This window comes from Denticeps clupeoides, chromosome 19 (genome assembly GCF_900700375.1).
Source record: "Denticeps clupeoides chromosome 19, fDenClu1.1, whole genome shotgun sequence".
Lineage (NCBI taxonomy): Eukaryota > Metazoa > Chordata > Actinopteri > Clupeiformes > Denticipitidae > Denticeps > Denticeps clupeoides.
The window spans coordinates 15,830,619-15,971,997 of NC_041725.1; the positions used below are offsets into that span (position 1 = coordinate 15,830,619).

The 141,379-nt window shown below is 45.3% G+C and overlaps 8 protein-coding genes and 1 long non-coding RNA gene across 21 annotated transcripts in view; 3 read left to right on the forward strand and 6 right to left on the reverse strand.

Annotated features, from left to right (window-relative positions):
• The first annotated feature begins 3,679 nt into the window (after positions 1–3,679).
• Positions 3,680–81,219, forward strand: dennd1b (DENN/MADD domain containing 1B). Of its 8 annotated transcripts, XR_003743147.1 has the most exons (25): positions 3,687–3,958; positions 4,348–4,412; positions 21,499–21,542; positions 31,182–31,231; positions 31,879–31,998; positions 35,787–35,856; positions 37,268–37,348; positions 38,623–38,682; positions 40,364–40,417; positions 40,597–40,707; positions 45,470–45,570; positions 47,144–47,189; positions 48,161–48,262; positions 55,348–55,473; positions 58,479–58,580; positions 60,824–60,914; positions 61,005–61,045; positions 62,031–62,066; positions 62,320–62,376; positions 62,972–63,058; positions 69,227–69,303; positions 69,641–69,857; positions 70,645–72,450; positions 76,728–76,939; positions 79,633–81,219. XR_003743147.1 is itself a non-coding variant. In XM_028961161.1 (23 exons), exons 1-23 carry the CDS (start codon positions 3,942–3,944, stop codon positions 71,227–71,229), a joined length of 2,337 nt encoding a protein of 778 aa, XP_028816994.1. In that variant the 5' UTR covers positions 3,684–3,941; the 3' UTR covers positions 71,230–73,603. The 8 variants fall into 8 exon arrangements, 7 of the variants coding, with proteins under 7 accessions (XP_028817000.1, XP_028816994.1, XP_028816995.1 ...); XM_028961161.1 differs by lacking the exons at positions 76,728–76,939; positions 79,633–81,219 and having other exon boundaries at positions 3,684–3,958; positions 70,648–73,603; XM_028961162.1 differs by lacking the exons at positions 76,728–76,939; positions 79,633–81,219 and having other exon boundaries at positions 3,686–3,958; positions 69,230–69,303; positions 70,645–73,603.
• On the reverse strand, positions 55,711–65,721 carry LOC114768833 (uncharacterized). Its single transcript, XR_003743148.1, has 3 exons — positions 65,523–65,721; positions 56,103–56,173; positions 55,711–56,017 (listed from the first exon to the last, which is right to left on the reverse strand). It is a non-coding gene; the product is annotated as an uncharacterized LOC114768833 (long non-coding RNA).
• firrm (fignl1 interacting regulator of recombination and mitosis) lies at positions 74,116–83,133 on the reverse strand. Of its 3 annotated transcripts, XM_028961157.1 has the most exons (24): positions 82,612–83,133; positions 82,486–82,525; positions 81,630–81,718; positions 81,438–81,542; positions 80,861–81,001; positions 80,605–80,767; positions 80,444–80,528; positions 80,214–80,352; positions 80,024–80,107; positions 79,884–79,948; positions 79,657–79,805; positions 78,207–78,336; positions 77,693–77,879; positions 77,378–77,460; positions 77,207–77,258; positions 77,038–77,127; positions 76,735–76,920; positions 76,132–76,248; positions 75,560–75,655; positions 75,368–75,481; positions 75,185–75,289; positions 75,020–75,100; positions 74,769–74,930; positions 74,116–74,456 (listed from the first exon to the last, which is right to left on the reverse strand). In XM_028961157.1, the coding sequence occupies exons 1-24, from the start codon at positions 82,714–82,716 to the stop codon at positions 74,235–74,237; spliced, it is 2,790 nt and encodes a 929-aa protein (XP_028816990.1). In that variant the 5' UTR covers positions 82,717–83,133; the 3' UTR covers positions 74,116–74,234. The 3 variants fall into 3 exon arrangements, with proteins under 3 accessions (XP_028816990.1, XP_028816991.1, XP_028816992.1); XM_028961158.1 differs by lacking the exon at positions 80,861–81,001; XM_028961159.1 differs by lacking the exons at positions 82,486–82,525; positions 82,612–83,133 and adding an exon at positions 82,024–82,060.
• A 1,154-nt stretch (positions 83,134–84,287) lies between these two features.
• LOC114769491 (vitelline membrane outer layer protein 1-like) lies at positions 84,288–85,232 on the forward strand. Its single transcript, XM_028962554.1, has 3 exons — positions 84,288–84,486; positions 84,571–84,671; positions 84,768–85,232. Exons 1-3 carry the CDS (start codon positions 84,310–84,312, stop codon positions 85,057–85,059), a joined length of 570 nt encoding a protein of 189 aa, XP_028818387.1. The 5' UTR covers positions 84,288–84,309; the 3' UTR covers positions 85,060–85,232.
• Positions 85,233–93,043: 7,811 nt separating this feature from the next.
• On the reverse strand, positions 93,044–94,753 carry LOC114769446 (14 kDa phosphohistidine phosphatase). Its single transcript, XM_028962470.1, has 3 exons — positions 94,577–94,753; positions 93,647–93,771; positions 93,044–93,272 (listed from the first exon to the last, which is right to left on the reverse strand). Exons 1-3 carry the CDS (start codon positions 94,716–94,718, stop codon positions 93,180–93,182), a joined length of 360 nt encoding a protein of 119 aa, XP_028818303.1. The 5' UTR covers positions 94,719–94,753; the 3' UTR covers positions 93,044–93,179.
• Positions 94,754–96,524: 1,771 nt separating this feature from the next.
• Positions 96,525–100,695, forward strand: sele (selectin E). The gene is made up of 13 exons (XM_028962739.1): positions 96,525–96,571; positions 96,674–96,728; positions 96,812–97,207; positions 97,313–97,420; positions 97,505–97,696; positions 97,794–97,979; positions 98,067–98,249; positions 98,355–98,717; positions 98,841–99,203; positions 99,280–99,465; positions 99,749–99,859; positions 99,975–99,996; positions 100,084–100,695. Exons 2-13 carry the CDS (start codon positions 96,674–96,676, stop codon positions 100,142–100,144), a joined length of 2,226 nt encoding a protein of 741 aa, XP_028818572.1. The 5' UTR covers positions 96,525–96,571; the 3' UTR covers positions 100,145–100,695.
• A 1,716-nt stretch (positions 100,696–102,411) lies between these two features.
• On the reverse strand, positions 102,412–108,506 carry rabggta (Rab geranylgeranyltransferase subunit alpha). The gene is made up of 16 exons (XM_028962740.1): positions 108,319–108,506; positions 108,076–108,186; positions 107,851–107,975; positions 107,572–107,759; positions 106,558–106,800; positions 106,066–106,149; positions 105,895–105,977; positions 105,727–105,822; positions 104,608–104,713; positions 104,419–104,470; positions 104,022–104,110; positions 103,814–103,902; positions 103,590–103,706; positions 103,280–103,393; positions 103,094–103,181; positions 102,412–102,863 (listed from the first exon to the last, which is right to left on the reverse strand). The coding sequence occupies exons 1-16, from the start codon at positions 108,319–108,321 to the stop codon at positions 102,715–102,717; spliced, it is 1,737 nt and encodes a 578-aa protein (XP_028818573.1). The 5' UTR covers positions 108,322–108,506; the 3' UTR covers positions 102,412–102,714.
• Positions 108,507–109,667: 1,161 nt separating this feature from the next.
• Positions 109,668–128,200, reverse strand: ghrhrl (growth hormone releasing hormone receptor, like). The gene is made up of 13 exons (XM_028962012.1): positions 128,118–128,200; positions 122,396–122,501; positions 122,203–122,310; positions 121,529–121,620; positions 119,853–119,950; positions 117,700–117,832; positions 117,128–117,281; positions 115,818–115,878; positions 115,622–115,691; positions 115,449–115,540; positions 113,355–113,484; positions 112,661–112,702; positions 109,668–110,878 (listed from the first exon to the last, which is right to left on the reverse strand). The coding sequence occupies exons 1-13, from the start codon at positions 128,118–128,120 to the stop codon at positions 110,777–110,779; spliced, it is 1,191 nt and encodes a 396-aa protein (XP_028817845.1). The 5' UTR covers positions 128,121–128,200; the 3' UTR covers positions 109,668–110,776.
• Positions 128,201–131,484: 3,284 nt separating this feature from the next.
• Positions 131,485–141,379, reverse strand: part of fyco1a (FYVE and coiled-coil domain autophagy adaptor 1a) — a 14,093-nt gene continuing 4,198 nt past the window's right edge. For 2 of the 4 annotated variants that reach the window (XM_028962618.1, XM_028962616.1), the window contains exons 7-20: positions 141,077–141,220; positions 140,711–140,804; positions 138,475–139,659; positions 137,178–138,263; positions 136,383–136,475; positions 135,709–135,827; positions 135,483–135,638; positions 134,341–134,493; positions 133,712–133,905; positions 133,400–133,508; positions 133,082–133,165; positions 132,792–133,002; positions 132,339–132,448; positions 131,485–132,257 (exon numbers count right to left, since the gene is read on the reverse strand). In XM_028962618.1, coding sequence (XP_028818451.1) covers positions 132,182–132,257; positions 132,339–132,448; positions 132,792–133,002; positions 133,082–133,165; positions 133,400–133,508; positions 133,712–133,905; positions 134,341–134,493; positions 135,483–135,638; positions 135,709–135,827; positions 136,383–136,475; positions 137,178–138,263; positions 138,475–139,659; positions 140,711–140,804; positions 141,077–141,220 — 3,814 coding nt within the window. In that variant the 3' untranslated portion in view covers positions 131,485–132,181. The other 2 variants (XM_028962619.1, XM_028962620.1) reach the window with 2 other exon arrangements.

The window sequence follows — 141,379 nt, forward strand, 5'->3', positions numbered from 1 at the left end:
CCTTTTGTTTGTTTGTGCTACCTTTGCCGCAGATGGAGACCCGAAGGCTCCAGTCAGCTGGATGCTTTACGCACCATGTTTAATGTATCGTGCCATGGCGGAGGGGGGGGCTAATCGGCAAGCGCTGTAAAATATTCATCGTCAAAACAAAAGACCAAAGTCCTCCGACCAGTCAGGCGGCGGGGCGGAGAATCAAATCGTTGCGGACACGTATGATTCGTGCAGGTTCAAGGGCTACCGGTTGCACGCAAAGCTTTGAGTATTTCATCATTTAAAAATGGGGTTAAGAAGCGAGGTACTTCTTCCAAGCAGTCCGCAGCGGGCGAGCGAGAGAGAGAGAGAGACACAAACCCGAACCAAGTTCTGCTGTACTTCTCTTTCCATGTAAGACAGTTCGCTGAAACATTTTTTTCTCCACAGAATCTTTTGCACTGGTCAGAACAATGAGAATTTTTTTCAAAACGTCATAATTCCCATAATTCCCACAATGCAATGGGGATATCTGTGTTTTTTATTTATTTATTTTACTGTGCATATAAACGTAAATGGCTCCTATATTGAGAGAATGCAAGACATATACATAAGCACGCAGTTTGTTGATCTAGGGCCATGACATGATCAGTTTGTGTGTTAAAGGTCCCTGGGGCGTGGTCAGTGGCATCGTCTATTATCCAACTAGCCCAAATCACGAATCCTGCCAATATGCACCGTGCCCCTGAGCAACACACTTAACCCTCCGCCGCTAAATAGTGAGCGGAGGTCCCCCTGGGTGAGATCAACAGATGAATTCATAAATACATAAACATGCATACTCTAGCGTTGCCACTGTTGCCTGCTGCCCGTCGGTTGGATCACTGAAGCAGGTTGGGCATTTGCAATTGCTAAAAAAATTACAATTACTACGCTGTAAAACACAAATGCCTACAATCGTCATGGAAACTACCTCTGCATTTCCAGCCGCATGCTATAGCAACGTGCACTGTGCCACCAGGCGCTCTGTTATAGGGATAAATTATGTGTAAACAGTCGGAAACCTTGAACCCGCTTGTCCAGAGCAAATCAGGAAAAAAACGGAAAACTAAAACAATTATAATTAAGGTCGACAGGCCTGTGCAGCGCTCAGTGTTTGCGGTGCCGCCTATCTGTCCGTTTAAAAGTAGGAAGCGGCCAGCGAGCCGTTCTGAAGTTTGTAGACGTCATCTCAGTCTGCTTAACAGGAGAAACCCCGAGATTCGGCTGTGACAGGTTACAATAGCAGAAAGGCCCCGGGGTCTTTGGTGACATGCCTTGTCATTTTGCATGGTGTCTCAGACCGCCATAGCGGTGCTGGCACTGTCTGTGCAGTCTTTCTTGCATCGTGGCCTTTCCTAGGCCTTTGAGTTCTTGGATTCATTACATGAAACTTTAATCAATTAATCTATTAAATTGATTAATCTGAATACTCAACATAATACTGCACATAACTTTTTTCTATGCTTAATTTCATTGATGCAAATATTAAGTAGCGAGAGGGAGAATATTTTGAATGCTGCACAAGCACACAAGCTTAAAATATTTTTCACGCTCATACAGGTGTATTTACAGCAGCTGGGTACTCCTGAGGCTGCCAACAGGGCCGTGCATTTCTGCTGCAGCGTACAACTCAGCAGGCGACCTCGCCGGCTTCCCGGTGAAGCCTGTCGGTTCCTCTGCCACTCTGGCTTAGTCGTGTTCCTGTGATATTTCGCGTGGGTCCCTTCCTTATGACTCGTCTTATCCATCCATCCTGGCGCAAGCAAGTCGGCTGTGCTTGTCAAGCGAGCCGAGTTGCTGTTGCTGGAAAACTGAACTGACATTATGGTTACAGGTCAACGGTTAAAAAGACTGGCATAAAACCTGCAAATTCACTAGTAAAGAAATGATCATATTGGCTATTTGGATGTCTGGTAATATTAATTTAATAAGGTATGGGTGGTAGTGGCCTAGTAAGTAAAACACTTGCCCACTCACTACTGTCCCTGTCACTACTGGTTGTAAGACGGTCTGCAAAAGAGCGTCAGCTAAAGGCCATAAATGTAAACGTTTTATAATCTTTAAATGCACATGAACACTTTCACTTCTGTTCGGTTCTCATGACACTCTGTTTACTGTCATATTAGCCGGCGCGTTTAAAAAACACTGTCTTGACTACATGAAGCCCATTTTACAGGGACTGTAAAAGAGTAGCTGACCCTGGATGATTTATGCACACACTTTTACAAGACAGCAAGAAAAATGGCTTAGGAGCAGTTCCAAAGTGTTAATAACGGTAAATCTAAACTAATAAACTTCCTATTTATTGTAAATCACAGAGCCACAAACAAGAGGAATGCCTTTTATCTCATTAGTTTCAATCCATTTTATTTACCGGTGGACAGGCGCAGGGGGGAATCGTGCCAAGCAACATCAGTCAGGACCTCTTCTGGTCACTACATATGGACAGCACGCTCCAAAAACCGAGGTTTGGCAGTGTCCTCGCGAACACCTACAGGTGCCCCATCGAGAGCTCGCGTTCCTCCTATTGGTCGAGGCATCTTCCACCAATGATGCCAATGATCATCAAGGCCCGCAGCCACCCAACAGCATGCACTCCAAGTCCTCGTACTTACTGTCTGGCAGAAGATACAGGAGCACATCTGCAAGTACTACCAGACTTATATATAAAAATGACCCACTGACTTGCTAGTGCTTGTCACTTTTAAGGGTTTGAATAGATAAAAAATGACAAAATAAGAATAATAAATATTAATTAGCAATGTTTGAACTGGTACTGGTGTGAATTTCCGCTGGAAATAAATTTAAAGTTCCTTTCTACATGTAAGGAGATATTCCATCATTAACTGTCATTTGCAACACGAACAATGTCTGGATTGGAGTTTTCCCCCATGTTATGTCTTTTATTGGACCATCAACAGCATTTTGTAATTTTTAAAAATGGTTTACCATTCTCCACACAATATTATTGAGTTTATCTGTTATCTGTAATTTTATCATTGACCTACAGTACAGGCCGAAAGTTTGAACACACCTTCTTATTCAATGTGTTTTCTTTATTTTCATGGCCATTTACGTCGGCAGATTCTCACTGAAGGCATCAAAACTATGAATGAACACATGTGGAGTTATGTACTTAATAACTGAAAACATGTTTTATATTCTAGTTTCTTTGCTCTGATTCCTGCTTTGCAAACTCTTGGCATTCTCTCGATGAGCTTCAAGAGGTCGTCGCCTGAAATGCTTTTCCAACAGTCTTGAAGGAGTTCCCAGAGGTGTTTAGCACTTGTTGGCCCCTTTGCCTTCACTCTGCGGTCCAGCTCACCCCAAACCATCTCAATTGGGTTCAGGTCCGGTGACTGTGGAGGCCAGGTCTCCACTTTTTGTTAAGTACATAACTCCACATGTGTTCATTCATAGTTTTGATGCCTTCAGTGAGAATCTACCAACGTAAATGGTCATGAAAATAAAGAAAACACATTGAATGAGAAGGTGTGTCCAAACTTTTGGCCAGTGCTGTACATATGGTTTGTAAAACTGATCTATGCCGGTCAGAGAGTCCACATCAGTGCTGAAAACCGGAACTCCAAATCGACGATGACATCGATAAGACTACAGTGACACAGCGGCGTCGGGCCACCGCCAGGCCGCGGCGGGCAGGTGACATCGGGCCCCAGGTGCCGATCAAGCGGCGTGACGTCACCGAATCTTCGGGCTCCCACTTCCTGGTGTGTCTCCGCCGCGGGACCGGATCGGCGAGCCGCAGCAGCAGGAGTCCGCCGCTCGCGTTCTGCGCTACCAACCCCCCCCCCGCAAAACAGGAAAAAAAAATTAACAATGACTAAAATAGCCCAATAAGAGCACAAATGTGCGCGACGCGCCCGTGAGACAGGGACCGAGCCGGCGCGGGCTGTCGCGATGGTGTGACCATGGACAGCAGGATAAAGTAAGCCGCCGTTTTGTTACGCGTTTATTACGTGCTTTATTACGCGCGCGTTTTCGCTCCGTCAGCACGTCACGCCGCTACAAAACGTGACAAAAAAAGAAAGAAAGAAAGAAAAAAAAAACCCGCCAACAGCCGAACCCCCCCATGACGAGTCTTTAAACAGCCTGTTAGCACGGCGGCTAACTCCGCCGACCAGCCTGCTAGTGGGGGTTTTTTTTCCCCGCGGACGGGACGGGAGCGATAAACGTTGCGTGACGGCCACTTTACGGCCAGACTCTTCCCCCCGTCTCGGGCCGACCGTGGCCGCACGACGGTGTCGTAACTCATGCGTGTGTGTGTGTGTGTCTGTGTGCGTGTGTGTGTGTGTGTGTTTGTGTCTACGATTGCAGCGAGAATCCCGGGAGGACGTTCGATTTGGTGCTGCAGGTGGCGTGCCCTCCGTCCGAACATGCAGGTAAGCTGCCTTGCTGGAAAAAAAACCCAGAATAATATGAGCGTGGGCGAACTGTCACGTCCTGGTGCTCATCTGCAGCCTGCCACCGTCGTCACCGGTGGCTAATCTGTCACCAGCAGAGGACCGAGACAGGTTAAACGTTCACAGGGTGACGTTGAAAGGGCCGGGCCGAGGAGTTGATGCACGGCCTGTCGTGAAGGTTTGTACAGGAAATAATAACAGTTCTGCAGTTCGGTGGGAATTTTTCACATACATCTCAAATATCGTATAAAACCCACGTGTCCTGTGGGTTTTTTTTTTTTTATAGACTACGTCTATCAACTGGCTCGTCGTTCGTCTCGCTTCTGACGTTAAATAGGTGCGGTGCAGGTGTCCTCAGACGAATTGTGAAAATAAAGTCATGGGTTCAGATGTCATATTGTCATAACCCACTTCCCCCCGAGACGCGCCAGGGCTAGTCTCATTTCCTGAGGTGCACTCTCAGGAGCGCAGGCCACATTTAAAGCCAAATGTCGGGCCCGCCAAGCTACGGCCCGCGCGTTGCGGTCCGGCCCAGGAAAGCGGCTTGGCGTGAGATAATTGCCGCGTCAGCGTTGCAAATCGAATTGGTTTCAGGTTGAGAGTATGGGGACGGCCGCTTGTGTTACATACGCTTCCCGCCGCTGACCGTGTGTTTGATTTATGTCAGCGATGGTTGATCGATGGAAGCAGGATATTATTTTATTGTTAATAAGGACATTTTTTTAGGCAGGATGTTTAAAAAAAAAATTTTATGTACAGTACAGGCCAAAAGTTTGGACACACCTTCTCATTCACTGTGTTTTCATTATTTTCCTGACCATTTACGTTGGTAGATTCTCACTGAAGGCATCAAAACTATGAATGAACACATGTGGAGTTCTGTACTTAACAAAAAAAGGTGAAATAACTGAAAACATGTTTTATATTCTAGTTTCTTTGCTCTGATTCCTGCTTTGCACACTCTTGTCATTCTCTCGATGAGCTTCAAGAGGTCGTCACCTGAAATGCTTTTCCAACAGTCTTGAAGGAGTTCCCAGAGGTGTTTAGCACTTGTTGGTCCAGCTCACCCCAAACCTTCTCGAATGGGTTCAGGTCCGGTGACTGTGGAGGTCAGGTCTCCACTTTTTGTTAAGTACATAACTCCACATGTGTTCATTCATAGTTCTAGATTCTCAGTGAGAATCTACCAACGTAAATAAAGAAAACGTATTGAATGAGAAGGTCTGTACTGTATTTGTCCCATTGGTAGTGTGCGTGATGCATGTCCGTTTAATGTCAGTAAGCAACATGCATCCCGTGCGCTCGCCGTCGTGTGGTGCTTTCTCAAGCCGGAACAGGCCTTGCTCTGCCAGTTCTCTAAACACATTTTTTTTTTTGGTCCGATGACCTATTCGTTTGGGCTTGGTTGATTTACCGTGTAAGAAAGGATGATGCTTCATGCTGCTGCCAACCACATTTGTGCTGAATCTATTTTCAGATGGCTTCCTGAAAAAGTCAGAGGCTTTTTCTTGCAGCAAAAGGAAGTGATTAAGCTCCAAGAGCTGAGGCTTGCATGTACGTTTAAAAGTTTGTGTTTGAGGCTTGAGGCTTGAGCATTGGCAGAAATAAACAGACCCAGGATCAAAGCCCACTTACTACCATTGTGTCCCTGAGCAAGAAACTTAACCCTGAGTGTCTCCAGACGGGGGACTGTCCCTGTCACGACTGATTGTAAGTCGCTCTGGATAAGGGCGTCTAATAAATGCCGTAAATGTAAACGCTTTTTTTGCTGATGTGCAGTTTTTTCTGACACCCAGAAGATTAGCTTTCATGATGTTTTCATGAACATAGTCTGATTGACAGCTCTCACACACCCCACTTAATTCTCAATACTCCCACCCGTCTCCTCTTGTGCACAGGGTGTGTCAGCCGACATGACATTGGGACCACGCCCACTAACACGACCAACGTGGAGATTATCAGCCCTTTTATTTCCAGCATTCGGATGGGCGGATCCAAGTGGTACACCATACATTAGGGCTGGCCGAGTTCACAGCCGAGAGTTGCTCCGAAACCCTTTATTTTCTATGGCTTGCGAGGAGCTAGAGCGGTTGTCAGTGTCGAATCTGACCCACTTGGCTGATCGGTTCCACGCAGTGGTGTGCACCGCGGTCCACGTTGAAATGTGTTGAATCGCATTTCGCACGGCCGGTAGATAGTGTTGGACCTTGCCCTTCGAAACCCAGACACACACAGCGGGAATGGAGGAAAAGCTGATCTTATCAGTCTCTGGACGTACAGAGATCTACAACGTGACATCATCGTCTTCCCGGGAGTTTGGGAGAACCTGCCCATTATTTGCGTTGTGCCCCGCGGCACGCTGAGAGGAATCACAAGCCTCCCGGCGAGCGCGGCGAACTCTGTTTACGCTACGCTGGGACAGTGGTGGCCTAGCGGTTAAGGGAGCCGCCCCGTAATCAGAAGGTTGCCGGTTCGAATCCCGATCCGCCAAGGTGCCACTGAGCAAAGCACCGTCCCCACACACTGCTCCCCGGGCGCCTGTCATGGCCGCCCACTGCTCACTCAGGGTGATGGGTTAAATGCAGAGGACAAATTTCACTGTGTGCACCGTGTGCTGTGCTGCTGTGTATCACAAGTGACAATCACTTCACTTCACTTTACACTTTCGTTATTTGTTGTGGGTGGCATTTTAATTTGACATCTAAAGTTTAAAGTGAAGTGATTGTCACATGTGATACACAGCAGCACAGCACACAGTGCACACAGTGAAATTTGTCCTCTGCATTTAACCCATCACCCTTGGTGAGCAGTGGGCACCTCAGTGGTACCTTGGCGGATCGGGATTCGAACCGGCAACCTTCTGATTACGGGGCCGCTTCCTTAACCGCTAGGCCACCACTGCCCCGGAGGACGGGTCTGGGAGGACGGGTCCCGGGTCTCACCCTCGGACGAGCCTCGAGCCGCCTGCTGCACCCTGGAACACCAGACCTTCACAGGCCCGACACCTGCCAAACATCTCTCACACGCTATTTGTTATGCATGTTCGGGTAGGTGGGTGTTAATGTGTTTTTTTCCCGTTCCGTCTAACACCTCGCGGCAGCGGCCATGTCTCATTGCCACCGGGAGAAGACGCGGCGGAAGGCTAAAAGAACCCCGGCGCCGACGGGACCTTTGACACGGCGTGGCGGAGCGGGAAATAGCCGAGCTTCCACGCTCGGCCGCGCCGAGCCGCCGTCGGCGTCCCTCCAGCCCGGTGCCAAAACTCACCAGATGAGGCTGGCTGTGCCAAGGCAGTAGGTGGAGGCAGATGCTACCTGTCTTTCCTGCCTGCTTTGGCCAGATTGCTCCCGGTAATAAAGCAATAAAGCTAATAGATGAGAATACCGTTTTCCCCCCTCCAACCGCCCTCGCACGGCAATTAGCAGATAAACGACTTTGTCGCCGGCTTCGCTTTCCTCTCTCGCTTTGATCTCGCGCACGGGCCGGCCTTTTGCCAAAGAACGATTGCGAACGAGCGATCTTTGGATGTTGGTCAGTAATGATGCTTTGTCTGTGTTCGGCCTGGGAGGGGGCGGGAGGGGGTCGGGTGCGGCTGCCAGCGATGAATCTCCGCCTCCGCCGAGGCCGCGCAGGAGCTACAGCGGCCCTCCGTCACGTCAAGCACGCTGCTCTTTCCCCACCTCCCGGCCCCTCGAGCCGCGGGCCGATTTTGGGGCGTCGCCGCCAAACAAGCGCCGAGCACCGGCGCTAAATACATTTCTTTCTTTTTCGTTTTTTTTTTTTTTGTTTTCGAAGCGCTCCTATTTAACCAACTGTGTGGTTTTTTTTTTTATGCCCTTTGACCTCCAGCTCATGTTCTAATAATCTGATTGGCTTGCAGCTGTGTGTGTGGGTCAGAGCTGGCTAACGCTAAAAGAATTCCCTGTGGGTCTAGCAGATGTCACACTGGGCAGAAATGGTGTTGATTGGTCATTAGTCCTACCAGGCTACTCCGACTGGCCGCTTCTGCGCATCTTATTATCATCATTATTATAGTGTAATAAGACGGATTGTAGCTTTAGACTGAGATGTTGAAAAGTTGCAGAAGTTCATTATCATTATTTCCTGTGGCACGGTTCATTAGTTGCAGATGCAAGTCGAACTTTTTGAACAGTTGTTCCTGACCAAGCAGAGAGATAAAGCAACAATTTTCTTTAAACCATTTCTCATCCGCCATTTGTAATACTAGAGCCATTGCCACAACCAAGTATACATATACACTTAATGCACAAATTCAGACAAGGTCTGACATTGGTCTGTGGATAAAGAACAGGAAAAGCAGGAAAAAATGGTGCAGGACGTGTGTTTTTTGTGAAATGTCTGCGCAGAGTACTATATTTTGAGAAATGGAGTGAAAGTTGTATGTCTATGAAGACCTCAATGGCTCTTTAACGTGTATATAATTACACTTCTTGTAATGCCTGTACATTTAATGGGGTCAAAAACAGTATTGAGATTTATTTAGGGCCCTATGATTTCCGCGGACGGAATCATGGAATCCAACGAATAAAATGGAATCCTCTGTAAAACGCATAATTGCATATAATTCGCGCTTCTGGATGCTGCAGGCTGGACCTTTGCACACACCAACGCACTTGTCCGTTCGGTTCTGCGCGTGTGCTTGGCTCGGAACACCGACGTCCTCAGAAAAGTAAGGAATTCGACACACATGGACACATTAGGCCCGATTTTTGCCTCCTTACACTCCAGCCCTCGCCTAATTACAGCAGACGACAGTAGATATTGTTAATAAGTGCGATTAGTTGTTGATTTTACTCGTAATTTAATACACAGACACACTTTATAGGGTGATAGATGTGGGCCAGTGATTATAGGTTATATAGATGTGGGCCAGTGATCAACGCGGTAGTGGCCCTGATGTGATTTTGCCGTTGCTGATGTCATTTTCATACACGTCAGTATTAAACTAGCCAACAAATATAGCCAGTAGCTCATTTGTCTGTGTTTCTGGAAACCGTTGCCAGGGAATCAGTATGCTTTACGTGAGTATTGTCCCCCCCCCCCACATTCTGCTGCAAGGTTTCCACCTCGCCCATACTGCCCGAAACACCACCTGTTCCCACCAGACGAGGCGTCCTCCTACTGCGGGGGGTATCTGAAGCTCGGCGGTTGTGACAGGAGCAGCCAACCCCCTGCCGGGGGGAGGGGACACCGTTCCCCGGACATTCGGTGCGACGCCTCGACTCCACCGGAGAGAGTCCTGGAGAGCGGGGCGCAGGAGGCGTAATGCGGAAGTGTGCTTTGAAAGAGATCCTGCCGATTGCAGCAGTCTGAATACGGTGGGGGCTGTTGGCGCGTCTTGCATCACTCTGACGCTTCTCGGCAAACCCCTGTGCCTCCCTTGAAGCGCAGGATCCATTGAAATGCACTAATGCAGTTGGTCTGATGCTGGAACGTCTTCTAGGCACAGGCCTTGGTGCTGCTATTTTTAGACCTCATTGCTCGGCTGAAAAGTAGGAGCCTGATCTATAATTTAGCTTTGAATAGGATTTCTAGATTTGTCACCTTGTCCTTTCCACTCGTTTGCACTTGGGTGACTGGCCTCCGTCTCGCTCGCTACCTCACGTTCATGAGCATGTTTGCTCTCATTCCTAAAATGCGCTAACTTAGCATTTACACAGAAGCATGTCTTCTTCAGACGGTTTAGATGTTTACACAGCGGCGCTGCCCTCGCTCACACAAAAAAGGGGTGCAGCGGTGGCCTAGAAGAAGTGGTTGCTGGTTCGAATCCCCGATCCGCCAAGGTGCCACCGAGCAAAGCACCGTCCCCACACACTGCTCCCCGGGCGCCTGTCATGGCTGCCCACTGCTCACCAAGGGTGATGGGTTAAAGAGGACACATTTTGTTGTGTCACCGTGTGCTGAGCCTCACAATGACAATCACTTTCACTTCAATCAAGGGTTTTTTTTTTTTGGGACCTGGCTATTTTCAAAAGTCTAGATATGTATGTTTGTAGTACTCTGTGCCGTTAAGAACGGGGTCACTGTTGCCTGATGGCAACTGAGTGCTTCTGTAGCCGACATGCATGGCAAGCACCATCAGAAAAAAAAGAAAACAGGCTTTTTTTGGAACCTTATATCCTACGACAGAAATGTATTTTAATAATTGTTCCAATGATATGTGCACACAATGCGAAAACACGATCTTGTGCACATTTTGAGTTTCGTCAGCTGCCATGGATCCATATAGTCAGTCCACGAGTGACGTGTATGAATTTTGTGGTACCGAGTCTGGCCTATGGGTCCCTTCTTGGGATGCGGCCCATTTTTCACGACAGAATCTAGGTCAGTCCCAGTGGATGCTTTTGCGTTGGCTTAGCTGTGCTATTTGTCATTGTTTGTCATGTGACTCGCATGAGGTCTTTGTCACCCATTCTGTGGCCCTGTTTCAGTACCTGATTGGCCTACTAGCCTTTAATTCAAGTGCTCAACTGCAGAATATGACGTTAGAGAAAACCTCCCGTGCACTACATCTTAGCTGCAAAAATAATAATAAAAAAAATAATAAGAAAAATTATCGTATTCTCGGGATAATCACCAGCTATTTTATTTTGACCGCACTCACTGTAAAGATACTTGCATATGTGGTTGGAGAGTAAAGATCCATCATCGATCCAGCACGATATCTGGTAAGAAGTGGTCCCGAGCTCAGAAATTGGCCATTGATGGGTGACGGTGGCTACAGCTGGGGCCTGCAAGGTGCATATGCGTACCCGCCCTTTTTCTCGCCGGAACCGTGTCTGTAATTTTCTGGGTGTGGAGAGCTTTGCGGAAGACACAAATTAGACTGTTTGTGAAGACCAGGCTCAAGATGCTTGGCAGATACCGGCCTTTGGCTCGTGATCTGTCGTTTTTTTTTTTTTTAACGCGTTGTATGTTGTGGCTGCTGCCACCCCTATGCAGGATTAACGCTGCACAATTATTAATTGTCACCGCTTTGAATGGATAATTGAGGGTTTTTTTTTTTTTTTTTATTAGTTAGTTTTTTTTGTGTTTTTTTTTTTTTTTTTTTTTGTTCCTGGTCCGTGAGTATATGTGTGAAGCAGATGGCGCGAGCATATGGTTTGAAACTTGTGATTACCTGCTGCCGCCCCTCACCAGCTTTTCTCCCCAAACTGGGAACCCCCCCCCCATTATAGGTGAAGGCATAGCGATGTAGAGGAAATCCACGCAGAGAGGGGCTTCATCTCCTTCGCGGGGTCACGGCGGCGCGGCCTTGAAACGAAACTCAATCTCGCCCGCACCGACAGACGGCCGTTTATTGAGCGTCACGCGAGGCACATCGCAGATCGCTCCCTCCCATGCAGGCAGTTGACAAACAATCCTCGGCGCGGACGTGCATTGTGACACACTCCGCTAATATGCAGTGATACGCAGAGACTGTCACATCGCTGGCATCCATATGCTACTCCACTCAATCATGAAGCTGTGAAATTAGGTTGTGCACCCCCCCAACTAACTCCAAGGAGGGTGTCTCTCCGCCTCCCTCTCCCCCTCCTTCAGGCTACATCTCCGAGGAAGCCTGTGCAGCACGCCGTGCTTTTCGGGAGGGCCGCGCTTTGACAAGCTGTTTGGTTTTTTTTTTTTTTTGTTTTTTTTTTTACCTTTCTTTCTTTGCGGCGGCATTCGCTCCTTTTTTTTTTTTTTTAGACGGCCGCTTGATTCCTGTCTATGCCGGAGCTCCATCCGTTTTGGAGCCGTGGGCTTCAGCTCGGAAGAGGAGTGGAGAGGAGAGGAGAGGAGAGGAGAGCCGTAAATTACGGTGCTTTTGGAGCAAACAAGTTTGCCGGAAGTTCAGAGTTAGTTTGCCAGCGAATCAGGTTGTCAAAATGAATAAAATGGATTTCATTTGCTGACATTGACCTTGCATCACCATTCAAAATATCTCGTTGATTATACATGTTGCTTTATGTTTCGTGCGTAAAACACTGAAATCCCACAGCAACATATTTATAACATGTTGAAAACACCGATGATACATCACAGTACTGTCGATTCATTATTTACACATTGCAGGACCGTAGTCCTGCGATAAAGTTATGATGACAAAGTTATGATGCAGGCATAATTTTTTGCCAGAATTTGCTCATGAAACCACTTTATTTAAAAAGAGACAATTTTCAGAGACAAGAGTGTACAGATAATTGTGAAAAAAGTTTGTCCCTCCCCTAGTGACGCCATAGGGATATGTCCTCACCCCAAAATGTCTATTCCCCGCACGCTCACCGCGATACACACCGACTGTGTCACCGCTAAGGACCATATCATTGCGGAGTGGAATCTCGTTTGCTTAATAAATTAGCATGAAATGTAATGCCATTGCAGCGTGCGATCTGAGAAACCGGCTTTTATTATTTTTTTGGGGAGGGGCGACCCTCTGTGTTTCTCTTTTTCCGCGCGAGCCTGAAAGATGCTCGCTAATCTGCTTACCCCCTTTTAAATGGTGGACGCGCGGGGCGGGGGTGGGGCTACTCGCGGCTAAAGTAAGTCTACTGATCCAGAAGTAAAGTGATGACCACTGTTATTCCTTTTCTCGCTCGGGGCTCTGAAAATCTCCACCCGCTCCCCTCCCCTTTCTTCTCTCTCTTTTCGGTCCCCGCTCTACTTTTCAGAGGGGACAGAGAATGCTGGTAGAAAAAAAAAAAGAGCGAGAGAGGGAGAGAGAGAGAGAGCTCCTTGTACTGACAATAGACTTTTTTTTTCTACCATATGTTCGGTTGACATCTTCATCAGGTTCACAGCAGGTTACCTTAGTTAACTTTCACTCCAGTGCTTGATGGGATTTTCTTCTGTTTTCTTGACTAGCTGCCTCAAAGTCTAGACGCGCACAGAAAAAATAATAAAACAGACCTTCCAGTGTGCCACGCACAATACGGCCATTGTGGCTCCTAAGGAGCACCAGCTTCCTCTTAGCAGCTAGCTCTTTGCTCAGTGCCGACCACCACAAAAGACAATGGCTTTGTTCCGAGGCTCAGAGTGGGCTAATCCATACCTCAGTGTACTGTGAAATAAGTCTTTTATAGATAAGAGAAAGAAAGCGGGTGGCTTGGGGGGGTAGGAAAAAAAGAGCGAAAGCATTGCGGCGCAGGTTGGAGTTCAGCTCTTCAACCTCTGGCCAAGTGTGAGGTGCATAGAAGGGTGAAAAGGGGGGGACAGAAAAGAGGCGTAAACGACAAGGCCTCAGATGTACAGGTTGGAGCGCCGGGCTTCTTCTCCGGAACCAGGCCGCTGCTCTTACGCACGATGGACAGGATTTTAATCCTTGCTTTTAAGAAAGAATTTTGGACGCATCAGGTGGTGGCTTGAGTCAACATGGGTAGTCAAGTGTCCCAGAATGCATTTCACACGGACACACATCAAGAACAAAGTGGTGCCACCGCAGGAAGTCATTTCTGCCATTTCTGCATTCTGAGCTAAAGAAGAGGAACGTAGGAATGGTGGAGAGAGAGCACGGGTGCCAAGCCGAGAGCAAAACGTTCCAAATTGGGGTAGCATTTCACCGTAAAAAATTAAAATAAATAAATAAATAAATAATTTTGGTTTACCAGGCGCTGGTGTTGCTGTGAAGATCGCGTCTTCTCCTGTGGTCCCAGAACAGTATGGAGATTGTTTAGTTTCAAAATTCACAAATATATATCACACCATCCAAAAATACATTTCTTGATTCAGCAACAGATGTAACAAGTTTCACAAATATAATTTAAGACTTAGAAGACTCTAAAAAAATTAAGTGATGCAATAATGTCAGTGCAGTTTATTCACAAACCAGTAAAACTACATTTACAAACCACCGTATATATTTTTGAATACCCTTACGGTGCTCGATTCACAAATGTGTTTTTAATCAAAAGGTAGCCAATCAAATGTCTCCAATGTCTACAGCAAATCAGCAAGAATCAGCACAGTCTCTGCATATCAGCATGATAAGCTGCTGCATTTAGATGTCCAGGAAGTTTCAAAAATCCACAAACAAATGTAAGGGTATTCACAAATATATGCGGTGGTATGTAAATGCAGTTTTATTGGTTTGTGAATAAATGTAACTGCACTGACATTTGTGCATCACGTAAATTGTTCACAATTGACAACAATTCGTTTTGTCACCGTGTCCTGCAGTGTTTCACAATGACAATCACTCCACTTTTACTTCAACTCAACTAAAGTAAATCACACAGTGCAGACCCACCACACAACACAGCTTGCAGTTATAAACTGCAGCAAAACAACGACTGTCTTTCAAAAGTGCTTTTGAACAAAGTAAATAGCATGCACATTGTTCACTTTACCCACAAAACGTACAGATAAAGACCCGAAATCTTGGCCTAAAAAGCGATGTACGGACTGTACTGTGGGACATCATCACACCCCTACTATACGTACATGAATTAAGTAATCAATCGTCTAAAAAAACAGCAGATTTGTTGATTATCAAATAATCGATAGTTGTATTGTATCATATATATATGATGAAGTTAGTGCTGCACGTTTAATCTAATCGCAATCGTAATCGCGATGTCAGTCTTTGCGATTACATGAACGCAAAAAGCTGCGATTTAAATGATTAGTACATGGATTGGATCGGCGACATATCCGATCCATTCTCTCATTCTCTCAAAGTTTGCGAGCTGACTGAAGTTTCACTTCAGTCGGATATGAGGTGTTTGGTCACATGACTTTCGATTCGGCGACATGGTTAGACGCCGCATGACGCGCTGCATCGTACGTCAACGTCGCCGCCATATAGCGATAGGCTCTGCTGTGGCGTGAAGCATATACATGTCTATGGAGAGAAGTGCATAAAAATGCCTCACTCTTGTGCTGCTTGGGGCTGTACAAACCGCTGTTCGCTCCAAACCAGATCCCGGGGGATTACATTTCATAGGTAAGGCTGGACAATTGTTTTGAATATATTTGGCCATTATAAAATCCCATTTTTATTTATAAATCTTAACCTTAGCTAAGATAGGCTAAGCTAGCGAAGCTATGCATTCCTGTGTTCAAGTCAGCCTCCAAACAACGTTTTGGCTAAATGTAGGCATTAACTATTTAGACTGTTCTTAGCTGTTTAGTTAACTTTTCTCAAACTTTGAAGGTTTCCTACAGAAATTCACCTCAGTTTACAAATCTTAACCTTAGCTAAGCTAGCAAAGCTATCCATCCCTGTGTTCAAGTCAGCCTCCAAACAATGTTTTGGTTAAACGTAAGTACTATAATACGGGATTTTATAATTGCCAAATATAATCAAAACAGTTGTTTAGCCTTACCAGGGTTTGTCGTTCGACAGTAATGTAAAGATTTTTTTGTGATTTATTTAATTTTGTAGAATATTGTATTTTGAAAGCACTGGGCATTTCAGGTTTTTATAAGTAGTTTGTATGTTTCACTTAGAAATTAAACATTTCACTTAGTATGTGACTTTTCATTGATATACAAGCAAGTGTCCTTTATCATATCGCAATCGCATATCGCAATATTGATCTCAATAATCGCAATATGTCTTTTTCCCAAAAACATGCAGCCCTAGATGAAATAACAAATTGCCTTCCTCTGTTATTAATACATATTTTTATGAAAACAATAGACTCTTGCATTAAATAAATGGCAGTAATTAACTTTGGTAGTTTATGGTTGAAATAATTGATCAGCTGGTGGCCAAGCCGCAGCCCTGATTGGCCTACTAGCCTTTAATTGAAGTGCTCAACTGCAGAATATGACATTAGAGAAAACCTCCCGTGCACTACAGCTTAGCTGCAAAAATAATAATAATAAAAAAAATAAAAATAATCGTATTCTCGGGATAATCACCAGCTATTTTATTTCAACCACACTGTAAAGATACTTTGCATATGTGGTTGGAGAGGACTGTTGGATAGTTTCTGAGTAAAGATCCAACATCGATCCAGCACAATATCTGGTAAGAAGTGGTCCCGAGCTCAGAAACTGGCCATGGACATCCGCAGTCTGGACTTTGGACTCCCAAGGCATGGAGTTTGGACCGGAAGATTGGCATTTGGGGGGCGTTGAAAGCAGCCTGACTACATTTGCAAGTGCTAATGTAGTTTTGTTATGCTTTTGCATCCTCGCCTCCCCTCCCAGTGAGGTACGATGCCGTGAGAGCCGTCTGGCTCCCGCCACCCCTCACCTATTAACCCTTCTTCCCTCGTGCCTCCCTTGTTCCCCCCCGAATCAAAGCACCGGGTATCGACTTTTAAAGACAGGCATTCCCCGGGACGTCAAGCCCATCGATCGCCGGCCGACCTGCGCTGCCGCCGCTCGGGGGCTTTCGGCGTGTTGCTGTGGCCCGCCGGTTTCCTGTCGAAGGTTAGCCACGCTCAAAGCCCAGGGGGTGGGATCAATGGGGCCTCCTGAGCCCGCCCATCACAGCGCCAGTGCTGGAGGGGCGCGATGAAAAGGAATAAGGTGCAGCACCACGTCCAAAGGTGATTTCAATTCAATTCTCACCCATTAGCCATGTTTGCTGGCTCCAAATTACCCTGTCTGACAGCCGGGCTACAGGACGGCCCAGCCTGTCACTAAATCCATCACCTTCGCCAGACTTTTGCCACGTAATGCAAGCACCGTGCCTGGAACACGCAGGCCTGGGACGTGGTTGGGAGCTTCCAAAGAAACTATCGGAGTTGGACCGCATTTCAGATATGGCTGCTGTTTTCCTCCTCTGTTTTAGATGTGTTTAGTGTCTGTCGGTGCCAGGGTTTGGATTCACGTTGGCTGTGTGTGTGTGTGTGTGTGTGTGTGTTGGCTCCGGGCGCCTCACAGACCTGCTGAGAAGAGGAGTGGGGCTCAGAGCGAGGACCCCAGGAGGGAGGCAGGGATTAGGCCGCCGCAGGTCTGTCATGGTGACATTTCTCTCCCCTGGCGCAGCAGCAGGGGTGGGGTTCACCCTCATAACCTTCAACTTTCAGCCTTAACCCATTAATCCCTTTTGGGGCTGTTGCACGCAAACACACGCACAATATGGCATCAGGAGTGGAGGGGGAGAAAGAGAAAGAAGGGGAACAAAAAACAAAAGAAATAATAAAAAAAAGATGTGACGGCTCCTACAGACGGCCTCCCCACTGCACAACCGTACCCGGCCAGCCATTAACACACAGGCTGCTTTATTTCATTTTTTTGCTGTGAATTGGAAGGGAAATAATTGAAGCCAGGCTGATGGACCGTGTGCCGGGAATGCAGGACGGGGGCATATTGCATCGCCAACATTAAAATATACACGTATATTCGTTTTTCTTTACTCCATGCAAAAAAACGAAATGTGTCGTGGCAGGATCACGAGTCTGTCTTTTCATACCCAGACTTGTTTCCCTCTCTGCCTGTAGTTCCCATCCCTTCACCCATAAAATCAGCATAAAATTGACCTAACTCTGCAAGATCAGTTGGTCAGGGATGGATCATAATCCCCGAGGAGGGAGAAGAATTCTTTTCTACGACCAAATCCGTGAAAAAGTCTTGGAATGGGATTATGCAATACATCTTTTTTTTCTGTTTTCGTCTTGTCCTGAAGATTTTTTTTTCTTCTTTACGGATTAAAAGTGTATAACACGGCACAGTAAAAACCTTTGTGTCTTTGAGTTTGTGTGTGGCTGTATGTGTGTGCGAGGAGGGCAGGGGTTACATTCTGCATGTAGAATTTCATTTGTGATGGTCCTCTTTCATCCAGTCCAGTCCTGACACAGAACAGTTCTTGCTGCAGATGGACGAACCAAACGATGCTGCACCGAGTCTTAAGTGGAGCAGCAATTGCCACACGGCCTCTTTCTATGGCTAAAGTGCTTATTGTTCATTCGTCCAAATGGCAGACCTATGTGAGAGATATATCAGGAAGTTTTGCAATTTTTGCACTTGAATCATGCACTTGACCCATGAAGCATGGTTCTTATGGTCATTAAATACCCGGACATGTCAATGAATTAGAATTTTCCAGGTCTGATTGGAAAGATTTGGAATACGAAATAAACGAGTTATGGAAAAGTGATTGAAATCGGATTTTCTATATTTACAACTACAATGTTAAAAACCAGCGCAGGTCCATAGTATCTTTGCTGGCTTTGCATAGTGCACCCCTCGTGCATTGCTTCCGTATTCCAGCTCCTCCACAGCCGCATGTCTCCTTTTTGCAAGTCAAGTCAAATGCAGATGATGATCTACTGCCGAACCTGAACTAGGCCTGTTTTACTCGGGCTCGGGCTTATGCAGGAGGAAACACTGTTGTTTAAGTTAAACTTTTCAGGGTTGTCATAAATGTAGCAATATTTCGGTACATTTTCAAATTCAGAAATTTCAGAGAACATATGGTCATGAAAGTTTGTCTGAAAATTTGTCATAGAAAAATTTAAAAATTTGTCTTTCTTTACAAAATAAATTCTTTAGAAAAAATGTGTAAGAACCCTGATGAATGAACTGTTTTTTGCTGATTATGAGATGATTTCATGGATGTTCCAGTGGTTAAATTAGAATGCCACACAAGATCTAAAACTGGTATTGATATTTGTTCTGTATGTATCTGTTTTGATGCTAGTTGGATGTGTGATGATGATGTTACGTAGATTTTACGTAGATCTCTCTTACAATAACTGCTCCACGTGTTGACCTTGCCTAGAAAAAGGCTTGATGAGTTCATAGCTGACGGATCCTGAAACAAGCTAATTGAGAAGACCCTTAAAACCCTTAATTCACTACACACACTAAACCAGATAGGCTAATTCAAAGCAGAAGCATCGTCTTTGGCTGGACACGGTGTAGTTTTTCCTCTACAACGAGGCCAGCGCTCTCACAAAATGAACAGCTCCTGTTGACCAGTTCACAGAGTGCAACTGGTGTTTATTGGTCATGTGTACGTGCTATTTAGAGAGGGAATATGTGACGGAAAGTTTTCCGAGATGACCCGGTTGTTTTGACTCCGCCTTGGTAAAACTGTGTGTGTTCGTAGGAGAGCTGCGAAGCAATACAGAGAAAAAAAAAACATATTCCGTAGTCCATATCATTGAGTTCTTATTGTTTTTTTCTTTTTCTGCGTGTTTCTAACTCAGAACCTATGCCCAGAGCACAGAGTATTTTCTCAGTATAAACCTACCCTGACCTACCTTAGATGCTTTAAGTTACAACCGCCTTAGACAAACTCTGTAACGTCACTTCTCAAACTTTTCAGACTAGGGACACATTGATTAAATAGAAATGCAATATGTAATACATGCTCAATACATATTTATGATATATTAAAATGATCATAATACAGATTAGTGACCGAAGGTTTGGTTTGATGGCATGCTCTCTGTTTCGTTAGCAATTATAAGTCTCCTTTTTTCAGGACCCCATGCATACATTACACGAGCCTCACTTTTGAGAAGCACAGCTCTATGAAGGGTGCAGTTACAGGCTGTCGTCTGTCTGCCGCTGGTTATAACCAGCCAGTGGTCAACGTCTGAGCGAAGTGTTTGTGTTCTGTTGGTGAGAGTGCATCAGTCACAGTGTCGCTGTATTCGGTAGCAGGTGGGTTGCATTCTCTAACCACCACATTTATTTACTTACAGATGACAGATAACAGACGCAAGCATAGACCTTTTCTGAAGGGCAAGGAGAAAAACGCATGCAATGCCAGTGCATTAATTGTCAATCAGAAAGAATTATTCATTCTTTTTTACCATTTATATGGATACACCTTAATAAAATGGGAATGGTTGGTGACATTGAACTCATTTTATAAGTGGTCAGAAACGAATAACTCAAGAAAGAATAAAGTTATGTTAAAACCAAGCACACCATTGTTTTTCTTGTGAAATTACCAATACATTTGCTGTGCCACATGACCCTCTTCCTATTGAAAAAAAGTTGGATCCAAGATGACCAACTTCAAAATGGCCACTATGGTCACCACCCATCTTGAAAAGTTTGCCCCCTCACAAAAACTAATGTGCCACAAACAGGACGTTAGTATCACCAACCATCCCCATTTTATTAAGGTGTATCCATATAAATGCCCCACCCTGGTCTCAATCACTTACGATTATCAGTGCATTGATTGCATTAATGCGCCATCAATTTTTCTACATTACTTCACATTATGCTTTCAAATACGTCACGCTCTTTCACACGGACATCTGAACCGGCTGCACGTTCGGATGCTGCACGCAACGTTCTCCCGCCATCAATTTCTGCTAAGCAGCATCAAGTGGACATCAGTGAACCGTCAATCGAACGCAGCTACAAAGCGCAGCGAGAACCTGTATGGCGTAAAGAGGGCGTTCGTTTTGAACGTCCGTGTGGACGAGGCCATTAATTTCAACACCGCTACTGGGTATTTGACTGGTGATGTCAGGTTTAGTCTTTGGTCAACCCTGAAGATCACATAGAAGATGCAGCCACAGAGTAGGGATTTTTGACAAATTTGCCATATTTTTTAGCTTCATTCTCTAAATGTGGAAAAACAATGAAACTGTGTACAGCCGCATCAGTGTGTGCTAATCCTCTCGAGATTTACGCGCTCGCAGAAGTCAGTGGCGGGTTTGAGTTTGAGTTCCGCGTTCCGTTCCGTTTCCATGCTGTGGTAAAGCTCCCGAAAAATAAGATGTGTTTTCAGTGAAATCCTAGCAATGGCGCACAAGCATTTTTACCATTTCCTGCAGCGCTCTGTGGACAATGTGGTGTGAAATTCCGAAGAGAACAACATTCATAAAGAAGGGTATTTATTACTCTATCGGCCTGTTAACCTGTTTCCCGTAAGTTGAGTCGTTAATCGTAAGCTGCGCGGTAAACTTGTGGCCCCGGTTTCTCCTGATCAGTTATAGCGTCGTAATGGGGCAACCCCGGTGCATGCATATGTACACGTCCCATTAGCATATGCAGGTTTGTGCGTCTGTGGCCTGCGAGGAGTGTGCTGTCACACACGGGCAGGCCACCCCCCCTGCTCCCACCCCCCTCATTAATATGTATGTTTGCGGAGCTGCGCTGAGCAGCGCGCTGATTAATGCTGTCTGTCAATTACTTACAGATCCAGAAGTGCTGTGGAAGTTCCCCCAGGACTTCGGAGACCAGGTTGGAAACACGGAACGTTCACCCCCCTTCCCCACAACCCCTCCCCGACTCCGTTAAAATGAACCCGTCCGCACCTTCCCCTTTTCTTCCCCCACTCCTGTCTCCGCATTACTTCCCATCTCTGTGCAGTAGCTGATGATAAGAAGGCTGAGAGTGTTTAGTAACCGCCATACTGCCTTGCTGTAATTATCGTGTTCGCGGTGACGTGACTAAGGAAACACATCGTACTGCGTTATCGATAAGATTGTGTTCCACTCTGTGCATTGAAGTTTAAGTTTAAGCCTGTGTGTGTGTGCAGAAAAGAAAATGATGTGATGCATGTTAATATTCTATTTTCTTAATATAGAAATGTTGTTGCTTATGGACAGACTTTGAGGCTGGCCACTGTGTCTGTGTGTGTGTGTGGCGTTACTGCCCCATGCAGCACTTAGAGAGTAACAGTGGCATATTGGCATTTAACGTGCCAGCCAGCGGCCTGTGCCAGCCCTTGAATCCTTGAATCTGGTGGGTCTTAAATTGCCAAAATGATTTTTAGAACCAAAAAAATTAAATAAAAAAAATATGGAACGGGGGAATAAAGTGAAAGGCAGGCTGCTCCGTGTGCACCACCTTTTCGAATAAAGCCACTTTTCTTAAGCGCTGCCGAATCGAGAAGGCCTTCAGTGGTGCTTGTGGCTTTGTCTGCCTCCCACATAACGAAATCACGCGCCAAAAACAGAAATAGTGAGAAAGCGCTACTGTGGCTGCAGAGAAGCATTTATATATATATATACACACACACACACACACACACACACACACACATTCCTCCCTCTCTCCACCCTTGAAAAAAAAACAGATAGTTCCTGGATAAGATGGCTGTTTTGCACAATGTGTACAGATGGATTGGCCTTTCCGCGTGAACATAAAGGGCCGCATTCACGCACCTCATTACGAGGATTAGCCCCTCTCTCTCTCTTTCTGTCTTTCTCTTCTGGTTTCTCTCTCTCTTTCTGTCTGTTCCCCTCTCTACCCCCCCCCCCCCCCCCCCCAAGTTAGCCAGCATATGGCAGCAGCAGACCCGAACTCTACAGTCCCCCTTTTGTTTCTCCTGTTATTGTTGCTGAGCGTAATGACAGTTGTAGGCCGCAGATAGGGGTGGAGGGGTTAGTCTACCCCTGGGGAGCCTTGAGAGAGACGGATGGAGAGAGAGAGAAAGAGAGAGGGAGGGAGGGAGGAGAGACAGACAAGAGTGTGGATTATGGAAATATGAATTGATTTTTTTTTTTTTTGCATGGTGGCTGAATAGAGGGGCTCAGAGGAGAACAGACTGGTAGCTGGGCACAGGGGGCCTGCTGCAGAGCTGTGAAGGGAGAAGACTCTCCACGTCCTGGTCACATACAGCTGCCATGCGGACAATCATAATGATAATAGTAATAATAATAATGAAGATGCGTCTAGTCTGCGTCGGATAAGTCCTCTCTTCCTGTCTGTTTATTTCTATATTTTATTTATGTATGCAGATGAAGCAGACAGATGGAAATGTGTCTGTCTATCTCTCTCTCAGATCTCCACCCAAACCTCAGGAAGGGCGGGGATAAAAGGCAAAAGAAATGTTACCCCGTTGGCCACAGTTGAGTCTTATTATTATCCGGGTGCTGAAAAGTCACCTAGACATCCATCCATCCATCCTGAGAGTAACAGGAAGCGCTTCACTTCATCGCGTCGCACTGCCCTCGGTTTGTTTTCGTCTGCAGGCACCCGTTCTGCGTCGGACCCCGCGAGCACGGAACCAGCATGCTACCGGGTTTAACATTCCTCCCATTTCCCGCACACCTCGGCTAGCGGTGTCAGGGCCTGTGATGTGTGTCTGCTCTGCAATGGCTGTAGGGTATCTGCGCGTTCATCAGCCCCTGCCTGAACAGGAAGCAGCTCTTATCGGCATCCCGATCTGCTACGGCAGGAAATAAACAAGCACGCCACTTTACGCCCTGACTGCTTTCGCGCTGCACTCCGGGCTTAATTCTTTGTTAACCTGCTATCGGCCCCTTGCACAGCAAGAAAATGTGTTTCGTTTACGGGGGGGCTTGGCAGTTCACATGGTGATGTGCTGTTTTCACTGGAAATGACACTTTGTGGGTGTGTGTGTGTGTGGTAGAGGATGATCGCCTGAAACGGTGGCCAGATGATGGCCGACGTCGGGCTACTGTACACTGCGTGTTGAAGCACAGCCCAGGTCCCCCGGGGGCCCTCAGCAAGCAAATATTTGTCTGGGTTGACACTGTGTTCCATCAAGAGGTACGGGCCTGACACTTCATGATTGGTCGCCCCCGTGACCCCTCCACAGGATCTCCACCCTTGGGAGGCTGAGACAAGGAGGGGAGAGAGAATCATCACCCTGTCTGGATGCTGGGTGTGTGTGTGTGTGTGTGTGTGTGTGTGTGTGGTTGTGACTGCCGTCTTCTCCAAAGGTCTTAAACATTGAAGTGCTGCTCCTGAGTGATGAGTGTGTGTGTGTGTGTGTGTGTGTGTGTGTGTGCGCGTGTAGTAGGGAGGTTTGTCTTTCTCCTTCACTGCACACTGACAGCAATCCCACACATGACCCTATAATGTGTAGATTTCTTTTTTTTTCCTCTCTTTTTTTTTCCTCTTCTTCTTCTTCTGAAGTCGATTCCCCGCCCTGCCGCCGGGGCATGTGGGTAATGGCTCAGACTCGCTCCGTTGGGCTGCCCTTTGTGCAGGGGCGAGCTCGCGCCCCCCGAAAGAGGCTCCTTTGTTGCTCATGGCTCCTGATTACACTGATCTCTGGGCCGACTTCCTGGCTGAGGTGGAGAGGAGTGAAGAGTTAGCTTCTTTTATCTTTTGAGGAGGATCCTGCTGGAGAATTCTTGAGATAAGACATCCTTGGATGTAGCGATGGTGTGAGAGGCCTTTCAGAAGGTGCTTCTCAAAAAGGGGATGTTAGGTGTGGATTCTCAGGTTCCCTTCAGTTGCCCAAAGTAGAAGCAGGAAGCGGCTGTCTGTCCCCCTTGGGTCAGTCTCTCCACTTCCTGTTCTTTCCCTGAGCTGTCTTGACGGTCTCATCACTTTAGCAGCTAATTAGTGACTGGCAGCTATAGCGATTAAACTGAATTTGCGCCACTTGTTTGGTCTTGACCACTTGACCACTGCCTGGAGCTCAGTGGTCCCGAAGGACCATCTTCCAACCCACAATGTTTCCAACCTGCCGCACTTGTAATAATCTAATTAAGGTCTGGTGAAATCTTTCCAGAAGTTGGACTTCCTAGACTGGGATTGGGAGAGCCATTTTTGAAGACATGGTTAAGACTGTTTTTTTTTTTTTTTTGCGCATTAGCTTTATTTAGCAGAAAAGGGGCGATTTCATGCAGTCACTGCATCCGTCCTTCTGCCTTTCTTCTGTTTTTCTGCTACCCACAATTTTAAGTGTTCAACTTCAGTAAATTGATGCTGTATACCAGCATAAAGTCTCACCAAAGGAAGAAACACAGTCCCACCTCTAATCATCATGACATTATAATTATTAATGGCCTCACAGGTCACCACCATAATAAGCTATACTACCTTAATTACGGTTTGTTGCCAGGTTTGGTGTCATCAGAAACCTGTAATTCTGCCCTCTAGTGGACATAATGAGGCGTAACGCGAACATAAACCAGCTATATTTCACGACAGTGCTAAATGACTAGTAAGGAGTCCATGTTGGGGATGGCGACTGTGGCATTGTGAAAATGAAGTGCGCAGTACAGTGTACAGCACTGCAGTGTTTCCCTGGCTGTTTTGGTGAATGCACTGAAGTTAAAAAAAAAAAAGGCGGTAACACAACTGAGAGTCACACGCACCCAGAAACGGACCAATGGCGAAAAACAAGGTTGTAGTTTCCTAGAGTAGACACCACAACCCGGCATCTCGCCAATTAGCATGGGCCCCGGACTAATGCCGCAGCGTCACTGGTTACAGTCACATTCATCTGTGCCCCTCCCCCATTTTATTCTTTTTTTTTTTTTTTAAGGGTGTAGAGTTTGTGGGTGAGTAGGGGGTGGATTGGCTGTCCTCTGTCAGTCCAAGCCCCTACACACACACACACACACACACACAGAGCAGAGAGATTCTCCTGTGGGAGATGACAGCTTAAGCGGGTAGAATCCCCCCCGGCCACTTGGCACTCAATTAATGATGTTTCTGGATCTGTGGTGTGTGGTGGTGTGTGTTTTTCTTGCCTTCCTCTTCTTCTTATTTTTTATTGGGGGATGATATGCATCTAAATCTTCATTTGGCCCAGAAGAAGTATCAGTTTTGTCTTCTCAAGAACAAAAACACCATCTCACCACCACCCCCCCTCCATTCACCTCCCCCCATCACTGCCATCATGCTAATTTATTCAGCTCCGCATCGTTTGGGAGACGGATGCCTCCCTCTCTGCTCGGGCTTTGAAACAAAGTTGAGTTGCTCGCAACTAAAAGGGGCGAGTTGGACGTGTTGGTTTTTTCCGCGGCGCTTTTAACGGAGAACACTCCGCCTTGCGCCTGATGCATGCTGGGATACGCTCCAGCTCCCCCACGACGCCGACTTGGATGACCTGGAGTGGTGGGTGGACGTATGGAGGGATGCCTTCTTTCTTTCCATGTGTTTGGGTTGAATTCAGAATGATTGCAAGCCTTTGAAGTAGAGCCTCAGAGAAACGCAAGATTGCATCTGAACGGGGACGCCAGATTGTGTCCACGCTCGACACTTATTTATTTATTTACCTTTTAAAGCAACATGTACTCGCATGTTGCCCCTTCAGTTTTTAAATTTAGAATTTTGTCAAAAAAAACAAAAAAAAAACCCTAACAATCGTGACGTTATATGAGTTTTATTAAGAGAGAGAACAGAAATAACACCAGTGGCAGCAGATGGAAGATTGGCTCCTCTCTGCTGAAGGGGTCAGTGTGAGAAACTGTTATAAAAAAAAAAAAAAAAAAAAGGTAGAGAGGCATCAGCAGAAGGAAGGAATCCGGCTCGACTCTTTTCAGGAGAGAAAATGTAACGGCCCGTGCCAATTTGAAACTGCACCTCTGCAGTTCTCGGCGCTGCTCGGCGCGCTCCGCCTCGGTCCATCTCCGGAGTCGGCCCTTATTAAAGGCGAGCAGCCCGGGTCAAACCGCTGAGCAGGCAGCATGCTATTAAAACATAATGAAAGGAACCTCTCCCCCGCCGGAGCAGTCATAGTCCACGGCGCGCAAAGATCCTGCTGGCGGCGAAACGCCACCCGTCTGCACGTGACTGTATACGATTTCCATATTACACATTTTGCATGATGTGCGCTGTACATGTAAGCTTTAATATGGACTCGGTATTTTCGATTGCAAAATATTTCAACACCGTACACCTATAACTGTATATTAAATTGTGAACGGTTGTTTTTGCTGTGACCACGCCCACTACAGAGACCAATATGCAGATAATCAGCACTTTGATTCAAGCATTCTGATTGGTCAGCCGTATTGACTGGTCAATGTGATACACACCCATTCCCCCTAAATGTTGTTACTGAACGTTGATTTATTTCATCTAGATTTTATCGTAACTGTTCATAAGAACGGGCACAATTTTTTGACAACGATATTTAATGTTGTTTTTTTTTGTTAGATCACTTGAACACCAACTAATTAGAACTAATTGCTATAATATGTAAATACCTCAACATAACTGAATTTTTCTGAATGTCTAGATTGACACATATCTCATATAATTGTAAATCATATTATGAGACAGATTACGTACATAATATTGGAAATAACAGCTACAGAGCCAGTATCTTGATGCAGTTTATAACGGAGGAGGGGTCTTTTTTACATGTCTGTGTGGAGTGTGGGGTGAGAGATGTTTTAAAAGGCAGAAGCTCGGTCCACTTGTACCATACCTGTTTTCACATGTCAGCAGTGATCAGTCTCGCCAGCGCTCGAACCCTCTAGCGGGCTTTATGTGTTCTGATGCAATCTTACAACCCAACGTGCTGACAGAGGGAATCCATACGGTCGCAAAACCCCAACATAAAGAGCCTGGTGGTCTGCGGTGGAGGGTCGGCTGCCTCCTGTCTTTAATGCTGCGCTTCCTTTTGTCATCGTAGCCAGAGGCCTTAGTAAATTCATGCAGTATGGCCCGGGCTTGTGCTGTAAGCCAGGAGCGAGCCCTAATTGGGGAGTGTGTGTGTGTGTGTGTGTGTGTGTGTGTGTCTGTGGGGAGCCATGGGGCTCGTGCATTGATCTGTGTGGAGACAGCCCAGTAAACCTGTCACTGAGAGCCACTCTGCCACCAGCCTGGTGGCTGTGCCAATCACACACACACACACACACACACACACACACACACCCAGAGCGTGGCCAGGTTGTGCTGCAGACTGCACCACGCCGGCATGTGGACCTGCTGCCTGGGTGAATTTTTAAAGAGCGTCGAGGTTTAAAGACTCGGGCCCCCTGGGGAGGAATCCAGGCGAGAGAGAGAGGTGAGAAGTGAGTCTCTCTCTCTCTCTCTCTCTCTCCCTCCCTGCCTCCGTCCTCCCACCCCCCGTCCTGAGACGGGATTTTTTGACAGAATGAAATGATCGCCGCTTACTGCAGATTTCCCCAGTAAAAATAACAGCGCGCGCTCAGTGCTGGAGCGTGTTTACTGTCTCCCTAGCAGAAGACGGACCCCCCGCCTCCCCGTGCCCTCCTCGTCCCACCATCATTGGCATCTGTGGCAGAATATGCAACATTTCCGAAGAATCACGGCTAACTCGGCGCGTCCTGCTACCCAGTGCCAGCCGAGGAGCCACTGCTGCTCGCGGCTGCAGCTGTAGTCGTGCCTGCAGCCTAGTTGAGCGCGAGTGTCCAACTGATAGCTGAACGCGCACACACACACACACACACACACACACACAGGAAGACACATCATCTCCAGAGGGAGTCTCGGCGCAGTGTGGGAAAGAAATAAATAAAGAATGAGCGGGAGAAGTAACGAGGGAAGGAGGGAGGACGAGAAGGAGAGGGAGGGAGGGAGGGAGCCGTGATTTCAGGCCTCCACACTGGGACCTCAGCGGGAAGGAGACCGCTGTCTCGCTGACTGATACCCCTGTCTCAACAGTAAATAAATAATGCCCACCGCCTCTAGTGAGTTGTAAATGCATTATCTGCTTTATATTCTTTTGTCTTGGGAAAATGGTCGGGAGGAGGGGGTTAGGTGGGGGATGCAAAAGAAAAAAACCAAAGAAAGAAAGAAACAGGGCGGGAAAAAAAAAAAAAGATGACGGAAAAATAAAAATACAACTAAACAACAGCACCTGGTAATGCAATGTCCCCTACTACCTTCCCCCAAGCCTCCTGATTCTCCTCCTCCTCCTGTGGCTTCTCTTTGGTGGTAGTCCCCTGATCGCTTGCATAAACGAGGGAGACGAGGTGAGACAGACAGACAGACACACACACACACACACACACTCGAGCTCACAAACACAGACAGACACGCGCTTAGGCGAGATTCGCCTGCTAATGCCGTAAGGAAAATCGTGGGAAACGTTTTTTGTTCCGTCTGTGCGAGAGACCTCTGGGAAGCCTGATGGCTTCGTTTTCTTTCCCTTTCTGTTCTGTTCTTTTTGCGCGAGTGTGTGTTTTTTCCCCAGATGGAAGCATGTGGATTTTTAAATGCTTGTAGATTTTCATTGTTTTTCCTTTTGTCGTTCTTCAGCACGGAACTTCGTGCAGGCTTCGTGCTGTTTAGTATTTTTTTTTTTTTATTATTTAAAAAAAACTGTGATTTGCATCTTGCCTCACCTCTAACACCAAGTCTACCTGCGGATCGTGTATACTGGGTTCCTGTGCTGGACCAGCTGTTTTTTTAGTGCTTTTATATGCTTTTTTGCAACAGCATAGTGGGCTGTGTTAGCCGTATCGCATGGGACGTGTTTGCAAATATCACATTGCCGAGTTAACCAATCAGAATGCTTAAATTAAGCACTGACATTCTTACTGCATGTTTGGCATGGCAGAGGGCATGGTCTCCAGATATCTGCAGTAGAGACGATGCTTGTAACGTCCACTGAGGAGATGGAGAAGAGGAGCATTGACGTATTGACAGGAGGGGGTTTAAATTGTCCAGAATGAGGAAGTAGGTTGTGTGAGAGCTGTCAGTCATGCCTACAGGCTCCTCCCCCTTTCATATGTAAATCTTCTGGGTATAAGAAATAATTAGACACAGCATACAGATAACTAGCAAGCAGCCACTTCTTGTTTTTTTCGTGTAAATCCAGAAGACATAATTGATTATGATACCTCACTGGTTCGACTTGTTTTGCACACTTTTGTACAGATTTGTATTTTTTTTATTATTATTATTATTATTTTGCACTGGAAGTGGTGGGCAGGACGTTAATTTCGCTGCACTGTTGTACTAAGTGCGATTGTGCAAGACTTTAAACTTGATACATAGCCTTTTATATATCTCATATGTTCTTCTTGGTTCTTTTGTTGTTACCAGGCCGGTGTGCATATGTACTGAGTTGTTGCATTCAGCCTGTAGCGGTGATGAACGGTGCCGCGGCCCATCGTTCCTTCACCAGGCAGAGTTTGTGTGTGGCATCGTGGGTGTGGCCTTGACAGGTTTGGGCGTCTGGAAGAGCGACGTTTTTTTTTTTGCATGCATGCAGAGAGGCGGTGCGCGCTCCATATGTGTGGCGTAGCGGCGCCGGGCGCGGAACATATTGGTGAACGTATCGGGTGGTTAATAATAGCAGCGCATGCATACGGCTGCGTCAGGGAGTCAGATGCCTGTGACAGCTTTAAAGGCGTGCAGCCATCCAACACACAGACTCGGAGATGAGATGCACCCTAAGTCCTCCTTCCCACTTGCCAACACCCCCACCCCTCCTCCAGACCTTATTCTGCAAAACACACTCTTAACACATGTGCACACACACACATACACACACACACACATATAAATAAAAATCATAAACACACACACACACACACTGAGACATGTAACGTGTGCAGAGCAGACAACCCCATCTAACTTGAACCCTGCCCCCCCTTCCTCCCAGCAGCGTTGCGGTGGCAGCTTTATTTTTTGAGCTGGGATCTGTCACAGTTCCCCCTGGCTGAGCCGCCACCACAGCCAGCGCGCGTCCCTCTCTCTCTTTCTGTCTCTCTCCATCTCCCTCTCACCCATATGGCCCCGCTCTGGCTCTGCGGGCTCCTCGCCTCCATATGCTGCTGCAGGAGAGCCCCCCAGTCCCACCGGGGAGACTTGGGGCCTTTTCCCTCCCTCACCGCCGCCGCCGCCATCCAGCCCGGCCTTCTCCACTCCACCGGACCCCTCCTGTGCCGCTTAGGCCATTGTCAACGCAATCTGCCAGCCCCTCGTCTCTTAACACCCACCCCCTGCGCGCACACACTCGGCGAGTTTCAGCGATCGATGAGCTTAATCGCGCCTAATTATTTAAGCCGTGGACAACCCCACCGGCCCCGAATCCCTCCTGTCCTCTCCCTCTCCCCGGCTCCAAGCCCCTCTCATTTTACACATTTCCCACCTCTGTGGTTCCTGTTCAACTGTTCAATGTGCAGCAGGTGATGCTGGAGATTATGACGACGACGATGATGGTTTGGTGATCTCTCTGCCTTGTCACAGGAAGCCCTCCGGACCGTGCCGAAGTTCTGCTTCCCCTTTGACGTGGCACGGTAAGCTCGTATATACTGCTGATCTCAGATCAGCCACTGCACTGCCTCGTTCCCAGAGTTCAACTAGTAGCATGATGGAAGAGCAGTGGGGAAGTATTTTAACGCACTCCCATTTCTGCATGTTCTAGCTCACCTGTGGTCAGACGGGGAAGCAGCATGACCGCAGAGTGGCATCTGCTGGAAAAAAAAGAGTTTCTTAATGCTTTAAATGTTAAACATATAATAAATATAAAGTGCCACTGAATGGAAGCCCCCCTCACATTTTAATTCGAAAAATCGAGCGTTGTTTGCATGATCCAGGTGAGGGGAGACCAGGACTTGTCACAAGCTTTTTTGCTGCCATCTAGTGATGAAACCGAAGTGTTTGGCTTTTTAACACTCAGCCCCTCACTGCTTCAGTCTTTTTTTTCACCGTTCAGGTATTTGGCAGTAAAATTTAAATTGCCAGTGAATTCAAAAACAGCATGAAGCCGGCTGGAAGCCAGTCTGTGATGCCATGCGCCTCATAATGATCCTATAACCTGTCTCTGTATTTGAATTTCAATCCCCACCAAAACTGATGGCCTGGCAAAAGAGTATTATATCTGTGCAGCATTAATTTGAGAATGTGGACATGATTGTCTGTGATTTATGTGTGTTTTGAGCAGAATATCCCAGAACCAGGTGGGCCAGAACTTCACGTTTGTTCTCACAGACATCGAGAGCAAGCAGCGGTTCGGCTTCTGTCGGCTGACGTCAGGCTGCCGCGTCTGCATCTGCCTACTGAGGTGGGTACCTCACGTCCATCCAGACGATAGGCAAGGCTCAGGTTCACTCTCGCACGTCCGATTCGATCAGCCCGTCCTCTACACAACACAGATGTACTCAGTTTCTGACTCCAAATAACTTTTTACATGCTATGTTCAAGTGATGTGTCCATAACACGCAGTCATGAGGTCACGTATCTGCACATCTGCAAAACAAAACCACAGTCCCCAAATGTGAATGGGCTTTTTGTCTGAATTTAAAGTCCCATAGTTCTGATTGCTCAATAATCACACATTATGGAAATTAGCTTCCTTTCCCATACAAAAACTGGGAAGAAGTCACAGCCGTTAAAGGAGAGGAGATTAGACAGATTAGACAGCCCCCAGCATGCAAAAACAAGGCCACAGGCCCGGATTACCGACTGCTCTGAAATGCCTACTTGATATTGACGGACAATTGGGAGGTTTATCATGGGCTAGAAGAGCCGCTCTCGCTCCCTCCCTCCGCCCCTCTCCTCTCCCCGTCTCGAGCTCTCTCTGCCGCCTGGCCTTTGTCCCCCCCCCTCCCCTATCCCCATCTTTCCTCCCTCCTCTTTTTTTTTTCTCCCCCCGTCGTTATTCGGCTACTGGCACAGAAGCATGCCAGCGACGCTGTACCGTGGCCCCATCATTATGCATGAAGTCCTGCTGCCAATTAGCCGCAGTCTCCCCTGTCCCCCTCGCTGAGCTCGACATGCTAATTCATTTGACATATGATGTATAAAATTCATTATGCATTCTGAGTAGTTTGCATGGCTTGCTTCACTCATAATAAGAAATGTATGGAAAGTTGTGTTGCTTTTTTTTATTGTTGTTGTTGTTGTTTTGCTTTATGCGGTGTGATGCTGGTTGTCTGTTTTTTATTTATGCCGTTCACTGAGAAACATTTTTTTTGTGGTTTTACGGTCTTGCCACATAGATACCTGTAATTAAACACCTACATATATTACGTAATTAATGTTTCTCAATATAATGGGCAGTATATCTGTATATGCAGACATGAAAATGCTGAGACATTATTTATTTCTTTATTTATTTGGCCTGCCAGCACTTCTCCAAAAGACACTCCCCTCCCCGGTATATAAAACCGAAGGTAATTAAAACAGTTTGCGTCGGCGTGATTGTTGAAGTGCTGGGACCATAAAATTGTCACCTCTGCTTACACGAGGAAGTGGCCTAATGAAAGGGACAGTTTTATACGCGCTGGACTTTGTAGCGCTGCAGCTCTGGCACGGGTCAGAAGGACCCGACTTCCTTCAGGCAAAGCGGCCCTAAAAGCGGGATGGTTCCATTTTACACGCTTTACACACACACACACACACACACACAGTCTCATTGCGAGGCAGTGTCCCTCAGACATCTGAGGGGTTGCAGATGAAGGAAAAAAAAAAATTTGTGAGTCATTTTATGGGATGGCTGAGGCTTGGCTTTCTGCAGTTAGTGGTCACTTAGCATTCAGACGGGCTGCACTTCCTTCCCTTTACTTAACCTTTAACTGGTACGGAGGCGCGCTGCTGTAATCAAATCTTGTGCCGGTTACAAGGTGCAAGTTATTTATGAAGGCTTGCAGCGGCATGATTTAAGAGCCACCGAGGGGGAACGAGACGTAAAAGATAGTTATTGCCACAAACGCCGCGCTAATCAGTCATTAGCATGGCGCGATGTTACCCTCAGCGTGAGAATTAAAAATAGATAAATAAAGAATAAATAACTCACACCGCCGTATCGCTCCATTAATCACGGTCGAGCTATTTGATCACACTTTACCGCGTCCTTGACGTCCTGATACAAATGAAGGCGCGTTTGCTCGATTTTAATAATGATTTTTCACGGCGCACCACTAAATCACGCTCCTTTAAACATGGTTATCTGCTGATGGCTCCTTTTGGAAGTGGCAGGTAACGGCGGAGGATAAATGTGTGACGGAGGTTGGGAGTAGGCCACAGATTAGCTCGTTTATTCTTTGAGTATACAGCGCGCTTTAAGGAGGGCTCCGGCGCGGCCCGCCATGATGAATGTCCCTCTATCTGAGGATTTGTGGAGTGCAAACAAATATGGGTCCCAAACTGTGAGGAGAAGGACGTGTGCCGCCCCACACTCGTTTTTTATTTTTTATTTTTTTTAATTAATAAAAAAATGTAAGAAAAGTTTCCTTCCCGTGCTCGTATGGCGGTCGCTTTCTTTTCCCTGAAACAGAAAGCCCGTCAGCCGGCGTGCTGAGGAGTGTAATGAGAGCGCCGCTCCCTCCGAGGCGCGCCTCGCCTCTTTGACAGCGGAGGCTGAGCTTGAAACACCCTTCACACGTGACAAATGAAGGATTAACCAGCAGGAGCCTTGCGTCTTAAACAAAGAGACAAACAGAAGATAATATCTCGCTCTTCCTCCTTAAGACTCATCGGGAGGGGACGCTCCCTGCTCTCAGTTTGTTTTGGTTTTTTGGGCCAGAAAAAAAAAAAAAAAAAAAAAAAGTCTTGACTTGATATCAGACTTTCCACAAAAACTGTCATTTTTTTTTGTAATTCACTTTGTAGCTGTGAGCCCAGACGATGGCTTTCTCCGGTGGTGCCGAACTTGACCCGGTTTATGAGAGTCTGTACATGCGGACGTCAGAAGATTGGCGTGTTAAGGAGCTGATTGTTTCAGGTTAATGGTCACTCAGGCCGGCGATTCTTGCGCATGGCCGCACTTCCCCGGCGACGGCGTGCCATTGGCTCCCGAGCGGGGGACTCGGCAATATGAAAATTTGCATCACGGTTCACTTTTTATTGTTTTCTTGTTGTCTGTTAATTCCAGTCTGTGGAGTGCTCGCTGACCCATGAATTGTAAAGGGAACAGAATGGAGAATCCCAGCATCCCAGTCGCTTCCTGTTTTTTTTTTTTTTTCCTGTATCTTCTCCTTCGTATTAATTTTGATTATTTCGCAGCGTCTTAGATGCAAATTAGCACCTTAGCCGCTGTGCGCAGTCAGATGGTCTGGGTTCGGCGTCTCTTCGCGGCGTGCCGTTCGGCAGCTTGTAAGGCAGGAGATGATGTCATCATCATTCTTAATGAAGTGGGAGACATTAGCCCAAATAAAAATTCACAAAAGGTTGAAGTCTGCAGTCTCACTACATTGCATAACAATGTACACGGAGCATATTTGACTACATCAAAAAAAAAAAAAAAAAAAAAATCTTGGCCTCGTTTCACCGTTTAAAAAAACCCCAAAAAAACCACATCAACTTTGCCAAGAATCTGTCAAAAAACTGTTATGGATTCATAGCGCTTCTGGTATCCATACTGGCCGATTAACTGGAGCACAGACGCCGAATAATAATTATTATTTTACTCTGTTAATACACTTGTTGATGTTAAATAAGCCATGGCAAGCATGAAATGTCTTATTAAATAAAGCGCAGCGGCTGTTTTTGTGCCTCGGCACGACTTTTGGACCTGGCTGTAAAAACCGTTGAGTCTCCGCTCCCGTGTTTTCCAGAAGGGAGCGGATGAAGTTTATTTAGATTCCCCCTCCCCAGTGCAGCAGACACGAGTGGAATGTCATGAGAATGCCGTAATTAGGCGGTGGTATTCTTAAACTGCGGCCCCGGTGCCGGCACGAGCGACGGAGCCAAATGTCAAGGCCGAGTCAGGTTCGCGGAGAAACAAACAAACGTCGAGCGCCGCGTCCGATAAACGGGAATGCCTGCGCGTGACGCTTCCTGTCGATGGGAGTGCGTTTAAACCTACAGATGTGCGATACGAGTCTGAGTCTGCTCATGTTCTTCCCACAGCTATCTCCCATGGTTTGAGATTTACTACAAGCTGCTGAACACACTGGCAGATTACCTAACAAAACAGCAGGTGAGTTTTTGTGTGGCGCTGTAAATGGTCTTTGAAGCTTTTTAAGTGTGTTAAGCAAATACACTTTTTAAAATAGGCTCATTCACTCAGACACTTTTTTTGGACTGTTTTATCCACTCTGGTTTCACTCCGGTACGTGCAGTTTTCCCAGTGAAATCACAAGGCCAAGCACAGCTAATTCTAATATTTGAGTGACACGTGAACACCTTGCCTTCAGTGCAGCGCCCAGGGAAGCCCCTTTGTTGACACGCATCAGACCAAGCACTGACCCAGGGGAGCAGTTCCGGGAAATTAACCGGAAAACACATCATTGGTCGAAGCAACCTTTAAAAGCTAACGCTGAGAAACATGCTGCTTATATCGCCCAACGTTGCTGGAGCCGATGAGCCAGCGTTTCGCCTCGACGTGCCTCTATCAGCGCAGCTGTCATGCAGCTATGCCTTAACAAAGCTGCTGAGAGGAGGCGCTGAAGGGGGGTCCAAGACTCCTTCGTACAAACAAATCATAGGCTAAGTACACCAGGAGTCAGAGGCCATGAGCAACTGGGCCTCGTCATGCAAACAGCTTCACTGTTTACAGCTTCACATCCCGCTTCCTCACTTTTCCTCTTGCTATTTTTTTTTAATTTTATTTAGGACAGTGCATTTAACCTTTCATTTAATATACAGTCACGTCGTGCTTGTGACTTTTTAAAACCTCTAACATAGCAGACATGTGTGAGGAAATTCTAATTTAGAAAGGACTTTAGGACTTTAATTTAGTTTTATTATTTTCTCCCCACCCCTCACAATAGTGTATATGCACTTCTTTTATGTATTATTTTTATGAACAGACTATTCCATTAATATCTAGTAGATGGGGACAACTGCGTATTAGAAAGGAGAAGCCGTTTTAATGCTATTTGTGAACGCTGTTCAACGTGATTCTTAATTTAATTAATTAATTAATTAATAATTTTATGTTTTTTTGTAACTTGTGAGGGTGAAGAAACTGTCTTCCTGGTCAGTGATTAAAAAATTACGAAATCAGTGTCTGTTAGGGACCAGACAGTATTTTTGAGGGCATCAAATAGCGTCAGAACCCAAAAGCACCCGTAAAAGCGGGCGTATAATCCAGAGGCTTGTTTTGTGTTAAAAAACGATCTCCAGTGGCTTCTTAAAGCCTCCGTGTTTGAGCCGGGAAGCTCAGTTTAATTACCAGCCAGCGATGTAGCCCCGAACTCATCCTCGGAATAATAAGTGTCTGCAGTGGGCCTGGCTTACCACTGCTTAAACTCAGGAACGGTCGTTAAATACGTGTTGGATTGATTTTTTTCTTCTTTTTCACCCCTTTGGGCATGCTGTAGGAATTTTTTTTGTAAACGTGCCATGAACTTTTTTTTCCTCACATGTTCTCGTTGTGTCTCCTGCAGGAAAACGATTTGAATGACATGCTGAAGTCACTGTACACCCTGCCTGTGCCAAAGCCCAACACTGCAGTGAATCTGAGTGTGGTAGGTACCGCAGTCCCCACCAGGGGAGGAGAGGAGTGGGGCCAGGGCCTGACGTTTTGTTTAGAAACAGAAGTGGGTTCAACAGACTGTGTTTGCGATAAGGTCTGTCGGACACAGTTAACTTTAATGGCCACTTTCACAACTCATCATATTTTCACAGTTATCACCTGTCAGAGATGTATATAAATGTGTCTGCTGCTCCGAGTTGGAGTATGTGCTTTGTGAAAGTTGACATTATCGCCAAAACTGAAAAAAAAAAAAAGATTAATTGTTCTAAGAAGTCTCAAATGCTCTTCTGGCTCATGGACTACTGTGTGTTGTAGATTTCTAACACCATTAACATTGTATTCTTATCCTTAGTGAGACCTTTATTTTCAATTTTCAAAGTACAATTTTTTTTTAACTTGGTGTTTTTGCATAATCGCTTTTTAATTGAAGTTTTGTCCTTACAAACTCCTCTAAACACCCCACACAACTGGAAAACTGCCCACACAAGAGGTTCCCATCCAAGGGAGAACAGTGGCTTTATCAAGTGAATGTTCCCCAAATGTTGTATTTTTGTACCATAGACCGACCATAGTCTTATGGTCAAAAACATGATTGTGTAAAGTAGTACATTTCTCATTGTGATATAATTTTTTTAAAATAATAATTAATACTAATCAAGTATGAAGGTTGTCTTTCTGCATACTGTGCAGTAGGTGGCCTTTTTATTTTTGGCCCCTGCCCTTCAGTCAAGCTCAGTCATCATGGTAATGATTTGGTCAGAAGTCGAATTCTTGTTTTAATTTTAGCAGAAATTAATACCTTGGAACAAACATTTTTCTTATGAATGTTTAGTTAAAAAATTCTTTGAATACCACATATTATAACAACTGAGTGCATTTTGAGACCATTAGATTAAAACCCTAAAGAGCAATTTAATCATCATTGAAAATTAAACAGCTTTCTGGAGCTGCATGCTATTTATGGGGATTTATGTTTTGCATAACACAGTAAATCCAGTGCTATTTAAAAGGTTAATAAGTGCATTCCCCCCATTACTGCACATTCTTCCCAATTAAAATGCAAAACTGTGGAATTAAAGGTGACCACAGAAATTATTACAAAAACATTTTTTATATGTATAAAATGATTAAGATAATTATGAATTCATTACCATGAGGTGCTGAATTAAAAAAAACAGCAATTGTTTTATGTTTATCATGACAGCTTAGAAAAACAATAATTTCCTTTGAGACTGAACCCCATTTTACTGTCTCTCAATGTGCAAGAACAAACGGTTGCATTTTGCCATCGGGCAAGTAGTGAAAGATCCGGAAAGCCAAAAACCGGTGAGTGGAGTGAGTGAACGAATGCGTGAGCAGAGGGGGAGAGAGAGAGACGTCTCTCAGAAACCGCTACACTAATCACTTGGGAGAAGAAGGCTTTCCAATTTTGCCAAAAAGCCTCGCTATCTCTTTAAATATAGCAAACACAAACTGTCCTGGGTCCATGGGGTCTGTTTCTTCTTTTCTGGAAAACAATCAAACTTCCTAAATGTTTAATGCCGCTCCACACTGCTGTATTCTCTTTTCGAATATCAAAAGTTCCTTTATATTGGCTTTTTTTAAAGAAAATGCAGTTGTGCTCACAAAATCTCCTTGATGCTCTTCCCATTAACCCACATTCCATGTGTTTGTGTTTGTGTAAACATGGCTTACAACGTGCAGCAGCTCCTGACACCGACACGCACTTTCGTTCTGCATTAAGCCTCACCCTCAGCCGCGTGGCAAAATCATCTCCCTTTTCCACATTATTCATAATCTGACAGAATGACACAGCAGGAAAAGTAAATCACGCCTGTTCCGCGCAGCAAAATTCCGAAACATTCCGCAGCCCAGCCAGGCAGGCCGTTCAGCTTTAGGCGCAACATGCGATGATGCCTGGTCACGGAGGAAAGTTTCAGAATACGATAATTAAAGACAAAAATCCAGCTGCCAGAGTTGGGTTTTTCGCTCCCTTTTCTCTGCTACTTAACCAGGTGATGGTTCCTCCTTTCAAGTGCTGTGGATGGAAATGGTGTGAAAACTAAATCATTTCCATTCATGAGCAACGCATTATAATAATTTCTCCTTTTTTTTTTCTTTTTTTTCCTGTTTCTGTGATGTGTCTGCTAAGCATAAGCTGCAACCCAGAAAAGCGGCCCTCAGGATTTTCAGGGCAGAGCGCGTTGATAACGAGCCACATGATAACGCGCGCTCTTCATAAACACGGCCCGCCGGATACGCGGCCAGCTGGAACGGGCCCGCAGACTCGCGGCTCGCCCGAGTGGAGGCGCGGGCCGGCCACCCGTTCTGTGGGAACGTAAACAGAAACATGTCCGGCGGGCCCCGCTCCCAGTCACCCCGCCGCCCCGTCCCCGGCCAGAGTGCGGCGTCCATTCCACTTCCTCACTCGGTTGGGAAAATGCTGAGGATCGCTAGCTTGCCTTCGTCCCGCATGCTTCCTATTAAGTGGAATTTGACATGAAAACGGTTGTAAAGCGTGTTGTAAAGTCATTTTTTTGTGGCCCCGTTCTGGGGGACCAGCAGTGTTAACTTGTGCTGCGTCTGGGAATCCAATCTCCGCTGTCCCACTCTTCCCGGAGTCTTTGATCCGTACATTAAACTGGCCCGCTCCCCCCCCCTTTTTTTTTTTTTTTTTTTTTTTCTTCAGTATTTTTGATTTTTTTTTTCTCAGGCAAGTGCGAGGCAGCCCTGTGATCCAGCGAGAACGGCCTGCTTTTAATGCTTTAATAAAGAACTTGTTTTACACCGAGATTTCACCTCCGCCGCTGCCGCCTCTCTGGGGCTTTCTCTGCTATCGACTCGCTCTTTGCTCCTGCAATATGTATTCGCCACGATGCCGGTCCGTAAGCAAGTGAAATAAACAATGAAGAAGATGAGCCATAAATCATTGAACAAAGTCAAAGCTTTCTTTCTTTCTTTTTTCCCCCTTCTTTCTTCCCGGTAAAATTTGGCCTCCCCCCACCAGCATTCATACTTCATCGCTCCTGACATTAATGGACTTCCCACCATCCCTGAAAGTGTGAGTACCTTTATGAATATGTTTGCTTTGGCTTTCGGTCTAATGTTTTTTTAATATATAACTGTGGTGCTATGCATCAAACCATAAGAACCTCCGAGTAGCACCGCTAGCGGGGTCATATATTAGTCCGCTTTTCTGCTTGTCCAACTTCCGTCTTGTTGTCGCTTTTGCTTCCGCAGAGGAACTTGACTGAGTACTTTGTTGCGGTGGACGTGAACAACATGCTCCATCTGTACGCCAGCCTGTTACACGAGCGCCGCATCATCATTACCTCGAGCAAGCTTAGCACTGTGAGTATCTCCCATCGCGAAGTTTGTGTTCTTGCGCAGGCCGCGTCGGTCAGTGGGTTTACGGGCAGTAAATGACGCCGCGGTGCATCTCAGCGCCCGTCCAGCTTTAAATGATTAGTTTTTGCCGCCGTAACTCTTGCATAGTTTCAGTCCGCCTCCCCGGCCCGAGAGAAGGGAGTCGGCCAGCTTATCTCCGAGAGCTCCCCTCGGGGAGAAGCGGGCCGGTGATGTCATCGGCGGCCGTATCTCCTCGCCGGCGTATCTGCGGCATCGAGACGGGCTCGGTGCGCAGGGGGGGGGGTCTCCCCGAAGACCTGGCACTGTAGGAGGCTCTCGATGTTACCCAATCCTCCGGGCGTCTCACTCCCCAGAATTTAAGACGCTGGCCAGCTTGTTTGGCATGTGCGGTGACACCGTCGGTTTAGAGCAGCGTGAAATATTATTCTCAAGGGGGCCGGGAGATATTTCTTTGTGTCTATGGGGTGGGGGTGTGAGCGGAGATTTATTGTTTCTCAGATGCAGAGAAGCAAATTATGGACTTTTTATGAATCTAATGCGCCAAGATAGTTTGTCTGAAACGTGTTGTTATGGGTTCCACCTCGGTTACGGCCTTTCATCCCCCAAAAAACGTGATCACTGATACGTGTTGGCATCGGGCGAGCCGAGCTCCAGACATCTGAGTCCTGCCAGATGTATTATTCATTTACCAGACACTTTATTAAAAACACCCACCTTTTACTTACTGCTCACTTTATCACCCACGCTGGCCTTATTGGTAAATACAAATGTGCTAATCAATAGTTAAGACTTTTAAATGGATTGAATTAAAAGTTCTTAGAGTTCACTATGTTTCCTGTCTTCCCATGTTCAGTCATTCAGTGATTTTTGTTATCATTTCTACCTCAAAATGACTTTTTGTCTCTTCCACAAATTCATCAGTCTTCATCAGTGATCAGTTTCTAACTGACAAGGGATAACTTTGACCGGATATGTTACACTGCAGCGCTGACTTTGATACTGTAGGGATGTGTGTGTTCTTTTTATTCTTTTCCCTCTTTCATTCCATTTTCCTTCATCAAATACCCAGTGAGGCCATTTGACCGAATTATAGGTCCATCCCATGTGAAACACATAGACACATGAGAAGTGTGTGTTAACTGTTGGAGAAGAGGAATTCCAGCCTTTTTTATTTGACGAGTATTTTTTTTCTGATTGACCCCACTTTTTCATTCTGGACATTGAAGCGCCGCAACGTCAGTACATCACACGCCCAGGTGTAGTGCTGTTTCTCCTCATTTCTTCTCTGTTCTCTAAAGTCCAATTAGCCAAACAAAACATGCCAACTCTCAGCTCTGTAATTAATATGTCATCAGTGAACACTCCCCACTCTTATGTAGCATCAGGAAAATTAAGTTCTTAATTCAGAAATCCTTAACACCCCAAACATTTGTTTGTTTGTTTGGGTTTTTAGTGAGGTTTAGAAATTAGCATAGAACACTCCTGTTACAGTGTATTTATAAAGCATGTATTACACAATTATTACCACGGGTCCCAGAATGATTTTGATTTAGTTTTCATTATAATTTTTATTGCAAGACAATGTAAGGGTGAGTGGGGCGTGGTGCAGATGGACCCCAGTTGTTCAGAGCCGGTTGTCCACAGACGGGGAGACCGAGCTCGGACTTGTATTATGCATGCTGCAGCCAGGCCCTCTATGTTTTTGGCCCTCCAGTGGTCCTCACCATGCCATGTCAGTCTTGCAGAACATGGTTGTGTGCTGCCTTGCATCTCCAAAGCAAAGGAATAAATCATGATCTTACAACAATGCATCAGTTGACTTATTGCTGGTTTGTGACCGGAGGTAAGGAGGTACCCGTGTTTTCCAGGGAAGCGCGTGTCATTGGTGGCCCGGCCGAGCGTGCCGGCCTGTCACATGCCAGTATAATTGTGCTGCATCAGGGCTCCGTGCTAACTAGTCAGCTGGGAGAGCCCTGGTGCGCCCGGGCCGGCCTGGGCCCGCCGGCCGGCCTCCAGTCCTGACAGCAGTCTTCTCATCATGCTGTCAGCGGCTATGCTAACAAGAGCCGATCTGCCGCCGCCCTCGGAACCGGCCACTGAGCTTCCTTCCTCCGGCCCTCAGACCCCGGCCTCTTTATTTCTCTCCCTCGCGGCCCTCCCTTTGCTTTCTCGAGCTCCTCTGCACCCCTCTGCCCTGATTGTGCCTCTGCTCCCCATCACGGGTTTAATAGATATTTCTCCTCAGCTGCCACCCTTCCTCCCGTTCTTTTGTATCTGTGCGTGGGAGACGGAGGCGGCGAGAGATGGCTGCACCCGGTGTTTGGTGTTACCTGGTGTTCGGTGTCCTCTGTCCTCCCCCCCAACCTTTCTTTTCTCTTGTTCTGCTGCTCCTTTTTTCTTTTTTTTTTTTCCCCTTCCACCCTAAAAGTCGTTTTCGATGCTGCCTACTTGTTAGTGGCACACCTGCGCTGGCTCTCAGCTTGGCTCTGCGCGTTTGTCAACAGGAAAAGAGTGCGAGCGGAGCGGTAATTGGGGAAACAAGCAGAAGGCCAGGAGAGAGGAGACTCTTGGGGTGCCGGGAGTCAGAGATGACTGCGCCGTTGTCACCGTGTCAGGAGGAATTGCTCCTTTAGTTTACCGTCTGCCACAATCACAGCGCTCAGGCCTGCCTGTACTGAAAGAACAGCTTTCTTTGTGTGTGTGTGTGTGTTTCTTTCTTTCATTCTTTCTTTCTTTCTTTCTTTCTATATTTGTCTCCTCCTACACTCCTGTTGCAGCACAGAGTGATTAGGTGCAGTGGTAGCATTTGCAGGGCTGCTGAGTGTCCGGCCTGTCTTTGAGCACTGTGAATTCTTCAGGGGATGTGCCCTGACAAAAGTGACAGAGGCAGCAAAAGTGGTGGTGGCAACTCATGCAAAACTAACTTCTTTTCTTTTTTCTTTTTTTTAAACTTCATTATATTTGTGGAAAATCTTTTTTTGTCTAATTAAATCAACATCAGCACATATTGCACTAATAATGTCTTCATATATTTCATATGATGCCTTCTTTTGGTGGCGTTGGCCTCAGAGATGAATTACTCACTACCTCCAAAAATTAATAATTTACATAAAGAAGTTATGTAACGCTGCGTGAGGGGTTTGTTTACCGTCTTGTTTTTTTAATAAAACCAATTGATTAGGTTTTGTGTTAAATGAATAATAAGGCATATAATTTGATCAAGCTTCCAACAGGAGGAATGTGATTTCTTCTGCGTGCTTATAACCTCCATATGGACAAAATGTACGAATGAATGGCATGATGTTTGGCTTCCATCAGGATATATCTAATATTTAAAGACCACCTATTTTTCCTTTTTTTATCACAAGTGGACATCTGAAGATTGAGGAAGGCGTTCATAAACATGCAAGTTTTTTAAATAGATTGGTTGCATTTAGAAGTCCTCCTGTCCAATTTGAGAGGAATTTAGCGTTTATCTGCTAGGAAGTGACTCCTTGTTACACTCTTATCTTCCTCCTCAGCACCACGAGGAAAGTGTAGAGCATCTCACCTTTTTAAATTTTCCTTTTTTGCTTTTTCTCATGTGTGTTCCTTCCCCCGGGCAGGGACACTTTCAACTAGTCCGTAAATCAAGTTCTCTCCCCTGCTCCTTGAAGACCAATTGAAATCATTTTTCAATGGTTTTTGCCCAGTTTGCCCAGTGTCATTACCTAATAGTAGCTAATAGAAGACTAATGCTAATAGAAGACTATTGTGCAACACACACAGCATTAAAATGACCTTTAACACGATATTCAGGTTTGAGTGTGTACACCCATTCAAATCAAGTTTAATTTGAATATATACATTTAAAATGCCATAATAAACACACTGTTCAGACATATGTGTCAATTTGTTTACCAGTAAACATAAAGCTGGACCAAAGAGGACAGAGCGTCAGCGCGCCCATTCTGCTGCCTTTTCCACCCCCCATCCCCCCTCCTCCTGCAGAAGCTTGGCTGCTAAGCTTGGCTGATTCCGCCGGTCAATTGTGACATTGCGTGTGTCACTGAGCACGGGGGTCTCCTGGTGGCGCGGCGCAGAGCTGTGGTTCGCACATTCCCGGAAGCTCCAATCGCGGCGCATCCCAGCGGGCCCCAGTGGCACCGGGGCCGACGCTCCTTCTCTCTTGGCTAACTCATGTTTCATTCTCTGGCAATTTGCCCTAATGAAGTCCCCCAGGAGCCCTCAGACCTCTGTTCTTTTTCCATATTTAATCATGTTATTGTAATCCGGCTGCGGAGCGGCCCAGGGCCCTGGCTATGCAGGTCATTATGGTCGCCAGGTACTTATGGAAGTGTGTATGTGCGAGTGTGTGGTTTTTTTTGCACTTGTAAGACCTACACACCTTTTGTGATGCTGTGTTGTGTGTTTCTCTTTCTTGTTTGAACGGTTCTTCATAGTAACTGTAATGGGGGGGCTGTGAAGACAAAACCCCCCATTGTGAATGTAATGGGGGGTTTGTGAAGACTAAAGGGCGGCTGGTATGTGGGCACTGGGTAAATCTTTCACAACCCGTTATACCATGCTCTGTCTGCATGGCAGTGTGTGTGTGTGTGTGTGTGTGTGTGTGTGTGTGTGTGTGTGTTTAAAGTGGGTATGCTTTAAATTAAAGAAAATTAAACCCACCCCAGCTGCCCCCTTTCCCTGTCCTTCCTCCATAAGTAACCTTTTTTTGGTGCTTTTTTCCCATGTTTTTGCTCAGTTAACTGCATGTGTTCACGGGGCTGCCGCCATGCTGTTTCCAATGCACTGGCAACACATATACATCCCTGTGCTTCCTCCACATCTACTGGACTACTGCTGGTAAGAGTCACTCTCCACCTCTGTCCTTTCTTCCTTCTGCCTGTTTCTTCTTCTTCTCCTCCTCCTCCTCTTCCACTGCCTCTCCCTCACTCTGCTGGTGCTGTCATTCAGGCTGTCTCCATGCAGGCATGGCACTGTGTCGTCTGTGAGCTTCTGCTGTCTCTGGGGTGTGTGTGTGTGGATGGACACAGTGGCATGTCTGTCTTGTTGCCTTTCTGTCTCACACGAAGGCGTTTGTATAATGCTAGTGTAAATGAAGGTTTTGGAATTTGTTATTGATTTGTTCATCAGAAATCATACACCATAGTTTTTATAATGGTGCTTAAGTCAGTCGCAGAACAAGTTGATTTACTTTACCCTTATGTGCAGCGGTTAGCAGTTTAGCATGATAAAAGTGTCTGCCAGCACACCTACCTGCTCAAATGTGTGTGTGTGTGTGTGTGTGTGTGTGTGTGTTTCCCCCTCCCCATTTTCTTATTCTTCACTCGCCTTTTCTCTCGAGGTCCATTTTCTTTTCTTTTTCTGTGTCTTCACATATGATGAAGATTTCTCAATCGGCTTCTTTAATATTTTATTTGCTCAGCTGGTTCTCGCCAAATTCTACAGCAGCAGCCCAGCGCCTCCGGGTAATAGTTACCTCACCCGGCACTGATACCTGTATTTTTAGGTGCTTTTCCTCCATTTTCGGATTTATTTCTTAGGCCAAACCTGTACATGTTATTCCTAGGTGATTATCATGCGACATATTCGGAGTCGGAGTGAGAGCCCGTACTAAATGAAGATGATCCTGTAAACATGGCTGCATTGACAGGTTAATATGATGATGATGATGAGGAGAGGTCCTGTTGAGCACTAATCACATCCTATTCACCCAAGTCTGTCTTTTCCTTTTGACAACATTCATTCATCGAATTAAAGGCACTTTTCTCATTCTAAACTGAATTATTGTGTACGCGTGTGTGTGCGTGTGTGTGTTCCTGCTTGCGCGCCAGTCTTCAGCAGATGCCGGTAGGGCGAGAGGGGTAGCTCGTTAACCAGGCTAACCTGATTGAGTGGCTTTAGAAGAGGGCTAGCACCAAAAACACGATCTAATTACCCAGCCCTGCAGGGCTGGAGGTGTGCTACCCCCTCTCCACAGCCACGTCCCGCAGCCCCTCGTGCCAGGAAGCAGGACGCTAATGGAGCCTCGCTTCACAGGCTACAAGCACCGTGATTAGATTATATATATATATATATATATATTTTTTTTTTTTTGTTGTTGTTGTTTGCCTTTATTTATTTCTAAGAATAATGCAGTGCAAACACAACTAGCTGCTCGGTCCCTTTTTTTAATGCCCTTCATATGGTAGGAGGCACTTGGCAGCAGTGCACAGTGAGGATTTTTGATGCATGCTGCATGGCGCGGCGTTGTCAGTGTTTGGTGTTCGTGTGTGTGTGTGTGTGTGTGTGTGTGTGTGTGTGGGGGGGGGGGTTAAGACGTAATTAAATGAATCCCGTTCTGCTGATCGCCGCAGTAGCGCTTTGCGCGAGTCGTGTTGCCTAACGGCTGTGCATTTCCATCAATTCCCCACAGTGCTCCCATGCCATATCTGATTGGAGTTCATCTCAGCCTCATGGAGGTAAGCAACAGAAGGGCTCCTCTGTCCTCTCTGGCAGTTTGTCTGAACGGCGAACAAAGACGAGTCTGTTGAAAGTCACATTTGCTGATTGGGTCATTACTCCGTGACACCATCTCGCAGAGAGAGCGGCGATGGAAGAGTTTATCATTACTTATGGCCATCTGTCATAATAAAATAAACTGCATCAAGCCGTCCGCCGACATACAGATATTTCTTTTAATAAATTACACCACCGAATGTACCACCACCACCACCACCAAAAACATTCCTGAAATTATAATGATGCGGTATTTGCTTTTGACGCCTCAACGCCAAACACAAAACTCCACAAAAATTGACAGATTGTTTTTTTTTTTTCCTTTCACGTCTCCTTCCTTTCTCACTCCCTCCCCTCTCTGCCTGCTTTACCAGAACTATAAAAGACAGAGCACAAAACCTCCCGAAACAAAGAGACTTTGTGTTTTCATTACCGAGAGGTGGCACGTTGGTTGGAGGCAGACCTTATAGCTGCGCGTGCGAATTTGATGTCCTTGACAGTAGCAGGCGGTGGTGGAATTTATCACACTTTGCATTAGTGACAGTCCCCCCATCCGGGCGGCGGATAATTAGACTAAATCAACGCGAGCGCGAGCCTCCGTAGCCGAGACTGTCAGAAGTGACACGCCAGGAATGTACACACTCGGCTATTTCCCCCACCTGCGCCTCCGGAATGATTGTTGAGTTCGTTGAACCCGGGAAATGTGTATACACGCTGTTGTGTTTTATAGATTCCTTCAATTAGCTTGCATTCATAGATTAATATCACTAGAGTTACACGAGACATGCACCATGTTACATTGTTACAAGGGAATCATGAAAATAATACTATAGAATTGTTTAGACTAATTAATGAATAGATGAATAACTTATGGAGTTTATTTATAGATTTTTTTTTCTTCTCTAAGCCCACTGTGATGTTTTGTCCTTGGCAGAGAGTGAAGAACAGGTCTCTGGAAGATGTAGTCATCCTCAATGTGGACATGAACACACTGGAGAGCCCCTCCAATGACCTACACAACCTTCCCAGCGATGTGGTCAGTAAAACACACACACACACACACACACATATACTGGCTTCACACACTGTTACAAAAACACAACACGCATCTCTTTACCTAGTTTTTTCTCTCACCTTTGGCAGCCAGTGAGGCTGGTAACCCCTCAGAAGGCCCTGCAAGTTAACTTGGCTTTCTAACATTTTTTATATATACATGTACACACACACACACACACACACACACGCACACACACAGATGTGTTGAATATAAAAGATGCATGTTGCATATAATTTTTCCAACATCATCAGTTCTGCACTAACTCCTTTCTCTGTCGTTATCTTGTTGTTGTTGTTGTTGTTTTTTTTTTTTTTTTGTGATGATGACATCCCCTCAATCTCGCAAAGCCCACGTTTTGCTCGGCCCAGTGGCGCGCCTGCGAGTGTGAGGAGGAGAGGGAGGGCGTGGGGTTTTTCTGAAGGCGAGCTGGAGAGAAGGGGGCCAATTATCAGCTGTAGCTTCCCCCGCCACCTGCCAGAGCCTTCTCTCTTTAATTAATGTGCGGGTGACACCGGTCAGCGTAACAGGAAATGCCGCCACCATCAGGGTCACCGCCATGTCTGTCATCTCCCTCTCTTCAGAACTAAGGAATTTGTCCCCCTTCCCATTTACTTATTTACTTATTCATTTATTTATTTTTCCTCTGCAGGGACTGTTGTTGTGAAAGGGGTGTGTGTGTATGTGTGTTTGTGTGTGTGTGTGTGTGTGTTTTATGTGTTCAGTAGGTGTCATTGGAGCCCCTGCTGCTCTCTGTCCACAGCGAGCAGCCCGCAGACCGGTGTGTGACTGCATCGGCACTCGCCCATTTCCGTTTGTAAATTAGACTGCAAAGCGAGCATGTCACACATAAAAGGGAGGCTGACAGAGGCTGGGGGGGGGGGCTTTTGTCTCGGCAGCGCGATGATAAATTAAGTGGCAGTGCGACGATGGCTTTGATCCCTGCTCGCCATTTTTCACTGACTAATGATAGGACGCACTCTGCATATCATGTTAAATTAGTTAATCTGAAATTGAAATGTCACCTGTGATAATATATTTATTGGTGCGACACTATGAGAATTCAGAACATCAGGAAACTGCTTCCTCTTGTTTTCAGAACATAAAAATACAAATCATATAGAATGAGCTTGTGAGCCATTAGCGTTATTATGAAATACTTTTATCCAGCTGTGGAAAATAGTGACACATGTAAATTACCTGTAGCAAGAATGTATTTCTAAATTGAATAATTAACACTACTTGTGTAAAAATAGTATAGAGGGCTCTGTTCGCTCCTCTGCGCATCTATAAAGAATGAAAAAAAGAGCCCCAAGCATTTCTGTTTCTTTTTTTTTCGGTGTTCATATATTAAAACCAAACCTTTCAAGATTGATCTAATTATGACCGTGGCACCACCGCCCCTACTTCTTCTCTTACATGTGGAGTCTGTTATTTGGATGCTCTGACCACTGGCCCGGCTTCTAGCTGGGGTCAGGGGTGACAGTTGTCCTGCATTACCGCCGCCTTTCTTTCTGGGTAAGGCCCTAGGCTGGGTCCCTCCCCTGACCGATGCTTAATGGCCTCTTCTTTCAATTTCGCACTTAATATTTTAGATTTATTGACTATTAGAAACGCTACCATGCCAGTAGCGGTTCCTGACCAAGATTTACAGATCAGGAGAATGATTAAAATAACCTCAGGAAGGATGTGATCCTTTCTGGATTTTTCCCCTTTTTTGACATTTCTTTTTATTTGGAACACTGCTTATGACTGTGGCTTGAAACTTTGTTTTTGGTGAACCACGGGCATTTATTGTCTAGCAGGTCTTTTTTTGTTAAAGCTAGTAGTATTAAGCATTAAAAAAAAAATTTAATTAGAGGAATTTAAATACACTTATTAAATATTATTGAACAGCCAAATTGACATTCTCTTGCATGCACAATATTGTAGATGACGTTTTTCTTTTCTCTCCTTTTTTCTTTCAGATAATATTTTGAGTCAAGAGAATTAAATAAAAATATGAATAAATGTATAATGCCTGAACATTATTTTAAGTCAAATATAAAGTAATACTAACTAACTAATATACTAATTAATTGGGTCCAATTTCTTGTGAAAATAAACAGGTTTGACACTTTTATTCCTGTTAAATTGACTTTTTTTGAGTTGGCATTTTTATATGAGACATAGAAATAAGGTTTGTATTATTGAGACATCAAATGTAAGCTACTTTAGTTACTTTATATTTGACTTGCTTGTTTAGAAAAAAGTTTTTGTGACAAAAATTAATTACTGCTCGTGTGGCACTAAACAAAGCAGGGTTTCCTGGAGAAACAGATGAATATCAGTGGGGATTTTATTTTTGTATGCTTTTTTTCACCTCACCAAATAAGATTGGAAACATCATACAGCTTTCCAACATTTTTTCCTGAATTGAATTATAATTGTCTTTTGGTGGAGGAGCTGGGTTTTTCTTCTGTCATTAAAACTCACTAAAAATAGAAACTCTAGAATCCGTTACTGACGATAACAATGAATTTAAGGTGGAATGAGATTTTGCGTTTCATCTTTTTTTGTTCATATATATTTTTTTTTAAATACATTGTTTCTTTTGTCCTTATTATCAGTAGTTAAAGCAGAGAAAAAGATAAAGGTTTGTTGCATTTGTGGTTCCTCTGTTTACTTTTTTCTCTTTGTATTTCATCCCACCTTTTCTTCTCTGTCTCCGTCTGTCTGTCTCTCCCTCTGTCTGTCTCCCCCCAGTCTGGTACTGTGTAGACACGGTGTATATTTGTACCCTTGCTGGCTTTGATCTCTTACTTTATTTTTTTTTTTCTCCTTCTCAATCAGCAGCCGGAATTTAAGTATGCACACCCACTTCTTGTATATTAAGACACCAAATGCAGGTGAACAAATGAAATCAGAGGAGCGGCACAATTTGCCTGTGTCCTCCGAGATCACCTGGTGCACGGAATCAAACGTGCGGCGTTTTAATTGGTAGTTCCGCGCGACTTGTGACACACATACGCGCGCTCAAAGATGGTGAGACATCACCACCAAAACATGGCAAACACTTGCTTTCAGGAATCAGGAATAGGAAGTTCTAGCCGTTTTTGATCCTGTTTTTCTTTTTTCTCCACGGCGCGTCCTGTGGTTAACTCTGTCACATGTGCCCTTTCAAAGATCGCTCTTCTCAGACCAGACCTCTAAAACAAGAACCTTGGAGTCATTTTTTTTAAATCAGTAATATGATCGTTTATTATGTTTTTTGAAAACTTTTTTGATAAATAAATAAAATGGATTTTGATAAATAAATAAAATGGATTGGGATTGGCAAAAAAAATACAATTCGTGACAATAAAAATGATCATTTTGGAATCACAAGTAATAGTTCATTCCATATATTTGTTTTTATTTAACAGCACTTTTGCCCATTCATTCTTCAGTCTCAGTTCCCACAGTGCAGTTGGCCAGGTTGTAGTGATTCTGTAGTGATGTTTTATGCTCAGAACAAGGTTAAAATAACACACAAAATTCCTGGGAATTTTCTCTGCACACATCCAAACGCATTCTAAAATGTCTAGAATAAATGTTTGATACTTGTTTATCACGTACTTCTTTATCATTTCTGAAAGAGCGTCTTTGTAAATAACTGTGTGTGTGTGTGTTTTCTCTCTGTGTGCACGCATACAATATATGTGTTTTGAGAGCAGCACATCAAAAGATTTTCATAACTATTTCTTTTTTCTTTTTTTTTGTAGTTTCTTTAATTGCATCCCAGCGGCATTTCATCCCTGGACAGAATCCTTAAACAAAACATTTTTTTTTTCCCTAAAAAGCTTTTCAAACACGCACACACTCTCTCTCAGTGAAGGTCATGTTATGGCAAAACTCAGTGCACCAGTTCTCATATTTGGGGTTTGATTTGTACAGTCAAGAGTGTTTCCCAGTAACACTCGTCCTCAGATTGTTATTTTTGGGCTGTTTTATTGAGGAGGGGGGGGAACAGAACACAAAAGTAATTTTAGCGCGTGTTAATGGGTTTTCATTACATTCCCGACCCTAATGAAGTTCTTCGTACTCGCAGGCGGCGAGGCTTACTTCTCACCTAATGAAGGATCGGCTTTTACGACAGTCCGGCCTCAACGGTGCCAGTTTTGCTCTCAGCCCGCTTTATTACCTGCGCCGTCTAGCCGTTGAGGTCCGATCATTCGCCGTTCACCCGCTTTCCTGCCACTCCGTAGGATTCATAAACTCAGAGAGCGTGTTGCAGTTATGTCAACAAATATAACCATCAGCTATTTTTCTGTTTTAATAGATGCCTGTCCTGACCGTGCAGACATACTGATACTAAAATGTGGTGCATTTACAAGCATTTTTATTAAACCTTGTTAAATATAATAATGACAAATCTTCAGTCACACATGCATACTCTCGCTGCATGGATGGAAAAGACTCGACGGGCCCAAGCGTCGATAATAACGCAACAGCAGCAGCGCCCCGCGTGGCACCGGGCCCCCAAATATCACGCCCCTTACGCGGAGCACCTGCTAATTATCCTCCACAGCCGCCGAGTTAAATGGAGATATGTTTTCTGTCTGACCTCCGACCCCTGCTCTTTACTCGACGCACTTCAAGCCTTGTTGGGGAGGCTGCAGAGTGGACTTTAATGAGGCTCGGCACGCGGCCTCCGTGGGCCGGCCGAGTCGGATGGCACACTTTTATCCCCAGACGTCCTCCCTTGATGTAAATTGAAAAGATCACAGCTATGGGGAAAAGACCTATACTGCAAAAGGGCCTTTTCCTCTGCATAGATTATGATGATCATAACTCAACACGGGATTTTTTCCCCCCTTTTTTTCGTCTTCTTGCTACAATGCTATAGTTCTAATTGGACCCAATGGAGGGGGTGCAATGTCTTTGATCAGATCACAGGCTCGATGACTTTACACTAAAAAATGTCACTGCCAAACAGAGTTTGTCACCTGTAGAGCTAAGTTTTCCACTCTGATGCCGCGGCTCATAGCTCGTTACCAAAGCCGCACCGTCCTAAATTAGCGCGGCGAATCAATGAGTTGCATGTGGCACTACCACAAATAACCAAATAAACCGCCAATTATTCATTTGAGGACGATTCGCAGATTTCCCCACGTGCTGCGCATGCGATACAGACCCCGCCTCTTATCCGGCTGATGTTTATCAGCTGTGTGGGGGGAACAAAGGCGGTTTTTCTTTTGAATGCAATCTGATTTGCGCCTTTTTCGTGAGCCACGTTAGATTTGTAGTCTCGGAAATAACATCCCGTCCTTTGTGTCTCATTAGAGTCGTTTTTTCCGAAGCCACACCTTTCAGATGTAAACAGTCAGACCTCTGTTTTACACGCGTTCTTTATTTGTCTTCTGGGTCTGGCCCCTCACCAGACTGACAGTTTGTTTTGCTTTGATTGTTAAGAAGAGGGGAGGGAAAAAAGGACGACAGTTAAACGAATTGTTGGGGAGAAATCAGAAAATGCACACATCCACATGAAATATTAATGGAGTGTTGACTTTACATAAAACATAAAAGCGTTTAGCGCAGCACAGATATGTAGATGGCACTTGGTAATTTAGCTCAGCAAAACTTTTTTTTTTTTTTCCCGATTTCTCTCCCTCCCCCGTCTTCTTTTTTGGGCTTGATGCTTGTGATCATTTGCAGTGTCAGCATGGGGGCACAGCAAAGGATCTGAAAATACCCAGAGGACCCGGACGGGACACAAGAACAAGAAAAAAAGAAAGAAAGACGGGGAAAGAGGCAAAATGATGACTGGCACAGTATAGCGAATGCCCTCTTCCTTTACTTCTACATCACTGCGGGGACAGAAGAAAAAGTTTCTGTGCACCCCCTTTCTTCTGGACTATTTATTTATTATATTTCCTAATGGCTGCCTTCGAACAATGTCACCGCTCCCCCCTGCATTATAGATAAGGACCCCCATCATCCTTGATATTCCTTTCAGGCAGCAGGCCCGGTAGTCTGAGGGTAAACAGGGGCGGGCTGATTACTGTTCAAGTTCAAGTTGAACTTTAGTGTCATTTCAGCTACACAAATGTTAGTCGGTTGGTAGTGAAATGAAACAACATTTCTCTGGAATCTGTTGCTTCGTGTAACATTTAAACAAAGTCATATACTGGAGGTGGACGTGTGCGACACGGACAAACCGGGGTACACAAAGTGCAAACAGGGGACACAGACAGTGCAAGAGTAACATTTAACAAAAAAACATGTAGACAACAATGAGACAGATGGAGATAAACTAGTGAAATGAATAATGGATGTGTGTAAAAATGTGCAAATACAACTGCAAAATGGACCAGTGAAATAATAGATAATATTTACTCAAAATAACAGAGGTTGTGACTGTACCTGTGTGTGTGTGTGTGTGTGTGTGTGTGTGTGTGTGTCAGTCCAAAGCACAGATGTGAACGGAGTGCATGCAGATTCCAGATGCGGTAGATGGTGCGAGTATTCCAGCATGCTTAATCGGGGTCCCGCTAGCCTAGATCATTCGGTTGGACACCTTTGATTTGTGTCTCTCTCTGTCTCTCTCTCTCTCTCTCACACTCTCTCTGCAGTTTCTGGATCTGGAGGTGTTGCATTTTGGCAAGTCATGAGAGGCGAGGTTGAAGTGTCCTCCTCCATCGGGCTGTGCTCAAATGCTCAGCCCTGCTTCTGTTTCTGTTCATCTCTCTCCCGTTCCTTTTTTTTTTTTTCGCAGCTCATAGAGAAATAATTACAGCTTTTCAAAGGCAGCCCTTCGCCCGTCCCAGACACACGTTATCACGCCCCCCACTTCAATTAACTGAGCAGCAGGTGCTCCCGGCACCACCACACTTCCTGTATGAGCAGACAAGAGGAAGGCTTCTCTTTACTTTTCAGTCCCTCCCCCCATCTTTTTTCCCTTTTTTTTACCTTTGGTTGACCTGCAAATGTAACACTTCACACCCCGAATTGCTCCGTCTCTCCCTCCACCGGTTTCAGAAGTGTTAATTTAACTTCTTCCTTCCTTCCTCCCTCTCTCTCTCTCTCTCTCTCTCTCTCTCATGCAGGTCTCCACCCTGAAGGGCAAGCTGAAGAAGCAGTCCACGGCGACAGGCTGCGGGGTGGCCCGGGCCTTCCTGCGCTCCCAGGCAGCTCTCTTTGGCTCCTACCGCGATGCCCTGAGATATAAGCCTGTAAGCGCTCACTTCTAATAATACAATAACCTGCTCTGGTTGCCACGCTGCATTTATTTAATTGCTGCACAGCCAGTAATGAATAGGTGATTTCATTCTTCATCATTTGGTTTCCTTTGAGTAACAGTAGTCATGGAAACAACATAGGCCGGCGTGAATTCACCGAAGTGCTAAGCTGTTAATAGGGACCAGCTATTGACTCAGGCGTTATTTGGCAAATTTCGAGACTACGTCAGGTGATATCGGGTGTCGGCGAATACAAATGGATCCTGTGGCTGATGAATATGAAGCCGTCAGGTCGGTTGAGGGGGTTTGGGATTGCAAGGCGCCGAAGGGGGGCTGGAGTCTCCTCTCGCCGGCTCTGTTCTGGGAGAGGAAAGGTGGGCTTGTCTGAACCGCTGAAATGTCAGAAGCTGATGAGGCCGGACAGTCTTTTTGAAGATCCCTTTTCAGCCACGGCTCGCTCGCTTTCTTCTCACCCGCCAGACTCCTCGAGTGTGTCTTGCAGCAGCCATGCCTTCTCAGTTCCAGCCTCGGCGATGAGCTAAAACAAAGCGTGTTCCCCCTGTTTGTCAAATATGCCTGTCTTTGTTCCAGAAGTTGAGAATAATTGGTTTGTGTCGACCCACCGACTGCGGATACATAATTGATGCTTTTTTTTTTTTTCCTCCTCTTCGTCTTGCTGTATACACAAGCAGTCCTTAACACAGGGAGAAAACAGTCATGTTAAAAGAAAAAGCAAGTTGGCGCAACTTCACCGCGAGACAGAGCTCCGTTTCAGATTGAAACTCTGCCGTAATTTTGAAGTGTTTTTTCTCGAGGCCAGAGAACCCACCGCTTGGCCGACTTGTCCTACTCCCAGCATGCAAGCAAACAGGCCACTTTGTGCTTAATAGGTAACAACAGTTTCTAATAGAGAGATTTTTTTTTGTTTGTTGTGTCATTCACAATAAATAAATTGCAGTTAAGGTTTGTTGTAGTATTAATTCATTACCAGTATATAACCGAGAATAAAAGTATCTATAGGTTATAATTAGAGATTCATTCAGGAGAATTTAAGGGTTATTTTAGCAAGTAGGTCAGTTCAGGGTTGTGTGGCAGCAGTTTGACTCGGTTGAGTCGAATTTGTGTACTGTAGCACTCTTTACCAAAGACATGGTTACAAATCTACTTCACAAAAGCCAAAAGAGCCTGTAAAGAGCAAGCCTGGGGCTAAAAGAGGCGGGAAGAAAGGAGGAAACCTTGAGCAGAACCTGACTCAAAGGGGGAGACCCTCTCCCTCTGGGTATTTAAGTAGTTCAGAACGTAAGCGAGACAGCGGTGTCATGAGCTGTGCAACAGCAACCGCGTCAGCACAGATAGAGGAGTTGATTTGCGACTACTGCAACATGCTCAGAATGCACGGCAATGTACAGACCATGTGCAAAATACTACATTGCCTTCATAGCAGCATATGAAAGAACAAATATCTTTATAAAAGAAAAGTGATGTTCCACAATGTCTTATTGTTTATGTTTCTTTGCACGTTATATTGAAGAAGTACAGGCAGATTAGTTTGCTTTAGTTTGCATGCTCTCCCTGTGTTTTTTATGGGTTTTCCATTTTAAGCTTGTCATTCAAAAGCCATGCAGAGTAGTTGCCATGCTGAGTCTAAATTAACTCGAAAGCTGTGAGTGAATGATGTGTGTGTGTGCACCCTGCTGTGGGCTGGCGCCCCGCCCTGCACCCAGCGTCACAGGACGGGCTCCGGCAGCCGCGACCCCGATTATGAATAAGCGGCGATGTAAAGTGAGAGAGTGAACGTTGTTGGCACTAATGCACTTGAGAAATTATATCAGGTCATAGTGGCAGAAACGGTTTCTGAGCTTGACCTGGTATCGGATATGCGTTAATGAATCCTGTGAGTGTTTATTAAACAGACAGCCCAGTGCTGTCTGTAACCTGCATGTCTGGACAGTTTTGACTGCAGTTTGCAATTACAAATATCCTAGAAATATGGATGCAATTTAATGCATTTCATTCCAGCAACATACATTATTATTTTGAAAACTTAATCAACAGAATGCAGGTTTAATATCAACATCAATATGAAAAGCCCAGATATGAAATGTGCATTTGTAACCTCAAATGCATGAGATTCTGGTTTATGCATTATCTGTGTAGACATTGTTCCATTCAGGAATTGGTTCTCGAGTCCCTAGAGAAATATTCTGTTTTCTAAGGACAAAGAGGTGCATAGAAATAGTTTTGAGTAGATGAAAACATCCCTTTCAAAGACATCAGTTCGACTGTCATTTTGAGCATTTTTTTCTAATTAACTGTGGAGGCATTGTTAAGATATTAATTAATCATGTCTTTTAATATTTCAGCTTACCCTTTTTATACTTTCAGATGTTTTTTTGATGCTAATGACCTTGCAACGCAGGTCCAAAACACAGCGGGGGGATTAAAACAACTTTGTGTGGCAACAAGCAGACATGTACGCCAGCGATAGAATTTCTGCATTTTGCTGGTGTTTCTGTTCTGCTGATTAACTTCATCTCATAATATAACGTGTACACACACACACACACACACACAGAGTGAGGCTCCCAGCTCTTGTTGGGCTGTAAATGATACATACATGGTTGGTTAAATGATAATGAGCTGATACTCTGAGAAGTGGCAGTTACAGTTCTGTAGGTCATTACACCCACTTCCTGAACGATCGTGCCAAGGTTATTAAACTCACACTCACATGGAAAGACAAAAATACATTCAGTAGATATCAAAACAAATGGTGAGTTTCCATATTGCTTATTTAATATAATCTAGCAACATGCATGTGTTGTTTTCTGCTTTGAACACGTACCATTACAGAATAAAAAAGATACCGCTGTCAGTAGGATTTGTTAGGTGTGTTGCGCCAAGGATTTGTGAGTGGCTACTACCTCCCTTACAGCCTTCTTATTTTTTACATTAATTTCTCTCTTTTTTTTTTTATGTTTTTATTCATCCCTCGCAAGGGAGAGCCGATCACCTTCTGTGAGGAGAGCTTCGTGAACCACCGTTCCAGCACCATGAGGGCTTTTCTGGCGAACGCAGTCAACCTTCAGCTGTTTAAGCAGGTACTTTGCCCTGTCTGCTCATTTTTTTCCTCCATTTTGGATCCATTATTTGATGGTACACAAAAACGCTGGTAACTTCTGCAGGTAATGTTTGTGTAAAGTTGTGTTCAATATTTTTCATTTTTTATTTTTTCCTCGCAGTTAAGGACTAATTAATTTACAGTTATGATACATTTAATTCATATAAAATAGTAAGAAAGGGTCTAGTGTACATCCTCATATTTTAAAATCTCACTTGCTTCCATAGACAGTTATTGTTCTCACTGACACTGATGTGATAAAATCCTCCTGAAACAAGCAGAAGACCAACTGTATTCAAGCCTTTTTGTCACAGGTCTTGCGCGTCTCAACATTTTTTTGTCTTCCCCTGAAACCTTCCATTGTGGAGATTGTGGCTGGCAGATCAAAGGCCCACGTCTGGCTGTGTGGTAGCTGTGGGTTGTGTTTATCTCCTGCTGCCGACTGCCCCCAGGAAGGCTAGAACCATCCCTGCCCCTCTCTCTCTCTCTCTCTCTCTCTCTCTCTGCTCTGGCCATGAACCACAGCCGTTCTGCGGCAGAACCAGCACCGGGCCGCGAGAATGCAGGGGAGGGGAGGGCTAGCCTTGTCAACAACCACCTGCTTTCTATCACCCCCATGCTTCCCCACTGACCAGTTTTTTCTAGTACACACAGATCTTAAAAATAGCTAAGAATGCAAATGGGAGTGTAAGGAAGCCCTTTTTGCCGAAATCTGTCCACTGCTAAGTGTTTATGATCCTGAGCTGTGGTGTGGCTCTGAGAGATGGACCACTATGTTTCTCACGTCGTTACTTTTCAGCATGCTTTACTATCATAGACGCATTTGGTTGCAGTTTTATCTACTGAGCAGCATTTTTTCTCAGGCCTTCCAACCACCCAGATCAACCAATGGGATTAATTCGGCACTAGTGAGAATCCTTTTAAAATAAAGCTTTCCCTCCCAATAAAAGAGGTGGTATTATGTCAGAAATACGATGAGCAGAAATCAAGGTAATTAGGTGAGAAAAGTTTAACGTGCATGCGCTGCTTTCCTTACCTCTACCTCCATCTCGTATCCAATTAACGGGACACAATGAGTGCGTAATCTGATATGGAAGGCCATGGATGAGAAGAGGCTTTGCTGAGGTGCTAATATGGCCTGATGAGGCGCGTTAATTGGGCTTGGCCAGCCGCGGCTCGACCCTCAGGTCTCATCCTTCATTAGGAACTCGGTAACGAAGTTACTGTGCCGCAGACCTGCGCTCCAAAGCCTCTAGAGAGGATTCCGCAGTAACCCCAGAGCCAGAGTTCTGACTGCCACCTCACACCGTCTTACAGGTCACACTGTGTTCTCCAAGAGGCAACAAAACTGCTCATTAATTAAGAACAGTTTCTATCAATAGCTCTGAAGTGAGATAGATTGCGTTTTTACACTGGTCATTTGATGCACAACCTATTTGTTAGTAACCTTTTGTGAAGGATTACTGAGGCATGCCTGTAATATTGTCCTTTTCACTGTCTGGCCTTTAATTGTCTGTTTATCTTTACAATATACAAAACATGAAACAGTTTGATGGCTGATATCCCCATCGTCACCATGTCATTCATAATCCTACTCTCTTTTTTTATGTATAAAATTAACATTATTATTGGACAAATAAATAACAAGAAAAATTGTGTACGTGTGAGAGAGAGATTGATAGAGACATGTATATATTACATTTTGGACTAAGTGCACTGTTGAGGGTAGAACACAGTAGAACCATCCTACTCTGCATTACAATCTCTAGGACCATGGTTCTCAAACTGTGGAACACTCTCTGCCACTTTGGGGGCGTTTTTGTAAATATTCACAGCAGCTGGGTGTTTAAACTACTTACTGTTCCTAATATCCTTAATGTAGTATAGTAGCTGTGTTTTTGCAGTACTAACAGTGGATTACGGTCAATAAAAAATAATATTCATATTGGGAATAAATTAGTGTGTACAAGGAAAAAAAATTAATGAACCATAAAATGATGATAATTAATTAACAATTAATAACATGTGTTTATCAATGGCTACTTTAAGACAGACAAATTCAGAAAGGGCCCCCGTATCCTTACGTTTAATACTGTCTTCGTGCTGGGGGTCAGAAATGTGTCCCAACCCCTGAACTGAATTTCCCTGTCTGTCTAGAACCAGAAACCGCTGTCTAAAGAACTGTTCCCTCCTCGTAATAATCTTTGAAATTTATGGTTGCAGTTCATTGAAGGCAGACTAGCCAAATTAAACACAGGCCGGGGTTTCACTGACGTGTTCGAGGAGGAGATCACAGAAGGGGGGTTCTGTGGAAGTGAGTGTTGCTTACTCACACACACACACACACACACACACACTTACTTCCCCTAATAACATGCACACATAACAACTTCCTGTTTTCCAGGTAACACCAGGTCTTACCAGCAGTGGATGACCACAGTAAAGGTAGGGCATGATGTTTCATTGACTGGCACCTTGTTGCTCAAGCTGCATCATTTTATGTCTTTCCTGAATTTTGCTTTTTTGGTGTTTTTTTGGTGTTTTAATGTAGTGATAAACATGAGGAGTGTCTTAGGGCCCACCACAGAGGACGGCCCCCAGCAAACCTGTAAAACAAATAATACTCTTCATGGCAAAGAGCAACTTCTTTTTTTTTCTATCATGTTTATTTCAGTAGCATGCCTCATTTGCATATTTAAATGAAGAAAAGTTGTACAAGGCACACTTTTAAAAACAGCATCGTAATGTAAAAGCACACGGAGCGTATCTGCAGCCTGAATCATCTTGCAGCTGTTGTGCAGCAGATGAGTCTGCCGCACAGGCATAAAAGCAAAAGCTTGGGACAGTTGAGATGTGGGGATGGCAGAGATTTGATGTGACAGGCATTCATCTCAGATGACACGCAGATCTGGCAGGAAACACAACTGCGGCTCGATAGATTTAACAAAGAAAAAAAGCAACGGGGGGAAAGCGGGCAAAAGATGGAGACGGCGCTCTGCCGTCAGCTCGAAAGGGAATTGGTTCTCGGGAGTGTGCTTTCAAAAGGCTTCGTAAAGTTCACATCTTCTGACTGACACCGATCCATAACAGAGGGCGTCACCTCCTGTCCCGCCTCTTTTTTTGTTGTTGGTTTTTTTAAAAACCTCAGTTATGGTGATGGTGCGGTTTTAATTATGTAATATTCAGTTATATGAACTGATAATTTGTTGAGGTCTTTTTTTCTCCAACTCTTTATCTTTATAAACCTGTGCATATCTGGGATTTTTTTTTTTGCTCACTTAGCAAAAAAATTCCACATCAAACTCAATCATTTTTTAATTTCATGAGTAAAATGAGAACAAGAGTAAGTTGCAGAGACCTGTTGAGTTGCAACATTGGTGGGCTTCTCTCACTGCGATGCTTATTTTATTTAACGTTTCATCCATCACAGAAAGGGGGCGCTCTCTTCAACACGGCCGTGACCAAGGTGAGCCACTCAGTTCTCCCTGTTGCTGATATTATAGATATAGTAACTTCAGATGTACTGTAGAATACTTAATGTAATGTTTATGTAAAACATTATATCTTATTAGCACTATTAAGTTAAGCTGGTGGTGGTATATGTATGATGTGGTTGTCTTGTAGTTGCCAGATTCCCTCGTGTTATGAATTTTTTAAGAGTTTGTGGACCAATGTTCACGTCCCTTGTGTGGATTTTTAACCCTTATTTCTATTTGAAGACCAAAAGTCACGTAAAACAAGGCTTCAGGGGAATGAAGAGCCGACTGAAACAAAAGGTAAGACACACACACACACACACACACACAGGTTGTGACATAAGCCTAAACTGAGATGCACACGCTTTTAATTAATTGTGAAAGTGGCGTAGGGCTTTGTGGGAGAATATCCATTTTTAACGCTGCCGCCTCCGGCTATGGCCTGCGGTGCCATAGCCGGTGCCCCCCCCCCTCGACCACGTCCCACCTCGATGTGCTCTCTCTTTCCCTTTTATTGTCTGCATATTTCACCAACAAGCTACTGGTTCTCTCTTCAAAGTCGCAGTAATGAGATGTATGTTTTCATGAAGCCTGACGGCTTTGATAGTGCGGTTGCGGGGCCCGGCTGTCAGGGACCAGGCCTTGGCAGAGGGGGCTTTGAAAGGGTTTGGCTTTCAGATGCGATGGAGCTTTATTAGTGGTGGGTGTCGGCTCTCATTTAGCTAAAACAAGACAAAGTTGCACAAGCAGCGGCGAGATGAGCACTAATGGGAACACGGTCCTCTGACCAAATGACACACTTTTGGCCAGAGGACCGTGGCTTTGATTCCATTTTCCTGTTTTTTGGGGGGCAGGGGGCGTGGTCTTGGTTGACGGTTTATATCTTTATTCGCAGCCCGACGAGGATGACGTGTCATGTGGCGGAGGTTCTCCCACCAGCACCAAGAGTCTGTCGCCACGGAGGCTTCAGAAGAGAAGAAAGGTGGGCATGCACGCTGCCTAATTCCTGTGTTTGTGTAGCTGCAGAGCGAGCTAAAAAGGGTTTGGCCAGCTCAAGTTCACAAGTGGGGGTTACAGTGGGCCTACAAAAATCAAGACACACAGGCCATTACACACTTATAATGCATACATTACATAGTCATTTATATTTACAGCATTCATCAGACGCCCTAATCTAGAGCTACTTACAATCAGTAAGGGTTAAGTGTCTTGCTCAGGGACACAAGGGTATTCAGTGGGATTTGAACCTGTGTCTTCTGGTTCAAGGGCATGTGTCTTTTAATTTTCCACTCAGTTACTTTCTTGGGGGCAGTGGTGTCCTAGGGGCTTGAACCGCCAAAGTGCCACTGAGGTGCGACTGAGCACAGCACCGTCCCCACACACTGCTCCCCGGGCGCCTGTCATGGCTGCCCACTGCTCACCAAGGGTGATGGGTTAAATGCAGAGGACACATTTCGTTGTGTCTCCGTGTGCTGTGCTTGCTGTGCTTTTCACTTCACTTCACATAATTCTGTCACTCACTTTCTCTCACACACACACACTGTGGTCTGGAGCTGTGCCCTACTGCATGCCCCCCCCCTTCGCACCAAAGCCTGGTCGCATGTACTAGGTGAAGTACGGTAGTAGTAACCTAGAGTAGTTCCTGTTTGCCCATCCACCAAAACACAGGTCTGGCAGGGTGTGTGTGTGTGTGTGTGGCTTTACACACTTCAGATATGATTTTAGTGCTTTTTTCCTCGTCTGTTCTTCTGGTATTAAATATTTAAAGAAAAAAACTGTATATTTTGCAGATCTTGTTTAGTTGATGGCCATGTATGCAGCTTAAGGGGAGAAAAGAAAAGAAGACAAACTGAGTCGTCGCTTTCTGAAGGATCTGCTTGTGGAAGCATTAAAATAGTGTGTGTGTGTGTGTGTGTTAGTGTGTTTGGGGGTGGATGATCAGCATATGCAAACTCTCACACACATGTGCGTTCTAGCTGGCATAGAACAAATGTGAGAAGAGTTTAGCGCACAGAGGGAGCGACTCTCCCGTTTTCCTGGAAATGGCTGTGTGCCAGCGTTTGGTGTGCGAAGCGATGAGACGTGAAACGTGCATGGGTACGGGAACAAGCAAATATTCATGTTTAGGAGCGCTGCAGCAGTCCTTGTTTCGCTCAGGTATTGCTTTACACTGAGGGCGAAGAGAGTAAAAGATCTATTTTTATAAAGCATGAGCGGCACATGAGCCCAAAAGCTGTTTAGTCAGTTCGCTTGTTCCATGATCCCACGTGAGCGTGATTCTGTGGGTATCCATTATACATGCATCACATTTAATAACCATTACCTATTCTATTCAAGATTTTATTCAGCTTATGCCAAATAATATCACGTGAAAGTCACCGCAGCGAGAACTACCCAGAGTTGATGAACTAAACGGATCTTTCTGATCACGTCTTGTTCTGCGTAACGTTCCACCTGTGTGCGCTATGAAATATTCATTTTTATCATAGCACACACAAAACATAGCGATAATATTGTAATGCGTCTGTGGGGAAATGATCCTTAATGGTTGATAATGGTTATTGGTCGTCATGGAGCAGGAATGGGTTCTAGACTGGGTGACAGGGCTGCACCACAGTGACTCTGGGCCGCGTGGCCATATCAGCCACTGGGATCTATGAGGTGCGTGATGGTGGATTGATATACGGTTGGTTGATATATACTGTAAACGCCGTGTCCCCAGACGGGTCTGGTGCCATAAAAGATTCATGTGTGTGTGTGTGTGTGTGTGTGTGTGTGTGAGAGCACGGTTTAAGGTGTCCTCATTAAATGCTGGAGTTACGATGAAATATGATCCGAGATCACCCGTGTGCGGGTGTTTATTTATACGTTTGCTTGCTTGCATCTTCTGCCTGATCCTGTATCAGTTATGCGTGCGGCATGACCATGTAGCACCTGTCAGAGTTGTACTCGTTTGCCTGATCCTGGATCTGTAATTCATATAATTCATATTTTGCCGCCACCACCAACCCCCCCCCCTCCAGCCTTTAATTAGCTCGCTTATTTTTCTGCGGTTTAAATGAATGGAAAGGGGAAAGTGTAGCAGCCGACGCCTTCCAATTAGGGGGCTTCCCTCCCCTCCCTGAGGATGTCCTGGACACCCCCTTAACCGATGCATAGATTCGTGCACACACACACACACACACACACACACACACACACACACACAATCTCTCTCTCGTCCTCCGCCTGGTCAGGGGTTGCCACACATCCCTGCTCATCCCCACAGTAACGGGACCCTGGGGACCCTTACCTCAGAGAGACACCGCAGACATGTCAGGTTCCCCTGTGTGTGTGTGTGTGTGTGTGGTAGAGCCTCGCCGGTCACCGTTGGCCACAAAGCCGAAGCCCGCCCCAGCCCAGTGATCAATGGCAAAATGTGCTCATTATCTGTCGCACACACTCACGATGTCTGCGGCGCGTTAAAGATTCGTCCCCAGGAGCGGCTTCGTGACACGTCCTCTGTGAAATACAATAACGGCGGACCGGGAACCTAAACACCCCGCCGTACGTGGTACGTCCGCGTTTGTTGTTGCGATCTGCATGTCCGAACCTCTCCTGGCCTAATCTCCTAAATGAAGCGAGAGGCTGGCCGGCTACTTCAAGTGCCACAGTGCCTCTGGGGACAGAACGCTCACACACACACACACACACACACACACACACATACATGCTGGATGAGAAGAGCAGATGGATTGCCCTCAGCCAGCTTTGCCTCCACCAGCTCTGCATACTAAAAGAAAAGCAGCCACAACTGCGACAACAAAAAACCCCATTCAAGTTTCTGTATAATTCATACACACTTCCCTCTCTGATGTAGTCCTAGTCCTGAGGTCTCGTTTGCATATGGCTCTCTCTCTCTCTCTCTCTCTCTCTCTCTCTCTCACACACACACACACACTCTCTCTCTCTCTCAGCAGGCCGCTGCGGCTCCAGACGACTCCGTCTCCTCAACCTTGAGCTCCGGCTAAATAACGGAGAGTGAGGAGGACGGGGATGGTGGCAAAGGGGGGTGAAATATGAAAAATTTAAAATTCAAAAGAAGCGAATCGTACGTTTATTTGTTTTTTGGTTTTTTCCCCCCTCCTTTCCCGGGCCGGGCTACTTAGGGCGCGCGGAAATTGTAATGCGAGAATAATGAGAGTGATTTGTCACGTGGAGCCGTGCGCGTAACGCCGCTTAAAATTCATGTTATTCCGCCGCACTGGCTTTTTCCCATCACTTCCCATTATCCGTGCTCTTACCCACAGCCCGCCTGACAGGCCAAGGTGTCAAGTGTGTGTTGGGCTTCATCCGGGCCTGCGCAGAAAACACACACGCTCAGCTGGGTGTTGCACTCCGCCGCGCGTGTGTGTTTTCAGCTGAGCTCTAAATATACACACAAATTGACACTCGGCCGGGGTGTGTTTTTTGTGTGTGTGTGTGTGTGTGTGTGTGTGTGTGTGTGTGTGTGTGTGAGTTGGCGCATGCAGTTCAGCCGCGTTGCGGTGACACCATGCGAAGCTGGAGAACTGCCAGTGTTGGGAATAGTTTTGTCGGGTGTCAGAAAACATTGACACGCAAATGGGGAGGAATGAGCTGGCGAGTGGACTGTTTACGCCGCCACCGCGCTCTCCATCGCCGCGCGGAGCAGCATACGTCTGCCTGGCCGTGATGAGGAGGAGATTCGCAGCTGTCACTGCTCGCGCGCGCGCGTGTGTGTGTGTGTGTGTGTGTGCACCCGAGGTGCTTGTGTACATGCCTGTGTATGTGTGTGTTTTGTTACAGGGTTTTCTTCCCTGTTACGAAAGTGCCATCTAGTGGTGAACGCCACACACTGCAGCCTTACCAGGCCGGAAATTGCTTCTCTCTTTTTAAAGCGAGAGTCTTCAGTTTTATGATCATTTTTTTATTTTTAAAGCAGCTTTCAGGGGAAGCCAGTTGGACAGCGGCACAGTGGATCATCGCGTCTCCGGCTTTATTTTGAGACGCTCTCGAATTCGCTAGACAGGCTTGGCGGAGGTTTAGGCTTCTTCGTTTTTGGGTGTGTGTGCGCGTGTGTGTGTTTGGACTTATTTACATTTTCTAGCAGATAATACATTCTCTGCCAAACACTGAGATCAGTGGCCATTCTGAAGCTGTGTATGAGCTGTGCAACATTAAGGGAAGCCATTAAACAGGCTGCGGCCTGGAGCTGAAGAGGAAGGGAGGAAGGAGAACAGTTTTTTTTTTTCTTTCGTAGCCTGAAAGTGACTGATTTACTGTTTCATTTAATCAGAAACGGCACCTTTTTTTTTTTTTACCATCTGAGCCTCTCAGTGTGGCCATCAGGGCCCATTGTTCGTAGGCTCACCTTTATTTTCAGCATTCATATCCGGCGCCCACCAGTCTACAGGGAAAGTGAGCGGCGGCGGGACAGACACTGACCTCAGACCAGTTCAGACTTGATTTACTAGATGCTTAACACAACTAAACTAAAGCTTCAGCCTCTTCCTCCATCTGGGCTGGTCAAGATCAAGACGTAGTTTCATTTTATTAAACACACTTTTTAAACACACACAGTTTTCTAAAATGAGTCTTCCATGTGGAGCTTGTCCCCCTTTCCCATCTTCCCAGACTCACCCTGCTCGGGCAGAAAATCCGGCATCAGGAGAAGTATTACGATGCAAAAAAAAGAAAAGAAAAGAAAAGCCATATTGAGGATTTTTCTCATCGCTAATTATTAACAGCAGAGCCGAGCCGAGCGGCGAATCCGGACCGGCGAGACGGACGGAGGGAAAACGGGGCCTTGACTCACCTTGTTTTAATAACCAGCCTGCACAACGTGACCCACATTCTCCCCCAAACCACCGATCCCAAATAACATCACACAGCAAGACGGAGCTGCAGCGGAGGTGGGTGGGGGGACGGAGAGGTTGCCCACCGCCCTCCGCCCCGAACCGGGCGTCTCGCAGGTGCACTCAGCCGCTGCGGCAAGGGGCCGACGGTCGCCAGATTTATGGCCGCGACACAGGAACCCAGTAAAAAAAAAAAAAAAACTGCTCTCCTGTAATCACTTTCATTATGGCTCCCAGCTACCAGAGCCGGCGTATCCCATCAGCCCCCCGAACACGTGTTTTCGTTTATTCCAGCGACGGGGGGAGCTGAGTTTAACCCTTTCAGCGGCGTCCGCCCCATGTTAGTTAGAGTAGCTGTGCTACGAGTTCTCCACCTGGGCGATGGTGGGGAGGACATTTACACTTTTTATTTACTCCCGTCTGAGCTTCCCGGCACTTCGTTTTAACAGCTTCGTTTTAAAAGTGAATTAAAAAATAAATAAATTGTGCGATAGAAGATACGGAAAGGGGAGAAGCAAAAAGAATGAGGAAGGAAGGGGAAAAAAAAAAAAAAAAGATGGTTTTACAGTTCTCCACCTGAGATACACAGTAGTGGGACTTGCAAGTGGGACTTGCAGAGATGCCATGTTGCTATGTTGCCCATAATATTATAATATTATGATACTCCTTACATCGCAGGCTGGTTCTCTAGGATCAACATGCTCATATAACCAAAGAAGGAAGCAGAATTATGATTTTTTTTTTAAGCAAAGAAGGAAAATTGCGTAGATGATCACTGAAGTTTCCTTCAGTTGCTCGGTATAAACCCGGATAGACGCTGGATTCCTCCATATCAATAATGTTTCACCAACGTCGGAATTGTGGATGAGTTAATATTACACATTTTACGCACACAGCTGGTACTGAAAGACCAACCTTTGTTGTTCCTTGTGACCGTTAGAACATCAGTTCGGGAGGTAACCCCCACCTTTCCTTTGGTCCGGTAAACGGGCAGTCATTTACTGACTGCTCTTTGATAGTGTGCGTTTGTGTGTGCGTGTGTGTAGGAAGGCATGTTAATAACAGACCTCAGGGGTGTGTGTGTGTGTGTGTGTTGTAACAGCGGGAGTCCCTGCCCTATAATACTCCACTTTTTTTTTTTTTTTTATTTGCCAAATAAAAGTGTTACACAGGTGTGTTATAAAACCGTGGATTAGCCCGTGCGAGTCGCCATGACAACGGCAGACCTCTTGCCATACCATAATAACGTGCCAGAGAGCCGCTGTATCCTCACCGCCTGTTACTTCTCTCCGCAGCAGTACGACAGCAGGATCCTCATGGGCTGCCCTGACTTTGTCCTCGACGACGACGACGAGCCCGACAACGGCAGCAAGTAAGCCGCACATCTTCTGACGATCCCAGCACCTCTGCATATCTGTAATGCATGTGGGCCCAGCTGAGGTCCTGCAGACGTTCACAGTGCCGCCTAGTGGCCCGTGCAATATTTTTGCATTCTTTATTGAGTCTTGCAGAATGCAAGTAATGAAATTGAACATCGGATTTCTCTCATTCATGCCTCTCATTCATTTGACAAATTTCATGTTCATGTCTAAAGGTGGTTGCTATGAGGGGCTGAACAGGGGCTGCCAGCTACGCGAACTAGCAAACGCACGTAACTTTTTAAAATAAGACGAGCGCCTCATTCCAACATTCCAACCTCCTCGTGCCAGGATCTCATCTGAAGACAGCGGGGAGGCGCCCTCCTACACCGAGGACAGTGACGGGTCATGTGACCTGGAGCGGGACTCGGCCCCTGTGGAGAAGATGACCCTGCTTGAGGAGATCCTGGACTCGCTCAGCACCAGCTGCGCGGAGGAGGGCCGACTGTCTGCCGCCAAGAGCCTGGACTTCTTCAGGTCCATGGACGACCTGGACTACAAGAACACGGTATCGGCCCGCTCTTCTGTTCTCCTCTCTCTTTATCTGAAGTAGGGCTGCAATTTCAGAATAATTTCAGGACAATTTTCAGACTAAGCTCGCAAATAGCCTGTCATTTATGAATTTAAAAGGCCAGTTTGGATTGTTAACAAGCAAATAATATTCTTTATGTTTGATTTGATGCCTGGTAATACAGTATCGAGGTAAAAAAAACGAATCTACAAAACATGCGTGGAATTGTGTGAAATTAATGATTTAATTCTTATTCTCAGCTGTACTTTTCTGCTTTATGTAGCAGTTCAAGGAAAATAAATCAAATGAATAATAAATAAATAAATGACAATACATTTTTAAAAATATTTGTATACTTTTATAATATAACATATAATCATCAACTGTTTATTGACAGTTTGATGTATACAAGTTGAAAAAAATCAAATAAATATCTAAACCCTCACATTTACAGAAAAAGAGAAAAGTATTTAGAAATATACTACTGTCTTTCTGTGCTATAAATTCTCTCGCCAATCAATATGAATATAAAAATAGACATAAGCATTAAAACTAGTCGTTTTTGAAAATATTTTTGGTGAAGAGAAAAAAAATCTCAAGGGCTTAACAGCAAAGCGTCTGTGTAAAGAGGGACTTTGTTGGGATCCAAACATCCTGTGCCAATGTGTGTCGACATCTAGTGGTCAAAAGTGGAATTGCAGTCTTTGTGACAGCGATGATCATTTTTTTTATAAATGTGTGTGTGTGTGTGTGTGTGTGTGTGTGTGTGTGTGTGTGTGTGTAGAAGACCTCCACGCCGCACAGTGAGAGTAAACAGACTCATGAGGACACTGCTGGCAGCAGCAGCCGTGTCTGCGGTGACGGTGGCTCAGCGTGTCCCAGCGGGGAGTCGCTGGGTTGGCACCTGGGCCAGGACGACAGTGCGCTGCACGGCAAACACCTGCCCCCCTCCCCCCGCCGCCAGGGCAGCTGCACACAGCTGATGTCCACCCCCACCCGCCCCCGGTCGCGCACCGACCACCCCACCCACATGTCCATTCAGGACCCTCCCGTCACGTCCCCGCCCGACACTAGGGGCTTGCGCTCCACCAGCCTCCCCACCCAGAGCGCCACGCCCAGCTGCAGCCCCGCCTCCTTTCTGCCGCTCAGGGGGGCCCTGCGGAGGAAGGGCCATCACAGCCAGACCGGTGCGCAGCAAGACCAGCAGCGGCCCACGCTCATCCCTTGGCAGTGTGAGGAAGAGGAGGAGGACGAAGAGGAGAAAGAGAAGGGTCTGCTGGAGGAGATCGAGTCTCTGTGTCGCCTCAGCACAGTTCTACACACGAGCCTGCAGCTCACACACGTGCACAGCAGTGCCGACAAGACCTGATTTCTCCCTCTCTCTCTCACACACACACACTCACACACACCAGCAGGTCCATCTTCAGTAATGTACACACAAACACACTATTCCACGCTGAGCTCCTCTCGCTTGTCTCCTACGTGTGCTGCTCGCCGCCGTCTGGAATTTCGTGTTTTGCTTTAATAGTATTTTTTTGTGCAGGCAGCACCAAAAAAAAAAAAAGGAAAAGTGTTTATTCTTTTAATAGTTTTGCTCAGTTTTTATTCCAGCGAATGTATCTGAGAAAAGGAAACACTTCAAATGCTCTACTGCTGCAACGTAAGGCATTCCGCCTCGTTTCGTTCTAATATACGGCCCTCTCCAGCTACGTTACGTTATACTTTAACGAATCACTGTAGTTTTAACACGTCATATTTTACTCTATTTAAATAAATACTCACTTTATGTCGTGTACCATTATGTAATGCCTTAAAACGACGTTTAATTCACTCGTGCTGGTAGGTGTGGCCATAATCGAATATCCTAATTGTACATTTCTCAGGTCTCATGCGAGAACGCCGCACTGTACTGTAGCAGGTGGACGATATCTGTGACGGATAAAAAGAGCCTTCAGTTGTTTACAGGGAGGGAACCGGAGCAGCAGAGGAAGCGCGCTCATCCTCGGCCTCTCCTGAGGACCGTGTAGCGGGTGGGGCTCTTGTCGATCTGATTGGCTGGTGTCTTCGTGTTAAAATTGCATGTGAACCCGGTGTTTCAACTCGGACACTAAGAGTAAAAGTGACACCGACAGCGACATTTCCAGCTCTGGATCCAACGATCACAAGACCCCTCATGCTTTTTTTTTACGACGACGACCGTATTTACCACCCCAGCCGATACACTCGTTACCACGGCTGCAGCTTTATTTATTTAGCTATTTATTTGCTTCACCCGATCACCAGTCCTCCGCTTTCGTCGACGTGGAGCTGAGCTCCGTCGCTTATGAGACGATCCGCTCTCCAATCAATCAGACACTTTAGTTCTACTATGCAACTCTTTTTTTTTTTTTTTTTATTGATTGGCCAGTGGTGTTTAATTAGTGAACTCACTAATGATGAAATTTTCTTCTTCTGTCAGCTATAAAGTATTAATGTCAGTGTATTGAAAAGGAAAGAGTTCTATTTTGAAGTGTGTATTTTTGTATTGTAGACCAGTTGGAACGTGCTGGAGTGCCGATTCATTCCCAGCATGTGCTCGGCTCAGCCAAAGGTACGAAGCTTTCTGTCTCCAGGTCTGCATCTGTAACAATCTGCTGATCTCAGGTCAGCTTGAGTAGAAAAGCTGATCTGAGAACAGCTCTCCTGCTCTGATTTTTAAGGGTTTTCTGAGTGCCTTAAGCGAACGTGAAGGGAATTTCAATTTGAAAGTGTTTTCATGTCGAGCCGGTACGACACCCGTGTGCACAAGGCTACTGATGCGCCGCAGTAAAAGCGCCTTCTCTTCTGATGCAGGCGCGAACGACATGTCTCGCTTGGTTGTTCATTGCTCCATTTTCAGCTGAGAGACGTTTGTAAAAGTCAGCATAAAAAAAAAAAAATAATAATCCATCCGCCCCAGTCAATGAAATTACTATACAACTCTTATCAGTTGCTAAATTCCCTTTTGGTTTTTAACACTACTTTAAACGACGAGTCACATCAGAACAATTCTAGCATTTCACGGTGTTTGTTTTGACTTTTCATACATGTATTTGTCTTAATTGTATGGAATGATTCAGAATATTTCACTTTGAGTTAAATGCTTTTTCATTCTTTTAATATCATTTTCTCTTTGAAAAATGCCTTTCAAAGCCTGTTACACCCCCCCACACGTAATAAACGTGTTACACACACGATGCACACATGTACAGAAAATATATCAAGTGTACATGCTGTAGATACCGATTTCCCCTGCTGTTTTTTTCTTTTTATTGCTCGGATTCTTGTTCTAATTTAATTTGTCTCGTCACATTGCACGTATTTTATATGAAACAAGGGACCTCGGTGCATACAACTATGGATGGCATGTCCCCGCTTCAGTAACAGGGAGCACCGGGCTCCACGTTGGAGCTACATGTGTGCTCTTAGAAGAGTGCTTTACTATAACTGTTGTTCATGTGTTGTTGCCATTTTTAATCTGCTGTTGTGAAGTCTGTGTGTACAGATGCTCCATGTTAGGATATTTTGAAGCAAGCACAACTTTTTTTTCCCCTTTTACCCAACGTGCATTGCTTCCGTAAATATTGATTTGAGCCCGTGTAGCGCTGTAGTGAAGATACGGTGGACGTCTGGGTCTTGACGTCACGATGAGCGCAGGTCAATCTGAAACTAAGACAGGTTCCACTGTATGCACTGTGAACTGGAAATAAAAGGACATTCATGCACGTTTCTTGTGTGGGTTGTGTGGATATTTTTCCTGGTGAAGCGATTGTACAACAAATGTACTGGCATAAATATAAAAAAAAAAATAATAATTTGCTGAATTCTAGCAAACCAGAACACATAAACCTGCACATTTATGTCAATACATTTAAATGAATAAGATCATCCCACTGCTCAGATCTTTATAAAAACTAATATTAACTACTTAAAAAAATTGTTATTGCGATTTGATGATAAGATATTGATGACCTATTGAATTTTTAGACTGTGCATAGATGAATGGGTGTCAGGGCTGAACGATTAAAAAAAAAAAAAAAAATCTAAATATCTGTTTTGATTTATATGACATTAATTTTGAACTGCGCTAGAAGTAGAATACCACCAGTGGAGTGTCCTTGTTCATGTTTAAGTGGGTGTGGCTTAACTTGGGCCACATCTGATTGGTTAGAATTCGGTAAATCCTTCAGCCCTAGTGGGTGTTTCTCCAGCAGATTAATTTGGTGAGCAGCCCAGATCACTAAATTAAAAAAAGAAGTTTAATACACAAATAAATATTTCATTGACATTTTCCTACATTGACTCATTAAAAAGAGGGAAGATGTCAGATTAGAAGTTGGAACGATGATCGTCTTTTTATTCGTCGCAGCGTGACAGGTCCGATGCCACGTCTGGACCGGTTTCTACGTCGGCGATCTGCGTGATGAGGGCCTGCAGCTCCTTCAGGCGGGACAGGAGGCGCGGTGGGGGGGGCGAGGGCAGCGTCTGCAGGCCTCTGAGCGCGCGCTCGGCCGTCCGCAGGTACCGCTCGCCCTCGTCCCACACGCTGGTGCCCCGCCGGGCGCGCTTCGCACGCGGCTGGGACAAATATACATAGAAACTTACAGCAATGACACAGCATAGTGCGTCCACTAGAGGGCGCGTCTAGTCCATTTTACGTTTACGCCCTTATCCAGAGCGACTTACAATCAGTAGTTACAGGGACAGTCCCCTCCTGGAGCAACTTAGGGTTAAGTGTCTTGCTCAGGGACACAATGGTAGTAAGTGGGATTTGAACCTGGGTCTTCTGGTTCATAGGCGAGTGTGTTACCCGCTAGGCTACCATCACCACTATCTTGACTTTCTTTGAGAACACTGTGGTCAACAGGCGCTGCGGCCATATTGCATTACCTCGTCTGCATTGTGCGGCTGCTCCTCTTCGCTCTCCGTCGTACGCGCGTGTGAGCTTGGGGCCGCGACCTTGTCGAGGCTGTGCGAGTGCGCCTCCATCACGCAACACTCGGCCTTCAGGCGCTCCAGGCGGGCTGCGGCAGGCTCCTCCCCCGGCGCCGCCTGCGACGGGACCATCACCACGCGCTCACCGACAGTCGCGCTTCGAAGTGACCCAGCGAGAAAGATTCTGCATCGAAGGGACCACCCACCTTGCTGAGGAAGTTCACCACTCGAGCTTTGGTGTCTTCTGAGGTCAGGCTCTGGGAGATGACCTCTTCGTGACTGGTGACCTGAACGCAGACAGACGACTTTGTTTATAGCCACGGCAGACAGTAAAAACATCTGAAGAGACAAAAAGGTTCTTTGCGATGCACCTCCGCAAAGATGCTGAAAGCTTCCAGGGCGTGCTGCTGCAGGGGCCAGGGGTCAGAGGTCAGCAGAGCACGGAACACCCCACTCAGCCTGGGCAAGACCTGGGACTGGAACACACACACACACACAAAGTCCGCAGGGAACACACACTGCGAGAAATTAATATACACACAACTCCTACACACCTGCAAGTCAGAAGGGATGAACACACTCCCGAGAGCGGCAAGAAAGTCCAGGCCAGCGAGACACACGTCGTCAAGACCCCTCAGGGGCAGCAGGGCGTCCAGACACACGAGAGCCTGAAAACACACACACACAGACATGAAGAAGAACGAAGAATGCCACGCCGGCAGAGAGAGGGCGGAGCCTGGCCGTACCTGACAGGTGAGTTGAGGGTCCAGGCTCTTCACCACGCAGGCCGACAGGGACAGCAGTAGAACCAGAGCGCGCCGGACGGGCGCGTGCACCTGGATCTGGTTAATATCTTTACAGTTAGGCAACGAACGTGGAAAAACCTGTCCCGGTGAAGCCCACCAGGACTGAAAATGACAGTGTGGCTGTCATTGTGACACACTGCAGCCACAAAAGCCACTGTTTTACGTAACTCCGGAAGACCGGTTGGAAAATTTTCTTTAAGTGAAGTGATTGTCGCATGTGATACACAGCGCACACAGTGACATTTGTCCTCTGCATTTAACCCATCACCCTGAGTGAGCAGTGGGCAGCCATGACAGGCGCCCGGGGAGCAGTGTGTGGGGACGGTGCTTTGCTCAGTGGCACCTTGGCAGATCGGGATTCGAACCGGCAACCTTCTGATTACGGGGGCGCTTCCTCAACCGCTAGGCCACCACTGGCCCACCACTTTCGGACGTGACATCACCAGAAGACCGGCTTAATGCTCCACCCCTCCGATAACAAAAACAAGTGGAGTAGAAACCGCGTGCCGTACCTGGCCGGGACACATGCGGGGCCACAGCCGCGTGACGATGCCGACGGTGCATGACACGCACGCCCGTTCCGGCGCCCCAACCTTCAGCAGCATGCGGACAGCCCTCAGTGCCCTGTTCTGGAAAACACACACACACACACGCACACACGCACACACACGCGGTATTTACGACGCAGCGGACCAAATCCCACCTCACAGACAAGATGGGTAAAACTCTACAGGGGTTTTGGGTCCGGAGCCGCTGGAAACAAAAATGTTTGTCTTGGCGAGAAAGCGAAGAGGCACAGTCGCCAACACACACAATGCTGGAAGCGTTTCAATGAGAAACGAGCGTGAGAAGAACCCTCGCGTCCGAGCGTCTGTTTTTACAGCAATGCCAGGCCAGTGTACGGTGTGGATATAACATTCACTCTGCATTTTTCATGTTTAAAACCCTAAAATTTGAAACTTCAATGGAATTCTTTTTGTCTTAAACGTATTAAACAGGTTTAACTGTAATGTCTCCGAAACATGTAGATTCTTTAAATGAGACTTCTAGAGAAATAAATGTTGTTAAATCTTCTTTTCTATTACGTTATATTTATTTCATTTTCCAGGACACACCACTCTTTCCAGATCTCCCAGTCGGAAACCATTTATCTCCCACTCGGTCACCACAGTGCTCGCCACGGCGATCAGGTCGCGCTCCACACGCGTCCGGACGTCTGGAGAAAGGGAGCGCAGGAGCAGGTGACCCCACACCGCAGCGTTCTCCTCCTGAGAAGGAGGGAACTGGTCAACCAGCTTCGTCTGTAACAAACACACACACGTAGGTGCACTTGAAAGAGCAAATGATATTGTCAGTATTTGTAGACGTGTGTGTGTGTGTGTGTGTGTGTGTGTGTGTGTGTGTGTGTGTGCGCGCACCTGATGTGCTGGGGTTAGGAGGAACAGTAGACGCCTCAGCAGCAGAGACGGGTGGTTCAGCCGGCGGCTCACGTCCTCACATGACCTCACCTGTAGGGAGACGTTAACGTCACTTTTACACACACACACACACACACACACACACACACACACGCACGCATCGTCTCACCAGTTGAGCCACAAGGAGGACATGATGCAGGCACAACTCAGCTGTTCCATACCTGGTGAAGACAGGGTACATTCAACTTTATACACTTATACACAAAAAGTGATTTCATAGAGACGCCACTTCCCAGAGCTTCATCATCGGACACCTCACACATCTTCAAACGATACTCACCGAGCCACAAAACACCAAACATCCGTGGCCAGAAGGGCGGTCTGCGTGTCCGGCTGCAGCACTGCAGCTAACATGGAGCGTTCCTGAGTGAAATGCAACAGACCATAACAGCTTCCCTCACAGCTCGCTCCAACCATAATAAAAATTAAATTCTCTGGACATTATTATTGACCTTTTTTTTTGTCAGGAATGAACACAGAATAATTCAGGGGCAATCCAAAATGACCTGGCAATGATCTTTGAGGTTATCGTAGCACGATAAACGTACACATACAAAATAAATAAATGCAGTAGGGCTGTAGCGCACGTACTGACCAGAGGGGGGAGCTGTGGAGGCGGCAGCGCCGCCACTAATCCACAGAGGTGCGCGCATACGTGCCGGTGTAGGCTAACACTGCTCTGAGCCTGTCCTCTCAGCATCACCCCCGGCAACTGCACGGGCCACGCCCGCTCCACGGAGCACCGGCGATAACTTCGGAAGACGGCTTCAAACACGCTCAGTCTGAAATCGAGAGGGAAGCAGAGCTTCTAGCAACGTCCACAACACCGCAAGTCGATTATACATGAGCCGGGGCAAAAAATTTACATATCCTTCCTGGTGATAAATTTGCCAATAACATGGTGTGGTATTGCAGGATTTACATTAGGGCCGGATGGTGGCGCCGGTGAGCAGCGATGCGAGTGACATTTTACTCTTAGTTGAATTTGAATTTTTGTCATTTTTGAGTTTAGGAGCAACAAACATTTAAGACAGTTCCGCGTTCCTGATTCAGGAACCAAATGACAGCTTTTGTGGTGCACACACTAGAACCAGGAGCCCTTCCCTTACCTGAGCGTCTCCTCTGGGAACTGGCTACCATCGCACCAGAGCTGCAGCGTCTCTTCTGGCTGGGAGGGAAGTTTCCCCACCACACTCACCAGCAGCAGGCACTGGGGCAGGGCAGACTCGTCGTGCAAGTCTGAGTAAAATAAGAGCGTGGTCGTCGTCAAAATTTAAATTAAAGTGTAGATGGTACATTATGTAACATGAGGTGGGGGGTAGGGGGCGCAGAAACGCTGAACGCAAGGAAGAGCTCCATGGTCCAAGTGACCGTGTCCTCACGAAACCGTTAGTGGTGGTTTTATCAGGCTTTTAACACCACGCCAGAAAACGAAACGAACACAAACGATTTCCTAAGACAGGAAACACTGACAGAAGTAGATTAGTGGCGTGAAGCACTGCAGCACAGTTTATTTAGACCATTTACTACTGTGCTGGGAACGTGTTTTTGGCTCCCTGCGGGTAGCTGTTGAAGTCGGGAAAACCTGGAAAAACCTAGAAAAGCCCCAAAAAGGGCAAAAAAGAACAAAGAACAACGGTGAGGAGAACGCTCTTCTGTCACGTGTGCAATTTTTTGACTGCAGGACAGCAGCAACGATTCGGCCCGTGGACACCACTGCTATACTGATGACTGTATACAGTATTATACAGTAATAAGCCAAATTGGAGCTTGATAAACACCATTCTGCCATCAAGCACAATAGCAAGGATGCTGGAACCGGCCCCGTCTACAAAGAGAAAGGTTGTTTTTTTTATTAAAAAAATACAACTAATTCACCGTGTATACTGTTCTACCATGTGTTCTAAAAAATTAAAATATACACAATATTAAATCAAAAAAGGATTATTATGGGGACTGGCTCTGTTTTACAGCAAAATGTCATTTACAACTCAAAAGGCTCTCACCCCCTCGATATGCAATAGGTTTAAATTCTATATACATGTACAACCCCAATTCCAATGAAGATGGGACATAAATAAAAACAGAATACATATATTTGCAAATCATTTTCAATCTATATTCAATCGTAAACACAAAAAAAGACAAAATATCTAATGTTCACACAGATTAAACTTTGGTCCCAAGCCCGGGTTTTGCATCAGGAATTGCCCGCTGACCCCTAATGGCTTAAACACACCAAAAATGCAGATGTTTATTCTAGTTATAAGATAACTCTCAATTAAGTGATGTTCTCTACTACTACTCTCAGAATCTTGTGTGCTCTGCCTTTGTCCAATTAGAGCAACTGACAATGGAGACGCCACGAACTCATTTCTCATCACCATTTACAAGCTGCATGGACAAAATCATTTATGTGGAACCCTGGCGTCATGGGGTTCTTTCTTTATGTTCGGTTATAAAAATCTGTTAAAGCGAAATGTTCAGTTTACGTCGAGCGGTGGTCAATCGCCATTTCTATTTTTTTTTTTTTAGCACTTGCGGAACATGCAGACCCACCCTGGTCGTCGGCCAGTACGGACTCCGCGAACGGCCTGGAGGGGAGGAGCTGAGTCAGGAGCGCGTCCATCGCCACGAGCACCGCCCCGCCCAACTCCTCACACAAGGCAGGTGGCAGCGAGGCGGCGGACAGACACGGAGGAAACTTGCTGATAGGAGCAGGACCAAAAAATAAATAAAAATAACGGAGAGTCCAGCACAAACACGACATATATAATATAACTCACCCGTGTACCTGGAGGTACAGCTGATGAAAGCGTGAGCAGGACTTGGCCAGAAAGTCTTTAAACTCCTGTCATGGAGGAATGAACGGTGAGGACGGGACTAAAACGCGATGGCCGCGGCGAGATCGGCGCTTCGTCCGTACCTTCGCGTAGTGGACGAGCGTGTTGGAGAAGAACCTGCATATCTTGGTGCTTTTCTGGAGCAGCTTGTGTTCAGGACTGGGCGACTGAAAGTCCAACAGCCATGGTGACGCTTCATGACATTAGTCCGGCGGCCAGCTGTCTGTAGACCTGCGTGTGTGTGTGTGTGTGTGTGTGTGTGTGTGTCCATACCTGCAGCCCCGACTGGTTGATCTGCTCGCCCAGCTCCACACAGCTGTCCAGCGAGCCCAGGAGCTCCTCGCATAAGCCGGAGACGATGTCGCCGTGGCGAAGCTGCTCTTCCACCAGAGACAGGTGTTTCACACTCTGCCTGGAACCGGAGGACGGCGGCTATCCGGTTATCACCCGCGTCTGAGCCGAATACGTGCAGAGCCGTGAAGAGACGCGACGCAGCTCCTCACCTGATGATGAACTTCCAGGTGTTGGCGTGGAGGGCTACGTCCAGGCCGGAGACCACCGCGCACATGTCCAGCAGACTGTGTATAGCTGGGGAAACGCACGCGGACGTGAAGCCTTTCACTTGAAAATTCCCGAAAAAAAAGCTTCCACGTTGGACACGTACCTGTGACGATGTCAGAGACGTCCTCCTCAGAGGCCGTGTCCTCCAGAGCGACGCGTTCCAGCAGCTCCATCAGGCCTTTCTGCAGCCCGTACGCTTCCTTAAACAGGGCCTGCAGCAGGTCCTGCACCAGGGACAGCCGGCCGCCGTACACGTCCTCGCTGTCCTGCACAGCGTGGTCCGTTAGACAGACACACACACACACACACACACACACACTCCTTCCGAAGCCTGCGGGCTGGCGCGTGCTCGCCGGTACCTTGCAGTGCTGGAAGGCGTCCTTCAACAACGCCAGGACGCAGGACGGGAGGGAGCGGAAAGGGGAGAAGGAGGAGAGGACACCCACGGAACCCACGTGTTTTATGCAGGCCGACAGGGCTTCCAGCGTGTGCACCATCGCCTGCACGCGCACACACACACACACACACACACAAACACAACTATCCATACCGTGGAGCACCACGAACTATACGAGCTCTCAACAACCACAACACTTCCAAGGACGGAACACTAACACACCAATACACTCCGGCACTTGCACTTCAATCACTACCGGACTCAGCAAGAATACTTGCTCAAATGTTTTAATTTTACTCATTTGTACACCTTCCCCCTACCTGTGACACATATTTTATGTTAAAACCTAAAAGTGTAATATTTGGTTATGTTTGCAATATTTGCATATTGGTTCACTGTATACTTGCAATATTTGCAATACTGTGGTAGCTAACTCATTTCACTGCATATCGTGCCGTGTATGACTGTGTGTGTGACAAATAAAATGTGAGTTTGAAACGTCGAACGTTTTGGGAATGTAGCGGGCACACAGCGGGCACCTGAAGGACGTTCCTCAGCAACAAGCGTAACTCCGTGTTCTGGCTGGACAGCGTTGCAGCTCGGCCTGTGATCTCCTCCGTCAGACCCCGGAACACGTCCACCACCTGCAGGAACATTTTAAATTGCTACGAGGGCAGATTGAGACGGCGCGGCAGGTCTGTGAACGCGGCTGCATTGGTCGTTGTGTGCACCTTGGGCAGGACCAGGGAAAAGCACTTCTCCTCCAGCTCCGACGGGTGAAGGTGAGGAAGGAACATGCCCGTGATGATCCTCAGGACCCCTGTGGGGTCATGAAACACAGGCTCAGTTCGTCCCGAAAATGTTCAAACCGTTCTGAAAGCATACTTGTACCCTGGGAAATCGGTACTTTATGTTTTCCATATAATAAAAATAGACATCATAGTGAGGAAAAAAATTTGAACAAAAAAATTCTGGGCTTTAAATCACGTTTCGATGCACTCATTTATCCGATTACTTTTACACTGTAGAACAAAGCGTTCGATTCGCAAAGAAAACTATTAAATAATAATAAACAAAATGGGCTCTTCACAGCAGAAAACTGTGGATGTGATGATGGAATCTCACAATACTCCAATTTCACACGGGCCCCGTAATCAGAAGGTTTGAATCCCGAACTGTCACGGTGCCATGCAGAGGACACATTTTGTTGTGTCACCGTGTATGTCACAATGACATTCACTTCGCTTATTGGCTCCTATCAACCAATGACTGGATTCTGAAGTCCAGGTTACAGTCCATCTAGGGGCAACGGTGGCCTAGCGGCTAAGGATGCGGCCCCCTGTAATCGGAAGGTTGCCGGTTCGAATCCCGGTCCGCCACCGAGCTCCCTGTCATGGCCACCCACTGCTCACCAAGGGTGATGGTTAAAAGCAGAGGACACACTTCACTGTGTCACCGTGTGCTGTGCTGCTGTGTATCACAATGACAATCACGTCACTTCCATCTGAACTGCACGATGATGATAGTGTACAAATAAACGACTCATGCACTTCCTTATTAATAACGTGTCCCGTGTTGGATGCTTACGTGCATGTTCCTCCCCGCTGTCCGCGGCCTGGTGCATCGAGTGCACTTCGGTTAAAGAGAAAACCAGACACCCGTGGGGCCAAATCCCGCGACTTTCCCCACCGCAGCTGTTTATTCAAAGGATATGACGAGGTCGGGGAGAACCGCGTGGAGCTGCTGCCTGCAGGCGTCCGGGCTCCAGCGCTCCACCTCCTCCAGAAGCGTCGCCTGCGACATGGTGCCCGTCTTCATCCGGCGACGCAGATCACACGCAGTCGCCGAGAGTCGCAATTCATTCAAACGACCATGTCCACTTACGACGAGGAAGCCGCCATGCGGATCAGAAAAGTGTCTAAAAGTAGAAAAAAAACCACGCACCTCGTCCAACAAACCGAACGACACCAGACCTGAAAGCTGCCGATATTCACGAAGCTGTGAACGACGAAAAGTGAGGAGCTAACGCTAGCTCTCATAATTTCTCAAAATAACTTGCTCATAACTTCTGCAAAATATTAACCGGGATTAAAACGACGAATCGCATTCCGTTTACTACACAAATTAAGCAACAGCTCCCAAACGACATTAATTAACAACTTAGCACGAAATTCGCCGCGCAGCCCATTCGTGGGAGTAAAGACTTGCGGCTTCGCGCGTCTTTCCGTGAACGGCGCTCCGAAACTCACCGCTGTTGCAGCGCTCTTCTCTGCGATTGGTCCAAATAACACACGTGATAGAGCACAACCCAACGAAAGGGCTCAGCATTTATGCATTGGTGATAATAAAAACGACAACAAACCGATTGATTTTAAGGGAGGCAAACGCAAAGAGGCATTTTGTAAAAACACAAGTGTTAAATAAATCCCCTTACAGTTGTTACTCAGTTTATTTTATATACAGTACAGGCCAAAAGTTTGGACTCACCTTCTCAATGTGTTTTCTTTATTTTCATGACCATTTACATTGGTAGATTCTCACTGAAGGCATCAAAAATATGAATGAACACATGTGGAGTTGTGTATTTAACAAAAAGTGGAGACCTGACCTCCACAGTCACCGGATCTTTACTTTACTTTACTTTACTTTATTTAGCAGACGCTTTTATCGAAAAAGTGACTTACAAGAGGAAGACACCAGCAATTCTCGTTCGATTTCTATAGAATATTGAGTTTACAAACTAAGAGCCCTGATAAGGCTCAAACTTGTCAGTGAAGAGCATGCTCAGAGATTGTTAGGTGCTAGACGAAGAAATATTATAATGTATTTATATATTTTTGTATTGTTTGTGCAATATGTGCGCATGTGCGTGTGTAAGTGTTGAACCCAATCGAGATGGTTTGGGGTGAGCTGGACCGCAGAGTGAAGGCAAAGGGGCCAACAAGTGCTAAACAGCTCTGGGAACTCCTTCAAGACTGTTAGAAAAGCATTTCAGGTGACGACCTCTTGAAGCTCATCGAGAGAATGCCAAGAGTGTGCAAAGCAGTAATCAGAGCAAAGAAACTAGAATATAAAACATGTTTTCAGTTATTTCACCTTTTTTTGTTAAGTACATAACTCCACATGTGTTCATTCATAGTTTTGATGCCTTCAGTGAGAATCTAACAGTGTAAATGGTCATGAAAATAAGAATGAGAAGGTGTGTCCAAACGTTTGGCCTGTACTGTATATTAATATACATTACTGTGAAACGTATGGTATGTTTTATGCATTATTATTATAAAAAAAATAGCTTTTTACTTCTACTTCTCTTTTGTTCTTCTGGGCTACATGATGCAGCAAAATCAGGTGCAGTTTAAATAAATGCAACCGTGCTGTATGTGGCACTGTTGCAGACGTCCAGTAGAAATCATGTTTGCCGGCCTGGCTGCTGTAGCTTCCGTGCTCGTTCTCCCACTCGGGCTGGTCCACTGTGGACATACCTTCGCAGTGTCTGCAGTTATGGTCAACAATGGTGGCGACTGGGGTCGCCGGGGAAACTGGGAAATGTGTCCCCCTGGAACATTTGCAAGAGGCTTTAGCGTTAAGGTGGGTCACAGAACTACTGATCGTATTGTATAGAAACAGAATCTTCTTTTTTATCTTTTAACCAATGAATGCATTGTGCTCCAGGTAGAGAGAGCTCAGGGTGGTGGAGATGACACGGCGCTCAACGGCGTCCGCCTCTACTGCAGCGGACGTCCTCAGGTTTACGTGGAGTCAACAGTAGCACCGTGAATATCTTTTTTGTTCTCTTCATTGTGCATATTGTAGATATGCAGTGTTCTGCTTCCCAGGAATCTTTTAAAACCTGTTGTCTCTTTTACCAGCTGGGGACATTGGACCAGCGACAAGATTTGTTCATCAGGCAAGCTGACGGCCTTCCAGCTGCGTGTGGAGGCGAAACAGGGCGATGGAGACGACACCGCTGCCAACAACGTCCGCTTCCGCTGCAGCAACGGCGAGGTGATGGAAGGCGATGGTACGAGCTGGGGCTCGTGGGGCTTGTGGAGCACGGAGTGTGAAAAGGGTGTCTGCGGCATTCAGACGATGGTGGAGCCAGAGCAGGGCACAGGCGACGACACTGCCCTCAATGATCTGATGCTGAACTGTTGTCCTTAACTGCAATCTGCAGTGTGCAGTGTAGAATTTGTCCGGCATGAATATTTTCTATTTTCTGGTGGCAGCAGTGGCCTAACGGGAAAAAAAAAAGCATTTGATGTTGCTGAAATGTCATTTGTAAAAGTTGCAACAAACTGTGCAGAAATGTCTTAAATAAACATGCTTTATCCGCTTTCATTGGTACTTCATTGTTATGCCTATTATATTACTATACCCACATCACAGACATTCAAACCCTCACGGAAATGTCATTGTGTGTATATGTGTGTGTGTGTGTGTGTGTGTGTGTATATATATGGTAGGGTGGTAGTAGCCTAGTGGGTAACACACTCGCCTATGAACCAGAAGACCCAGGTTCAAATCCCACTTACTACCATTGTGTCCCTGAGCAAGACACTTGGGGGGGGGGTGTAAATATATGTAAACAAGAAAGTCACTGAGAAGTTGTGCAGGAAAGTTGAAGTCACGTTGATTAAACGCTAATCGCACACAAGGCCTTGGCTGGAAATGGGCCCGCGGTTCCCGTTAGTGGAAGGTAAACGGAGAGACGCTGGCTCCCGTCCCGTCGGGCACGTGACAGTCTTCCTGCTTCCCCTTACGAGAAATGCAGGCTGGAAGATGGCTTGGCTGCCACCATGTCTCTCTACATGGATTTTAGCATCGAGAGACTCACAAGTTTGTTCCTAATACTTGCAAACGTGATATTTTTCCCAAGATTAATATTTTATTTGGCTTAGCATTTTTTTCGGAGGTCCTTTTAAACTAGCGACACAAGCAGCAAAATGATCCATTACACTGTGACCGCTGTACAGGACTGATCTACAGTTTTTCTTTATTTCTCATGTACATCTTATATTTGTCAGTTTGACAAACCACAACAGTCTTTTACCAAACAAAATATGTCTAATTATCGAAAGATTTGCGATGTAATCTGTTAATACGCCTGTGTGTAAATGCATGATAAACGCTGGCCTTCATTAGAGTAATAAAAACCTTTTATATAATCTCATGGAAACGACCCTGCCCGTTGGCTCTTAGCAGCCACAGAGGAGATAAGATTTCCAGAGGGTGATTTCCACACCTCTGGGTTTTCTCTCCATTGTTCATAAAGCCCTTGGACTTTTTATGACTTTCTTTTTTTGTGTGCAGCGGATGCAGGGTAAGGTCTTGCTCCGGAAACTGGACTTCATTAGGAGACTGTGTGCTTGTGCTCCATCCGGCCTAGAAGAAACCAACCCACAGCCTCCATCTGAACCTGCTTCCTGCAGGAATCGTTTGACAACAGACCTCCAGTCTGCCAGTCTCAGTCTATTTGTAAGATGTAAGGCTAGGTGCTCAAAATATTTAAATGTGTGCTATGGCCTGTTTAGACAGGCTTTTATGCCTTTTTTTTTGCTTACCTTTTGGTTTGGATTGGTCGGCCCATACGTGTAGGGTGGTAGTAGCCTAGTGGGTAACACACTTGCCTATGAACCAGAAGACCCAGGTTGAAATCCCACTTACTACCATTGTTGTTCCTGAGCAAGACACTTAACCCTGAGTGTCTCCAGGGGGGGACTGTCCCTGTAACTACTGACTGTAAGTCGCTCTGGATAAGGGCGTCTGGTAAATGTAAATGTAATGTAAATGTTTAGAAATTAGCTCAGTAAAGCCTCTGCCAGGTTGCTTGGTACATGACTTATTTAAAGGAGGCTGGATTACAGCACAGAGAATGACTGTTCCATGTAGAATTATCAGCATAATCTGTAAATAACTCTGCAAATAAATGAAGAAATCAAGATATATCACTAAATGGATATTTGCCAAACCAAACTTCTTCTTTACGGGTGTGTCAAGTCACATCAGGTCCGTCTGCATGAAAGCCGAACAAATTAAAACTTAAAAAAACAGATATGAAGTTTACCCATAGTGAATTACAACGTTTCAGCGTTCATTCGTGATATTAGGAACATGCCTCAATATACAACCTGTCTCCTGGACAGCAGTGAACATACACTTCTATTTACGTGCTATGAACGGAACAGTTATTATCATTTCTCTAGCAGCAGTTCTGTGAAAAGGCCTGTGAATCTTTTACTTGCATGTAGTCATTGCCATGGATCAACTAACAACACAGTGCACATTCCCTGAGAGAGCCGTGAAATAGCACAGAATTGAAGTCGGTTAATAAAATTTAACCGAAGACGTCAGCAGCAGCAGGGAACCTGGAATTGTGCAACCAAAACTGGGATCTTCTGGAGCACAAAACTGCCGTGACCACTGGTGGCCGACGTTGCGAGAGGATGCTCCCCGCCCTGAGTGTTCTTGTCCCTCTGCTTGTTCTGCCTTTTGGGTTTGTCCACTGCAAGAATGACTGGGTAGTGACCGCGGTGATAGTCAATAATGGAGGGGACAGAGGATACTGGGGACCCCGGGACATGGCAACACATTAAGTCATTAACTTTAATGGTGATCACATTAGAATGTACGCATTACTTTTGAATGAACGTTCCCGTTTGGTCCTTCAGGTGGAGAGATATCAGGGCAGTGGAGACGACACTTCACTGAACGGCGTCCGCCTCCTCTGCCAAAGCGGAACCCTACCGTACCAGAAGACACACGTAGAGTCCTCAACAGGCCCGTATGTTTCATTAGACGTTTTTCTACAGACAGCAAAACAAAATTGCATCTCATCCATAAAACATATTGTACTAAAGCCATGTATACATATATGTATTTGAAATCTGCACTTCTTCTTGTCAGCTGGGGAGACTGGACGGCAAATAAACATTTACATTTACAGCATTTATCAGACGCCCTTATCCAGAGCGACTTACAATCAGTATTACAGGGACAGTCCCCCAGGAACAATTTAGGGTTAAGTGTCTTGCTCAGGGACACAATGGTAGTAAGCGGGATTCGAACCCGGGTCTTCTGGTTCATAGGCGAGTGTGTTACCCACTAGGCCACTACCACCCTAAACAGTGTTCATCAGGGAGGCTGAGGGCCTTCCAGCTGCGGGTGGAGGGACCGCAGGGCGCCAGAGACGGCACGGCTGCCAACAACATCCGTTTCCGCTGCAGCGACGGCGAGGTGCTGGAAGGGGACGGCATGGGCTGGGGCTCCTGGGGTCTGCGGCATTCAGACCATAGTGCAGCGGTCGTGGGGGGGGGGAGGTGACGACACCGCCCTGAACGCCGTCACCCTCCACTGCTGCACATAAACGGCAATCGCTTTTTTCAACACGTAACAAGTGCAGATGAACAATACCTTCATATGGCATCATTACAATTATAATTCTTTCCGTCCCAATAAAATGATGTCAGCATGCAACCTTGTTTAAACGTTACATGTGGCCCCAGGTTCCAGAGAAACATTTTTTTCATCTCACTTTGTACCGTCTACCCTGTATGCTCCTCGTTAGTATAGTGGTGAGTATCCCCGCCTGTCACGCGGGAGACCGGGGTTCGACTGGGGTGGTAGTGGCCTAGTGGGTTAGACACTCGCCTATGAACCAGAAGACCCAGGTTCAAATCCCGCTTACTACCTTTGTGTCCCTGAGCAAGACACTTAACCCTAAATTGCTCCAGGGGGGGACTGTCCCTGTAACTACTGATTGTAAGTCGCTCTGGATAAGGGCGTCTGATAAATGCTGTAAATGTAAATGTATGCAGCTGAAGTGATAATACAGCTCAACTGTGTGTTGTTTGTTCACAGTCATACGTGATTAATGCAAAATGCGTGACGGAGACACTTAGAGTTCAGTTCTGGGTTTTAGAGATAACTACACAAGGTAATTAGATCCTTCTCACCAGATAACCAGCGTTTCTTTCTAGAAATCCTGAAGACATACATTCGGTGACTTTAGCGGCCCCTCTGCAAGCTCCGTGTCCCATGGAGCTTGGTTGTGATGATCCCCTTTATAGATTTTATTTTGAGCATATGTGTATCCATTCATGCCCACTGTTGAATTTAATGAAGAATTTGGTGAAGGAGACATGGGGTCTCTAATTTCAAGTAGTTTCCCGTATGAAATTGTAAATTATTCAGTCACTGCTGTCCTGGTGGATGAGAACCCACATCAGGGACATTAGGTGAAGTTCGGCGGCATCACATCTGGGTACAAACACGCTGGGTCCTGTTTGTTTGGAACAGCGGCGTGGCGTGGGGTGGTGCATGGCTGAACGTTTTCTGGATTGCACAACCTCCTGACTCTGTAATCTGTTTGCCATCCCTGATTATCAAGACCACAGGAAGAATTTGGCAATAGGAGGTGACGCTGCAGCACTGAGGCAACATGTTTGTCAAGAAGCGGCACAATCACACATACATTCCTCTCTAATGCTCATGGGTTTCCTTACTTTCAATGTACTTTGACAGTAAAATAAGACATTTCCTGTGTTTGAAACCCATCACAAAAAAGAACACATGAGAACTATGCAGCACAAATATCTCCCTCGTCTAACACTGAATGTGTGTCAGATGTTGAGGGTTGACTGGCCTTGACCCTACGTGATGCCACTTGTGAAACTGTGAAACTGTGGAACCATGTCACGTAGCGAGGTGGATAAAGGCCCAGAGTAGCAGTCACTCGAAAACCATGATCTCCTCTGTGACGGCCCTCGCTCCCCTGCCCCTTCTGCTGCTCCAGTGCAGCCACGCCTGGACAGTGAAGGTCAATAATGGAGGAGGTTGGGGATCCTGGGGACCACAGACAAGGTGCCCAAGCAACACCCGCGCTGTGGGATTCAGTTTGAAGGTATGTTTGCAGTTGGTGGTGTACATGTTCATAGGTGAAAATAAGGTGAAGAACTCTAGAAGACCACCTAAGTATATACTGCTGTGTACGTAGCAGTTGTTTAATCAAACTTGGTTCATCGGATAGTATCATTGTCACGTAACGAAATGTTCTTCTGATCTTATAATTCCTCCAGGTTGAAAGGCATCAGAATAATGGCGATGACACAGCGCTCAACGGTGTTCGCCTTGTGTGCCAAGAGAAGCATCTGGTGTATTTTAAGACATACGTGGAATCCTCAGTAGGAGGGTGAGTTTGACACAGCCTTGTTCATATTAAATGTACTGTAACGTATACTGCAATACACTGCTGTTTGTTTAAAAGGTCCATTGCATGCCAAAGTCTGTCGAAGGGACACCGCGGAGCTCACGGATGAAAAATTGTTATTGTAATAGTGCTTTGTTAGTATAAGTAAACGCATTCTGGCGCATGACCTCTCACCCTCGCCCTGGTACAGGACGTATGTTTCCACGTGTTTATGTCAGGGGACGTGTGTAATACGGGAAACAGTCTGATGTTTCTTTTTAGGCCCTGCTGTGGCGACATGAAATATGCTTCATTGTAGATTCCATTGTGCGCTTTGGAAATCAATGGCACGGCGATTAAAGGTCAAGACCATTCATGGGGCTTTTCACAAACCTGTTGACAAACTGTTGGCGGGGAGAAAGAGATCCGATTGGTCCAATTCTGGGAAAAGCGACATGTTTTATTCCGTTTAAAACAATCCTGTGATCCGTGTTCAGGAAGCGCGCGTAAATGCCGTGTGTGTTGACTTTTCTCGGGCCGGCACCAGCTGGGGAGAGTGGACGCCGTATCGGAGCTGTTCGGTCGGCCGGCTGAAGGCCTTCCAGCTGCGCGTGGAGGGACACCAGGGCGGCGGAGACGACACGGCCGCCAACAACGTCCGCTTCCGCTGCAGCTTCGGCCAGGTCCTGGAGGGAGACGGTATGGGCTGGGGCTCGTGGGGTCAGTGGAGTGAAGAGTGTGGCCAGGGCGTCTGCGGCATTCAGACCCGCCTGGAGTCGTCGCAGGGGAATGGGGACGACACCGCCCTTAATGACATGGTGCTGCTGTGCTGTTAGTAGGGAAATAAATATCACAGAGAAACAATGAGATTTGAGAAAATACATCTGAAAACGTAACTGTAACTGTCTTGCAATGTATGTGCAACGTATAAGCAAACGCTTTCATGACCTGTTCCCCTGAGGTGCCTGATAAAACAAGAACAGAACCACAGAACCACAAAACACACACACACTCACAAATAGAAATGTATACAGGCAGAATCAGCTCTCTGCTCATGTGGATATCAATAGAATTTTAACATTTTGTAAAATGCTATTTTTTGCCCAGGAGAACTAAGATGTCATTAAAATTGCCCTGCATTTCCAGAAATTTTAACTTTCATAATTATCGATTTAATATGCAAGCAATGATGTGTTCACCTCTATCATTTATTTAAAATTAAAAATCATACACTCAAGGTTGTGTCATAACGGCCACCAATTTCTCATGCAATCTACCACCACCCTTTGGTATTTATTAGACTTCCAGAGAAAAGTCTACTACTTTAATTGTAATAGCTGGTCGGTGAGATTTAGTGCTGAACTGAAAGTGATTGTCATTGTGAAACATTGTGTGCAGCACAGCACACGGTGACATAACAAAATGTGTCCTCTGCGTTTAACCGTCACCCTTGGTGAGCAGTGGGCAGCCACGACAGGCGCCCGGTAGCAGAGTGTGGGGACGGTACCTTGATCAAGGGGACCTCAGTGGCAGCTTGGATTTGAATTTAGCAACCTTTCATTATGAGTCCGCTTCCTCAGCCGCTAGGCCACTTCCCCAAAACTGTACCCCAAATTTTCTCTGATGGCACACGATAATTACGAAAGCCCATTGAAATATACCGTATGTGATTTTGGGCTACATAAAAAAATAAATGTTGTTGTTGTTGAACCTTTTTTCAGGCCCCAATCAGTTAAATGCTGTAAATGGACCAGTTTAATAACAATGGAATGGAACCACCGTGTCCTGCTGCTCCCCGCTGCAGACCCTCACATCCTTCCATGTCCACAACCCCATCATGCAGGCCAAAGTGAAAGGGGCAGTGGTGGCCTAGCGGCCCCATAAACAGAAGGTTGCCAGTTCGAATCCCGATCCGCCAAGGCGCCGTCCACACACACTGCTCCCCACATGCCTGTCATGGCTGCCCACTGCTCACTAAGCAGAGGACACATTTCGTTGTGTCACCGCGTGCTGTGCCGTGTATCACAGTGACAATCACTTCACTTTCACTCATGGGCAACAGGAAGGCCATTTCTGAGCCATGGCCATGCCTGCTGCTGCACTCTGGTAGTGACGTTTAGGAATTTGTAGGACCAAGAATAGCAGCGGAATTTTTTTAGCCTTGGCATCAGTAAGGAATAAGCTCTAATGACCGCCTCCGTTGCATCAGACTGTGATCACTAAATGCCTCGTGCAGGACCTTTCACTTTTGGTCTGCACATGCAAAAATTGTCCAGCCTTATTTTGTCAGGCATGTGTTTTCCAGCAGAGGTCAGAGGTCAAGTTTAACTTTCCGTCTGGAGGGGGAGCACAGTTTCAAACATTCTGCGCTTCCTCTGTCAGGATACTGAGAGGATTGTGTAGTGGCCGTCAGGAAGCGAGACCGACGAGGGGCCGTGCAGAGCCATCCCACCCAGTTCAGAGAAATGTGCCGGTTTCCTGCAAACTTCCCCCCACAAATAACCAATTAAATGCACATTAGAGAGAGAGAACATCACCCGTGTCTTCCCAACAGTGCTGCGCTGACTACCGTTAAACTGGACCAGATGGGATCTGGTTCAGTTGATCCCCAAATCAGCGGCTCATCGTGCTGACAGAGGTGTGCCGGTGTTGGAAACGAGCGGTTCATGCACATGCTGAATGCAGTATGGTGGTTAATCAGGCTTTAACTGTGTTTAAACGTAATACTGCACTGGGAATAAAGCTTCTTCAACAGAGGAGCATCATGCAGTCTTCATCCAGATGGGATGGGCCCTTCAGGAGAAGCAGGAAGCGTTTTGAATTTATTTATTTATTTTTGTCGTGGACAGAAGCGGCTCGATAACCAGGAGTCTTCCTGCAGCAGCAGCAGCAGCGTCTAAACATCAGAACCAGGGTGTCCTGACCTGTCCGGTGCAGTAAAAGATAACACACAAGACCATGAACCTTTAACTAAATGCATTTATTTTTATTCACAAGGCACAGAGCGTTGCCTTAATTCAGTTTAATTCGCTCTCGAAACCGACAGTATGATCTCTAGTGAGGTTTATTTTACTTTGACTTGATTCCATGCGCAGAATTATTTCGTGTCGTCAGACCAGGTAATTTCAAAATCTTCGTAAACAGACTTCAGCTTTTCCACCGTTGCGGCGTGATCGGCTTTTCCAAAGGCCTGCACAAGAGGTGGAAATACACACATCGGTCAGGAGATTCTGTTGATGTAACTTGACTTGCTTTAACTAGTCCCGACTAGTTAACTAGTCAGACATCAGTTGTGTTTCACACCACCCCTGTGCTTTAACCACACAGATCTCGATATGGTGTTTCTTTCTGCTTCTGGTCTGGTAATTATGTCCCACACTCCATTCATCATTTTGCTCCCTACGTCAGCAGGTTTATTTGAAGTTTTTTTGTTATAAGTGAACACTATACGCTGGAAATTAGGATTTTTACACCAAAGTCCAACCAAATGTAGACACCTCTCAATGTCCGTATTACTGCTGTGTGTGTGTGTGTGTGTGTGTGTGTGTGTCTGTGGCGAGTTACCGTTGATTCCCCAAACACACGCAGCTTCTTAGCCTGGCTGTCGATCTCAATCTTGCCACCACCCAGACAGGCACATTCCAGACCCAAAGCCCCTACGGCAGGGTTCACCTTCTCGAAGATGTGGTCTTTAAAGTGAAGGAAGAAATCGTGGAAAATGTCAATGACATTACCCAACCATGCATGTGGGCAATTATTTCTTTTATATATTCATGGGGCAGTGGTGGCCTAGCGGTTACGGAAGCGGCCCCGTAATCAGAAGGTTGCCGATCCGCCGAGGTGCCACTGAGCAAGGCACCGTCCCCACACACTGCTGTCTTGGCTGCCCACTGCTCACCAAGGGTGACGGTGAAAAGCAGAGGACACATTTCACCGTGTCACCGTGTGCTGTGCTGCTGCTCATCACAATCACTTCACTTTCACTAAAGCCCTTGGACCACTGACCTCCAACTCCAGTCGCACAGCCACACATTCTTTTTGCTTTCGACTCGTTCGACAAATTACAACACACTTCTAAAGAACTCAGACTCCTCAGCATGACAGCAACTTAAAACTCAGTGTTCTGGGACTTCTTTTAGAAAGAAGTTGTGTTTTTAGTTTATTTATTTAGTCAATTTATTTAGTAAATTTAAATGAATCCTAAATTGCGTACGGCCCTGTTCAGGTCTTTCTGAATTTTTAGTGTGCTTTGCTGTTGTAACTGTAAGATCTTTTTTTTTTTTTTCCTTGCGTGTTTCTGTCGTGAGATCTGGCAACACAGCCGCTGCTGACAGCGCAGGTTGTTAATCTACGACCGTGCGGTTTTTAATCTGATTATTACGAGTCAAATGATTGGAAAAAAAACACAAAACAAAAAAACAGTAGGCAAACCGCAGAAACTTGCGAAACTGAAGCAGAAGCAGCAGCGCGCTGCGCAAGAGCGGCCAGACTTACTGTGGTACTCGGCACTCTTCGTGCCTCTCACTACGTCTTTGTGACCTGCTCCGTCTTTCGCTTTAACCCTCACCAGAATGTACTTGAACATTCCGTCGGGGTCTATTTCCACGTCTGGGACTTTACTTAACAGGTCGGCCATGGCGCGACTCAGAGCGACGAGCGCGGCAGTGCGCATGCGCGTCAAAAACGAGGTTCTCTGTACCCCCTCGAACCCCCAGTACCCCCTGTACCCCACCCCAGTCCATTAAACAGGAACTCAATTTTTTTTACATGCTTTAAAGCTCAGTGTTTGTATTAATTTTTAAATTGTATTCAGGAGGGCAGAGAAAGGTTTCCCTGTCCAGTATCTATATGAACGTATGATCAAAAAATGCACTTTAAAATGCGATAGTTCTTATTTCTTTGTAACAAACGGGCATGTCATGTGTGTCTTCAAAAGAGATTAAAAAAAAGAACGTATCTTAAAAATTCCTCATTTATGTTTGATGTACAGGAGCTTTCATAGCGGAAGAGATAAAGGCCAAGAATAAAATCCTCAGCCAGTGAGTCACGGAGCAGGGCGGTCGCCCTATCTCACTGCTGACAGCTCTCTCTGCTTCCTGTCTTGGAGCTCTGGTGGGCTTCCCCACCTGTGGAAGTCTTGAGTTAAACACCCAGCCCTCACTTCCCAGAAGAAAAGGCCTCATTACTAATGTTTTTAGTAACACACACGTTTCCCCGCAATTACGTTGCACTCGCCATTATTCATGTAGCTGAATAAAACTTCACTTTTTTTAGGGTCAAGTGTCTTGCTCAGGGATACAATGGTAGTAAACGGGATTTGAACCTGGGTCTTCTGGTTCACAGGTGAGTGTGTTACCCTCTAGGCTACTGCCAACCTTTACTTTTGGTTTATGTAATAACTACAATGAACTATAAAGAGTTAAATGCATCAGGACTGTAGCATGCAAATGCAGGCAGACGGTTTTTTTCGTCAAGGGCATCAAATGTAATGCCCAACCTGTGAACCACTGCATGCACAGCCTGTTCATTCTGTTCCAAAAATAGAAATAAAAAAGCAAGTAGTCTGCAAAACAATTTTTCCAGATCGCCAAAGATGATGTGCGAACGGAGATTATTCATCACATCTAAAAGTATTGTAAACAGGTTTGAACAAAAGGCCGCAAGGTCAAAGTCGGAGAGGGCGACTGGGCACCTCATTGTCTTCTCTGTGCACAATGAGGATGCTGACGGTGCAAAAGGCCAGCTTCACCCAGCTTCACCTCCATTTCTGACTGTTTTCACGAAGTTTGGACTATTTTGAGAAGCGAGTTTCAAATCGTGGGGTCAGAAATGCTTCTCAACATGCTAAGATAAATGCCCCAAAAGAGGGGTCACCAGTCATGCTGCACACAGGCATCTGTCACCGTGCCACATATCCTTCCTGCGCCCCCCACAAAAACAGCGGGGTCACTACAAGTCACTACGATCCGGAATCTCACAAAACATAATAAGATGTCAAAAGGAAGTGCATTTTTTTCTCATTATTTTGAGACACGCAGACCTAACATTTATTGTGATGGATTATAATAATAATTATTATATAATTATAGTTTCGGGGATTTACAACTGAATGGTTTAGGCCAAAAAGTAAAACCTTGTCATCAGTTGATCGCAGGCGCAGTGTTGGCTCTTGGGAAGGCATGACCAAACAAAGTGCATCCTGGCTCTGCACTTCCTGTCCAAACGCCGAGCCGTAAACTGCTGGAACTCACCTTCTCGAACCTTAAAAAGGGAAAGGAATTCCAGCGGAAGGCACTGAGTGGAGTCACTGAGTAGGGAGCGCAGAGTGGGAAAGTGGGAGGGGAATTCCACCCGGCCGGCTGATTTCGGGAAAAGGAGGCCTGGACTCCGGGCGAGCTTGGTGTATATATAACCCTGCACAGGCGGACAACACTGACCGTCACATCGAGAGCCAGAAGAAGACACGATTAACAGCAACCATTTGCCGTGGTGAGGCACATGACAGATATTTAATTAATCAAAGTGAAAATCTGAATACAGAAATAAAAATAAGAACTGAAATACTTATACACACATACTTATTTCTGACAGATGTCTTGTGGAAGCATGGACTCTAGATGCCTGGTTTTTGGAATCTTTTTCACAAGTAAGAATTGATTATTACTGATGTCATGCAGTTGGGGGGCTGTAAAATGGACTGACTATTGATCCTTTTCTGTTCCGTTTTAGTCTTTGCATTGCAGACTGAGGTAAAAGGCTGGTCCTATCATTACTCCGACGACAGGATGGACTGGGAGTCTGCCAGGGCCTGGTGCAAATCAAGCTTCACGGACATGGTGGCCATTCAGAACAAGGAGGAGATCAACCACCTCAACACCATCCTGCCCAAGAAGGACGGCTATTTCTGGATTGGCATTCGAAAGATCACTGGCCAGTGGACATGGGTGGGCACCAACAAGACCCTGACAGCCGAGGCATCAAACTGGGCAACTGGAGAGCCCAACAATGTGCGTAGTCGGAACGATAAAGAGGACTGCGTGGAGATCTACATCAAGAGGACGGTCGATGAGGGGAAGTGGAATGACATATCCTGCATGAAACAAAAGACTGCCCTGTGCTACACAGGTGAGCGAGGACACTTCAGGTCCAGCGCTTAACATGATTTCGGTGTAGAAGATATTACATATCAGTTTTCATTCAGGCATAACGTAGGCACGTATGTTTCTGCAGCATCCTGCCAGGTGGACTCGTGCAGCGGCCACGGCCAATGTGTGGAGACCATCAACAACCACAGCTGCGAGTGCTTCGAGGGCTTTTACGGAGAAGGATGCCAACATGGTGAGCATGGAGACTGCAAATGTGCAGACAAGAGTGATTTCTTCCAGAAAAGTGGTTCAAAAATTGCTCTGTGGTGTTCCGCAGCTGTCCGCTGCAATGAGCACGAGGCGGGCGCTCCTGAGCACGGCTCGTCTAAATGCTCCCATCCGAACGGAGACTTTTCCTACAATTCCGGTTGTCGGTACTCGTGCGAGGAGGGATATGTGGTCAGGGGCTCGGAGACGCTGACATGCACCGCCAGCGCTGCCTGGTCCGGCCTGCCACCGGCGTGTGAAGGTACGGCCCACGTCCCCATCTTGAATCCTGCGCCTGTAGGGTTATTATTTAAAAAAAATTATGATTCCTGATTATGATTATGATACCGTTGCTGTAGTGGTCCGGTGCCCTGCGCTGTCCGAACCTGACAAGGGCTCTGTCAGCTGTTCCTCACCCCTTGGGGACTCTGCATTCCTGTCAACTTGCCAATTCACATGCGTGGACGGTTATGTCCTCACCGGCTCCAGCACGCTGTCGTGTGGCCCCGCAGGCCAGTGGAACGGCGCGCCGCCACACTGTGAAGGTGAGTAGCGTTCACCGACTGTGGGGTGCTCTGTCTTTTTTTTTCTCTCTCTCCTTTTCTCATATCTGACCTGGATGTCATCCGCAGCTGTGAGATGCCCGGTCCTCCAGACCCCACACAGCGCCTCGTTATTCTGCACAGGAGACTCCGAGTTCAGCTTCGGCAGCAGTTGCAGCTACACTTGCAATGATGGTTTCCGTCTGAAGGGGGCAGCATTGGTCCACTGCCTGGCTCACGGGCAATGGAGTGATGAGCCGCCACAGTGTGAGGGTAAGACATACCCTCGAATACCATGCTCTTTCACATTGCAAATAAATGTGATTCTTTTGTTTAGGGATCGATGACCTGCATGTCTCTCTTTTTTCACCCTCTCAGTTGTCACGTGTCCGCGGCCTGAGAGCGCTCACCTGACTTCGCAATGCAGCGAGTCCTCCAGCGAGCTCAGCATCAGCACCAGCTGCACCTTCACATGCAATGCTGGATTCGTCATGCAGGGGGAGCCGAGGGCTGTTTGCACGTCAACAGGGGAGTGGAGCACCGGACCCCCCGCCTGCATCGACGCACAGTGTCCCCTTCTGGAAGCCCCAGAGTCGGGCAGAGTTGCCTGCTCCAACCATGACAAGGGCTCTGTCTGCACCTTCAGCTGCAACGAGGGCTTTGACCTCCAGGGGGCGCAGACGGCAAAATGCACTGAGAATGCAGAGTGGGAGGTGGAAGGAGACACACCCACCTGCACAGGTAAGACTTAGTGACGTAATACCATGCGTAGCCTACCCATGCTACAAAATCTGTAAACATAAAGATGATGGCTTGCTTAACCGTCACACTACATATCTGACATGTTCCCTCTCTGCCTCTCAGTTGTCACGTGTCCGCGGCCTGAGAGCCCCCACCTGACTTCGCAATGTACCGATTCCTCCAGCGAGCTCAGCATCAGCACCAGTTGCACCTTCACATGCAATGCTGGATTCGTCCTGCAGGGGGAGCCGAGGGCTGTTTGCACGTCAACAGGGGAGTGGAGCTCTGGACCCCCCGCCTGCATCGACGCACAGTGTCCCCTTCTGGCAGCCCCAGAGTCAGGCAGAGTTGTCTGCTCCAACTATGACAAGGGCTCTGTCTGCACCTTCAGCTGCAACGAGGGCTTTGACCTCAAGGGGGCGCAGATGGCAAAATGCACTGAGAATGCTGAGTGGGAGGTGGAAGGAGACACGCCCACCTGCACAGGTAAGTTGCTGTTGCACAGCAGTAGAGTCTGAGGTTTCCGACTGGTACCTATTCCCCCCGTTCCTCTCCCCTGCAGAGGTGACGTGCCCCCGTCTGGAGACTCTGGTCAACGGCTTCCTCAGCTGCTCCCCGTCAGGCAACGCCCACACCTTCGGCTCCAGCTGCACCTTTCACTGTGACTCTGGCTACGTCCTCCATGGACATGACACGGTGACGTGCAATCATCATGGCAACTGGACCGCAGGACAGCCAAAGTGCCAAGGTACAAGATGAAAAGAATGGAGTGGGGAGGGCGGGGCCTAAAGAGGGGTGGTAGTAGCCTAGTGGGGTAACACACTTGCCTATGAACCAGGAGACCCAGGTTCAAATCCGACTTACTACCATTGTGTCCCTGAGCAAGACACTTAACCCTAAAAATTGCTCCAGGGGGGGACTGTCCCTGTAACTACTGATTGTAAGTCGCTCTGGATCAGGGCGCCTGGTCAATGCTGTAAATGTAAATGTAAAATTCACAGCCTGGTCCTAATCCCCTCCGGTTTCCGTAGCTTCGGAGAACTTCATCAGTCCCACTGCCATCGGGGTGACAGCAGGGGGGGCTACTGCGCTGTCCGGACTCTCTCTGGTGGCCTGGCTCTTGAAGAGACTGAGACAGAAAGGTCAGCAAATTCTAATGATCCTTTCCATTCGTTAATTACGTTGACATGTGTGTGTAGCTATAACAGATGGCGAAAAAAAAAAAAAAAGACTAAAAAAGACTTTCTTTTCCTCCAGGAAAGATGTTTGACCTCAACAGGTGAGTTGAGCTGTGCTTGGACTGGCTTTTGTTTGATGCTCTCCAGAGCTGCTCGTCGCATTGACGTATCTCCCCGCCTGTTTTTAGCAACTCAGACATCGAGATACCGCCTCAAGTCTACAGGAACAGCACCAACAGCCTCATTTAGACCCACGCAAGCACCCGCCCGCGCCGTCACGTGATAAGGGCCAGTAATGGCTGAGCAACTGGAACACGAGGGTCTGTGCATGGTTTTCATGCAGTCATCCAAGCACACAGGAGAAGGACTGAAGAAGAGAATTCATGAAAAACTGAGGAGGCCGGCTGGGTGATGATGGTTTCATTTTTCCCTGAGGGAAGATAGGTAATTTATGAGTATATTGCTCTATTATAACATAACATAGCAGTGCTTTTTATGATACTATAAATTGCTGGTTGCTATGTGTTACTGTGTATGAAACTGTACTTTTGCATTGTTAAATTGTTTTGTAATGTTATTTTTTATTTTGTTCAGTATTTATGTCATTATTACTGTTATTTTGTTGTTATTTTTTTTAAAGATGATAAAGCCTGTTTAGACTTTGATATTGTTAAGCTGAAACACTCACAGATGTGTGACTTGGGGTAATTTTCCCAATAAATATATGACATTTGTTTCATTTGTTTCTCTTTACCGACGTTGAGGACTTGCACAAAGGAAAATTAAAATGTTTTATTCAGGTTGAGGCTGGAAAAATTGTAAATATGTAAACTGCAAAATAATGGGAACACAAAAATAAGACATCCTAAATCTGAATGAATGAAACATTCTTATTAAATACTTTTTTCTTCATATAGTCGAATGTCCTGACAACAAAAATAACACAAAAATTATCAAAGGAAATCAAGCTTATCAACCCATGGAGGTCTGGATTGGAAAAATACACCACGTGCTGATCCATCTTTGATGTAATGTCCTTAAAACAAGTAAAAAAAAAAAAAAAGGGTCAGTAGTGTGTGTGGCCTCCACATGCCTATATGACCTCCCTACAACGCCTGGGCATGCTCCTATAACTTACTTCTTTTTAACAGCATGAGATCATATGTAGGAGTGCTATGAAAGAACTACTCACATCAGAAAAACACAGCCATTTAACTTTACAGCCAACATTTGCCACGGCGTACTAAAGTTGCTAGATGGAACAAGGAAAGCTCATTTGGTTGAAGAATGCCATCAATCAAGCTGCGGGAAGGTAAAATACAGATTATAAGGTTGCAGGTGTCCATGGCCAATTGTACTGGGAAGACCCACTTGTTCAGTATCTTGTGCAATGCCAGATTGTGTGTGTGTGTGTGTGTTAACCCTGAATTTCTGCATGTCATCTTTAAAAAGAAAAGTGAAGTAACTACACAACTGTAAAAACTGCATGTACAACTTTACATTACACAACTAAAACATGGTGTGAAAATGTATAAGAACCCAAACGACAATCCCTAGCAGGCTGTGTGCGAGCGTGTGTCCACAGAAATCTGAAGGCCCTAAAGGTGAGGAGCAACATGTAATGTATACGCACCACCACCATTACCAGAACTGTTTTTAACCGCAAAGACGTGTCTTTATGTGCGCTGCACAGGTATACACAACATTAACTACCACATTAACTTTTGTTTTTTCATTATATAATCGTACTGACTGTGGTGCAAGTCATTATTTTTAATTTGATTTATCTTGAAGCTGAAGATCTTGAACATCTGATCTGCTGCCTATGAGGAGTGGACGATTCATGAATGGATCTTTTAAGAGATCCCTTAATCTCTAGAACTCTTTAGATTTTTTCCTCTAACTGTGCAGTAGGGGTGTTAGAAAATATAAAAACAGCAATATATCATATTTTACGTGGTGATACAGGGACATCAAATATAGACATTTTTGTAAACAAATTTAGTCAAAACTCCAATCTGAGTTATGTTGTTTTGGCTGAATTATTAATGTAATATGATCCACACCGATCGCGGACAGCTGTTTTTACATTTTCAGTAGAATACAAGTGTAGCTTTCCTGCCATTCTCATTTGAAAAAGCCCTACAATGAACAATATTCCCATTAACACTGAAATTGCTGAACTGTGCCAATAGAATTGAATGTTTTACCAGCTCTTTTCAGCTGCATTTTATTGGCTCCTTGAGGGTTCAGTACAGTCCAGCAATGTACAGTTATCATGTTTATTTGTGAGGAGGATAAGCTCAAATCATGGTCAGTTTTTTTTTTTTTTTAGACACGGTGACACAACGAAATGTGTCCTCTGCTTTTAACCATCACCCTTGGTAAGCAGTGGGCATCCATGACAGGAGCCCGGGGAGCAGTGTGTGGGGACGGTGCCTTGCACCTTCCGATTACGGGTCAGCTTCCTTACCTTTTGCCCCAATTTTAAGGTGATTGGACATCATTCTGGGGCATTCAGCACATAAAACCTGCTTTAATACTTTCAGTCTCTACAAGCCATCAGTAAGAGAACCTTAGTAAACTGCATTTAAAGCAGATGCATGCGCATGCGCACACACAACCAGATTATTATATATGTTTGAGGCATGCAGTTTTGTCCGTTGTATTGAAATACAGTTTAAGAGAAAACACACACACATACACACATACACAAAATATACACACATTTCGGTGAGGGCATTCTGTGTCCGACAGAGACACTTAAAAATTCCCATTAGATTATCTCTCTATCTTGCTCACACACAAAGACACACACATCAGAGCACGAGGTTTTTGACAAGCAGAAGCAGTTCTGAAAGCTCTGATTGGACGTTTTCATTCTGGATGACAGGGTTGCCACGGAGATCAAGACGCGTCAGCTTAGGGCAAGAGGCCAGGGGTTTGAGCAGAGACATCAGACGTATATCTGCACAGTCAAGTCATGGAGAACTCCAGCTCAAAAATAACATGCAGCATCAAGACACCGGGCTACCGGTTTGCAGAACCGTGGAACTTGTCGTATGTCAGTGTAGCTGCTTACATTGAGCATCTGTGGTTATTATAAGCATACTGGTGCTGCTATGCTTTTGCTATGCTATGTATTTTGCAGCAAAAAAACCCAAACTATCCGCTTTCTGAATCAGTAAGATAGGATACTGTTATTTCTGAGCGACACCGCCTCCAACTTGAGATGGTTGTTCAGCCCCTCCAAACTCTCTATGACATTGTCATCGGCTTCCAGCACCTGAGAGATGAAACAGTTTAACTTTAGTTAAACAGTCTGATGGCCCCCACTTCCACATCATCATCATCATCATCATCATCATCATCTCTGCGGTTTACCTCCAGGCACTGCAGCATGGAGAACTCCGGTGGAATCCTGATCAGCTGATTGGAGCAGAGGTTGATGTGGGTGACCAACAGCAGCTGGTCTAGGTGACACAAGATGCTGAGGTTCTGTTATTAAAAAAAGATGAGTGAAGTAAACCATTGGTATTTTTTTGAGAACGCAGTTACACACACACATGGGCATAAACCTTCTGCCACTTTCTCAGAAGGCTTGTAAAATCGTATATTAGCATTTGAGATCGTGTTCTATGTTATTTCTTAATTTATACATCCTGAGTAGACATGTACAGATGAAGACACACACCTTATGAGACAGGCTGAAAACTCGGACCTCAGCATATTCCATTTTAAGGATGGTGTTCTCGATCATAAACTTGCTGCACAAGTCACTGTAATAGCAGCTACGCATCAAATCCACCTCCTGAGAGGCAGAAAATGACAGAAAATTAAATCATTGACTAATCATTGTTCACCCCTAAAAAAAAACAGCCCTTGAAGAATAGAGCATATTGATCACTCCAATCGGACCTTGAGTGTCTGAAAGTGTGCTAGGGTCTCCTTCTCATAACCCAGAGGATCCAGAGCTCTCATGAGGAGTATGATGGTCAGCAAGCACCCTAAAAATACAGGAGAGAGAGAAAGAATGATATTTGTTAGGAAAACACACAAAAAAAAAAAAAAAAAAAAACACCAAGAAAGGAGGAATAACCAAAAAAACACACATACAGAAACTCACATTTGTTCTGGGGTTCCAGCTCCAGCAGCTGAGTACAGGACTGAAGCTCTGACTGAAGCACCGAAGTCTTCTCCACAGACAGCTCACACCTGAAAAAGAAACAGACCGCCATGTCCGAGCTCTGCACTTCCTGCACACCGCCGGGGACCTGGTTCTATTGTGCACACCTCAACAGGTTCTAGAGCAGAGCCCGGACGAGATACAACAGACCTGGCGCTAATCATCATCCGAGACTGAACTGGCCTTCCAGAAAAGACCCAGAGCCCGGGCATTTAAAAAAAAAGACGCACCAAATACCCCACCTGTACCGCAGCTGCACAATCCCTGACCAGACTGGAAAGAACAGAGGACAGACGCATCGAAAACTGCAAGTTTTCCTCTCAACACACAGCTGTACCTGAAGAGCTCTTGGTCAGTGGCAGAGTCCCTGCACCAGCTTTCAGTTCGACCTAAATGTAAAAATGCAAGACGAATGCATAAACAGTCGTGCCTGCAAACGCTCTCTCACACACACACACACACACACACACACACACACACACACAGACACACACACACTCGCGTCTACTCGTGCAGCAGCAATTACCGGTGTAGAGGGCACACTCTCTGTGTGTGTGTGTCTCTGTCCAGTGCACAGTCAGGTTGTGCTCGTTGTTGATGTCACTGATTGTACCTGGGGGGAGCTCACATATCTGAAAACACGGTAAAGGCTGCAACACACACCACATCACAACCGCTGCTTCATGGGGAATTAAGGTCGTCAAGCTCACAATGAGGTCCTTTTAATTGACTAGTATTAGTTCAGATTTAAATAATTGAAGATCCAGCGTTGAATGAAATTATGAGCACAGGGCTCAGAAAAATAAAACAGTGCAGACTGTGCTACACTGCAGGTTGAATAGACTTTGGCATGGATGGATTATGTCCTTTGAGGACCTAATTTCGTTGCACTTGTTACAAATGACAATAAAGATATTCCGATTCTGATAATTGCCCTCGAGAGGCAATGTTGTTTGGCCAGGTCCCGTGCAGATGGCAGCAGGACCCCAGTGATCTTTCTGGCTGCTCTGACCCACTCTGCGCAGTGTAAAAACTATTCCAACTGCACTATGACTTCTGATTGAAAGCTGAACTAGTACCGAGTAAAAAAGAAAAAAGTACAAGCGCTTTCAACATTTGAGCAGATCACTCTTGGCTTTTCGTGTCACTTAAAATCGTTCTTTTTAAAATGATTTTAGAGTTGCTTTTAGATCTGTGTCTCAAAACACATGAAAGCACAGTACACGGTGCACACAACGAAATGTGTCCTCTGCATTGAACCCATCTGTTGTGTTGCGTGTGGACGTTCATTAGTGCTATTGAGGTACCAGCCTTAAACAGAAAACAAAATGTGCAAATTCTTTTGCAATAAATACATAAACACAAAGTTTTCCGGGTTTTTTTTTTTCCGAGGGGCCTAGCGGTTAAGGAAGCGGTCCTGTAAGGTTGCCGGTTCTAATCCCGAACCGCCAAGGTGCCACTGAGCAAAGCACCGTCCCCACACACTGCTCCCTGGGCGCCTGTCATGGCCTCCCACTGCTCACTCAGGGTGATGGGATAAATGCAGAGGACAAATTTCACTGTGTGCACCGTGTGCTGTGCCGCTGTGTATCACATGTGACAATCACTTCACTTTCTTTCTTTCTGAGTCCACAGGGAAGGATACCCACACAGGACTGTGTTGGACAGCAGGGGGTGCACTGACCCACTCTACCTCCTGAGGCTGTCCATCCAGAACCAACATCAGGCCGACAGCTTTGGCCTGAGACAGAGAAGAGATTGGGGGGTTCGTGGACCGTCCCACTGGCCGCGGCTTTACATGAGACATTCTCACCTTCACTGGCCGGGAGAAAGCCACCACCACCTTCTCTCCTTCACGGCATACATACACACAGCTGATCATCTCCTCACGCTCCGCTGGGGGAGAGACCAGGAAACGTCAGTTCACTGAACAGAAAGGAGGAAACAAGCGAACGGACATTTTCTGTTCATTCAACTGACTCACCTCTGCCAAGCAGCCATCGGTAGTAGAACCAGGCGCTTTGGTCGTTAGGATCGGTGAAGAAGGCATTTCGCACCAGTTCATACTCTGCAGCACAAAGAAGGTGATCAGCTCTCTCTCGCTCTCTCACTCACAGTCCACACCAGTGAAAGGGACATCCAGAAATAACATTATATAAAGAGTAATTAATAGGGGTGTGTATTATATAATGATGTATTGTGATTATTGTACAGTTCACTGAAAATGTAAAAACAGAGCTGATACACAAGACGCTGTGCACGATCTATGTGGATGACATTAATAATTCAGCTAAATCAACATAAATCAAAACTGAACTTTGGACTAAATTTGTATTCAATAATATCAATATTTGATGACCCTGTATCGATATAATATCACCAGATAAAACATCATGATATATTGCTGTATCGATAACACCCCTAATTAGAAAAATGGAATGTGGCATCATCATCAGTTCAATGTATGGACGTATACCTTTGAGGAGCTGCTCCTCACAGACTCGGTGCGAGTGTGTTGGTGAGTTGGATGGGCGGTGTGGGCACAGGGTTGCAACTTCGGGGGACTGTGGGTGCAGCAGTGGTAGCAGAGTGCTCCTGTAATGCCAGCTGGAGTAGTTGGAGAAATTCGACCCGATGAGTCGATCAGTGAACTGCAGCTCCTGATCCACTGGCACGGCTGAGGCCTTCACCACCATCCTTCTGTAATCCCAGCAGTGAACTGAGAGAGACGAAAGACAGTCAGGCTTTGCTCAGAGCCACCTCAGTGGCCTTGGCAGCTCGGGATTTGAACTGGCAACCTTCTGATTACGGGGCTGCTTCCTTAACCGCCAGGCCACCACTGCCACTGAACACTATTACATACTCTTCACTGACTAAAGGTCTTCAAATGAAAACGAAAAACCTTCACTTTTAGGAAATTATTAAACTAATGGTATTAACAGATCAGTTCCTTATGAATCAAATGAGGGATTTCTATGATGGACATTTTAAAGGAATTATGCAAGTCGCTCTGGATAAAAGTGTCTGACAAATATATATATTAAGTATAATTATTAAGTATAAAAATTAAGTATAAATGAAGAGAAATCCGAAGGGACCCGGACCCAATGTTCTGATGTCAATGTCCAAAACCCAAACCAGATCTGGTCAGACCCATGATAATAGATTAACTTTATGCAGTAGCAAGTGGGCTGAAACCTGTGAAGTTTTCAGCACCTTATAAGGTTGATAAGAAGTGCGACGGTGATAAAAACCGCCCATGAGTGTAGCATGATCAACTATATGACAATTACTCATCACAACGCTCTTTTACACAATCACTCTGATTGAACGAATCACCTTGACGTCCCTTTCTTTCAACTGGAATAGTCAGAGTGAGAGAGAGAGAGAGTCACTTTCTTCAGCTATTCTGAATGGCAGGTTACAGCCACAGACCACCTGGGCTTATTTCTTTTTCCAAAGAATCGGGCATTTTGTTGCCTTCACTCACAGTTGCGATCATCCAGCAACAGGCAGCGATCACAGAGGCCGAGCTCTCGGACCCAGTCGGGGCGCGGCAGACGGGAGCACACCCAGCCACGGTGATGCCAGCTGCCGTATGACTTTGGGTTCACCTTCAGACACGACTCCAGGAAGGCGAGTTCCGCCTCGTACAACTTCTGCACCTCATCTTCCTCCCTGAGGGTGAAACAGGGGACAGGAAGAGATAGACAGAGTCCGATTCGAGACAGAGGAAGGCCACAACAGAGATATGAACTTCTCTTCTCACCGCACTGTCTCCTGATGCAGCAGGATCTCCCTCCTGTAGTTCCACAACGTAGCAAAATCGGGGTTAGACGACAGCAACTGCTGGGTCAACTGCAAAGCATCCTCATCCAGAGCCCCCTGTTTCCTCTGTCCATCGTGCACACACACACGATCACACATTTACACGCCCCCATGAAAACCAGAGCACAATGGAGAACTGTGATCGTAAGCGCCGTGAGGAGCAGACCTTGGCGAAGCAGGCCTCTCGCGTAGCCAGATACACCTTCAGCTTCTTCTCACGCTCCTTCCTCCTCTCCTCCTCCTGCTGGGCGGTGGACTTCAGCTTCACACGGCCGTGCTGCCGGTGGAGCGTAGTGCGGAGAGCAGAGAGGAAGAAGGGGAAGGGGAACGCGAGTAAACAGGAGCGATCACTCGCAGAACGCGTTAAGGCGCAGAACGTTGGACTCTAGTCACCAGGTTCCAGACTCACCATGGTGTCGAGATGAAGGACCCGAGTCTCGTCACCGAACGTGCCACCGCTGTTTAAAAATCCCTTCGTATCTGCGCAGACCTCGATACACCAGATGCCGAACGAGAGCGGGTCCGGAACGGCTATTTATTACCGATTATTCCCGCAGCGCATACCGTCCCCGGGAGCGACTTCCTACTTCCGGTTCCTTTTCCGGCTGATCTGAGGTCAGGTGACGCGGGTTTTTGGAGGCTCCGGTGTTGACGCCGTGGAGCGTTCTGCGTGGAATGTTGCACATTCTTATCTCGTTTCTGACATTTTACGATCTCAGGAAGTCTGTTCTATAAGTTCTTCTGTGTATTTGAAGATGCTGTTGGAACAGTCACCCCTCAAAAAACCCATAATCACTCTAAACTTATACATGCACTGACCACACCTTCAAACCAACAGCAGTGCAATATGAATATTAATATTTATTTGCATTGAATACTGTTCAATACCATTGTTCTGACTGTCCAACACTCGCTACTCACCACATGTTCATAAATACCGTGAATACTTGCAAACAATGTGAAATAAATGTGTAATAACATGCAACCCCCCCCCCCACACACACACACACACACACACTATATAAAATACACTGCATATACATTTACATTTACAGCATTTATCAGATGCTCAGGGACACAATGGTAGTAAGTGGGATTTGAACCTGGGTCTTTTGGTTCACAGGCGAGTGTGTTACCCACTAGGTTACTACCACCATATATAAATCCATACACTGTTATTTATTCTTCCCATAGGTATATAGCACTGTCATTTCACTTTGTAATTCCTGGACCTTATTGTATATTTGCATTTTCTTGCTCTTTTTACTACATACGTGTCAGCACTGAAGGAGGTGCTTTTAATCTCATTGTATAGTGACCATAAAAGGCATTTTTTTATATTCTATTCTATTCTATTCTATTCTAAAGATAGATGCCATGTGGGGCCATACAAGTTTATCTTCGTGTCTGAATTTACGACCAAGATAAATCAGAATTAGAAATCTTATAACTCAGAATGTGAGCTGGAAAAGAACTCACCAAGAAGATCCATGAGAAGATTCATGTTTATTTTAGTTCTGTGTAAGAGGTGTCTTAGAATAACAGCGATTATAGAAACAACCCAACAATAGTGGTACAAACAGCCTGATAGACCAATACACTGCAGATATAAGATAATACGAGATTCCCTCCAATACTCATAAAACAGAGCTGGTTTACGCTTATACCTTTTAGAAATTAAACACAAAGATGAAATGGCTTTTTATAGTTCTCAGTTCAATTGCCTGAGAAAATGCCAACACTTAGACATTACGGGCTGCAATACGCACAAACACATACAACAACAAATATACAGGCATATCCGCATGTACAAGACTTGCACGTGAAATCCAAGGTATTAAAAATAATAATAATAACAATAATAGGTAATAATCCAATATTATATTCCCATTCACAATCATATTTCATAAGATTTAATTTTTTTTTCTACTTCTTGATCAACCTGCACAGACCTCATTAGATATATTTTTACAATGTGCATGTTGGGGACATTTTGAAGGTATTAAAGTGTGTTGTGATGGCCACCAGAGGTTTAGCCCATTGTGGTGAAAAGCGGTACTCAGTAATAATTTTTATCCACATGTTGTTTTCCTGCCTGGACTTTTCCTGTTTTATCTACGCTGAATTTCTAACTAGATAAATTACTTCTGGAAGACAAAGATTCTAATTGTAATGCCTCTTCCACAACAGCAGAACGCAAATACAAATCCCTGATCCATCTTAACTGCTGTATCTGATAATGACAGTGCTGCCTGTCGAGAAATTCATATATGACAAAAACTTTCACTTTCACTGGTAAATGGATTAAGGAAGTGGCCCCATAATCAGAATAGTGGTCCGCCAAGGTGCCACTGAGCAAAGCACCGTCCCCACACACTGCTCCCCAGGTGCCTGTCATGGCTGCCCACTGCTCACCAAGGGTGATGGTTAAAAGCAGAGGACACATTTAGTGTCCCTGTGTGCTGTCCTGCAGTGTTTCACAATGACAATCACTTCACTTTCACTTGTAAAATCAACCTAATTATTTTATAGGCCTAAATCAACACACAGATACACAAAACGCACAAAGATATTAAGCAGTGTATTGACTTTGGTACTGGTTTTAAGATATATATTTATATATTTGTATTTTATGAATTTTCATAATCAATAAGCTCGTTTAGGAGATTTGTAAAACTGCATTACTCATAAGTCATTATGTGTTAGTATTGTTTGCGCATTCATACTAATTATTGATTGTTTTGATTTACTTATAATTTTTTCATTTGAGTTGAATTTTTACTCTACCCACCTCTGAATATCATCATTTGAGTTTAAGATGTGGCTGTTTTGGTTTTAAGTGACCAGTCAACAGGAAAACAGAGGTTCTAAAAGGGCGTGTCCATCTGGCTTCCCTTGGCCCCAGCAGGAACCACACCATAGCTGCTCTCCAGCCAGCGCAACCAGCACCGATGCACTTCATTCTGTACCTGGCAAAAACGCAGAAGCCACAGATCAACACACACAGAACCAAAAACATCCAGCCATATCATTCTAACAACAGCAGGCAGCCTGAGCTCTTCACCAGTTCCTGAGCATTCATGCCGATAGTCAGGAGTCAAGAAGCTTACTGGAATGGGATCAAGGGGCTGTGCAGGTCACTGGACATGTTTACCGTCATTTCGAGAGAATCTTTCAGCATGTAATCTGTTATCTCTGTTATCTACAGCAAGCGGTGCTGGACCAGGGCCAGGAAGATAGTGAAGGACCTCAGCCACCCCAACAATGGACAGATGTTCTCTCTGCTGCGATCAGGGAATCGCTCCCGCTCCCTGAAGTCCAACACAGAGAGAATGAGGAGGAGCTTCTTCCCACAGGCTATACAAGCTCTCAACAACAACACTACATAGGACATAACACTAATACACTCCAGTACTTTCACTTTCAATCCTTGCACAATTAAAAAAAACAATTTTTTTTCCTCTTGCACAAATTTTTTACTTTCTCCTTTCACTTTACTCATTGTACCTTCCCCCTACCTGTTACACATATTTTATGTTAAAAGTGTAATATTTGGTTATGTTTGCAATATTTGCATATCGGTTCACTGTATACTTGCAATATTTGCAATACTGTGGTGTGTAGCAGTCGCTAAAAGCATTTCACTGCATATCATACCGTGCATGACAAATAAATATGTGACAAATAAAATTTGAATTTAAAATACTCAGAGTAAAATATGTAAATTAGATGATTTACTACACATAGTGACATTTATGAAAGCTAATAACATTTATGTTACTGTTGTTAAAAGGTTTGTTCCCACTCATGTTAGCATTTATACAGAAATCCTAAAGTGGGATAAAGTGCTTTTGCTATAAAAAAAATTTTTTGACAGTTTTAAACTGTTTTACAGAACTTATGAGCAGTTTACAAGGTTGCAAAAGACTACAATCAATAGTCAATAGACGGGAGACGCATGACTTAAGCAAAAAAACTTCCATTTTGAAGGTATTCTTTATTATAGTTTTGTTTTTGAAGCATTATGCAGTCCCCGCTCTGTTTTTTTTTTTTTTGGATTTGATGAGATACCACAGTCCTGAGAGAATTTCTCATTTATCCTACTTGAGAGCTTGATAGAACTGAAGCAATCATGTCCCACCTGCTTGCATTTGTTCCGACATTCTGGTCTGTTTGGATGCTGCAGTTTTTTTCATGCCTTATGAATATACGATGATGCGCAGAAGGAGATGCTTCTGATGGAATGTGGAACATCTTCAGGGCTTCAGCTGCACCGCTTGCTTATCCCAAGTCACCACTTAGTCTGAATGTATTTCAGTCTTAAATCTGTCAAGCTGCCATGTTGCTAGAGATGAGGCTAAATGTCGATAATTCAGAAAATCTGAGCAGAATTTGTTTTTCTCAAGTGAATCCATTTAGCATCTGTGTGTTATTGCAGTGATGACATTTTTCCTTAAATTTTTCATTTAGATCCTTTTCCTTTTTCTAATCCTGGCTTAAAATGTGGTGATGTGTCCCAAATCTGGAAACAGGGCAGTCTGTATCCCATCTCACTTGTATTTATTATCTAATTTACCCATGAGCACCCAGCCTGTATCATTAGCTCTCTAATCAGAATTGGATATTAATGTGCACTCTTACAATTTACCCTCAAGCATAATTGATGATTTCATCTGTGATGAAAGATGAATGGATGGTTCAGATGGTTTTGGAGGACATTATCTGTTGTGGTTTGTTCTGCATCTCCTCACCTCGTGGTTGAGAAAGCAGTAGAGGACCGCCACCATTAAGCCCTGAAACCGAGTCAAGCAGGAAAGTTAAAATCCAGCTGTTTACATTAGACAAACATAAGAACCAGATGCCAATATGATCTTTAGCCTGAGATTCTCTAGCGTTCTGCCAGTCCCCTCTCTGTTCCACCTCACTCTCCCAGTGGGAATGCAAATTAAGTCTCATCTAATTACTAACAATTTCACCCTCAATCTACATACCACACATGGAAGCTGAATAAGAAAAGAGACCTAGAAGGAATCCGGTGGAAAGGATGATGAAATGAGGAAACCTTCAGGACTGAGAAAATAATTCCAGAAAGTCTAATGCCTGGATGGCTTAAAAGGATTTGATTTAGAAACTCTGGTCTGGTCGATGGAAAAAGGTCAGGAAACCATGGGCAGCCTCATTCATTCTTAAGGAGTCGTGCTTTGAAACTCCAGAATCATTGTGTGGATTGGATTAAAAGTAAACTTTATGATAAGGAATTAATCAGTTTTTGAATGTCCAATTTCAGATGAGCATTGCAGTCATTTGTCACCGACACTGGACACTAATCAGTGCTCCATCACACGAATAACAGCAGAGAGCCAAAAATCTTTTTCATTTATTAATCGAAAAATAAAAATACACACACACACAAAGCCTATAAACCCAGGGCCTGAGACCTCTGACCTGGAAGGAGCCGAGGCCGAGCTCGATGCAGAGACGCAGGCTCATGTTGAAGTAGTCCGGCAGGAAGTTGAAGACTATGTAGTGGGACCCAAACAAGGGGATGAGGAGTAGAGTAGACTTAGCCAGACGGCTGAAACACAGAAATGCAGAGAGGAAAATTTGCTAGTGCCATTCTCTAGTGCCAATGAAGCACCATCAGACCAAGCCAAAAAGACTCAGAACTAAGAAAAGCAAAAAAAAAAAAAGATACATATTAATAACTGAGCATTTAAGCATAAGAAAAAATCTGAATAATATGGCCTTGTTTGTGAGTCTGGTGAAGGTCCATGTTCATTCTGATCTACACCCCTGCATTTGTCACCAGTCCCTTTCCGCTATTAAACAGCCCAGTACCAGTTCAGATTCACTACTTAATGTAACCAGAATGTCTTTGAACAAATCCAGAGGACCAGGAGAAAACCCTCAAACACACGGGTCTGGGTGACAACTTCATGCTGCCAGGCAGAATCTCACCTGGCATGATTACTGTAAATGTAAAAAATAATTAACTGCACTGAAGACAGTGGGAATGGGAACAGAGCCTTAACAGACATTCTGTGGCATAATGGAGAGATTTGAATTCGACTGTTTATGAACATACAATATTAACATTAATTTGCTTTACAGTAGCATTTTTTGTTGCTAGCTTCATCTTTTATCACACATGTGTACTTTACCTATGTACATGTGCATTAAGTGTGTAAACTTAACGCACATCTATTTTATCTGCCTGCCCAAGTCCTGCACCTGCCTGTCTGTGCCTGTGATGGACTGTCCATCCAGTCCCGCATTTTCATTTGTCACTTCATTTTCAGTGTTTGTTTAAATAAAACTCTGTCCTTCGTCCCTTTAAAGGACAGTATTTAACCTGAGACATGTAAACATGGACATTACATTCATTTGCTGGTACCAGTCAAGCTGCACCACGCCTCTACACGAGTCTCTTCCTGCAAGACGTAGCTCTACAATGTCGACAACAGTGGGCTTAGTTAACCATTTTGCTCCTACATCACACCATAATGGTAACTAGTTGTAAACTCACGGTTTTATAGAACACAACATGGCTCAGAACAGAGCAGAGTTTCCATGGAAGCGGGAAAACTCCAAGAAACCCATTACCAAGAGAAAGACATCAAATCTCATCTTCAGCTTGGTAAGAGGAATGATAGAGACTTTGAGGTCAAGTGGAGGAAAATGGTATGTTCTGGGATTAGGACCACCTCACACAACCTTGACAGCTCTCCAAACAGCGGAGCATGTCATGGTTTACAGAAGAACCAATCTCCTTTCAGGACGAGATAAGTGGACAGAATAATATGGACATGTTTTGTGGGAAAGCTGTCTGCTAAAATACTTCTGGGACTTGAGACCAGCCAACCACATACATCTTAAAGACATTTGCAAAGTGCAGTCAGAGATGAAGCTGAATATGGGGATCAAGCTGCTTCAAGCAACCCATAGACTTCAGCAATCAAATGATATTTTAAACATAAGTTAAGTATTTTTGAAAATGTGCAGTTTTTTATTTTCCATGCAGCATGTCTATGTATTCGCACTGAGCAGTAGTTTGGACACACCTTCTCATTCAACGTGTTTTCTTTATTTTCATGACCATTTGCATTGGTAGATTCTCACTGAAGGCATCAAAACTATGAATGAACACATGTGGAGTTAAGTACTTAACAAAAAAAGGTGAAAACATCTTTTATATTCTAGTTTCTTTGCTCTGATTACTGCTTTGCACACTCTTGGCATTCTCTCGATGAGCTTCAAGAGGTCGTCACCTGAAATGGTTTTCCAACAGTCTTGAAGGTGTTTAGCACTTGTTGGCCCCTTTGCCTTCACTCTGCGGTCCAGCCCACCCCAAACCATCTGGATTGGGTTCAGGTCCGGTGACTGTGGAGGCCAGGTCTCCACTTTTTGTTAAGTACATAACTCCACATGTGTTCATTCATAGTTTTGATGCCTTCAGTGAGAATCTACCAATGTAAATGGTCATGAAAATAAAGAAAACACATTGAATGAGAAGGTGTGTTCAAACTGTACTGTACCTACCGGTACTGCGAGGAGTTGTTGAATTGGATCAGCCGAGGGTTGAGTTTCTGCACTAGGATCCTTATGATGTTCATGAAGAGTAGAAAGTTCACCTGTTTACACAGGACACGAAGAGTTAAGGTGGAATCGAAATGCATGAATGAGAGAGAAAGAGCGAGATGATGGGTTTTTACCGCTATTGACACGACGATTGGCCCTTTGATGATCCACCAGTAGGGCGAATTATCATTTATATCCCAGCATCTGAAATACAGCTGCCATTTTTAACCAGATCAGATCTTACAGATGTAAATGAGATATGAATAACTGTGAATGATTGACAGCCCAGAGCCTTTACCATTTTCCCCTCGATTATCCCCACAAACTCACTCTGTATCCTCAAAGAGCAGCCTGGAGCCAATCCACAGGAGGGTAAAAACAATGGGGACACCTGGTGAGAGGAGGAGGAAGAGGAGAATGCAAGAGGTTGGGGGATTAGATTAGAAGCTTTGAACAGAACATGAGAACAGTTCGTGTGGAACTGAATTTTGCCCACAGCCATGCAGTCAATTCTTTAAGTGATGTTTTTTCATTAGTACAGAACGCTGTCAAGTTTTGAAACAAAGAATGACACTAGGTGGTAGTTGCCTAGTTGGAAAGACACTCACCTCTGAACCAGAGGACCACAGAGTCCCAGGTTCAAACCCCACTTACTACCATTGTGTCCCTGAGCAAGACACTTAACCCTGAGTGTCTCCAGGAAGTCTCTCCCTGTCACTACTGGGACTCTGGATTAGAGCATCTGATAAATGAACTAAAGTTAGAGTAGAGTTTAATCATCAGGATTATTTCCATTTGAAATCAGAAGCTCAAGAAGTGCCATCAGATAAGAACAAAAAAAACAGAGGGACCCAGGTACACCCATCTATGGTGTGAAAAAGTCTGGCCAGAAGTGGTCTTCATGGAAGAACTGCAGTCAAAAAGCCACTCCTCCAACATGGTAACAAGACCAAGACCAAACTATGCATGAAAATAAAGGATCTGAAGTGCAGAAAAATGGCAGCTCTGAAACATTTGGCTGTCACAGAATCAGTTTGTTTCTCAGAACACCTGGAGAGCGATACGACAGAGCGGCTGCGTTTCCATTTGCAGCATTTACCAGATGCCCTCATCCAGAGCGCCCGAACCCTGTAGACACTTCTGGTTCCTAAACTGTATATATACTTTTTACATATGTAAATACATTTATTATTTTTAATCATGACATGTATTTACAGCCTGTTCAGGCGCCACATCAGCTGGCATGAATAAAACACATTAATAATTAGGCATAATTATTACAGGTGATCTACCTCATGCTGTCAGAAGACAGAACAACAATCAAGTCCACGTGAATTTGAGAAACATAACTTATATTTGCCACAGAAACAAATAAACCCGTTTCATCAGGATCTGTACAGATGTTTTATTTCAATTGTAGGCTAATTGTAGATATTACAGTAATTTTCTGAGGTTCTCTTCTATCTCATGTCTCAGCCGTTCATTTATATACAATTTAATTCAGTCTTTAATTGAATTCTATTAAAAAAATAATGAGCCTATTAACTCTCAGTCTGACTAATCAAAAAATGTCTCAATAGAACAGAGCCGAACATTGGTTACAATGCGTTCTGCTCATTGTGCATGTTGACTGATCTCACCCCAGCCCAGCAGACTGAAGGCCCACAGGCAGCGGCGGCTGCATGGAAGGACTCTCAGCAGCAGGGAGTTGAGATACACAGCCTCCACCAGCAGCCAGAAGAAATTACACATCACGCAGTAGTGACAGAAAACCACCGAGGCCTTACAGGCGGCCTGAAAAACGAGAGAAATCGTGCCATCAAAATGCGACAAGCAGTGCACCGTGCAAACGCACAGTATCGATTTTCCTGCAAAATAAGCAAATGACTATTAACCAAGCAACACGCCTTCTCCTCACAGCTTACAAAGTATGAAAAGAAAAACAAGACCATTTTACCACAATTTTAAAGATTGTATGTAGCTGACTTAGCTTATCATAAACGCTACACAATAGATAAAGCAGAAACGATCATCAGGTTTCCTTTGAAAAGAACAAACAGTACTAGAGCCCCGCAGGTGATTGAACGGAGGAGAATGGAACCACGCATCGTCCACAAACCAACGTCATCTCCATGCCTGCAGGCTCCCGTTCAGGAGCGGAGACTGCTTGGACAAGGAAGGACAGATGATGAGCTGTGCTTGGCTGACTTACTGTGGATAGCGTGCAATGATTGGTGTCCTCGCTGGTAAACAGGGCGGCATCTTTGATGAAGACGGCCACAGCTTTAAGTATGAAAGTTATGAACAGCTGGATGTGGATATAATTCCGTGCACATCGAAGTCTCCTGAAAGGACCATTAAGCTTCCTTTAAAACCAATCATTGTGTGAATCAAACAGTAATATTCATTTTCATGGTGGATCATGGCAGAAAAGTAAACATGGCATTGATGTGCATTGATGTGTCATTCTTCACTCACACTGGCAATGTTACCCAGTCATGCAGATACCTCCTTTACAACAGTAACCAATCAGATTGAGAGTGAAGTGAAAGTCATTGTGAAACACTGCAGCACAGCACACAATGACACAACGAAATGTGTCCTCTGCATTTAACCGTCACACTTAGTGAGCAGTGGGCAGCCATGACAGGTACCCCGGGGGGGCAGTGTGTGGGGACATCGATCAAGGGGACCTCAGTGGCACCTTGGTGGTTCCGGATTTGAACCCGCAACCTTCTTGTAATGAGTCCGCTTCCTTACCCACAAGGTGACCACTGATATCCAGCTGAGCTACTGCATCAACCTCCTGGCTGGGCTTCCATTGAAGACTATATGACCTCTCATCTGGAAAGGTTCTGGATCCTCAGTGGTGGAACCAACTTCCTGTTGCCATTAGAATGGCCGAGTCCATTCCCATCTTCAGCCGAAGATTAAAGACACACCCTTTAAAGGACTCCTCCTCTCTTTTAAATGTATTGTAATAGGGTTATGGTGGTTTGCAACTGAGTTGGTGGTAGTTATTGATATAAGATTAGCTGTTCAGGTATGAAGATTATATATGGACTACAAAGCCTCAACTAAATGCTGGAAATGTTCAGGTAATGTCTTTTATGTATTTCGAGGTTACCCATTAATCTTCACCACTCCACCAGTTGTCCATCCTGGACCACAGCAGACTTATAACGTCCCACAAGACCTGCTGTGCTGGAGATGCTGTGACTCAGCCATCTAGCATCTATTATCTAGCATTTTTCCTTCCTCACGTGAATTCCAAGAAATGATGTGTCAATTCATGCTTAATATGTCATCCCCTTGACAGGTACCACTCTAACCAGATCATCAATGTTGTTCATGTTGTATATGATCAGTGTCATTGACGTGTCTCACACCTCATCGGTTTTGCCAGAAATCTGAAATGAGCTGAGGAACTACTTTACATCGACTGATTTTACTGATGGTTTCTGTGACGCACAGAGCTAAAGTGTCACTGAAGGAATGTCAGAGGGCAGGTCACACCTTGGCTTTTAGAGGAGAGGCGAAATTACACAGGCAAGGGGTCACATAGAAACTCCACACACTATTTATCTCTACTGTATTTCATCTACTGTGATTCCCTCAGACACTCTCAAGCTCACTCACACACACACACACACACACACACACACACAGGTTCATGGAAGGACCTTTGCCACACAGGAGAAGACAGAATGAGATGCCATGGAAGGATGCCATGTTTTCGTTCAGCATGCATAATGAAACCGAGCAGCAGTGAGCAGACTAGTGGGGTTCTGCGTTTGGGGAGCAGGTGATTGTTCAGTCTGAGTAAAGACATACTTCACATAAACAAGCAGCGGGAATAGTCATACATGATTCATGTTGCCCTGCTGTAAAAATGAAGATCACAAAGAAAGACATTAAATTTAATAACCTGCTTTTAATATAACATTGGATCATATCGATCCATGACTTACAACTAGCATAATAATTTATAGATCTCAGGGCTTTCAGGAGAACACATGTGCAGATGTCTTGTTGACAGAACAAATGCACCTTTATTAAACACAAATGTCCATAGACTCGTCTCAAACCCACAGTTATGGGAAATAATCTGTTTTGTTCAGGGAGATGTTGAAGTGTCACATGCACAGACCACCCATCAGAACGCTGCACTGAACACTCTACATGATGAGTGGGATTCTGCAATCCCATTTTGTTTTTTAATAAAACAAAACGTATAACCTATGGCACAAGCATTCAAATAATTGTTGTTACTGCCTTATCTAAATGTTATAATTATGTATTAAGTCAAAATAAATTCCTGCTCTCATTGTGTACCAAGGAACTGTTGTGCTCTGCTGTGTTTACCTGAACAGTAGTAAAATTGCCATGGCAACAGCAAGAGAGACCAGGGATGCTCCATAGCCAATAGAGTAGATCAGCTTGACCGTGGGAAAATACATGTCCTGAAATTAGAACAATTAACAAATATAATAATTTTTCACTATGATAGTGTGATATTTTTATGTTTCTATACTACTTAGGGATATTTCTAAAAAAAGTATTATTGTGGATCAATAAAATAACATAGTTGAAATGGAGTATAAGGTCATAATTATGACCTCATACTCATACAAGGTCATAATTAAATGATATCATTATAATGCTCTAAGCAAGGATTCTCATCAGCTCCAAACATCCACTGCCAGACTCTCCCACTAGGCCAATTAGTCTAATTAGTCTCAATGCTCAATGCTGTTTTTTCAATTTATTTATTTCCTAATCTAATTTCAGAAAAATACAAATTTTCTTTGGATGAGGTGGATCTGAGATTTCACCACTCAGTGTTTCACTTTTAATCACTACATAACCACGTCTCCAGTGTCATCCAGTGATTAATCCAGCCAATGAGTTCACTATAAATCACACACACAAAGACAGAAATGAAAAAAACAGTCAAAAAAATTCTGTTTCTGAGCTACTTATTAATAAATATTGTGTTGAAGAACCCTAAATTATCTGCCTGTTAGTGGCCTATGTAACGAAGTTTGTTAAAACAGTCACCAGTGACCAGTCTCTTTCCATCACCCTCCTAAACTCTCACACTGCTAAACACCTACAGCATTGCATCTGAAATTTATCTACACTTCTGTAATCCTTGGATTTTTCTGTATATAAGATATTTTACTATATTGCTTACAGTTGTTGTTTTATCCATCAACTGGAATCAAATTCCTTTTATTTGTTCACATCACGGTTCTGATTCTGACAATAACAAGAAAAACCTGTGGGTTCTTTTTAGTTATGTTTGGATCTACATCAGCCATTTTTGACACCTTCTACAACCAAAAAGTGTTGTTTTTTCCAATATTTACTGCAAACACATTCTTCTGATATTAAAACAATTTATATAAGTTTCACTGTTGGTCATGAGGTCAGTCAGAAAAATATAATAATCATTAACAGTAATGTATACTTCTATTGTTACAGCATTTATCAGACACCAGAGCACCTTACAATCAGTGTTCCAGCACAGACCAGCATTAACCAGTACATACCAGCATTCATTAACCAGTACAGATCAGCATTAACTACCAAATACCACATTAACCAGCACAGACCAACATTAACCAGCACTTACCACCATTAAACAGCACAGATCAGCATTAATCAGCACAGACCAGTATTAACCAGCACTTGCCACCATTAACCAGCACAGATCAGCATTAATCAGCACAGACCAGTATTAACCAGCACTTACCACCATTAACCAGCACAGATCAGCATTAATCAGCACAGACCAGTATTAACCAGCACTTACCACCATTAACCAGCACAGATCAGCATTAATCAGCACAGACCAGTATTAACCAGCACTTACCACCATTAACCAGCATAGATCAGCATTAACCAGCATTAACCAGCACAGGCCCATATTTTAACACTGACTTCCTGACCAATAGTGGATGCAGCATCAACCAGGACAGGCCAGCAAGACCAGTCTGTTTGTGGTCATTTGGACAAAGAAGTGACAGTTGTGTCACCTCAGGAATATCTTCTTCCACGCTGCAGGCCACATGATACGCAGGGAAGGGCCTTGTCCAGCCTCTGCCTGTGCAGTTCCGGCTCACCACCCCTGGACATGTCGAAAGGAGAACAAACCAACTTATAAATCATATTCACATTTTGGAACATTATCTTTACCGAAAGACCTGGAGTATTAAAAACCAAAATCCCTTTTCAGTTTTCTTAAGAAAGCTGGTCAGATGAAGAAACCTTGTTGTTGTGTAAATTACAATATGCCACATTTAACTGATATTCGATTAAAATGTTGTTTTTGGTCAGCAACCGCATTGGCTCCGCAGAGTGAAACGGGCGATAAATGTTTTTTATCTTGATGTACGTTGCTCTGCTAAAAGCCGTGAATGTAAATGTCTTATTCACGTATTCAGTTTAATCTCATTTACATTTACAGCATTTACCAGACGCCCTTATTCAGAGCGACTTACAATCAGTAGTTACAGGGACAGTCCCCCCATGGAGACACTCAGGGTTAAGTGTCTTGCTCAGGGACACGATGGTAGTAAGTGGGATTAGAACCTGGGTCTTCTAGGCCACTACCACCCTATTCATTGAGGGGCTGAATGTGTGTTTTGCTGAAAAATATCCTTTCGCTGGGTGGCCTGTATGTGTAGAGGTGACCCATACTGAGTGGTACCTGAAGTGTTTCTGAAGATTGAGAAGACCGCTGGGCAGGGCATGTAGACGGTCTCACCCACCGCGGCCGGCGGCCAACACAGGACGGCGTCCCACATCGACACGCAACCTGAAGCGGCAGACGGTTTCTGGTGTACAACGACGGCCGTCAAGGTTCCAACGTCTGTCCCGAGTGACGTGTCATCTACACTGACCTGCATCTGACATGTTCCTCTGCTCTTCCATCTCTCTGAAGCAGCGTCTCTCCTCCTGCTCCAGCTGGTAGATGAATTCACACTCCGGGTGGAGACCCGCAGACACCTGCAGAAGTTGCAATAAAATCAATTCTTTCGCTTTTTCACCGGCTAGTCCGGGTCGCAAAATTTTATATCCGAACCAAGGCCAAGTTGTTCCAAGTTCAGGTTGTGTAAAAAAAAGTGCCGAGATTAACAAGATTATAAAACCGAACAGAAGAGCCAACAGAAGAGCCACATGTCCTTAGTTCCGAATGAAGATGGTTCAAGAGGTGAAATCCAGAGCTGTCTTTGTTTCTTTCATGATAAAACATATTCTAATATCCCTCATATCAGAGATGAGCATTGACTACTGCTGATTTATACTTTATAATCATTTAAAATAAGACAAGATGCATATGGGTCCCGTTATGTTCACAGCTGTCTTCTGCACAAGGACAGTTTACATCATATCAAGATGCCCGTTTCGCATCACAAGCCTCCACATATTATTCATTCGGAATTCTGCGATGATCCAATAGTGATTCATGACTAACAATAAATGTTAAGGAAAAGGCCTGTTTCTTTTCTGAGCAGTTGGCTGTGGCCGAAAGATTCACGTTTTTTATCACTTTGCTTCCCACATTGACAGCAGAACATGACCAATAAGCAATATATGGATCAAAATCAGTTCAGCTCAAAGTGCCAGATATTATTATTTTTATGTCAAGTAACCATGATGAGATTAATTACATACCTGAGATGACAATGACACTACTGGTGCTGATGGAAAGACAATAACATGCATTTGCGCGAAGCCTCATGGGTAGTGAATCGTCTAATTATTCCTCTGCTGGAACGACGTTATTGATTAAAGAAAAGCTTCATCAGTGCAACAAAATGGAAAATGTTTTCAGAACATTTCACTCCATCAGATGGTTCGACAGGTTGGAAACCCAGATGCTTCGAATGAAGAAATTCAATAATGTGCATCTCTACACACAATATAATCAGTTGTGCATCTACCGGCACCACTAATCACTATAATCGGCGGGCAGATGACACGGCATCGTTACAGCAGGAAAGCCACAGAAGACACAGAATGAGGAGTCACGGAATCTCCACTCCCTTCATTTCACAGTCGCTGATATAATGCCTCAGACGGGAGCTTTTGGGGGGCAAGTGGGGGGCACACCTGCAGGGACAACAGAAGTAGACCCCAGGATACCTGTGACGGAGACAGAGGAGGACGGATGGGCAGAGGGAGAGAGATGAAATCAGCATGCAATTAAAAGACATTTCATACCAGCATGTGGACAAATCTGCAAATCTGGCGATGATGAACAAGGACGCAGCGACTGAACGAGATGGTGTTTGATTGAACGGGTTTGGGTTTATTTCCTTGTTCCTTCATCCTCCACATTTTCTTCTGTACAACCACTTACCTTCAAAGAGATAAATCCAATCAGGTCCCCCACACAGAAGCACCAGGGATACGAGATGAAAAGACCTGGACACTGACCAGCACCTACTTACTGTTATTGCGTATTAAAAGAACTGAAAAGCTCTTGAATGATATAAACATGATTACAACAAGGGAAAAAGAAGACAGAAAGAGAAGGTGAAGGTGAAGTGTCATAAAAAAAGGGGGTTAATAGGCCTTCTGAGATAAGTGTAAATGATTGATTTATTTGCAATGTTTGATTTAGACCAATTCAGTAATAAAAATTTATGTAAAAAAGAGACAAAAGTAAAAGATGTCAGGTGGCCTCTGGGACAGTCATGGTCCCCATAAGTACAAACTGCAGCATATGAATACTGATATATGATCAACTTCAACACAAAATGTCAAAATTGCTTTATATATTTTTAGGGTCATAATCGTTTAATTAGTAAATCCCACTTTTTTGGCATTTTGTGGGTTGTTTAAAAGTAATAAGCGAGCAACCGTGCTCTAAATCAGCGTTATTTACCACTGTAAGTGGTACATTCTGAATCAAATAAAAAAAACTTTATTAACACCGGACAAGTTTGTTTGCTAATCAGATAGGATCTATAGATAGGACGTGTAGGTAATAAAGTTTTTGTGGTATACAATCAGATTTTAAAACTGCAGCACTGTGAGTTAATTCTTCATCAGCGTCAACCTGGGCTGGTGGGAGGAGCCTGAATGCTGATGCAGCCAGAGGAGGCGTGGTTTCACAGAGAAAACGAACCAATACAGAGGGAGGAGTGGAGGATGGGCATGTTTAACACAACACAATAAGAAATGGCACTAACATAAAGCATATTATCTTTGGTAAATCTGAAAAGTTCTTTACTGAACAGATAGGGAGGAATAGGTTTTCATTTAAAACTGAGTCATAGTTTATTTGTAAAATTTATTTTTTCATTGCACCTCTACACACACACATATACAGTACAGGCCAAATGTTTGGACACACCTTCTCATTCAATGTGTTTTCTTTATTTTCATGACCATTTACATTGGTAGATTCTCACTGAAGGCATCACAACTATGAATGAACACATGTGGAGTATTGTACTTAACAAAAAGTGAAGACCTGACCTCCACAGTCACCGGACCTGAACCCAATCCAGATGGTTTGGGGTGAGCTGGACCACAGAGTGAAGGCAAAGGGGCCAACAAGTGCTAAACACCTCTGGGAACTCCTTCAAGATGGTTGGAAAACCATTTCAGGTGACGACTTCTTGAAGCTCATTGAGAGAATGCCAAGAGTGTACAAAGCACTAATCAGAGCAAAGAAACTAGAATATAAAACATGTTTTCAGTTATTTCACCTTTTTTTGTTAAGTACATAACTCCACATGTGTTCATTCATAGTTGTGATGCCTTCAGTGAGAATCTACCAATGTAAATGGTCATGAAAATAAAGAAAACACATTGAATGAGAAGGTGTGTCCACACTTTTGGCCTGTACTGTACATCCTGGGCCGTTTAGAAAATGTAAGATTATCGACAGATTTCCGGTGAGGACGTTCTCAAATCCATTCCAATGAAATGTGATGTTCCAGACACGAAGGATGGGTGACGGTTAAATCAGACCCAAAAAAGAGCACCAGAAGGGTAATTACGCTGGCATTAGCTCTGCGAGTGATAGTCACTAATCATTCTCTCCCCTCATGGCACACAATTATTTCTGCTCATCTTATTTTGTTGAAAGTTTTTCATTTCTTTCGGAAAGTAAAAAGTAATTGTTTTTGTAATTGTGATGACAAGCATGAAATGTGTCCTCTGTGTTTAACCATCACCCTTAGTGAGCAGTGGGCAGCCGTGACAGGTGCCCGGGGAGCAGTGTGTGGGGACCTCAGTGGCACCTTGGCGGCTCGGGATTCGAACCCGCGACCGTCAGATTACGCAAAATCTTGATAAATCCAACAGTGAGCAGCTGAGTGAGTTAATAGAAGGGATTTAGGAGGATTACATCACACACAATTTAACAGTGAAATGGAGGCGCGTCACACAGAAACGACAATGACGGTTTGGCTGCCGTAGTAATTCCAGATCATGCATGAAGCCATAATATTACACGTTTGATTAAAGGTCAACCACGATGGTTAAAACCCCGAATTTGGTGTAGGTCTTCTCTGCTAAAACCTGCACTGCATAATCCAACCATTTCAGGACCACTACTATCATTTTGTAGCTTTGTAGACTCAAGAGTGTTCATCACAACACAAAACTTCAAGGCAAAATATCAAATATCAATCATGAATCAAGGAGGAATCTGCAGTGCAAAGATTCTATTCGAAGGGTACGAACCGTTAATACAGCACTACTACAATCCCACTTCTAACCCACAACGTGAACATTCTTCATTGGAACGTCATTCATCAACTGGAACCTAATGGAGACTCCATTATTGTTGCTAGCGGACAGATAATCTGCCGATTATTAGTCCTTTTAAATGCCCCTTAAATCAATAAATGTAATGAACATTCTGACTAGATGTCAAAAAAAAAATATGTTTTTTAATTGTTTTAATTAATATCATGATGCTATTATAGACAGTACAATTATTAGACTATTGTTATTGTGGGCAATTTATTGAATCTCCCTGAGATTCCCACACCAGCCCAACATCCTAAATACGGGCCACCTGATCTTCAGTAATACTGCTGGTTTGGGAAAAGCAGGGTAGCAGCTGTCTCATCCTGTCCCTAACAGGCGTGACAGAACATCATTAACAGTCAACAGCGATTCCCACCACGCTGCACTGTACAAATGTCCTGACTTCATCTCGCTCTCTGTTCTTCTGCGTTTCACACACTAATCAGAGCTGCAGGCTAAATCGAAAGGTGAAACGCAGGGAAGTCTTTTTGTTGTTTTTTTCCTCATCATGAGACCTCAGACCGCTCTGAAGGAGCCGTAACATCTAACATCCATTAAGTGCAGCCTTCCCAAGAAGGCTTTAATTCTTTTAATGGACTTTAATTCTACACACATCCCCATCCTCCTATCCACCTTCCACTCATCCTCCATCGCCCAACTGTCATGTGGCTGTGTGAGAGTTGTTCCATGCATCGGAGTGCAGCCGAAACCTGAGTCTAGAACCTGAGTGAGTGATGAAACGTTTCTGATAAATCCAGGTGAAACCCCGGAGGTTCCTCAGGTTCCTTCCCAAGAAGGGTCCATATGGACTTTAATTCTACACACACACACATTCACCGACTCCATCACCACGTCTCCATCCTCCTATCCACGTTCCACCCCTCCATGTAGCTGTGTGAGAGTTGTTCCATGCATCAGAGTCTAGAACCTGAGTGAGAGATGAAACGTTTCTGATAAATCCAGGTGAAAACCCGGAGGTTCCTCAGGTTCCTTCCCAAGAAGGGTCCATATGGACTTTAATTCTACACACACACACATTCACCGACTCCATCACCGCGTCCCCATCCTCCTATCCACGTTCCACTCCTCCATGTAGCTGTGTGAGAGTTGTTCCATGCATCGGAGTCCAGAACCTGAGTGAGTGATGAAACGTTTCTGATAAATCCAGGTGAAACCCTGGAGGTTCCTCAGGTTCCTTCCCAAGAAGGGTCCATATGGACTTTAATTCTACACACACACACATTCACCGACTCCATCACCGCGTCCCCATCCTCCTATCCACGTTCCACTCCTCCATGTAGCTGTGTGAGAGTTGTTCCATGCATCGGAGTCCAGAACCTGAGTGAGTGATGAAACGTTTCTGATAAATCCAGGTGAAACCCTGGAGGTTCCTCAGGTTCCTTCCCAAGAAGGGTCCATATGGACTTTAATTCTACACGCACACACACACACACACACACACACACACACACACACACACACACACACACACATTCACCGACTCCATCACCACATCCCCATCCTCCTATCCACGTTCCACCCCTCCATGTGGATATGTGAGAGTTGTTCCATGCATCGGAGTCCAGAACCTGAGTGAGTGATGAAACGTTTCTGATAAATCCAGGTGAATCCCCGGAGGTTCCTCATGGTGTGTCTGTGTGAAATGGTAGTGCGCAGTAGTGATCAGAAAGGCAGAATATTGGGACGGAGTAAGACGCCTGGCCGGAGGGCACCGCACCAGGGAACCCCCCCATTTCCGACGCCGCGCCCCGGAATCGTGAACCCGACCGCCGCCCGCAAGAAAAGTTCCGCGTCGCGGTCCGAGCGGCGCGTAAAAACTTGTCTACTCACCATCGCGATGCGGTGCGCGGCGCGGGAGGAGACGCGTCTTCTGGCGCGCCGGCCGACGCGTCGAGAGCCGGACGGAGCACCACGTGACGCGGCCACCGTGGAGAAGAAGGGGGGAGGCGGCCGGGCCAAGTTTCCGAGGCGCTTAACAGTTCGGTGCACGCCAATTAGCCCCCCGAAAGTAATCGAATGCACGACTCTGTCCCCGGAGATGAAGATGGGTCTGCATTTTAAGCAGGAGACCCTTGGACCGTGTTATCATCAAATTAAGGAAGATCTTTTTTATTGGCCCCCATGCACCTTTGCTGTCTGGTCCTGATTGCTGAAGTCTGGACATCACGCTGCTAAAAGCATAATTGTCTCTTGAGGGTCAGTGTTGGGTTTTTAATGCTGTGATTCCTCCTCCCTTCACTTCAGCTTCCAGTCCTCCAATTTTCCACACCTTTAACAAATCGGGGCCGTCCTGCAAGGATCCAGAATGATCCGATTCTGTTAAGGTGCACATGATTAAAAAGCAAATTTTGAACCATGATGATATGGGTTCGAACTGAGACTGAAATGTCTGTCCTGCATGTCTCTGCAGCCTTAATCTGAAAAATCAGACTGAGACATTAACCATCACCCGGGGAGCAGTGTGTGGGGACCGTGCTTTGCTCAGTGGCACGTTGGTCGCTCAGGATTCGAACCGGCGACCCTCTGATGACGGGTTCGTTTCCTTCCCCGCTAGGCCACCGCTGCCCCTAATAAATCCGAGATCAAACTGGCAAGATTCAGATTTTCTTCAGATTTTTTCAGATTATTTTAGGGTCCTGACCTTATGTAGACAGAAGTAGTGAAAAAACTATGATCTGTGCATCTGTTGCTGGTGAAGGTTGTGTTGATAATGCCACCGTATGTACTTATGGCTGACGTTCTGCTCATAAGACACTTCTCTGGCTCAGCTTTGAAATACTTTCCTTCAAATCTGGCTGTAGGAAGTTCTTTGAAAGCCTCGTGGCCATTTTTTTATCTCGTGGATATCTCGGTGTAAAATGTAGGTGTTTAATTTGATCTCTTTGTCTCTCGGCTTTGGTCTCCTGGTCGATCCTGCTGTTAAGAAACATTCCCAAGTGTCTGGGGTGTGATGGAAATACTTTGTCTCCACACTTTTAGGATGACTGTAAGTGCGATTCTGATTTCTCTTGCCTTTACGACCATCTAAAATGATGCTGAGAGGCTTTTAACTCTCTCACAGAAGCGAGCGCGTATTACTTCTATTTTACTCTGAGTGAACTGAAAACTCTCACTCACTTCACATTGGCGCATTATTCTGCTGGCTGAGAACTTCAGAAACCGGGGCGGTGGTGGTCCAGTGGGCAAGGAAGCGGATCCGCAATCACAAGGTTGCCGGTTCGAATCCCAAACCAACAAGCAAAGTGCCAAAAAGGATTCGTCCACACTGCTCGCTAAGGTGATGGGTTAAATGCGGAGGACACACTTCAATGTGTGCACATTCCACTTTCAGATGGATGAACAACGCTTCTCTTGTCATAACTTTTAAAGTGATGCTCTTGGCATTATTGTTCCTGAATTCTGAATGTTATGTGCTTGGTGAAAGCCTCTATAAAACACAGAACACAGACAGAGCCTGTGTAGCTGCACAGCGGTCAGAGTGACCGCCTTGACATGTCCACCTCGTGAAGGTATTTTCTGGTCCACGGAGGATATGGAACAAGATTCTTCAATTTAGATTACAGAATATCTTCACTGCGTCTTTGTTTCAGAGAGGGGGGCAGTGGTGGCCTAGCGGTTAAGGAAGCGGCCCTGTAATCAGAAGGTTGCCGGTTCGAATCTGAGGTGCCACTGAGCAAAGCACCGTCCCCACACACTGCTCCCCGGGCGCCTGTCATGGCTGCCCACTGCTCACTCAGGGTGATGGGTTAAATGCAGAGGGCAAATTTCACTGTGTGCATTGTGTGCTGTGCTGCTGTGTATCACATGTGACAATCACTTCACCTTTTTTTAAAGATTATACAAGCACACAACATTCATTTCAGTTCGCGGACGAAGCCAGCATGTGAATATTCCATGTGATCCATGTGTTTCCACGTGGGAAAGGATCAAAACTATGGCATCAGAACTATGAATGAACACATGTGGAATCAGAGTAAAGGGCGGCTATTTTGAAGAAAATACAATATAAAACATGTTTTCAGTTATTGAATGTGTTCATTCATAGTTTTGATGCCTTCAGTGAGAATCTACCAACGTAAATGGTCATGAAAATAAAGAAAACACATTGAATGAGAAGGTGTGTCCAAATTTTTGGCCTGTACTGTATACCAAAATGATGTTAGTTAGCTCTTCAGTAATTTTGTGGCAACATTTCTTTTTGCTGTTAACCAAATGACAATACAGGCATTTACTAATATATTAACTACATGAACCTCCAGCAAAAACAAACTTCTGGCCTATTTATACAAGGTTTTAATTGAAGTGGCCATGGTCATTTTGGAGGGAGATGCGACACAGTAATTTTAGCATCAAGGTTACCTTCAACTAACTATCATATTTTTTTTTTGAAAAATTCCACAAGTGGGACATTTACAGTTTACATACATTTTACAGTCAAAGTCGAACATTTACATTTGCCTTTTAAACCTAGCAAATATTATTTGTAATATTGTACCTCTTTTGCACATAGAATGACTTAAATATATTAGTCATATACATTTATTTTTCAATTTTGTCAGCACAGAAGAGTGCAACACAATAATTTAAAAGTAAAAAGACAGCACATGGAACTAAAATATTTTTTATTGGATTTAAAATAAATGCAGACTGAGCCGCAACCTTTAAACAAACACCATAGTTTACTATGAAGCATAACAGAATTTGTTGTCTTAAATATTCCAAAAATCATTTTCATTCCAAAAGTGCAAAATTGTAGTGGAAAAATTTGTGATTAAACACATACAGGTAGTGTTAAAAGAATCCTGGGCAAATATTTCTAAAGAAAAAACATGGTACTATTTTCCAAAACACTGAAATGTAAGTTTTAGTTTCAAATATTGAATTTTTTTTTGTTTAACTACCATCTCTGCAGGATAAAATCTGTAAATAGGTGCAAAATGCATTTAAAGCTGGAAAGTGACCTGGAAGTGACAAGTAGTGTCTGTAGAGAAGCAGTGTAAAAACATTTAAATGTGAGGAGAATCCTGAGATGTTCTTAGTGGTGAGGAACTTCCTGAAATGAGATTCATGCTCTAGACACCATGAAGCGTCTTCAGAACTCGGACCCAATTGAAAAATCTACAGCTGCTGCCTGAGATATGAACTTGTCTTTCCAATGAAGCAAGGAGACACACACACACACATACGGAAGTGAAACTTTGGTTAAACCCTTCATTATTACAATAAATGTCAAATTCACCAGGGGGATTTATAATGGAACACTACTCACTGTACTGGAAAACCAAACTAAAAAATGCAGATGATGACAGCAGGAATTCTGTGATGATTCTGGCAGATTATGCACTTAAAAAAACACAACACAACATAAAACACCCCTTGGTACATGCATCGGATTATTAAAGCATTAAAAAAAAATCAAATATGATCTGATCCCCCCCTTTCCGTCACATTACTACTTTTGGGTGGGTGTAGAATTGATGTGGACATGGATGATTCAAAATTGATTCATGAATCAATTTTCTACATGTTAACTGACCCAAATATTATGTAGAGGGATCTCAAAATGCAGAGGTCTATGGAGAGTCTATGGCAAATAACCTCCGATTCGCAGACATTAAAAATATTTGCTATTTAAATGTGTGATGATATTACACACTCACCTGTCCACAGTGCATGCATAATGAACGTAACATTTAAAAAATATATAATGTGGTAATAAAATATGTTTAAGAAACACCCAGGTTCACTGGTTTTACAGAGCACATTATAAATGTGCTTCCTTAATATATATTGAAAGTAAATGTATTATGAAATGTTATAAATACTTTGCTTTAAAAAGATGCATAAAGACGCATAATTTGAACCGCATCACAGCCCTGAATCATCTCAACTCCTTATGGGCAGTCGCTGCCATCATAGATCACCGGCTTCTCCATGGTTAAGTGAAAGAGGACCTTCTTAGAGATGAACCTGTGGAGAAAAAAGGAGATGAAATGACATTCTGCATGAAACACACACATACGTCTCCTGGAAGAAACCCTTGGCCAGTACCTGGAGAAGGAGTTGTCCAGGATGAGGGTGTAGAGTCCTGGGCTGCGGACCTTCAGCTTCCCCTGGATATTTTCTTGGTGTGAGTTGCAGCGCGTCAGTGGAATCAACACCTAAAGCACAGAGATGCTTCTGTCACAGCTAGCACAATCTGAACACACTTCTTACACAGGAGACATGCTCTTGGTGCTCAAGTTTCCTAATTTCCCTAAAACTTCAGGATAAGCGTTAAACTGTCAGAATTTTGCTGGTCACCACTCAGTGTTTGCTGATCCTGTCTATTAAAATCCCAACTTGCTGCCGTGTAACTGAATCCCAAGACGCTGCAAGGACACTGATCCCGTAAATCCTCTTGATTCAAGGGGCAGCTAAATGCAAAAATGTTGTATTTGACCAGACCTGAAAATGGACAGGATTCCTAATCATATCAGAGCTTATACACACACACACACACACCTTGGACTGCTCCACTGGCATGTCTGAGTTCTCTCTGAAGACCACAGAGAAGGAGATGCTTTTAGGCTCTGAGGAGAAGACCCAGCTGAGGGTGGGACCACAGTCGACCATGGAAACGGAGATCATGCTGTAGCAACTGGATTTAATGAAGATCTCACGTGAACTGTCACCAAACGCAGAGATGTCTTCCAGTGTCAGAGGAACACACATGCTGCAGATCACACACACCCCTCATCATCATCATCATCATCACAACACCCCTCCTACTCCTCAGTGGGTCCCAAACTCACGTCAGCTCTCCCAACTTCAGAAGGTTGATCTCAGCATCTTGCAACGTGGCCACGACCTCATCCAGGTCATCAGGGCCTGAAGAGCTGAACAACGTACAAACATCCAATCAACATACAGGAACATTTCAACTTTTCACCCTCTGCAGTATACCTGTGCAGAAGTGTGTGCGCAGTGTGTGTGTGTTAACAGCTGTAAGATGTAGAGAGGAATCCATTATTTTACACTAGCAACCAGAATTTAATTTACAATTCAGTACGATACAGCTAAGATGCTATGGGCGTTGTGTGTGTGTGTGTGTGTGTGTTAGTGTTCCTTACGGCTCTGCTGTGCTGTGTGACAGTGAGTCGCTGTCATATATGCCATTCACTTCCTCCTCAGTGATGATGTCATAAGATGCGTCTTCTTGTTTTGTATTGGGATCGGTAACTAAGCAACAGAACACAAAATCTCAAATTTAACACTTAAAAAATCCGAGTCACAAATTCAGTGCCAGTCTCAGAATTCAGGAGGCACCCAGTGCTGGATTTGACTGGTTCTGATGAAATATTGCTGGCGAGGGACCTACAGCCATCACTCCACCGTAATGCACTCACACCCACACGCAGACGTGGAACTGTGCGTATTCGTACCCGTAACCTTGGCTGTGGGTTTGTAGTTTGCATGCTGGCCGTGTGTGTGTGTGTGGAGCTCGGCAGGAGTGAATCGTTCCACCACAGCAGTGTGTTGTGTGTAACACTCTCTGCAGCAGCGCTCCTTCTTCTGACTGTACTTTGTCAATACATAGTTATTACTGCAGTAGTAGCAGAAGATTCGTCCACACAACCTGCAACACAACACACACAGATCATCACACACATCCAAACACATTATGAGAATGTTTTATTTGCACATGGAAGAACTTTTGATTTAAGCTGATTGGCAAAAGGCAACGTGCAATGGTTAGAAGTGTGTATGCAGATGTGTGTGCGCGTTCAGGTGGCATTGTGTGTACTGCTTCATCTGTTCTCTTAAAGGTCCCCTGAAATGAAAATTGAACTTTGTGAGATTATTTAACATTAATACAAGTTCCCTCTCGCCTGTCTATGGTCCTGCAGTGTAAAGAGCAGCCGGATCAGGAATTTCTCCCTTCATAAGGTTACAGGACGTCCTGTCTGTGCCAAACATTGTGGTTGGTGTCAGGGGACCTTTAAAGAATATTTATATCTTACAGATGAAATATGCACTGATCATCTGAAATGCAGGAAGATGGGTAACAGACCTGCAGTGGTGTCTCCGCAGGTACCAGGTGAACTGACCCTGACAGTCCAGGCAGTGTTTCACCTCCCTGTCAACCAGCCACCACTGTTCCTCCGCCCTCAGCTTCTGCTCAAACTCCAGGGCGTCTGTCTTCTGCCACAAAGCGTCTTTATCCCTGAACCCCAGAGAGAGAGAGAGGAGCAGCAGTCACTCCACCTCTTACAGAGAATCCAGGTCAGATTCACTGACTGACAAGAGACCAAAGATACAACCAAATAGATACTGACCAAAGAGACACAAACACATCAGACATAATAAGCAGCTCACTTGTGTGTGTGTGTGTGTTCATGTGAGATATTTACAATTCGAATGCTCCCAGCTGTCCAAACACAGGCAGGATTTAGAAGAGACATGAGCCTCTCATATCTGTCCTGGTGTATTTCACCTCCATCACCCCATGTTTCTCTCTTGACCGCCCAGCGGGTCATACCACATTTTGGGTTGAATGTAGCTAATAAATGTGTGACCCATCAGGAGAGCTGATCATTCAGTATTCAGGTATCAGCTGACCTTATTTTATTTCGGAACCCAGATGTGCCCATGATGCATTATGGTGTATTATGATGTATTATGAAGCACTATGCCATGACCTTAGAATTCTCCAGATCTTTCAGTAAGTATTGGATGTGGCACCACCTCCAACTTGGGGACAGATACCACAGCATGTCTTCAAAGATCTACTGGAGTCCAGACCATGATCAGACAGGTGGTTGTATTGTTATGGCTGATCTGTGTATACAGCCTTTTTATGGGGGATTGTGGGACTGTGCTTTTTTCTCTGCACTTCTCTCCCTCGGTCGCTGCTGCCTCTGAGGGGGAGATGAATAAGTGTCCCCTGCTGGGACCACAGTGTGTGATTTCCTGAGAACAGTCAGGTTCGAGGAAACTGGCAAATTCTGCATTCCTGCATGCACACACACACACAGACACACAGATTACACTGAATATGGAAAAAGGATAAATGTAAACGTAAAAATTAGAATTCAAAGGGATGCAGCCATAAACCATGCATTCGTGTGGAAGGACTCACTGAAGTTCAATTCTCTAACTTTCACTTTCTGAGCTAAAGAACCATCAGAGGAGCTACACGGACATGAAGCCTACTTGATGAGTTCGATGAGGCGCTCCTCTAGGTTGGTCTTCGTATTGCTCAGGTCCTCGATTTCTGCAGCCATTTTGACAGCCTCTGTGTCCAGCTGCTCTGCTTTCTCCTTCAGTCGCTGCCTCTCTTCCCGCTCCACACACAGCGCCTCCTCAGTGCTGAGAGAGACGGAGGAGACACGTCAACCAAGGAGGGAGAGCGGTTTTATTCATCATGACGTCAACTGACCTGACAATCTTCTCTCTGAGTTTTTGATTTTCCTCTTCACCCTCTCGTATGAGAGCTTCAGACTTTGTGATGTGAGTGTCCTTCTCCTCGATCAGCTGAGAGTACTCCTCATTTACTGCCTACACAATCAAACACAGAGCATTAAAACACAAAGCAAGTCCTCCAGCCCCCTTTCTCTCTCTGAAACATCACAATGGGTTCAATTATCATTCTTGACCTCAGGAACATCTGGTAGAACCCTACATGTGACAGAAGCTGAGGACATGCACTTCCAACTACTGAGAAAGATGTGTGGAGTCTTGTTTTTTTGAACACCTTGGGCGTGAGTTTGATTGTGAGAGCAGTGAAAATGTCCTCCATGGTTTCCTTTCGCTCTGATTACAGTTCGGCTGCACCAGAGATGCTGTTTCAGAGAGCTGCTGTTAAATTTATTCTCACAACTGAAAGTGTTTCTAAATTAATCCTCCATACCCAACAGCTCCTTCTGAACAGGGCCTCCACAGAATAGTTTACCACATGGTGTGTTTGTGTGTGCGCACATGATATGTGTAATTCACAAATTCAATATATTGACATTGACATTTTGCTATTTTATAAAAGAACTGTAGTTGTTCTAATTCTGGACCGTTTCTATAGTTACGTGTCGCCTGGTTGGACTAGACGCCTTTACTCACCTCCAGCTCAGGAATTTTGGCCTCCAGAATACATGACCTCTCATTTTCAGCCTTGAGTAGTATCTTCAGCGCATCCAGCTCGTCTCTGAGGCTCTGCATCGGGATAAAGACCGCATTGGATAACCGGCCTAGATGCTGCTCAGATCAATAATCAGATCATATAAATCTTCTTCTGCGTGCACACAGCCCCACATGGTAATTAATACGTTAATTACCGTATTCTCTAATTGCTGTATTTCTCTACTAATGGCCAGTGTCTGTCAATGAAAATTGGCCCAACAGCACAATCAGCATGAACATTGTCAGCAGTCACTTAATCCATTAACCTGTAAATCCAACCATTTAAAATGAGGCTGCTGAGGCTCAGAGAGGAAGTCACAAGTTAAAAGAGACTGGACTGGAACGACAAACCGAACTGACACCGGGTACAAGGACACTTCATGTGCTGTGGACCAGTGTTATCTAAAGTTGAGTGAGTGAGGTTACTGGACAAGTCTATCCCAGCCAATAAAAGTTGCTATTAAACTTTACATTTACAGCATTTATCAGACGCCCTTATCCAGAGCGACTTACAATCAGTATTACAATCAGGGACAGTCTCCCTGGAGCAACTCAGGGTTAGGTGTCTTGCTCAGGGACACAATGGTAGTAAGTGGGATTCGAACCCGGGTCTTCTGGTTCACAGGCGAGTGTCTTACCCACTAGGCTACTACCACCACAAACTTTCCTGGCTGTCTGCATATTCACCAACATGTGCTCAGGCTGTGCAGCCAATCAGAATGCTCTGATTCGTACCTTCACCTGGCCCTGCTGGCTCATCATATCAGAACTCATCTGGAACTTCACTGCCGCCACCTCCTCTCTCCTGGCATCGCGCTCCTGTTGCAACTGGCACTCTGCCCACGCCACTTTCTCCTGAAGTTCCTTCACTGTGTCTGGAAGCTTCTCCGTTCGGAGCAGTTGCTCCCGCAGGCTGAGGTTCTCCTGGCGCAGCAGCACCAGGCTGGCGTTCAGCTGCTCTGCGTCTCGGGCGCAGGCCTGTAGGTCTTCGATATGCTGGCGTGCCTCCTGGCATTCGGCGGTTATGCGGCAGAGGTTGATGCCCAGCTCTGCCATCTCGGTGTTGGCCCGGTGAAGGCCCTCGCGTGTCTCTGTGTTCTCCAGCACCAGATGCTCATTCTGGGCCTTCAGCTCGGACAGTTCAGCCTGGGTGGCCTCCAGATTCCCAGTGGCTTCCCCGCGGCCGACCCTCTCTTGGTCTCGTTGGTTGGCGAGGACTTCCTCCCGCTGGTGGCACTGCAGGAGTTCAGCCGCATGGGTCCGGTTCAGCTCCTCTGTCTGCACGTTCAGCTGCTCCACCAGGAGGCGCAGTTCAGCACAAGTGGCCTCTGTCACCTCCAGGCAGGTTTGGGTGTCGACCTGCTCCTCCCCTGCGCTATGAAGCTTCGTCCTCAGCTGAAGCACCTCTTGCTGAAGTTCAGTCACCTCTTTTCCCTTCGAGGAGAGCTGCTCCGCCAGTACACTCATTTTACCTCGAGCCATCTGCACCTCCTTCACCCCACTCCTCTTCTCCTCCTCCAGCCTCTCCAGCTGCTCTCGGAGTTGAGTGCTGGTCCTCAATGATTCCTCAGCAGCCGCCTGCAGCACCTCCACCCGACCTTGCAGCTCCACGCACTGCTGCCGGAGCTCCTCGATCTGGGACGCTCTGTCGCGGAGCTGCACCGTGAGGTTCGCCTCGCTGCACCGTGAGGCCCCAAGGTTCTTCTCCAGCTCGGTCATCTGACCACCGATGGAGAGCAGCTCCTCCTGCATCTGGGCCTTCACCACGGTCTGGTCCCCGCGCAGCTCCTGGTTCTCCTCCTCTAGCCTCCGAGCTGTCGCCTGATGGGGGGAGAGGACATCATGTCCTGTATTAAATAATGCCCAGTGTGGAGTATGCCATGGTATTAGGAGACAATTTGGAACTTTTGCAAATATCTTATCTTACAATATGATACATTGCATTTAGACAGAGACATCAGAAATGGTTATTCAGAGAAATGAAATGGCGTATAACTCAGTTTTGTCATCTGACTGTGAAAGTGACACTGACCTCTGCCACCGCCACCTGCATGCGTGCCTTCTGCAGTTCCTCGTCCAGGCCTTGGTTCTTCTCACACAGACGCCGCTCGCGTTCAGCCGCATCATCGATGTGGCTGCGCAGCTGCTTCTCAGAGGTCTGTAGGGCAGACAGTTCCTCCTCGAGAGTCGTCCACCGCCCCGCCAGCTCCATCCTGGCCTCCTCAGCTTTCTTGGCCCCGGCCATCAGCTTACTGTTCAGCTCCATCAGGCTGCTGCACTGGACCTTATACTCCTCCATCTTCCTGGCCTGATCCCTGGATGCGCAATCCAACTCATTCACCCGGTGGGTCAGGGCCTCAATCGCTACTTCTTCTGACTTCTTCTGGGCTTCAAGTTTCTGTATGAGGGTCTTCTTCTCCTGCTTTACTTCTCTCTCTCTGATTTCCATATCACACTTCAGCTGGTTAAGTTTCTCCTGCAACTCCCTCGCTTCCTTTTCCCTACCCCCCAGTTCTCCCTGGAGGAACCCTGCAGCCTTGTGTTGCTCCTCCTTTCTTCTCCTCAGGTCTTCAAACTCCTCTTTTAAGGTGTCCGTTCTCTTCTGTGTTTCACGCAGCACCTCCTCCTTTGCCTTTAGCTCCTCATTCAGTCTCTCCACCTGCCTACGCCTCTCCTCTGCATCACCCAGGGCCTCCATCCGTGCCTGCTCTGCCTCTTTCAATTCATCCAGAAGCTCATGGATCTTCTGGGCTGAGGAGAAGTGGCTGGCTGCCCGCTGGCCCTTATCTTCCAAGGCAACATCCAGCTTGGCCATCAGCTCATTGTTCTTCTTCTCAGCTGAGGTCAGTTTCTCCTGCAGCTCCACTCTGGATGACTCATGTGCAGCCTCACGAACTCTCAGGGTGAGAAGCTCCTGGGCCAGGATCCGCTCCTGCTGCTCCAAGGCCTCCAGGTCCCTCTGCAGCTGCTGATGGTTGGCCTGGGCTTCCAATGAAATGTCCAGCTGCCTCTGGAGCTCCTGCAACACGGAGCGCAGCTCAGAGGCCTCTCTGCCCATCTGCGTCACCTTCTCCACCAGCTCATGCTGACACAGCTCCGACTGGTCCAGCTCCAGACGAAGTTCATCCACCGCACTCAAGCATGAGTCGTCCCCACCCACTCTGTCACCCAGGAGACCAGAGCGATCAAAGTCGGGGCTACTGGGGAGATCATGAACCTGTCAGAGGAAGACACATGTAGGATGTAGCATCACTATGGACAAATCAGTCTCGGTCACTTGCTACTACATACTAGGATTACATACTATGAAAATATAATTTGATTTATTTTTGTCAGAATGTATTATTTATCATCGTTCTTTTCGACTATTCTTGGATCAATACTGAAGGAGACTTTTTTTGGGGGGGGTATGACTTTGGTCTTCGGTTTATAAGTTGTTGCTGTGAGGTTCATATGGTTTTATATCACTAATCAGCCTTTTTAATGGCAGCTAAACTGACATGAAATACTATACCAAGCAAGGTGTAAGTAATGACATCAATTAAGGTTAAAAATACTCTACACTGACAAAGTGGATGCGATTTTCAGCACAGACCCAAATCAGGACTTCACACATTGCAAGCATCAAAGGTCTAGTCTTGGCTAGCACCCTTATAAAACTTTCACACCTTCCCTTTAAACAGCTTGTATTTAACTTAAGCGGTATTACACCAACAATGAAATTCTTTCTGGCCCACATAGTGGCCTCCCACCTCCAAGTTCAAATCCCAGCAGGGACCTCTCAATACTTTACACAGCGCCCAGTGTCTCGGGATGCAACCCAAAGTGAGAAGGCTAAGCATAATGGAAAGTGATTTCATACTTTTCAATTTAAATGATCATTTCCACAGCTAGTTCAGGCAATAGTTGTAGTTGTCATGACAAAATAACAACTAACTGCTATTTTTTATACTGTTAACGGCATTTTAAAGAATCTGACTCAGAAGTGACAACACAAAAACCAAAGACCAAATATTCTAGTTGATCAATTGTCAAATATATTTTTTGTATTGAATTTATAATATTTGTATTAGTCATTATTATTTGTTCGATCTATAGACCTGGAAAACAATATGAAACCGTTTATTAAACATTAAGATAAAATAATAGTCTCGCCAAATAAGTTAAGACTTTATTCACTTAAACCCCCCTCAATACTGATCCAAGACACTGCACCCAACGTCCTCATTCTGGACGATTTAAACCCCCTTTCACCCTCCAGGTCGTACCTGAGAGTAGGAGCTGGCCAGACTGCTGATGCTGGAACTGCGACTTGGCGCCTTCCACACATGACTGGGAGAGTTGGACATTCCCAGAGTCCTTCTGAAAAACATATTTACACTCACATTATATACACACAGACACAACACAACTTCATTTACATTTACAGCATTTCCAGAACGCATTACAATCAGTAATTAGAGGGACACACCCCCTGGAGACATTCCAGGTCAAGTGTCTTGCTCAGAGACACAATGGTAGTAAGTGCAGTCAGTAACATATTGCTGCTGCATGTCAAACCAGCAGAAGGAAATATTTTAATTAGTTTCAGTTTAATAATTTAATTAGTTTCAGAGTTTACAGTTTCAACATACCTGGCAAAAGAGGGCCAACCTGAGTCGAGGTCATGACCTCGCGGTGCCACATCAAACTGGACTTCATTAAGCTCATAAAGATGATTGATGATATCACCACAAAGATGACTTTTGAGGAAGGGGCTTCGGCTGAAGTACCAATCACTGCCAAGTCACACAAACACACTGGTCAGACTTTACATACAAAACCAATGGATTCAGGGAGGACCAGACATGATGAGGGAAGGTGATTCACCACCCGGATACACCCAGACAGCAGAAACCTGCCAGTGATGAAATGACAGATGACAGCCAACACATGGG

Coding starts and splice junctions, on each gene's coding strand:
- dennd1b (XM_028961160.1), top strand. Junction 38,683..40,363: donor ATCCGGAAAGCCAAAAACCG/GTGAGTGGAGTG, acceptor TCCCCCCACCAG/CATTCATACTTCATCGCTCC. Junction 55,474..58,478: donor ATGCCCTGAGATATAAGCCT/GTAAGCGCTCAC, acceptor ATCCCTCGCAAG/GGAGAGCCGATCACCTTCTG.
- firrm (XM_028961157.1), bottom strand. CDS start 82,716: ATGAAGACGGGCACCATGTCGCAGGCGACGCTTCTGGAGGAGGTGGAG. Junction 79,949..80,023: donor CGCTCGTCCACTACGCGAAG/GTACGGACGAAG, acceptor CCTCCATGACAG/GAGTTTAAAGACTTTCTGGC. Junction 75,482..75,559: donor ACCCTCAACTCACCTGTCAG/GTACGGCCAGGC, acceptor GTGTGTTTTCAG/GCTCTCGTGTGTCTGGACGC.
- LOC114769491 (XM_028962554.1), top strand. CDS start 84,310: ATGTTTGCCGGCCTGGCTGCTGTAGCTTCCGTGCTCGTTCTCCCACTC. Junction 84,487..84,570: donor CAAGAGGCTTTAGCGTTAAG/GTGGGTCACAGA, acceptor ATTGTGCTCCAG/GTAGAGAGAGCTCAGGGTGG. Junction 84,672..84,767: donor GTGGAGTCAACAGTAGCACC/GTGAATATCTTT, acceptor CTCTTTTACCAG/CTGGGGACATTGGACCAGCG.
- LOC114769446 (XM_028962470.1), bottom strand. CDS start 94,718: ATGGCCGACCTGTTAAGTAAAGTCCCAGACGTGGAAATAGACCCCGAC. Junction 93,772..94,576: donor GAAGAGTGCCGAGTACCACA/GTAAGTCTGGCC, acceptor TTCACTTTAAAG/ACCACATCTTCGAGAAGGTG. Junction 93,273..93,646: donor GTGTGTTTGGGGAATCAACG/GTAACTCGCCAC, acceptor CCTCTTGTGCAG/GCCTTTGGAAAAGCCGATCA.
- sele (XM_028962739.1), top strand. CDS start 96,674: ATGTCTTGTGGAAGCATGGACTCTAGATGCCTGGTTTTTGGAATCTTT. Junction 96,729..96,811: donor TTTTGGAATCTTTTTCACAA/GTAAGAATTGAT, acceptor GTTCCGTTTTAG/TCTTTGCATTGCAGACTGAG. Junction 99,466..99,748: donor AGGACAGCCAAAGTGCCAAG/GTACAAGATGAA, acceptor CGGTTTCCGTAG/CTTCGGAGAACTTCATCAGT.
- rabggta (XM_028962740.1), bottom strand. Junction 106,801..107,571: donor GTTGCTGGATGATCGCAACT/GTGAGTGAAGGC, acceptor CGTCTCTCTCAG/TTCACTGCTGGGATTACAGA. Junction 103,707..103,813: donor CACACTTTCAGACACTCAAG/GTCCGATTGGAG, acceptor TCTGCCTCTCAG/GAGGTGGATTTGATGCGTAG.
- ghrhrl (XM_028962012.1), bottom strand. Junction 119,951..121,528: donor TGGAAGAAGATATTCCTGAG/GTGACACAACTG, acceptor TTCTAATTTCAG/GACATGTATTTTCCCACGGT. Junction 113,485..115,448: donor AACAACTCCTCGCAGTACCG/GTAGGTACAGTA, acceptor TCTGTGTTTCAG/CCGTCTGGCTAAGTCTACTC.